This window comes from Anarhichas minor, unplaced genomic scaffold (assembly GCF_050575085.1).
Source record: "Anarhichas minor isolate MPS153535 unplaced genomic scaffold, ASM5057508v1 ptg000033l, whole genome shotgun sequence".
In the NCBI taxonomy this organism is placed as follows: Eukaryota; Metazoa; Chordata; class Actinopteri; order Perciformes; family Anarhichadidae; genus Anarhichas; species Anarhichas minor.
Genome location: NW_027466479.1, coordinates 3,401,624 through 3,545,486, shown reverse-complemented (window position 1 = coordinate 3,545,486; position 143,863 = coordinate 3,401,624). Strand labels below are relative to the sequence as shown.

The following is a 143,863-nucleotide window of genomic DNA, read 5'->3' as shown; positions in this document are numbered from 1 at the left end:
AATCACGTTCCTTGGTCACCGCACTTTCTTTTGACTTTCAACCCCAATATGGGTTATTAAGCTATTCAGAGACCCCCCCCCCTTAAATGGTGCCTTCTCAGTTCTTCTTGGCCTTCGGTGAGTCGTACTTCCTCTTGCTGGAGTACCAGAGGAGCAGAGGGATGCCGATGGAGGGCAGAGTCATCACCCCGAACGCAGCCCAGTCCAGCTAGAAAAGGGGAGACGTGGGAAGGTGGGTGAGGAGTCCGATCATTTCTATTAATAATCTGCTCAGTGGAAGGAAGAGGAAAATCACACTTTCATGCTCTAATGTTTCTGGAGAGGTGTAGATTCAACTGTGAGGTCATCTTGGAGGCTGTTAAATAATGTTGCACCATACTGACAGCTGTTGTTAATATGTCCAACCTATTCATATCCACGAGTGTAGAGTACAAAACAGAAACACCTCTCAGTAGAACAATACTGCTCAATCAGACTGAATGCAGACTGCATTAGTGTTACCTAGATGTACCTAATAAACTAGTTTATTAACAGAGAATGACATGCTCCACTCAGATGGAATAATAATCCACTACTGACGTGATTCACATCACAGAACTGGTGTACAGTACAATTAAGGGATTTACTAGGCATCCAATAAATATAATTGACTCAATTTCATGCTAAAATAAAAAGACAAAATGTGTTGATAGTGGTCCTATGTTATGTCAACTAATGAATCAAAAGTCCCATCAACCCGGAACTCCCATCCCCTCAGTTAGCAGCCTGATTCACTTACATAGTGTGGGGAGAAGCGGCGGTCGAACTCCCGCTGAGCCAGGATTCCTCCCTGGCCGGGGGCGCTGGTGTAGCCCACCTGCAGGATGGACAGACACTTGAGTTTCCTTCACTACACTACACACTTTAACTGCTTTGATCCAGGAAGATTAGCAACTGCTTTTACCACGACTTGTCCTCCCTCCTGGGCCAGGTAGCTGACGGAGGCAGAGGTGAAGTTAAAGTAACCAGCCTTCAGGGGGCGCAGCACCACTGTGTGAGAGACGTTGCTTGCTCTGAAGAGTTCAGGAGTTAAATCAGAAAACTTGAAAAAGATGGTAAATGTTAATGGACTGTACTTGTACTGCGCTTTTCTAGTATTCTGACCACTCAAAGCGCTTTAACACTACATGACATCATTCACCCATTCATATTCTGATGACAGGGGCTACCATGCAAGGAGCCACCTGCTCATCAGGACTATCCAACCATTCACACCCGATTTGGAGTCAAGTGTCTTGCCCAAGGGCACATGGACATGGACTAGCGGAGCCCCTTCTGATTGAAGGACGACCCTGCTCTACTACTGAGCCACAGTCGCCAAGGATGAGTCACTTTTACATAAACAAAAAAACATAGTAACCTCTTTAGATTTGTAGAAGTTTGATCAGAGAGATGATTGACATTTGGGGCAGTAGATGTCTGTGAACATAATAGACGGAGTATATCGATCAGGATGATTAGAAGCATATCCTCCATATCTGAGCCCTACAGAAAATATGGCGGTAATATTTTGATGTTATGTAGCCTCTATTTAAGACATGTCAGGGCAGGACACCAGTGATCTGCTAATCTCTACCAACATGGCAGAATAACTTTAAATGGAATGGAGAGAACTTGATTGGGCTAACGTTAGCGGCTCTTTAGCAGAAGTTTTAAGGCTGCAGTGTCCAGACTTCTGGTTGCTGGGAAATGCAACTCTGTTTGAGATGCTGGAATAAAATAGAACTTTTGGTTGTCTTTTTGTGGCAACAAACTCCTCATTCTTATTAGCACATGCTGCCATGTTGATATTTGACCTTTGTCTGAAGAGAACTCACATGTTTAGCATTAACTGTGGGAGCTCAGGGAAGCGGTTTATGTGAAAATCCATTTTCAAACATTGTCCTAAAGCAGGGTTCTTATGTATTTATGACCCAGCTCTATATGGAATCTCATCCCGATTATTAGACTGAATCCGTGTCAGTGTGGAGCCCTCAGTTACAGGTTTGTTAAACTGACATTACCCACTTCATCCTACAACACCAACATTACAGCACATTTAGGTTCAAGGATACGGTGCAATCCTGTCCCATTTGACATTCAACATTCCTGAAACGATTCCAAAGTCTTCAGGGGGAAAAGAATCATCGGACAGCTCCACCTCCAGCGCAGCACTGTAGAGACAAAGAGGACACTCAGTTAAGTGCAATACAATACAATCACAAAATGTATCCGTGGATCCAATGTTTACCGTAAATTAAATGCCCAACTTATCATTATTGCGATATAGTGACAAGCATAATCTTTCCGTTTATATTGGTTTATTGTACAAGATCACTCACAATATAGCAGCACAGCCTCAGAGAGTGTCTAACAGCATGTAGAAGGGAAATGGACTGCACTTGTATAGCGCTATAGAGCTGCTGAACAAGAGTTTCCACTGCAGGGGACTCATGTTAAAGTTGTACAACATTTGGGCTAAACGGCCTCTGGATCAGGAATTCTTCACCACTGAGGTGACAGTCAGGGTCTGCAGTCACTGTATGTGTCTGGTGCTGATGTATTGCCGATAGTGTGCTCCTCTGTTGTTTCGTCATTGTTTTTCCTCTTGAAGTGGAAGGTTTTGATATAACTGATCTTTAACGTATGTAACCTGTGCAGCTCTTGTGGCCTCCGCTCAGAGACTACAGATGAAAAATAGCGTTTAGTGATATTGGTTAATAATTGTGAATACCATGAAACCACGATATGTCCTCTGATAATAATCGTGATATCAAAATTTCATATGGTGACATCCCTAATTGTAAATGCAAATAAAACTTTTCGGTAACAGTTGCTTTTTCAGTCCACAAGATGGTGCTGAGTTCTTCCTGGTGTGGTCATGGATAAAGTCAGCAGGATTGGACTATGCAGACCAGGGGTAGTCAATTAAGATTCAACGAGGTCCAGTTAGAGAGAATTTCCTCATGCAAAGGTCCGGAACATCACAATAATGTCTAACTTGTGCTGTGATTTAGTCCCATATATATTAAAGTAGCCAACAGTTGTATTAACGTCTGTATGTCGTCAACAACTGACTGTCAAATCAAATAAAGAAAGTTCAATTGAATAATATCTAAACAATATTTATCGTCAGAGTTTGAATTGGACAAATTATAAATAATACAGACTCTAAAAATAAATAGATGTTCTTCTCTCATTTCAAGTAAAATAAGGGCTGGATTTAAAAAAATAAATACATAACAGAAAGCTATTAAAAATGTGACTCTTTAAAAATGAATAATTGACCTGAATTGTCCTGCAGCTTTAATTAACGATACTTCAATCATATGATATCATCACGATACGTCAGTCATGAGTCCAGGAAGCACACCAACCAATTACATGCGTTGTAAACCAGCTCACGTGACACTAGCCGGCCAATCAAATATGTGTATTCTAGTAAGCATTGCCCTCGAGACCGACCGACCGACCCCCCCACACACACACCCAACAGTTGGAGAAGTATGCAAGTCAGAGAACTTATTTCACATGACCTGCTCCAAAAAGAGAAATGTGGACATCTTAACCAGAACCTTTAACCAAGAATGGACAAACTCTTATATGTCCATTCTTCACACAGATAGTTTAAAACCAGTACGTCTCATATGTTCAGAGACCGTGGCGATTATTAAAAGAGGTAATGTGAAGCGTCATTACGAGACAAAACCAATTTTTTGGGCAAACGTACCCACTCACATCTGAAATGAAGTCACAGATAATAAACAACCTAAGAGCCCAGTATGATCAGAATCCTAACATGTTAATTCATGTCCAACAATGATGTTAACAGAGAGGAATAGAGCTGAAACAAGTGGTTTAATAACCACAGATAAAGTCCCTGCACACAAATTTTCTCTTTTTTAGAAGATAAGAATATAATATCGTGGCTTTTCTGATTGACATCACTTCACACCTGAATTTTAAGCTGCAGGGCAATTCAGTGAAATCATTTTTTCTAAAATGAAGTACTTTATTTTAAGAGTAACATTTTTCAAAGGCTTTCCGTTGTGCATGTTATTGTTTAATCTAGCACATTTATTTATTATTAGATTATGATTTATTTATAATTCATCCAGTTCAATTTGAAATCTGACAATAAATATTGTTGATATTATTCAATTGAACTTTCTTTATTTGAATTGACAGTCAGTTGTTGACTACTTTACTATATATGGGACTAAATCATAGCATGAGGAAATTGTCTTTAACTGGACCTCGCTGTATTTTAATAGAATACTCCTGGTATAGTGTATATTTATGCATCCATTATGGCCTGTTATAGCTGGCTAATTAAAACCATTTCATGAATCACACTGTTTGGAGTTTTTAGTTTGTCGATTTCATGTAATAGTGTTGAATTTCTATGAAAAGTGTATTAAAATATATCCAATCAAGTTGAACCCTTCGTGGATCCATCAGAGGAGGTTGACAGCTCACAGGCCGTTCTGAACGACAGCTTTGTAGGAGAGTGCTCAGTGCTGACCTGGAGCCCACGTTGTAGACGTTGTACTGCAGGGTTAGGTCACGGCCCTCCACAGCATAGCGGTTCAGCAGGGACTTAGAGGCCAGCAGACGAGCTCCCTCTTCTCCTGAGCCCAGGCCCATCAGAGCCAGGACCAAACACACGTGCAGCATCTTCATCATCTGCTGAGAAAACAGGCAGAGATCAAACAACTCAAATAGGACTAACGTTCAGAGAGACGGGGTTTAAGGTTTAAGTATGAGGACTCCACAGTTCTCATGTCCACATACATGTTGCTATGTAGAGACGAAGGCTCCCTTTGAACACGGACTAACGTAGCCAGCAGGAAAACCAACTAGCATGCGCTTATGGAATACAACACGACAAATGGAATGTCTTTAAACATGTTTCTGGCTAACAGTTAGCTAAAGCCCAACCATTTCATCAAAGCTAGTTTTACAAACAACACGGCGCTTCTGTTCAAAAAGTTGAGAGCATTAGTGTTATAGATTATGTAAAAATATAAAGATTGAAGCTCGTCTTCAAATCAGAGTGCTGAACACTAACGTTTGACGTTCCTGTTCCAGACGCTTACGTGGACAACAAGAGACATATGTGACGTTAACGCTAGCTTCCAGGGACAGAGTTAGCGTTACACTACAGAACAGCGCTCTTTGTCTACGTTTACATTACGTTATGTAAACTAAAATCATATTTTAGATATGATTCTAAAATGTCAGTTAGTATAGCTAAAAGAAAGAAGAGGAACAGACCTTCACCGTCCTGTGCTTCTCTTCGAGTCGCAGTTATTGAAGGAGGAACTGGAGATGCGCATGCTCAGAACCTTAACGCTGCTGTTTGCATGACGTGTACCGAGAGGGAACTAAGGAGGGCAGCGGACCGCGCAGCGCCCCTGGTGCCTAGGAGAGGTCTTGTTTCCTCTGACTGAAGGGGGAATCATTCAATGTACAGTACACCGGACGTGTACTGTATTGTTACCATAGATTGTCACAAATGCTCGCTACTTCTAACTAGGCAAATAATCTGTATGCTTGCACCCGTTTTACAATCTGAGGTGTGTCGATTGTAATTGGGCAGGAGTGTGTTACTCGGACTGAATCAGAATCAGAATCAGAATCAGCTTTTTTAAGCTCTCAATGTACATACACTATTTTACAATAAACAAGAAAAAATATATAAGAATAAAAAAGGGCAGCAAAAAAGTAGAACAGATGTAGGTATAAACATTTAACAGCTATATACAATATAAGTATGAATATATATCCCCCCAAAAAGTGTATATATATATATATATATATATATATATATATATATATATATATATAAGACGTGCAGACACACGGAGAGGACGTGCAGGAAAAGCATATATTTACCGGAGATATCATATTTTAAACATATTACTGGGTGATTTCATATTTCAAAAACACAAATATTGAAATTTGTATAGTTTATTATTATTATTTTTTTTAATTATTTGTAGCTCAAGGGGGGGCGGCGCCCTAGCGCCCTCTATTGACCAGCCGCCACTGATCTAAACTCTCATTTCTCCCGTTCTTTAGCTATACCCCTCTCTTCTCTCTCCTTCCTTCGCGCTCCTTTTTTCTTCCCCCTTTTGCCCCGTTCTTTTATCTTAACCCCGCCCTCTGCTTTACCTACGACCAATTACCGCAAGTGGGGCTGAATGATACCTCGATTAACCAATCAAAGCACATTGCTCAAACTGAAAACACTATCAGTGTTTTTTACTTTTTACTCTGGTTTAACCCATGGTTTGCCGTTAATATTGTTTTAAGCTGTTTTTGGTAAACTCAAGTTATATGGAGGCTATCCAAAATAGTTCTGGCTGCGCAGTAGCCATGTTTTCATCAAACTGAACCATATTTAGCCACTGGGTAACAAGTTTGTCTCTGTATCTTGTTAAAAGCAGTCAGTCATAGAGGCATACAGCAGGGTTTCATTTGATCCGGTTTCAAAGATTATGATGACTCTAAAGATGAGGGGACGATGCCTTATATCTTAAGAGAGTGTATAGTATTCGTTTGAAGGACTAAGACAGCAATGATGATTGGACACCAAATGATTTCCATAAACTGGAAGACCCACAAAGAGCCTCCTTTTCATGACTGGGCAACAAAGTCATAAAATGTTAGTGCATATAAAAGAACGTCACGTGTAATCACCTACGTAATATTTCAAAAATCATGCACATCCTGTCTCAAAGCGATGCAGAAAAATTAGTTCATGCATTTGTTAACTCTAGACTAGATTACTGCAAAAACCCTAATTGGTCAGACACCATCATATCTTAAAGAGCTTATAGTACCATATTATCCTACTAGAGAGCTGTACTCCCTAAATTCAGGGTTACTTGTTGTTCTGGAGTCTTAAAAAGTAGGATGGGAGCCAGAGCATTCAGTTATCAAGATCCTCTTCTGTGGAACCAGCTTCAGTCCGTGGGGCAGACACACTCACCACATTTAAGAGTAGGCTGAAGACTTTCCTCTTTGATAACGCTTATAGTTAGGACTGGCTCAGGTTTATAGTTAGGGCTGGCTCAGGTTTATAGTGGCTCAGGTTTACAGTTAGGGCTGGCTCAGGTTTATAGTGGCTCAGGTTTATAGTTAGGGATGGCTCAGGTTTATAGTTAGGGCTGGTTCAGGTTTATAGTTAGGGCTGGTTCAGGTTTATAGTTAGGGCTGGCTCAGGTTTATAGTTAGGGCTGGCTCAGGTTTATAGTTAGGGCTGGTTCAGGTTTATAGTTAGGGCTGGCTCAGGTTTATAGTTAGGGCTGGTTCAGGTTATAGTTAGGGCTGGCTCAGGTTTATAGTTAGGGCTGGTTCAGGTTTATAGTTAGGGCTGGCTCAGGTTTATAGTTAGGGCTGGTTCAGGTTTATAGTTAGGGCTGGTTCAGGTTTATAGTTAGGGCTGGCTCAGGTTTATAGTTAGGGCTGGTTCAGGTTTATAGTTAGGGCTGGTTCAGGTTTATAGTTAGGACTGGCTCAGGTTTATAGTTAGGGCTGGCTCAGGTTTATAGTTAGGGCTGGCTCAGGTTTATAGTTAGGGCTGGTTCAGGTTTATAGTTAGGGCTGGCTCAGGTTTATAGTTAGGGCTGGTTCAGGTTATAGTTAGGGCTGGCTCAGGTTTATAGTTAGGGCTGGTTCAGGTTTATAGTTAGGGCTGGCTCAGGTTTATAGTGGCTCAGGTTTACAGTTAGGGCTGGCTCAGGTTTATAGTGGCTCAGGTTTATAGTTAGGGATGGCTCAGGTTTATAGTTAGGGCTGGCTCAGGTTTATAGTGGCTCAGGTTTACAGTTAGGGCTGGCTCAGGTTTATAGTGGCTCAGGTTTATAGTTAGGGCTGGCTCAGGTTTATAGTTAGGGCTGGTTCAGGTTTATAGTTAGGGCTGGCTCAGGTTTATAGTGGCTCAGGTTTATAGTTAGGGATGGCTCAGGTTTATAGTTAGGGCTGGCTCAGGTTTATAGTGGCTCAGGTTTACAGTTAGGGCTGGCTCAGGTTTATAGTGGCTCAGGTTTATAGTTAGGGATGGCTCAGGTTTATAGTTAGGGCTGGCTCAGGTTTATAGTGGCTCAGGTTTATAGTTAGGGATGGCTCAGGTTTATAGTTAGGGCTGGCTCAGGTTTATAGTTAGGGCTGGTTCAGGTTTATAGTTAGGGCTGGCTCAGGTTTATAGTTAGGGCTGGCTCAGGTTTATAGGGCTGGCTCAGGTTTAATGCACATTACTGACTTTGCTTCTTCCCCGGAGTCTTTCTGCTTTCTCGCCTCGCAGGTTTCTGTGGATAGTAGTTATATTATTATTATGGATCATGGTCTTGCCTCCTGCCGTGGTTCTGTCATATGCATTGAATGTGTTGTAACTCTGTTATGTTGTTCATTCTGTACACATAACATCTATCACACTTCTGTCCATCCTGATAGAGGATCCCTCCTCTGTTCTGGGACTGAGGACGTCGTATGTGTACAGATTGCAAAGCCCTCTGAGGCAAATTTGTAATTTGTAATTTTTGGGCTAGACAAAAATAAATTGAATTGAAAAATAAATTGAATTGAATTAATAGGATAGAAAAATATGTCCTGTGTTTATTTATTTTATAAATGTGTGAGAGAAAATAGGGAATCAGCGGACGAACAAAATGTTTTTTCTCTTTTCTGAGAAAGTAACATTATAATTTGGGAAAAGGATGAGATTATGTTTGGGAACAGTGTATCTTGTTTATTTTCAAAATAATAGTTGGAAGATGATTATAAGTGCTGTTGATAACATTTGAATCAACAGCATTTACATTTTATTGGAGAGAAGCTGCTGGCCGTCTACATCCTGAATGCTACTGATGGCCTGATCCTGAAGTTGTGAAGTTGTGAAGGCTGTTGTTCGGGTGGGTGTGTCTTGTACAGACAGCAGAGGATATATAAAGCAAAGCAGCTGCTGCAGCAGGTTAGTCTTTCTCAGATCAGTCAGGTGCAGTCATGCCCCGTGCTGCCAGCGGACTCCAGCTCCTCGCGCTTCTGCTGCTGCTGAGCAGCAGCAGCTCAGCAGTCCAGAACAACGCCACAGAGTCAGATAGTATTCAGCTGGTCCACGATACTCAAGAGGAGCCAGTTAATGAAGACACGAACCAGGCGAGGAACGGCGGGAGACGGCTGGCTGATCCTGTGCGTAATGGTGAGTCCAAGCGGTTACGCACAGCGCACTTACAGTATATTTACATCGTTTCAACTTTTGTTTTGTCTTTCACATTAAAGCTTGACACATGCGTTTCAGATTGAGTCAATAGGTTATTCTCTCATAGTGTGGTGATATGAGTGGCAGGAGTAACAGCTGGATTTTCAAAACGCATACATTTGATCTCGTTGTTTTTGGAAATATGGTTTCCTAACGTGCACTAGTTGCAAAATATGATTAGTAAGCGTTGAGCATTCTGTAAGTGTAACGTGGCCTACAGCATGTTGGGATTGGGAACATTTGGCATGACTGTTGTGAGCAGAAATGTATGGATGCAAATCAAAAAGGATGCAGCAGAGGCTCAGGTATCCTGACTTCTACCAGTCAACTCCCCCAAAAATAATGCATAGCATATATCATTAGACCCGAAGCTGAATCTCCTTTGCACTCAGTGGAGTGCCCCTGTTTTATATGACAATTACAATTTAGACAAGAGTCCAACTGACTCACAGTTTAGAGTTGCCACCTCTGTTTCCAAGAAGTAGACCTGAACAGTAATGTAAACAGATAGAGGAGCCGACATATATCTAACTCAGATCTCATTTCTCAGGCCCAGACCAGAGCCAGGTGGGCTGCAGGGAGCTGAGGGCCACAAAGTACATCTCTGATGGCCAGTGCACCAGCGTCAACCCCATCAAGGAGCTAGTGTGTGCTGGGGAGTGTCTGCCGGCCCACCTGCTGCCCAACTGGATCGGGGGTGGGGGTTACACCGGGAGGTACTGGAGCCGCCGCGACGCCCAGGAGTGGCGTTGCGTCATTGACCGGACCAGGACTCAGCGGATCCAGCTGCAGTGCCAGGATGGCAGCGCTAGGACCTACAAGATAACTGTGGTGACCTCCTGCAAGTGCAAGCGCTACTCCAGACAGCAGAATGACTCAGGACACAAGGATACACCTGTCCACAGTGGAAACCAAGGGAAAAATCAGAGGAAGGCTGGACTGCCTGAGGAGAGAGCCGGGAGATAGTCTGACAACTAACATCAGGAAGTTTATGGATGAAATAGAAGTGTGTACATCATAATCAAATGTTTAATAGCCAGGCCAGACAGAGGTAAAAGACAACAATGTAGATTAGTCTCCAAACGTAATATTGTGACTCAGAGAAAGGTTTTAAGATTAAACACGATTTAATAAGAGGAATAGGTCAACACTTAAAAAGAGTGAGATGTTCAGATGGATATAAGTCTCATTTCTGTGTTAAGTATGATCTGGAGTCAGAATCTGGTTAGCCTAGCTTAGCATAAAGACTGGAAGCAGGGGGAAACAGCTAGCCTGGCTATGTGCAAAGATCATAAAATACACCTAAATTCCTCTGAGAGTAAGCTCTCATGTTGTATGGTGCTGGTTTAATATGTATACAAACACAAATGTAAAAATGTTGTTTTGAGTTATCTGATGGAAATATTTCTTGATGAGAAACACATTGACCTTCCGCCCGTATACATCTCACACCAGACACATTTTGTATACAGATTAAAAAATGCGTTCATTAGTGAGTTTAAACACTCTTTTTTCTCACTTTGTCCTGAGCCAGGCTAGCTGCTGAGCTAGGTTAACATCCTCACTTATTCCTTAGACATGAACCAACTTTTATCTGGCATGGTCCATTGGTAAGGCAAGTGAATTTGAACGGTCTCCGGTTCAGTACTGAGGAGGTGTTTGTCTGATATTTGCCAAGTAAAACACCTGTTCTTGTCACGTAATGTCATGTAGCGAGGAACAACTTATCACAGCCGGCAGATATCTCTTCTTCTGTAAATATATTTTAGTGCAGGACTACCCAGAGCTTTACGACCTGTCCACTGTTTCTCCTAGATTCTATGCGTGCCGCTGCTAAAAGTTCACACAATAATTTTAGTATCCTCTGCTCTCATGGTCCACGCGCACGCACACACACACACACACACACACACACACACACACACACACACACACACAGGCGGAGCAGAGACAGAATTTCCTAGGTGAAAACCCTACTTTCCACAGAAAATCTGTTGATACACACTTAAAAACAACGCCTGAAATAAGATCAGATAGATGTCAAAGATACAGTGGGCTATGGTCGGTTTGCAACGCCAGGTGTAAACTGCCTCCGCATCCTTAAAAGTTGGCACTAGAGATGTAACTTCAACAGTCTATTAAAACCCTGTTTCATAGGCACTGCAGTGCCCAACCATGCAGTAAAAAACGCAGCATGTGACCCAGGCCTGGCGCTCTGATCGCAAATATAGTATGGTAAGATTCAATATCAATAGTTTTACGTTAATTAACAATATTTCCCCATTCTTGGAAACATGTGCTCTTGCTAATTAGTTGCGTAAAATCCCAACTGGAAACAGGTCTGGAGTATTCCACTAAACTGTTTTTTTCGTGCTGCTCAAACTAATGGCTCTTGCACATTTGGTCTGAAAATGCCGTCAGAAAAGCACATGGACACACTCTTAGTGTGGTGCTCCACCATGGCCACCAGGGGGTGTATTATGTCACCTGCCATAATACACCCCCCACCACACAAAGTACCGCCCAAATCCACTATGTAACGTTAATGAAGCCTCTGGTAACAGTAAAGGTAATAATGTAGTAATATGTTAGTCAGGAGCTTTGGTTTGTGTTGGGGTTTATTGTGCCACGTGTGGCAGGTAGTTTTGCTGTAGAGCAACTTCTAAAAAAATAACCTATTATGTAATCAAATGCTCAACAGATTTAGGATGCAAGACCTGTAAAACATAATGTTAGCCTGATATATCATATATATGATATACCATCATAAAAAATTAAAATGTGAAGTTAGATGTATACAATAGAATGATGGTTAGTATAATGGAATGTACACTATGTGGGTAAAGTTCTATGGGTTTTTTCAGAGTGAATAGTATGTAATTTATTTTTGTAAAAGAACAGTTCAAGTTCTTTTTTTGTATTTTTGGTTATTATTTGAAATAAGTGATAATAATAAATGAAGAATAAATGAAAATTGTTAACAAGGTTGTGTTTGTGACATAATGCTGCAGGCGTGCCAGACAGGCTCACAGCAAACAGGAACTCCCTAACAACAGAAGCATTAGTCAGAGACGAGGCTCTCTTTCAACAGACTCCATGTTTTATTGTGAAGGGGATACCTTCCCCTCCAGGCTAGTGGGGCTTGTTCCAGCTGCTGCGACATGTTAAGACGCTTTATTGTGTCATGTATCTGTTCATTTTGTTCACCCTGAAAGCTGTGAATAGAATGATCTTCACTGGATGACAACAGGATGTTTATTTTGTCTTACCTGCAGAGGACAAAGAACAGATATCTTCTCCCAATAATATCCTGTAGGAAAGAACAAAGTAAAGTAGGAATGCTGATTAGTATTGGAACCTGTGTCTCACACAAAGACCCACACCATTCCCCCCCCCCCCCCCCCCCCCCCCCATACAGGGACAGGTCCTCCAACATTTCACCCACTACAAAGAAATATGAAGTAATAATACTAAAGACAATAAAGTAGTTAGTAAGTAAGCCCTGGATCCAAAGTCCTATGAAGAGACCGAGGGCAAAGGAGCACATGAATTACCTCATTAATCCGCTTAGTAATACTGGGGGTTCCTCGTAATTCCATGTGGATGTAATGCATCTTTTGTCAGCAGTAACAGCTTTGGGAGGGAAGATCTGTTATCTGAATCTCCAGATCCCTTTCCACTTCTCTTTCAGTGCTATTGTGTAAGTCTTAGAGTAGTCCAATAATAAAATATATATTTGTGATATTTTTGTTCAGATTGTCCTGAAGCAATAAAGACTCCAATACTACTTAGGGTACTTGGGTCTATCCAGGGAGCCTCCCTGCCTGGAATGTGAAATGTATACCTGTACATATCTAAGGAAGTGTGTGGCTGGAATTTGAAAACCTTCTCTCATCAGTGTGTCCTCTTGGTATAGATCTATTTTATACCCATCTGCGACCACACCCTAAAGGAATGGGCTCAGCGGTAGAGTGCTGTTGAAGATGATGGCTGCTTTGAGGAAGAGGCAAATTAGTTGTCTCATAGATGTATGAACATACTCCCAAATCTTCACTAAGTGACTAAGAATGGGATTAGATGTGAATGACCAAATATGTTTTGACGTGAAGTAGTAAGGGATGTAGGACAGGTCTTGTCTCTTGAAAATATCCTTCAATCTTGGTCCATTCAGGCTGATGTTCCCTATTAAACCAATGACATAGGGGAATAATCTGGGCAGCCCAGAAATATAATTATAGGTCTGGTAAACCTTACCCTTTTCAGAAGGCAATGCCAAAGTACTTCTCGTTATTCTCGACACCTTATTCCATAGAAATTACTAACCAATGACTTATATTTTCTAAACCTAAATACTTTTGAATGGAAGTTAAAGTCTGGCGGTGTCTTCACCAAATCCTGAGGGAAAAAGCTACTAAATGCTAGTCTCTAAGTATGCCTGTCTGCACTTTGGGGATGGGCATAGTGTACAGTGGGATTATTAAGCTTTCTGGTTGAAAACAGCTGCCTGCTACTGGAAACCAAGGTGATGAGAGCCGAAAGCTAACAGATACTAAAAAGCTTTCACACAACACAGGCATTTGATAAAATGTTAGTAGAAAAACATGGATTGGTGCAGCTTAAATAATAATGAAAAAATAAACTCGGAATGACTCGGACAATTACATCCTGAGGACAATAACGATAACCAACGTTGTTTACAATTATTTTTGTTTCCTGCCATATAAACTGGATGTTGTTTGTTCTGCCTGCAACTGTTATCTCTACCACAGCTCAGACCATCTAATGGGGGGAGGGATGTTTCTCCCTGTCCTTTGTGTCTCTCACTGATGATTCCTCATTCCACTGAGAAAGAGATGGAGACGAGGACACCAAAGGAAGCCGAATCAACCACCGCAGAGTGAGAGATGGAAGAATGCGATTCAACAAACTATTGTCATCCAACAAGATGCAGAAGAACAGTCGCTACTGCATACAGCTTTACCTCCAATCTGCTCATCAGAACCGTCAGGTGAACTATACCATTTCCAAATGTATGAGTTTGATGTTCCTAAGGATTATAAATTTAAATCAGGTAATAAAATAATGTTAGATAGAAATTAAATTCCAATCAAAACTAATATGAAGGTGCCTCACAATCTTCCCTGGTGCTTCTAAAACTCTGAGCTGCTGAACGGTGCATAAATCATTGGAACTAAATTTATTGTAAAACGTTAATCGACGAATTTAATTGATAGACATCAATTAAAGATATTAGTCGCGGATTGTACCTGGTCACATGTAATCCTTTTCATTTGCTTGTGGTTCATTGTTATTCATTGAACCTTTCCTCATATTCTTTATTCACTCATTCATTTTGTTTATTTTCAGTTTTGTAGTTTAGTTAAGTAGTTAGTCCGTTTCACAACACTAACCACGTGTTACGACGTTAACGGCCATATTTCCAATCATTAACCACGTGTTGCAACGTTAACGGCCACATTTCTCATCACTAACCGCATGTTATAACGTTAACTCTCACCGTTTGACAACATTAACCCCATGTTGCAAGGTAACCACCACTGTTTCACAACATTAACTACATCTTACGAACATTAGCTGCCGCAGTTACAACATTAGCCGCCTACTGCCAAAAGTCCGGGCTGAGATCACAAAAAACCTGAAGGTTTCCACAGCAGACAAAGTGTTGTTGAGAATGGAGATCCAGGTTTGAAACGTACAAATCAGGTATCTTTCTAGAGGCCTTAACGGTAACACAATGTGGATATTAAATACAAATATTGATAGAGACTTGCCTCTACTGTCCATACCCATGACAGGGCCATTCAATAAGAAGTGTAGTTCTGTATAATATGCAATGTAATGAAGCTTGCTCTGTCAGATGTTGGTCAGATGGTCAGAGGTAGTAGTTCAGATCCATGAATTAGTTACTGGGACAATGTGGGTAAGAATAAAGGTTGAATGGCATACTGCCTCTGTCAAAGCACTCTTAAGCAAGGTACTGAACTGTGTGACCCCGGTCCCTCCAGCAGGTACCATATGTGACTTACTCAGTCAACATGAGATTGGCTGCCAATTTGCAGCACATTCAGCACATCTCTTAGCTTATTTCAGGGCCATAAAACATCCCCTATAAGCGATAATTACATGTCAATGGATAGACTTAAAATACTTTATCTGAACTGACTTCACATCCTGCCGAACCTTGGTGTCTTACATTTATAAAGCACTGTCATTCTCTTCATACAACAAACCCACAGTTCCACTTGTAGAGTTTACACATATCTGAAAAGAGGAGTACAGCCCAGTCAGTGATACTGCCAGATGCAACGTCACAAGTGGGTTTCTGGAAGCCAGTAGTCAGTTCTAGGCCAGAACAAGCAGTAATTAATAGATTGTGTTGTGCCACTGCTGGGTTACACCCTCACTATATCTTATAAAGCCCCTCCATCTTAAGTATTAATCTTCCTCTCTTATATAGTTTGAACACATTTTGGTATTGTATTAATCAAAGAGAGGGTGGGAGCCACATCAAAAGCCGCCGAAATTCATCTTCTGCAAACATACTAAGTAAAAAGACCAAAATAGAGTCGAACAAAAGTCCATTTTGTTGAATGTCCTGGGGCCTGAAGCTGTGAAAGGTGCCTGCTGCTGAATTTCTGTCTACATGTGTGTTCTTCAGTCAATAGACTCACACAATCAAAGAGAGTTTAATCTCTCTGCTGCAGACACACCTGTTTGTCATTCAGGCAGGAAGTTCGTGAAGGATGGCCTCATAGCCACAACACTCAGGAAACCTTCGGCAGACAAAGAGACTGTGGTTCACAGCCACACAGGGATCTTCCCTCTCTATTAGATCCAATTATAGTGCTGTTAAAGCAGCAGAAATAAGAAACACAAAGGAGAAATAAAACAGAATAAATAGTATCATTTTTTCGTTCACTATTTTTGTAGGTACTATTTGTACTTTGCACAAAAACAAAACAGTTGCATACAGATATTGTTTTTCATAGCAACTTATATTTTTCCTTTCCTTGATTTGTAATAAATTGAAATTATGGCACGGGTATTAAAAGTCTTCAACTGTTTGTAGTGCATACAATTTGAACACAATCGCAGCAGTGGTATTGTATGACTGCAGATCGTTAATTTAGTTGTAATGACAACATCTGACAATGTGACATTCATTGCCAATGTCAATTAATGAATTGTTCCTATGATATCTACAATATGATATGATTCATATTACAGTTGGGGAACTAAAACAGAAGAACAAAACATGAACAGAAATGGCAAAATAATCCTTTCACAGAGCTTTCAACTATATCACTTACATCTCATGTATTTTGCTGTGCTAATGCTTTCTCTCCTCAGTGAAAATATAATAGCATGATGTGATAACAGGTTTGTGAATGGGAATGTTATCTTTCAACGTTATTGCCGAAGCATGTATTGCCTATGAAAGAACTACAATCGTCAACATCGGAAAAGGAAGGACAGGAATTTAATTTAACAGATAACTGACAGTAAAGCCTCACTATAAGGCTGTAATCACAAACACAGTACGACTTTCTTTCAGTATACATGTCAAACTGCTTTGGTTTAATGATTCAGAACAACAGCTTGGGCTGGTTTCACAAATCCAGACCATGACTCTGATGGGATGTGATGGTCAGAGTGTATTTATACAGTTTCTTGCTCTGGTTCAAGGTTTTGTTTTTCAAGGCTTTCTATGATGCCCATGTATAAAATGCATTGTAAACATATTTATGAACAGCAATTCACAATGCTTTATAACAACAATCATTATAAAGCTTTATCAAGTGCATTGCCATTTTTATAGTTGTTTTTATAGTATATATAACCTTTTTACATGATGTATTATAATGTGATCATAAGTTACTCAAAGTGTTTATTGTTTGCTTGAACTAGTATAGGCAGATATAATACAATGCAAGCTGGTTATAAGTCACTTTAAGTAAAGTGAAAATATATTATCGAATCTCTGCAAGAACAAAACACTGTAAAATGAATTCATTTGATTACTCTAATTTGACAAAACTTTTTGAAGATGAACAACTGAATGATGGACATCTATGTATATTTCACTCATGTAATATTTAACATAGTCCTCCAATAACAAGCACGCATTCACCCACTGAAAATTATTACAGACCCTAAAATGGGCTCGACATGTCCAAGAGATAGAACCCTATGGGCCAGGCGTGGACCACATCGCGACTGCATATGTCCTTGACACTCATTCCACCAATCAAGGCTGCCAGCACTGCCACGCTGCATGTGGAGTGTGCACGGACCACAGTTGGAGGGTCTCTTCCCGCCTGCCTAGAGGCTCTGGAGTTGCACTTACAAAACCATCCCGTCAGCCGTTTCTTGGATAAGGATTTACCGGCTTCCCCATTCCCGAAAAACACGAACAGCTGCTCAGTGCATCTGATGGTATCTGTATGTTCAACATACCATGCCAACGCTCAAACTGGGCAAACCAGATGTCACTTTGCCTCCCGGTTCCCTGTATAGGGCAGAAGACAAAAAGCATCCAGCTGTAACCCCTGACCTTAAGAACTCCTTAAGTTCTTGAGAACAAAGGAGGGATTTGGTCTAAGGCAGGGGTCAGCAACCTGCGCAGTGTTGCCAACTTAGCGACTTTCTCGCTAAATCTGGCTTTTTTTGTTAAAAGCTACTAGCGACAAATCTAGCGACTTTTTCTGGTGTTTTGGAGACTTTTCTGGTGTTTTGGAGACTCTGACGTGAAAGCACGAATCGTTCTGCAGTTACTGTCCTGCCTTACAGAGCGGGATGTAAATGTTTCTTCAGTGTCACACTAAAATAAATCACTGCATTTGACTCACACAGCCTTAGTCACTTACTCAGCTCGTCCACTGTCTGTGTGCCTCTCTGTGACATAAGCTAAACATCTAGCTAGCTAGCATCATGTCTCGGTCGAAACTATGCAATCATGCAAATTAGGCGATGACGTCATTTAGCGACTTCTAGCGACTTTTAGGACAGCCAATAGCTACTTTCCTTACTGAGGAGTTGGCAACACTGAACCTGCGGCTCCGGAGCCGCATGCGGCTCTTCAGCCCCTCTGTTGCGGCTCCCTGAGTCTACACCCACACTAATCGTTTTAAAGCGAAAACGATCTCCGTCCACACGGTGTTTCAGCATCGTTTTCGAAATGATCTCTGTCCAGATTAAAACGCCTGAAAACAAATATCTCGTGACTATTCACGTACACTGGGCATGATGGTGACGGTGTAAACAGGAAGTAGATTGGTGGCTAAGTTAAAAAAGATAATCTTTAATAATGAAAGGTCGTGCTTGATACTTAAGATCTTCCTCTATAAACTCAAATAGACACATTTCGTGGAAAGTTTTAGAAGTTTTATTTTTCAGACTTAGTTACAGTGCTGCGGGTCTTCATCTCTCTCTCTATCACATCAAATATACTTTAAAATCAACACTTACACATAAATGTTTACTAGATTATGGGTCAATAAATGTGGTCAACACACGTCTCTCACTCGTTCCCTCGGTTTCGTTGTTGTTCTCACTCCTAGCTCTGCTGGTGGCTAAAGTCTCTGTCCTACTGGAGAGCAATCCATGTTTTGTTCCTTTACATTTTATCTGCAGACTTCACAATAGTTGTGCAGAACAAAATAAGCATTAATAAGGAAAGGAAAGTCCTCCGCTTTGTGTCCATCGTCCTCAAAGCTGCTAACCGGGACTTCAGACGTCCACTCCGTAGGTCTGATACCTCAGCTGGACACGCCGCTCACTAATCGCTCCAACAACAGCTGCTTCCTTTCCTTTATTTTCCTTTATTTTCCTTTCCTTTATTTACCTTTACTAGCGTTAAGGTAAATAGATAGATAGATATATACTTTATTCATCCCCAGGGGGAAATTTGTTTGTAGCAGCAGTAAACGAAGTTACAGAGTAAACGTAAAAATATGAAGTATGAAAGATGCTCAATATAATACAATAAAATAACAGAGCAGAATATAATACATTTAAAGAAAATAAAAAAGCACAGTATATACAACTAGAAAATTCCGCAGGGGTCCAAGGACAAAGGATGTCTTATGCTGTACAGATAGTAAAGTCCTGTTCGGCAAATTTGTGATTTGTGATATGGGCTATACAAATAACATTTTAAACCGAAATTGCATAATGCATTATAACTGATTGTTATACATTATTTAAAAAATTGGAAAAAGATGTCAGTGAGTGACCAGCAAGTATTACACTTGAATTGAGCCGTCATAAAATGCTTTATAATGTAGTAATGGTTTGTATTAATGCATTATACATATTTATGAGTGCCTAACTATAATTATACAGTGTTATAAGCAATTTACAATACATTACAATTATGTTTATAATGCATTATAGACATGGATGTCATAGAAAGTATTACCTAAAGTTCTTCACTGAGCCTCATCTAGCCAAAGCTGAGTGGATGAGCTCATCATCATGATGTATGTGTACGACCATTATCCAAATCATACAGTAGACAGACAAAGCCTCCTCTCCACCTTCATCTTGCCGAAACTTTGCCCCTAAGACCCAAGGTTTCCTCTTACAAGCCTTTCCCAGGGCTCTCTGACAATGACTTTACTCCAACTCTCCGTGTCTCCTCTTTGATGAAACTGAAAATAAATCCACTCCAAAAGTGTCCAGCTCATGTCATTATTGTTACATAGAGGTAGGGAGTGTTTTTTCTTCTTTTTGCTCTCAAAATGATCTCCAATTACCCCAAAAAGCTGTGTTTGTCACATCACATCATAGAGGCGGAGGTATGGCTGAGGAGCAGCTGAGGAAAAAAAGAACCTGGGGGGCCTTCAAAGACGTCATTTGATCTGACAGAGCATTTGCACATTTCAGAAACCGGAAATTTGAGATCAAGCTTTTATGCTTGGTTGCAGTCCAAAGTGAGTGTGACACACAAATAATCGGAGAGGGAAGAATAGGGTGAAAACTGGCGGACGGGGATGATTGATAATCAGCATGACAGTAGCCATGCTTGCCGTTTGTGCCTCTGAACATAGTGACAAGGGTCAGTGTGCTCCCGTGGGAGCAGAGCTGTGGGAAATGGAAGGACAATGCAGTCAGGAAGGCTGTGCTCTATAGAAATCGAATGCATCGCCGAAGGATGTTAATGTGTGAGAATTAAAGGGCTGAGAAGTCTTTTTATCCTGGAAACCCTTTTGGCATCACTTTGAAGATCTGTCGTCAAGCTGGCATACAGTTAATATCTAGATTGATTCAATTTAGTCAATGCACTAAAGTTAAAGTAGCAAAGGTTGAGTAAAACTTTCTTGAATGAATATTTTAAAAGTAATCTCTAATCAGGGGCCATATACTCCATCCAAATCCCAGTAAGGATAAACAATATAAAAAAATTAAATTAATGAGACTTGAATGGAAGATAAAATAATATTTTTATTCCTATGAATATAGCTATATAGACAAAGCTTTGTCTACCAATTAGCATCAAGGTTGATACTGCTAATAAAGTACAGTAAACCTTAAACTAAAATTCAACATCAGAGATGGAACACGCTGCCATCTAGTGTTGTCACTGGGGTAATGTTCGAAGATTCAGGATATATGTTCACTATATATTGTACAACAAACATGGTAGCAAACTGTTGCCTATTTTCACATCCAGCAGACACGGAGCAAGTCATGCTTGTGTCCACCTGAAGAACTTAAGTCTAATATCTATCCATCTATCTTTCTCTCTCTCTCTCTCTGTGTGTGTACAATTACAGATGAAATATAATACCACAAAGGTTCTGTCCAACAATGTAATTATGTCGTGTGTTAAGAAAATTGCAGCTTCAAGGGTTATTAATTACAAGAATGCAATAAAAAAGGCAGTTTTTAAACTTGCTGTCTGTGATTTGGATATCTGTATGCATGTCAATATAGCTGTAGAAATAACTTCACCCAGTCCCTCTGATGGAGGCAAACTTTATTCATGTTAAAATACAAGGCAGATGATGGGTCCAGCATGCAGTCACCACTACAGGAGTATTGTTATTTTCTTCGATTCTGCTATTTTACTAGATAGATGTGGATACGTTAACAACACAACAACAAAACACATACATCTAATAGAAAGATTGAATGCGCATCACTTTATCAATTTCATCCTTTTCAAGACCGCACAAAGCAATACTGCCTCCATGACACAACTGAATTTTACAGTTAGGGTCAAGAAACAGCATGAAATCATCTTTTTCATAAACACTATCATTTTGAGTTTGAGTTCATGACTGCATTCGTACAAAGGTGTACTTGATCTTAGGTACATAACTGAAATATGTTTTCTGTGATGTGACTGAAGCAGCCCCTTATCAATATGCAGTTTTGTATTCTGACCACAGTGAAGCAAAGTCTCTTCATTCTTCATGATAGATGCATGAGATGCAGTGTAGGAATAACCCGCATGTCTAAATACTATGTGCACTAACTATAGCATCTTCCGGAATTGCCGAGTGCGATAGCTGCTGGGCGGGTGAGGGGATACTTACGAGCACCCGGCTGAGCACAGCCGTGTTGCAGTTTACCCAGGGAACGAGAGGGTCGCCTCTGTGTTTTGGTTTGTACTTATCTCTGGAGTCTCTGGTGTCACCCTGAAAAGGGCGCAGACTGGGGACTCTATAGTTATACTCTGGGACCTCAATGCTCACATGGGCAGCAATGGAGAAACCTCGAAGGGGTTAATTGGGAGGAACGGCCTGCCTGATCTGAACCCAAGTGGTGATTTGTTGTTGGACTTCTGTGCTAGTCATGGATTGGCTATAACAAACCCCATGTTCGAGCATAGGGCAATTAATAAGTATACTTAGCACCAGAAAAAAGAGGATTGACTTGTGGTAGTATCATTAGATCTGCGGCCGTATGTCTTGGTTGAAGAGAGCAATAGAGCTGTCAACTGCTCACCAATTGGTGGTGAGTTGGATCAGATGGCCAGGGAGGCTGCGGTACAGACCTGGTAAACCTCATCGTGAAGTGAAGGTGATCTGGGAACAATTGGCTGAGGACCATGTTGGCAAGGTCTTCAACTCCAAGCTCCAGAGGAATTTTTCGTCGATCCCGAGGGAGGTTTGGTACATGGAATCCAAGTGGGCCATGTTCAAAGTCTCCATTGTGGAAGCAGCTACTATGAGTTGTGAGTTGTCAGTTGTCGAAAGGTCATCGGTGCCTGTCATGGCAGTAAACTAAGAACCCACTGGTGGAGGCCGTCAAGCTGAAGGAGGAGGCCTTTCGGGCTTTGCTGGCCCATGGGTTTTCAGAAAGTGCAAAAGGGACCGGTTGGCTAAAATGGTTGCAGCTGCTGTACTTAGTAAAAATACGGGGTGTGGGAGGAGTTCATTGAGACTATGGCGAAGGACTTTCAGTGTCCGGTTTGGGGACCTCACAGTTACATCTCTGCTCTTTGCAGATGATGTGGATCTTCTTGGCTCCATCAAACTGTGACCTTCAGCATGCACTGGGGCACGCACAGCTGAGTGTGAAGCTGTCAGGACAAGAGAGTACCTCCAAGTTTGAGGCCAGAAAATGGTGGATTGTGCACTCCGAGCTGAGAGTGAGTCACTACCCCAAGCGAGGAAGTTCAAGTATCTGAGGGTCTTGTTCACTAGTGAGGGAAAAATGGAATGCAAGATGGAGAGGCGTTTCGGTGCAGCCTCAGCAGTAATGCTGGCTTTGTACCAGACCATTGTGATAAAGAGGGAGCTTTGGAAGGCAAGCCTGGCTTTGGGTAGTGACAAAAAAAGTGTGACCATGGACATCTCCTTTTGGAGGTTTAGAAGCACTTGCAAGTTGTAAACACTAAAACATGAATGACCTTAATGGCCTGGTGCAGCTGTCCCACCTGGCTGGACTGTAGGCCACCCAGGTTTGTGTGCAGTACGTTATTCATATCAATTGTTACCATGTATTTGTTAACATTGCAAAATCGTTAATTATCATAATTTTTGATAATTATATCAAGGCAATTCTATAAGAATTTGGTAACTTCCATGAACTATAACTAACTTGAAACTCTAGTTTATGGACATGGATGATTCTGCACCTCACAAATTACATCTAGTGCCAACATTCAGTGCCAATCCAGGACGTAGCGTGTCCTTTATTAAGTAAGGCGTAAAGTAAAGGGGGTGAAGGTCAAGGTGATGGATAGGCGTGCAGCGAATAACATAACTGCAATTAACATTTCCCTTTTTATTAACAGAGACCACAATCTTTCTCCAACCAGTCATTGTTTTTGTTGCCTAACCTTAACCAAAGTTTATTTGATTGAGATAGATAGATAGATAGATAGATAGATAGATAGATAGATAGATATTAGTGCTGGGCAACGATTAACATTTTTAATCACGATTAATCGCATGATTTTCTGGGATTAATCGCGATTGTTTGTTAAATTCTCAGTAGCGATAACTAAATGATATGCTGATTATACATATTCCAAACAAAACAACTTTAAAAACTCAAAAAAATATAATTGAAATGAATCATTTTTTTTTTGCTTTTTTTGGTATTTTGGTCAGACACAACGCTGATTTCCGTGTAATATATGTGGCATTTGTTATAAATGTACGTTGGTACATAGAGGCTGATAAGAAGCTGTACATGGAGGGACTTAGGACCCAGGGGAATGTAGGTGAAGGAAACAGGAAGAGACGCCACACAAACAGCTGTTAAAAATGTCCGCTTAATAATTTCAAAAAAACGCGCAATAAAATAATTGTCGGCGTTAATTAATTAATGCGATAATAACTTGTTAACTTGCCCAGCACTAATATATAAATATATAATTGTTACCCAACAAAAATGATATCATATATGACATGAACAGATATATTTGAAAGTGAGCATTTGAAAAACCTGGAAAAAATATTAATCTGGGGTGTTGTAGAATTGTCCGTTATTAATGTTCTTCTGTGTAGCGACAGTAAAGACTTCACAAAAAGTGAGAGGAGAGAGAGCACGCTGCAATAAAGATCCCCGGCCCAACTCAAACCGACCAGTTCCAATTCAAGTTTGATTTGATTTTTGTTTTTTTAATCATAGCACCACACCGCTAGCTCTCCAACATCCTCACGGGGCCAAAAATTTAGGACTTTTCTCTTCTTGTCTGTTGATATGCAAACATAATAATCCCTTTTTTTGGCCTATGACCAACTTTTCCCAAGGTCTACGTGCAAATTCATCCGTATCACTTCGAGGAATCCAGCTAAAAACCTGATATCGCAACATTACACAATGAACCATAGGTCACTTTCTTAATTTTTGAGATGACTTGTTGTAGATTTTTGTGATTAAGTTGTGGAGTCAAGTTTAGAATCGTCCTAATGGTCTCTGTAAAAGTACAGAGCAACTGTCCCACCTACAAGTGGGACAGTTGCTCTGTACTTCTTCGAGACCTTGGCCGACCGTGACCGTGGCTTACTGGGTAGAGAGGGTTGTCCGCCAACCGAAAGGTCAAAGGTCACCGGTTCGATCCTCGGCTGCACCGTGTCCTGTGTTGAAGTGTCCCTGAGTAAGACACTGTACCCCTAACTGCTCCCCGGGCGCCTGTCATTGGCAGCCCACTGCTCCCTATATATACAGGGATGGTTCAAATGCAGAGAATAATTTCCCCACTGTGGGACTAATAAAGGAATGTTTCTTCTTTCTTTATGCCTCTCTTATTTACTAATCAGACTAATCAGGGTGTTTGCTGGCATCGTTATGAGATTTTATGTAGTAAATACCTTTACCATTTTGCAACTGCCAGTATGTACATTTTTCTGGAGCAGCTTTTGTGTCGCTGAATATCTTAAACTTCACGGCTTGGTATGAAATATATACAAATAGGATGTACCCTGCTGACATGGTTCCTGTTAAGCCACACGTCTCCATGTGTAACGTTTGTGAAAATTCACAAAAAGAGATAACTTATCCTCGTTCAGGACCCATGGCTGGTTATCCCACCTCAGTCTTGGGTGCAAGAAGGTCCCTCAGCAGAGGTGGAGGAACAGGCCAGGAGCTCTGCAGGGCAGCCTCCTGCAGCAGCCACCTGTTTCTCTGCCCGCAGACACAGCTCCTGAAGGAAGTTGGCTGTCTCCATTACCAGGTCGCTTTCATCATCTAACCAGGAGCATACACAGAGTAATTATGTCGGTTGTGTATATTTAACACAAGAAGACAGACACAGTAGCCTGACTGCAGTCCTGGCTTAAGACTTCATTGTCCTGTTGCTGAACTGCATTACATGTTATTGTTATCAATTAAATCAGATCATATATGACAACGGGGTGAATCTGACGTGGATAAAAACCTTCATTCCGACTCCAACAAGCCAATTGCCAGCATTAGGGAATAGAAAAAGACCAAACACGTGGAAGAGGAAGAGTAGGATGATGGGAAGATTTTATACTTTCAAAACTAAAGAAGCAGTTGGTTTAAAAGGAAAGAATCTGGACAGGTAAAATACTTAATATTCCTTCATTTTTTATTTTATTTTATCAATATTTTAAAAAATGTGTCCGAACATAAATTAGTTTTTACATAATTATAAAAATAGAGAGAGGATAAAGCGTTAATCTGCTTGTTTTCAAAACCTTGTTTTGTTCTCCTGGTAGATACATTGCCAGGCTGGTCAGGTTAGGTTAGGGGTCGCCCATGTCAGAGGTAACCCCCTGATGGTTTACTGTATATGAAAGACAGTTGAGGTGTCGTCCCGTCTGGCAGGGAAGCATGTGCTTGCGCTTTGGAAGGAAGTGCTTGAGTGCTAGGTACACAGCCTGTAGCAAGTTCGATTGGCCAGGAGGGACGATAACTTCTCGTTCATGGCTAGGGCTTTTGACATATTGCTGATTATGGTCATTTTGACCCAGCTGAAGGCTGGCGGCCGGTGTCAGAATTGAAGGAGGAAACCATCCAGAGGTCTGAAGCTTGAGCTGCCTAGTAGCTGAGCTGCTGCAAAGGCCCAAGAACTGCTGCCTGGTCTGATTAGCTTAGACAGTCAGCTTGAGTACCTGTAGAGCAGCTGAACCGACTAGCTCCCCCGGTTCCACTGTCTCTGACAAGGGACTGCAACAGCCAAAACTGGCAGCAAGTCTAAATCAGAGTGGACATAAAATGCCTAAGTTCACTTGACATCAGTGCCAAAGCCTGCGTTGAAGCATCACTAAGGCTCACTAAATTAGCTTTATCAGCACCTTTCAGTTCTTTCAACCTTGGAGTATCCATCTCCGGGTCGGCATCCTGCTCCTGCATACACCTGCACATCTTTTTATGGGTGAACCAGTGGAGCTTTTGGCACATCAGGCTGCAGTAAGTCACCTTAAAGACAAACAAAAAGAAACACGACCTGAAGGTATAGTTTTGATGACATGATTGAATTATATTACAGAAGGTGGCTTTTAACAGACTTTGACTTACTGCTTTACAAAGGGAGCATCTCTTTTCTGCTCCCTTCTCCCCACATGTAGCACAGTAATCAGCATCTACAAACGTCATCTGACCTGTTATAGCCTGGTTCAACACTGAGAACGCTGTTGGGTCGTTGCCCTAGAATTGGATGTAATGGTATATTAAAGTTATATCAACAACAGGGATTAAAAAGAAAAAGATTACTCAGTTACATATAAAGCTGCTATCAACAACTTCTTTTAACCACTGTTGCAACAATACCCTTCCTCATTTATCCTTTAAAAACAAAGGCCTTTTGCTACAAATTATATTAAATGTATTGCAATTCCAATCTCTTTCGGTGTAATGATCCTCACCTGCTGCTGTAGGAGTGTTGCCTCACAATAAGGAAACTTCTTGATACAATCCCAAATGAACTTCTCCTGGTACTGTGGGAAGCCATCACTGTCTCTCCCCCTCAGCAGGCTGGGAGCCAGCAGGATAAAAGCAGGTCAAGAACGACAGAAACATGAGATATAGCTGTGATTCCAATTTGACCCTGCATGAGTTTTCCTGACCATTCAAACAGTATATTGTACCTAGTGGTTGGATTCCTAAAATATTTTTTGTAGATATTTTGGGTCCCAAAAGGTGAACCTTCCCGATTGCGGTGGCTTCTTGACCTATGCTTTATTAAGCTTCCCAAATTTCTCAAGATTTCACAATCTAATGTGCAGATTAATATGAAATTTACGGAGCAACACCGTCGGCAGGTGCAGCATCAGCTGTAGCTGTGACACACAGTTCATGGAGGATATCACAGGGCTCTAAAACCCTTTGCTTCTGATTGCTGCAATTTGTGTCAAAAAATCAGATTCCTTCTGAATTATAACTCAGTCAAATATGACCACCCAGACGGGAACTGAATTTGTTTCAGAATCTGTTGTTCCAGAGGTTTGAATTTGCACCTTATATATACACTTATATATATATATATTTGCACTCTTACCAACATTATACTGCAAATACTGTACAACAATTTCCTTGAGATGAATAAAGTTTTATCTTATCTTAAGATGGGCATCGTATGACTCAAGCAACATTGAAGTGTACATTTTCAGAAATGTCTGGAATTCAATTTAAGACATACAGACATGTATTAGCCTAGTTAACATCTGCCCTTCAGAGTGGAGAGGTGCAGATACTGCGTCTGTGTGTCTGTCTCTTTCCATGCTGCATGAATGCTCATCATGCACCGTTTTTCTTTTCTTAAGTTTGAACCTGAGTTATTCAACAGAATGCAGAATACATACTCCATCAAGCTTTAGCTGTTCACCAGTCCATTTTCCCTTGCAGCACCGGGCCAATACTTTTACTCAGTAAAGTTAAGGTGGAGCTTGAACGTATGCAGAGAATCAGAAATTATGATCCAAGAAAAATCAGTAGGATTTGGACCTGTGCACAACAAAAGGCATTCGACCAGCTGAAAAATTGTCTCACATCACCTCAAGTGCTGGACACTCAATGACAACAACAAAAAGCTGAAACTGTCAGCGGATGCATCATCATAGAATTGGTACAGTCCTCCTACAAAAGGAGGGAGACGGAGCAGAGTTATGCACAGCTGAAGGATAAGGTGTTAGGATTGACATGGAGGTGCGAGCAGTTCAGAAACTTCCTCATCGCAATAAATTTCTGGACTGCAAGCCACTTGTTACTTTGTTAGGTTACCAGGCAAATATCAAGCTTCCTCCCAGGATCCAGTGGTTTTGACTCAGCCTCATGCAGTACAGCTACTCCATTTTCTATACCTAGATAAAACCCTGCTTACTGTAGGCACTCTCTCGTGGGCACCTGTAAATCAGGGCACAAGATTAAAGAACTCAGAGTTTTTTGTTGAGTTTTATTTAATGGAAGAATCCTAATCTGCTTAAATTAGACAATGAATAGCCTGCCCGCCAGTTCAACACAACAAGCAAAACTTGGAGAACAGCTGAAAGGGGACAGTGTTTGAGGCCATCTCATTTTACCTGAGAGGATGGCCTAATCAAGCAGACTGGCTGAGCTGTACTCACTGTGTATGGTGAATTGCAAATATGCGCAACTTTGTATTACATGAGGGAAATCCGGGGATGATAAGGTGTAGAAAGCAAGCCAAGGAAACAGTAGGGTGGCCCAGACTGAGAAGCCAACTGAATGAACTGGGGAAAAAACGTTTACTGATACTGATACTGATATTGGTCCAATACTGACTCAAATAGCTGGATCCGGTATTGGTGACAATGGGTTGATCTGGTATTGGATACCATTATTTAATAAATAACAATTCAGTAAACTTAAATCTTTGTATTTATTTGTTACATTTTGTTTTACAAAGTGAGGAGAGCTATGTTTAAGACAAGCTGCATGTTGCCTTACACATAAAAGAATGATCCCAGTTTCTTCCACACAGTGAGGCATATAGCTAATAATAGCTAGTTTAACATGCATATAGATCGGTACTTAGTATGGGCCGAATCCCAAAGCCCAGGTATTGGTATTGGTATCAGGGCTGAAAGAGCCGGATCAGTGCACCCAAAAAAAACTCCAAAACATGTATCACAGTACATGCCAATCCTTTCAAGTCACCCTCAACACCTACTACTCGAGATTTGTGGAGGTTGCAAAACTGAGAACTTCTTCTGAAGACACAGCCTCTCAGAACTTTTACAGTGATAATTGACCACAGTTCTCAAGTCAACAGTTGGACTTTTGCAGGAGCCTATGGGTGCATGCCATAGACTGTATATAAAGGTGGACAACATGGCAGCTCTCCAAAAGTGAAGCCAAAACATCTTAATGCTCCCTTGTAGCTTGCTGTAGTGTAGCTTATAAACACCGCCCCCTCCATGTTTGTGGATGGGACATGGACCAAACAAAAAAATCAAAGTACACAAAATACATTTTTCCAACAGATAGTTTCTGTCAATTTAGGTAGTTCTCATCACCCTGATGTGTACAGTTTTCTGAGTAGTGGATTAATAAGTCGTATGAATAAGGAGGTGGTTCGGGCGGATGTATGGGTGGGACCTCAATACCGTGGCTCCACTACCCAGTCACTACTGCGCAGACTCTGGTTCCAAATGACGTCAAAAGCACAAGATGGCAGGTCCCGTATCTGGGATATTTTGGCTTCACTGGGAGGAAGTGGGGACGCGTTGTCCCTCGATACAATCTATGATTCAGATGCATCACAAGTAGCCCTAGGTTTGCTCAAAGCAATGGAGAAGCAGAGCGCTTTGTCCAGACTGTGAAACGGCTGCTAAAGAAAGCGCTAGACTCATACCTTGCTCTGTTCGCCTAAAGAACTACTCCATTGTCTAATGGCTATAGTCCTGCTAAACCTTCCCAGCATCCATACCTGCTCACTCCAGAAATTGCTGACAGTTTAGTCAGTTTACTTTGTGGATTTGTTAATAAAGATTAATTTGTACATGACCAAACAAAAGGGTTGCCTAACCTCCAAACTTAAACCAACACTGGAACTTGCTGTCGCATTCAAACAGGCCCTTTAATACACACAATAATACCACACAACATCAGAGTTATTCATTTTCTGATGCTGTTAAAGGTAATCCAGGGATTTTTGCTGCTGGGAAATAAGCCTATAGATATTAATATAAAGATCCTTTTGTGAAGACAAAAAAAGAGTTCCATGGATATAGTACTATACTGTATATATATGCATGACATGTATACTACCATTTGTACCTTCATATCCTGATGTTCTTACAGTATGACTCCTTTCATAACCTCACCTCCATAAGGCCCCCTTCATACAGTATATGTAACAAGAGGTGGTCCTTGGTCAGATCGTGTATTTTACCAGCAATACATGACCATAGTGGTGGGCTGTCAGGGCCAGCAAGGCCTTCTCTGCTGGCCTAAACATAATCACAAAGTTATAGCTATTTTATAATTTAATCATTTATTTCACAAATACACTACATGTATTCTAATTATTTTTCCCATTATCTTATTTTCTCATTGCACAGCTACTGTCTTCCTCAGTTGCTCTGCTTCCAGTGCAGCTTGTTTTAAGTAGAGCTTTTATCCAATCAGATTTCACCTCTGTGTCTCTAGGTAAGAAGAGAGGCCCGAGGCCCGCCGTTCCAGTTTAAGTAAATGGGGACGATATTGTTGATTGTCATAGTCTTCAACCAATCAGATCTTTAGTTTGACATGTTGGGCATATTCTTTGACGTGCCAGAGCTACCGAGGTACTCCTACAAGTATGTCCGTATTAACGTGCAGCTCAGCATTAACGTCCGGCGGGATTGGTCAGTGGGCTAGCGTGACCGTTGTGACGCTGAAGCAGCTAGCAGAATTAGTATTAGTAGTAACAGTTCAAGTTTAAAGATATGTAAGAAGTTATGACATTGTTAGCATTTTGCTTGGTGTAGATTCTTTTTTTTTTGACCTAGCTTTGTTTTTTTAACACTCAATGGCTGAAGGAGGAGAAACGGATTTGGGAGTTACTGGCAACGCCTTTCTGGACAAGGACATTTCCAGAAAAGCTGGACATTATAAGAAAGGGTCGGCCAACCCCACAGCTAGCCCTGAACCAGCCAGGAAAATAATTTGTACGAACAGTGTTCCTGTCTAACAGCGTCGGAGAATGCGTTTTATTTGCAACTGAGCGTCTTGGTATTTGGAGCTGTTTGGAGCTACGCTAACCTGAAGTGGCTAACCAAGGCAGCAACACGACACCATAGCACGGCAGGACACTTACAAGCTACGGTGCTTTTGAAAACTTTTGGAGAGACCCGAGTGGATCTACAACTCAACGAACACGTTCGCAGGAGGACCTCTGACTGGAACTGAACCTCACCGATGTTCTGTACAACCGCGGTAATAAATTCTTTGTAATCAAAGAAAGGAGGATGGACTTTGTCTTTAAGTGAACAGCAGCTTTGGTAAGTGAAGTGCTTTTGTGTTTTTACATCTGCAGTAACGTTACTACTGTTAGATTTTCTATGGTGTTTTTATGATATGGTGAATATTGTTCCCTCTGATGTGAATAATATTTGAATGGCTCGTGTTCTTCAGTGTGCGGCGGAATAAGTGTTTTAGCGCTGCAGCATTGCTGGATTGATTTGTCATGCTTTGTTGTCTTATAAATATATGTGACTGGTTCTTGTGAGTTTGTTCTTATCATTTTGTTAATTACATTGATTTTGACTATATGCATTGTCCGTTAATGATGAAACATCCAGTCATGTGTGTGGTTAGGGTCGGACATTTGATTCTCTGTTTGGGCGGTTTTCTTTAACAAAGCAAGAATGATGGTCTGGAGAAATGGGGATTGTGTGGAGATTGCTTTAGCCCTGTTTGAATCAGTAGGGGACAGCTGCCTAAACGCTGCGGGGAGAATTTGTAGCTTGTGTGTTGCTGTTTTTTTCTGCCAAGCTAGTTTAGCGCGCCTCCCAGAACACACGCGCCACACGAGGGTGTGTTTTTGTTTTGCTTCCGGGGTCAGAGTGTGTGTCTCTTATGCTAGGTGGGTTGCCAGGTTGAGCGCAGTGGCTCCACCGAAAGAACATTATATTTCCCACAATTTAAGCTTCTGCATTTTCCAAATGCCCTTGTATTATTTAAATGTATTGTTCAGTTCGTAAGCCTCGTACCGAACGGGTTAATATGAATACGTGTATTGTTACACCCCTAGAAACAAATAATAACCGTAGCTGTGGCGTCATAATGAGATTATTAGGAGGTGGTTCAACTGTAGTAGGACAGCACAGAAGGCCCAGGTATAAAATGCACGGCCCACCACTGCCATATAGAGATAAAAGGAGAGTGTCTGCAGATGGGTTACCAAGACTATAAAAAGTGTGCCATGAGCCTTGGAATGGTCAAAGACACTGAACATTTGTTGTTCTACTTTCCCGCCTGAAACAGTAAGGTCTTGGGTTGTACTCAAACAGGTTCAGTGATCATTGTAATCGAAGAAAACCCTATACTATCACTAAAATGTTATTATACAGTATTTTAAATGGTTCAGAAGAAAGGGATGGACCTTTAATAACAAAACACAGATTGATTTAACCACAATTACGAGAGCAACTTGATGCTGATCTACCAGTCAAGTCAAGTCCATTTTTTGTTTTATAGCACCAAATCACAACAGAAGTCATCTTATGACATGTTTCATATAGGTCTGTACCCTACTCTAACCCCCTGTAAAATGAGTGCTGGGAGTGCTGCTGGTCATATATTCAGAGGACAGACTCGTTGCACTCACTTCTTGACAAGTGCATCCAGCTTGTCATCTTGTTTCTGCAGGAAGGCCAGGCATTTCTGCAGCACACAGCTGATGTAGTGCATCTTTATGGCAAGGATCTCATTCATGTCCTGCTGCTTCACACACTGCTCACACAGCATATCCATCACCTGGTAACACTTCTCCAGAGCTGCCACATCGACCAGCACAGGGTTCTCCTTCACCAGCATGACTATCTGATAGATTGGAGAGTAGGTTAGATAAACATTGCTGGACAGAAATAATGTCACTGATTGAGACATAAAGAAGAGACTTACATTACATTTACATTACATTACAGTCATTTAGCAGACGCTTTTATCCAAAGCGACTTACAATAAGTGTATTCAACATCGGTTTTGACTTCATCAGCAAATCACCAAAGTCATAAGAATTCATCCTCTGGGCACCAGGGATATGTGTACAAAGTTATATGGCAATCCTTCTAATAGATATCATTCTATTAGGCTAGATAGAATTTTATAAAAAAAAAACTAAAAAAACTTAAATGTCAACTGCATGGTGGTGCAAGAGGAAAAGTCAGGGGATCCCCAGGGGGACCAGTTGGCTTTATCCTCTGAGGAACAGGAATTCACCCAATTGTTATTGAGATATTGCCATCCATTGGTCACATGGACCTTAATGGATTTCAAAGAGCACTTGCCTATCTAAGCACCACTGTGAAAGTATTCTCTATTATTAGCAATACACCACAAACCACAATCCTTATTCAGTCCAAGGATGTAGTCAGTGGAGGGTGGTTGCAGGAAGAGTTGAGAAGTGCAGGGGTTAGTGGGTTGGTGGGTTGGTGGGAGGGGGCCTATGCGTCGAAACTGTCAAAAACTTAACCCGCTCTGCAGCCACGGTACTTCTTCCTGATTTTGTACAGGATCTCCAGCTTCTCCCTGGGTACCTTAGCCGATCTTCCGGCAAGGAGTTTTTCCTTGGTGTAAACAAAGGAGCTTTTCCCTCCACAGCAGGCACTCTCATATCTCCCCAACAAAGAGAAGTGTCTCAAACACCAGTCTCTGGAATAGGTACAGCCTGTGTGTTCAGACTCTTTGCAGAGATAACAAAATTAGGAGAATGTGAATATATATATGACCAGAAACTTGATCATAGCTTATATGACAAAATGCAAGCTGAAAGATCAGTGCTGATTGTGTGTGCCTATGCTGCTTTACATAGGCACACACACTGAGACCACCACTATGAGCTGGTTTCATTCATTCATTTAATTCTAGAAGGTTTTATTCAGTGGGTGATATGTGTTTAGTATCTTTCAGCTGCTGAGGAGGCCCATCTTTCAACCATTAATGCTGAACACCATTAATGCTTTAGAAAGAAAGTTAGATTTTTTGGAAGGGGTAAAGTTTTGCTCCAGTGACGCTAGAACCCCTGGACAGAAGACTATAAAACAAGGGGAAGCGCTTCTTTCTTCTCTTCAATGCCTTTTCTCCTACGTATGTAGTTTTTGCTCTTCGCTCTTTAGTTTGATCCGTTACCTATAGCAGGTGGGCCTCCTACCGGATCTCAGCTGAATCCCCAAGCCGCACCGAACCTGTTCAAGTCCGGCTTCTAGTCAACTTTGAAAGAAAGAAACTGTCACGGGGCATGGAGGACTCAAGCGCAGACAGTCAGATGTAGTGAGAAAAAGGGTTTTAATGACTCACGAACACAACAGGGAATCCAAGGACGAGACAAGAGACGAGGGGGGAAATCTGGCAGGGCAGACAGACTGGGAAACCAGGAACAGGATGAGCACAAACGGGCAGGTAGGTATGAACAATGGCCTGGCAGTGAGTGACTGAGAGACAGGGGTTTATAAAGTGACTTGAACAGGTGAGGGGAGTTGTGCTGATGAGGAGGAGTGCTTGATTACTGATCAGGGACAGATGAAGGGAGTTAGACTGGTGCTGAGGGAGTGGCTGACAGGTAGAGTGAGGAGCTACAGAAAAACACACAGAACACACAAGGCAAAGCCTGATCGTGACAGAAACTTTGAAAAAAGAAACTCTGAATTCAACCACCATCTTTTCAGGGGGGTGAAAAGATGTTAGCATCTTGCTAACTGTTGAGAGACACATATCGGCTCAAGTCGGGCTGCCAGTGGGACGGAGCACACACAAAAATGACCAATGACAAAAAGGACCTCCAGCAAAGATCAACTGCCTCCTTCAGCACAATTTTTCCCTGGCCATCAAAACCGCAAAGGGATACTGGGGTTGATAATATAGACTACTAAGTAACCAAGACGGATCTCCCATCAAAATAGTAACGATACTGAATTGCTTCCCAATGTCTTAGCTGTTGAACAGTTCATTACTTCAATTTGCCAAGATTGTATTTCCTTTGTGGTTTCCTTTGATTCCAGATATGACTACATCACACCAAGATATCCTTCACTAATTACCTGGTATATAATGTCGTCAACCTTCAATCATCAATCATTCATTGCTGTATTCATTGCATTTAGTCGTGGTTGTCTGTGCACAGTTATGGAAGGATTAAATTGTCATCCGAGGACGGAAAATAACAACGTATCCTCTTACAAAGGTTTGTATGATATCTTACAAAAAAGCTACTCCTCATTTTTCCTACGAAAGCCAGGAACATGTGTCAATATCCGCTTGTTACATGCATACAGTCTTTTCAAAATAAACTGCTGTCTTCAGAGGAAACAACTTGAGCTTCGTTTATATTTGCACTTGGCACCGTAGCGTGAGCCTCCGCAAACGGCACATGTGCTCTGAGCTGCACTGAGGCATTTATGCTCATGCCCAGTTTGTTGCATTATTCTCCGAAACGATAGAGGGCGTAGAAACAAAATGAACTGTTAAGAATCACAAAGATAACAAGTGTAACCAGCTAAAAAACAACCTCCACAATGCAGAAGAGTGATTGTAATTATCTAAAAACTCATCTCATACTCATGGATTACTATAGTTCCTTTATACAAGCTCTGTAAAGAAAGAAGTCAAGTATTGCATGCATTATTAAGAAACAAAGGTTGAATATCCAGTAAACAATTTGATTTGGCTGCAAAATATTTACTCAAATGTAGATATTTATGACCTCCTGTTTCTAAAACATTTCAAATTGGCTATCTTTGAATAAACTCCAGATATGTTAATAGTTATTTTATCAGTCAACTCTTTGTGACAGTCATGTTTGAAAAGCTCTGATTGCGTACAATGCACGTGCTAAGTTACAAAAAAATTCAGAGGCGCACAACCAAAGGCTTCGGAGCTTTGGCGCACCATGCACCAAATGATTACGGCCATGATTACGTCATTTTCGCTTTGGCGATCATAAACTACGCTTTAGTTCGATTTAAGCAACAAAACTACTTGTCTAGTTTAAGACAAAGATGTGATATAGTTAGTTCGGTTTGGTAACAAACCTACTTGGTTAGGTTTAGGAAAAGATCATCGTTTGGGTTAAAATAACTACGGAAGTGCCGTTACTGAAGTACGCAAGTTGGGTGACAAAAGATTCAATGTTGACTTTTCGTTTCACATTCAGGACGAACAGTGGTCTCCTGGCTGAAAGACCGGGGTTTGTTGGACACATCCACCTACTCAGCGCGGGCTTTTACGATCTTTATACTTCCTGAATCATAATTACGGGGATAACATACAAAATGATTTCATTGGATATCTACAAACTATTGACCATTTTGTTTGTGGGTATAGCTACGAATGATGGATGACAACAGCCTGAAAACAACCATAATGCAGTAAGAATATAATTCAGCATGTGCAAACCAACCACCCAAATGCTCATAGCATTGATATGTGTAGACCATGCTCATGAAGAACTTAAGTCTGTTTAGATATCTGGTTCACACTATTCAGAATAAGCACGTAAAGCTGAAGGCAAAGAAATAGTTAATACTGTCTAATCGGCCAATCAGGTTACTAATAACAGAGGGCTTCTCACTCGGCAGTCTGCAGTCTTGCTGCTCTTGCTGTATCAGCTTTAGCTCTCGGTTTCAACGTTGTTAGGCTGAAAAAACGGGCATGCAGGGTTTCGTCTGGAGATCTTGAAAGCCCAACTCGAAAAAGAAATGCCTGGACATATTTTCATATTTTTCATAAGTTCTGAGTCATTATTAAGTGTTATCCATCACATGATTCAAGGAATCCTACCCTTTCTTTCTTGTGCAGTGACAAGTCACCATCATGCATTACCTTTGTGAGAGCATACAAAAAAGTGCTTTGTAAAAAGATACTTGTTTAAAACTTATTTTGTTGAATAACTCCATAGTCAACATGGCGAGTTTTGTTTTTTTAATGTGAAAAGTTGTATTTAGGGAAGTTTGGCGTAAATACTTATTTTGCTCTGTGAGTTACAGCCACTGATTGGATATTGTGCTGTTTTTATAGTAGACAATGGGACAATAATGCATTTTGGTGCTGTTTCTATATTTTGGTCAATACTAGCAAGCAAGCACTAAAACACACTGTAAACATTGAACACAATGTAAACTATCTACAAAATAACACTGAAAACAATCAATGAAAACAGCTTCCTCCTGCGGCTGAAAACAGGGCCACTGTAGAGCTAAACGATTTACATATTTGCAGTTATTTGCATACCATTATTTGCGTTCAGGGTTCTGCAGCATGCTCCACTACTGCGGGACCCTTCTTGTCAAACACAATGTCACAGTGACTCCTCCAGGGGACACATTCGCCACAATTTGTGCATTACGTAGGGCTGTATAATGGAGACCTATCCTATAGTGGCCATGTCTTGACAACTATTGGATGAATTGACATGAAATATTAGTTATGGATGTTTAAGGTTCCCTCATGCTGAATCCTGATGACATTAGAGATCTCTTAACTCTTCATCTAGTGCCAGCTGCAGGTCAAACTTTTCACATATGCAATCACATGCCAGTGAACCTGTGAATAAGTGAGCAGGTTTTAGCTCATTAGCAGGCCTCACCTTGACCGGGTTTAGGTTGGTGGTCATGATGATCTTGTGCAAGGGTCCTGCCAGCCTGGGGGGTAGCCTGGGCTCTATCTCCAGCCCCTGTGGTCTTGTGTAATACTCCAGCCTCGCCCGCGAGAAGAAATTGTTAATCACTGTTACACAGTCGTGCTGGCCTGGAAGGAGAATGTACAGGTTAAGATGTAACCACCGTCTCGGTCACTAGTTAACTGACAACACAGTCTAAGCCTGTCTCACCTACAAACGCTGCCATCTGAGCAGCAGTGCGACCCACAGAATTCACCAAGTTTTTCTCTGCTCCGGCATCCAGCAACATGGAGGTGATGTCTGTCTTCCCTGGAGGAGGTGGATCAGAGATTTTCATTTTAGAAATACAACACTACATTGCATCAGCAATTATTTTTCTAGACTAAAATGACAATGAATGTTAGTCTATTTAACTAGAATTAGATTTTTGAGAACTTCAAGGGAACTGTACAACAAATGCTGGAAAACTGAGTGACAGTTATACCTGACAGGCCAGCAAACATGAGAGCAGTGTATCCATATTCATGCTGGTTGCAGTTGACATCGGCCCCATACTGCAGCAGCAGATGACACATATCGGCCTGGCCCTTATACGCTGCATGCATCAGTGGAGTCATACCACACTTAGGAAACAAATGAGAAAGACAACATTACATGAGGAGTTAGCTAATTTTATGCTGATGAACCTGGAAAAAGAAGCATGCCAGGCATTTACTTAAAGCCGCATCAGCTGATTTGTTTGATCACTTGTAGGGCAACAAGCTGAAACACATTGTTAACATTTACATTACAGAGTTGGTAATTAGTGTGTAGGATTACGGGGTATCTAGTGGTGGGGTTACATATTGTAACCAGCTGAACACCCCTCACCTCACCCCTCCCTTCAGGTAACATGAAAACTCAAAATGCCACATTTATGACACTAACAGCAAACCTGCCACAGAATTTCTGCAACTGCTACAATGCCTCAACCTAACACAACACATTAACTTGGATTTGGTCTGCTCCACTGGTCTTACAATACATCAACTCCACTGCCTCAACTTCAACATCTCTGACCAGCTGGCAGTCACTATGGACATTGACAACCGTAATGGTAAATGGTAAATGGACTGTACTTGTGTAGTTCTTTTCTAGTCTTCCGTCCACCCAAAGTGCTTTCACACTACTTGTCATCATTCCCCCATTCACACACTGATGACAGGGGCTAGGTGCCACCTGCCTATCAGACTAACTCGTTCACACACCGTAGGCACAGCTACGGGAGCAATTTTGGGGTGAAGTGCTCAAAGACACATCGACATGCAACTAGCGGAGCCAGTGGATCTAACCGCAGATCCTCTGATCGAAGGACAACCCTGCTCTCCACTTAGCCACAGTCGCCCATGAAACCCTATCTTCATCCTAAAAGAAAAAAATGCAAAATCTCTCACAGAAATCTCAAATCTATCTCCCCTCAGCTCTCCCGTGCCAGTCAAATTTCTGCCTCCCCGGGCTTGTCCGATTATTCCTCCGATCTTGTCAACTATTAATATGACTCTCTCTTCTTGGGTCTTAACTAACTACCATTAAAACCCAAACTTTCTCACTCACACACTCAGCTCCCGGGTATACTCCTGAACAAATGAAATCCTGTAAGTGACAGCCTGAAAGACTCCAAGACAACTGGTTAAACAGTGCATGTCCAAGATCGGAGATCGACAGGCGGATTGGTGCGGCTGCAGCAGTAAAGCAGGCGCTGCACCGGACCGTCTTGGTGAAGAGGGAGCTGAGCCGGAAGGCAAAGCTCTCAATTTACCACTCGGTCTACGTTCCTACCCTCACCTATGGTCACGAACTCTGGGTCGTGACCGAAAGGACAAGGTCGCGGCTACAAGCGGCCGAAATGAGCTTCCTCCGTAGGGTGGCCGGGCTCAGCCTTAGAGATAGGGTAAGGAGCTCGGTCATCAGGAGGGAGCTTGGAGTCGAGCCGCTACTCCTTCGCGTCTAAAGGAGTCAGCTGAGGTGGTTCGGGCATCCAATTAGGATGCCTCCTGGACGCCTCCCACTGGAGGTTTTCCAGGCACGTCCAACTGGGAAGAGACCCCGGGGAAGACCCAGAACACGCTGGAGGGATTACATCTCCCAGCTGGCCTGGGAACGCCTCGGGATCCCCCAGAATGAGCTGGAACATGTTGCCGGTGAGAGGGAAGTCTGGGTCAGCCTGCTTGGCCTGTTACCACCGCGACCCGATCCCGGATAAGCGGAGGAAAATGGATGGATGGATGTCCAAGCCTTCACAGACTACCTTCAACAAAACAGTCATCACAGTCCAGTTCACCAACTTCCTATACCTTATACACACGCTCTCTTTTCCATAATAAACAAACTTCTTACACCCAGTGACAAGTGCAACTCTTTCTTTCATTCTTCCAAACAAAAACCAACACCGTTTACAGTAAACCTGGCCACCTTCCCATCCAATCTTGCTAAGGACTGTCTCCCAGCTATTTCCTCACTCATCACAGATATAATCATCTCCTCCTTCAGCTTTGGTTCAGACCCCCAAACACTCAAATTGGCTGCTGTCAGCTCATCCTCAAACAACCTGGACTCAAGCCTGACATTATGAGCAATTTCTGGCCCATCTCAAATCTCTCCCGTCTGTCAAAAATACTGGAACGGGTTTTTGCCTCCCAACTCAAAGCCCAACTCGTCTCCAACGCCTTGTTCGAGGCATTTCAATCCACTTTCTATTTACAGCAGAGCACAGAACAACAACACCCTCCTCCTCTTCTCTGACTGTTCACCTCAGCATTCTCATCCTCCTCGACTTCACTGCAGCTTTTGACAACATCAACCACACCCCTCTCTCCCGCCTTGAATCCTCCCTCCACTTCACCAGGACTGCCCTCTCCTGGCGAAAGTCACATCTCACACAGACAACAATTCATAAACATCAACAAATGCTCCTCCTTTTCCAACCCTCTGTCCCCAGGCATTCCACAGGGTGCAGTGCTTGGTCCTCTAGGGCGAAGGTTTGGTTTCAACATTTGTTGGGACACATATTAGGTATGGGGTCTGGGTGTCCTCCTCCAGAACATTTTGAGTGTAAAAACACTTAATTTCCTATATTCTGTTGATTTTTTTCTGGAAATGTCTTTATTGATGTAAAGGAAAACACAAAAGTAATGCCCCTGGTGGCAATTCAAAATATAAAAATATAATGCTGTAAGGCTCTCAGGCATTCTGTATTGCTTTCAAATATCTATTATACTTTTCTTTAATTGTTATCTCTACTTTTATTGTCTTTAACCTCGTTAAATATGCATGTGGCACCTATTCACCTCAATGAAACATTCATTCATTTTAATTAATTTATAAATTCCTGGAATTCAAAAGCTCATTTGTGTTTCAGATTTCAGCTCATGGTCAAAACCTTCTGCACATTCAAAACATTTCCCAAAAAATCCCAAGATGTTAATGATATTACAATATATTTATATTTCATAATATTTAAATATTTAAATTATTAGGGAAATAATTGTGTTCCAGCAGCAGGTTACCAGCAACAGTAAATACACAGCAAGTAGAAATAAACTCCAGTACATCAAGAACTCTTTTTTCCTGCTCCCGTGATCCCTGTCCCACAAAGGATCCAAGTCCTTCCCCTCACTCACAAAGCCCTCCATGAACAGGCCTCCTCCTACCTCACTGACCTTCTCCACTGCCACACTCCTGCCTCTGCTCCTCTGATGCCAACATTCTGTCTCCACCACACAGGACCGAGCACCAGACCTGGGGAAATGAGCCTTCTCCAGAGCTGCCCCATCCCTCTGGAACTCTCTCCCCAAACACATGCGAGATCAACCAGTCCATGTTTAAATCACAAATCAAAACTCACCTTTTCAGAACTGCTTTTATTGTGTAATTCGTGTAATTCGTATTTCGTAATTCGTAATTTGTGTTGTTTATTTGTTTTATCATTTAATTTATCAAAACATAGTAGTGCTGGAAAGTTTAGAATTGTAGTATGCGTGGAAACAATGACATGGTCCTTAGAGGTTTGCAAGACAGCCCAGCAGGCAAATGTAGAAACTTTGGATGTAGTATTAAATATATGAATTCCCTGTGTATGCCTTATATCACAGACAGAAAACACTTGAAACAAAAGGTAACTGTGTGGGCAGTGATGTGAAGCTCTGTCACCACATCTGATTCTGACAGACGGCACTCTGAAGGAGTCTGTGAGCTACATGTAGTGGCGTGATGCTATTATCAAATACCTTTGAGGGCTGTGTCTGCCTCTCAAGAGTCAACTCCATATGTCGCCATCACAATGGATAACATATGTTACAGTGACATAACTGTTGCATTGTGGGTGGTCAGGAGGGGGGACGTAGTCATTTATATTACCATCATTTTGTCTCCTGTAATGTTGTATAATTTTGAGCACCACAAACCAGTTGCCATTGAGCACTACTGTATCACCATATTACATTAAAATAAATATATTTTTTAAAAAGAGTTGTGGCAGTTTCTCAACCTTGGATCTGTTGCCCCACGCAGGGTCACTTGATAAGGGTCCAGTAAGATTTGTAATACTTACACTACTGTATGTGTTGTTAACAAATGGCTTTTCATTATATCCATATAGGAGATTATGCTAAACAAATTATACACAAATGCAAATTTACAGGACAACCCTTGCTAGGAGTGACAATTCTGTGATGCAAGTTAAGGTCACAGTGAAGAAAGCCCGTCATGTTAGAGGGAGAAATATGCTCTATTGATGTTTTGGGTAGACTGGTCCTTTCAATATGAAGATCAATCTGACTAAATCTGTTTTACATAAATACATCTATTAGAGGAGGCTGAAAGTTCAATTTTAACAATAGCTTGACAAAAAAATCTGCTTTTTTTTTCTTTTTACTTTGAAAGCTCCAGAAAAAGCTATTGAATTGTTGTTTTTGTTCAAACACAAATGACTGTTTATGAATTACTTTAGCTGCTAACATTAAAACAATTTTCCCTTTCTATACTCATACCTCATCCAAAAAGTTGACTCGTACATCTTTGTTAGCAAGCAGCTGGGAAGCTTCCTGTTCATCACCTGTAGACCAAAAGGTATCACTGTAAAAACATAGCTGGTGGAGACGTTTGAGGTGTGGACATTAGAGCAAGAACAGCAACAATAGAGGAGAGATTTAGCAAAAGATGAGTGTCAAAAACAAACATCAATATATTACAATACATTACACCATACAACATTACGATTGTTATCATATCATTAAATATATATATATATTGGTGCAAATTTTGAATTCTGAATTTTCATTGTTTCCTTACCAGAACTATATAATCTGGTAGGAAAACAACATTTTTCCATGAAAGAAAATTAATTATTTATTCATTATCAGTGTCTAATTTCCTTATGATTAGTGCCGAATTACATATTCATGTCCAGGACACTTTTTTTTTAATTTTCAAAAAGGACATCCCCATAAAATACAATAACAGTACCATGATTTTACTCAATTTACTGTGCTACAAAATGATCTTAAGTGAGTGCCTAAAATGTTACTGAATCAAATTAATCTACAAAATTTGTCATAAACAAAGTTTTCACAAGAAAAAATGTCAAAGGTTTATAATAAGTGAGAAGAACAGTGAGTGAATAAAGCTAGAAGTGTAATCTTATAACTGATAAATAACTTACTACTTACCAGCACTAATAACTTGCAGGATCTTCCTCTCAGATGCTGATAGTTCTCCTTTCTGAGAAGCAGCCATCCTCTCTGATCAGCTCTGTTCTGTCTGAATGATCTGACCTCTTCTGTCCTGCTCTGCAGTTTGGTCCAGCTGACAGGTACAATCTACGGGTAGACTGAGAAACTGCTTGGACACAACAAAGAATGGATCCATCCCTGGAACGTACCACTATACCAAACCAAGGGAGAGACACCTGTTGTCTGCAGTATAAACATGCTCAAAGGAATATATATTGTATTGATTTCATCTATACATAAAGTTTGGCTCTGACTAACTCTGACTACTGAATGTGTTAAATGTGTCATTCAGTCCAGACTCACATGTACTAAGTCATTAAGCCTCGCTACATTTACAGAATCAAGTATGACAAGCTGCAGCTTCCGTGAAAGCACCTGACATGTTTCCATCGTCCACACATACATTCTGAATCTATGGGATTTCTATGATCATGTGTGGGAGGCTAAACTCAGTACAGACCCACACACTGCCTTTGGGGTTCATCTTTCTCCAATTAGTTATACCATTACTGTCACACTTAGGTTGTTAGCATCAGTAATTATTTTCATACAAAGTAAGGATGGTCAGTGGAGCTGAGGCAGCCTGGGTGATGCAGCAGAGCAGACAGCTAGCAGATAGCAATCTGGTAAGACACCCATCTGTCATTTAAAGCGGCCACGCCTTCAATAATGTCTAACTGTTGGCCTTGATATATTTCAGATGGGTGAGCATTTTCAAAACATTCATTGACAACTTATTTCAATTTGATTTGTTGCTCATGACAACTCTGCCATGTGACATGTTTGTTGTTGCTTAAAACTTACCACATTTTTCACCCTGACCACCTCCCTTCACTCCAGCCCCTGAACCTAATTCTGGCAGCAATTGTGTTTCCTTCATAACACATTTGTGAAAAAAGCATCATGTTCAGAAGCAGGTGGTTTCTTCCAGCCCACTCGACGAGATCAACCACCAGTGCTCTCTTCATCACTTACACACCTACATGACTCAGAAATGTACTGAAAGTCTGTGGTGTACACGGTGAAAAGGAAGGGAGACAGCATTGTCCCCTGTGGAGCTCCAGTACTTAAGACTGAACACTGCAGTCCGACAAGTAAAAATAAATGAATAGATATTAGTTCCTCACATTCTTGCCCTATACCACAACACTCTGTGTGTGTGTGTGTGTGTGTGTGTGTGTGTGTGTGTGTGTGTGCGCGCGCACTGAGAAGAGTCTTGGTGTAATGCAGAAACGATCGTGTTCTCGGGTTGTTGATGAATCATAAATGAACTGTGAGAGTAACATGAGACAGCAGGAATCACATGCATCACCAAACAAATAAGGCACCTCCTCACAGCGTTTAATGCTCACTGACTGACTGCAGATCCCTGGGCCTTCCATGCTAATTCTACTGATCCAGACTCTTTGGGGAAGATCTTCAGAGGAAATAACAGTACTTCTGTGTAGCCAATCAGCAGCCTGGATACTCTGGAGCTCGATACCACTGAGTCACATGCTGAACAGGTGTCAAGTTAAAATAAGTCACCACAGTAACACTGGGATTTTATGTAATTTTGTCTTCAAAATAAGAGCATGGAAATAACATGAATTCACCAAAGCCTAAAGACCCTGCTTTTTATACATCATTTATGCCAGTAATTTACTGAAGACAGATACTTAATACGATTTTTAAAATTTAAATAATGAGCTATATTGTTCAAACCTCAGAAATCATTGGTAGTAAACACATTCCGCCAGCATGAAGAAAATAATCTGCTCTATGTCTCTTTATGAATTTTGACTTTTTAAATCAAATCTCTTTCTTGCTATAACAAGACACTGTCCAAGCATCCACAATGATGATGACTTCTGTACAGCCCACATTATCATCTACTGGGCTGAACAGCATATCCCCATGATCTCATCAAATGGATCATCCAAAGCATGAAATGAGACATAAGCAAGTCTGGTAGACAAGTTATTGTCTGCAATATCTTTTCTACAGGTTATAATAGCATATTTAAGCTTCTTGTCATAACAACATACTCTCATATCTTTTTTTAGTGGCATATTTACTGGAATCAGATCAATAGATATGCCATAATAATGAGAAACACTTTCCTTTGTAAAGACATAAGTTCTTATGTCACATTGGACCTTTTTTCTTATTGTGTTAACTTTCCATTTATATTTTCTGCAAGTTTATATCTAAATGGAGAAGTTCTTTCAGGGATATTCCATGGGGAACGATTGACCTCTTATAAGCCCAATTAACTCAAATCTAAAACGATGTGTAGGAACTAATCCTACCTGACAGGTCGATCCTAGCAGGTGACATGGAGGGGTGCTGATTACAGGGGTTCCACAAGGTTCAGTTCTGGGCCCCCTTCTCTTCTCGCTCTACACAACATCTCTGGCTTCTGTTATTCGCTCGCATGACTTCTCTTACCATTGTTATGACGATGACACCCAGCTGGTCTTGTCATTTCCCCCCGGTGACACTCAAGTGGAGGCACGCATCGCTGCGTGCTTGGCTGACATCTCGATGTGGATGACGACACACCACCTGAAGCTCAACCTGGACAAAACAGAGCTACTGTTCCTCCTGGTGAAGGGTTGCCCGCACCGAGACCTGTCCATCACCATTGACGATACCGTGGTGACGCCAACTCGGACTGCAAGGAACCTGGGTGTGACCCTGGATGACCAACTGTCGTTCTCAGCAAACATTGCATCGGTTACACGCTCCTGCAGTTTCCTGCTCTACAACATCAGGAGGATTCGCCCCTTCCTCACTGACGAGACGGCGCAGGTGATAACCCAATCTCTTGTCATCTCCCACCAGGACTACTGCAACTCACTACTTGCCAGAGCCCCGGCCATCAGACCTCTGGAGCTCGACCAGAAAGCTGCAGCTCGCCTGGTGTTCAATCGCCCCAAGTTCTCCCACACAACTTCCCTTCTCCGTTCTCTACACTGGCTTCCTGTAACATCTCGCATCCAGTTTAAGACTCTGGTGCTAGCCTACAGGGCAGTGAAAGGAACAGCTCCTTCCTATCTCCAAGCCATGGTCAAGCCCTACCCCCCCGCCCGACCTCTCCGCTCTGCTGCCTCGGGGCGATCGGTTGCCCCGTCGCTCAGAGGTCCCTACGGCCGATCGACCCGGTCATGGCTGTTTTCTGTCCTGGCCCCACAGTGGTGGAATGAACTCCCCACTGACGTCAGGACAGCAGAGTCGCTGCCCATCTTTCATCAGGTTGAAAACTCACCTCTTCAAGAAGTACTACCCTGAGCCTTCCACTTAGCACTTATTGTATTCGTATTAGTTTGTTGCACTTATTGTATTTATATTAGTTTGTTGCACTTATTGTATTCGTATTAGTTTGTTTCTGCACTGTACCTTTGCTCTGGTTTATGCTCTTAGATGCTTGTTTAAAAAAGGAGATGCACTTCTGACTTCTGGTGACGAGTAGTTCTCTTGAATAACTATGTTGAATACACTTACTGTAAGTCGCTTTGGATAAAAGCACCTGCTAAATGACTGTAATGTAATGTAATGTAAATGTAAACTAATGTCCACATAATTAGCACAAGCTTGAATATATTTCCAGGAAACTTATTGCTATTTCAAAGCCTTCTCCGTACAAACAGTAATACAGGTCTGGTGGATAAACACTGACTCATTTATGCATTTATCTTTGTTGACCAAAGAAATAGTCAAATCAAAATGTACTGAGTCTAAAAGTAGAGGAATCTGCTTAAATTAACCACCATGTCTACATCTTCAACTGTAGAATGTGAACGCCCAGGCTGCTCAAGCTGCTAAAGCTGCATGTGTGCCATATCAGTTTACAATTATATGATAGCAAATAATATGCACTTATTTTGAAGGCTTCATCTGTAACTTCCTCTGTAGTCTGGTTGTATTGTTTGGAGCTGACGCACCAAGCTCCGTTCTTTCCAGGTTCGACCTGCTGCAGAGCAACCGTCTATTCCCGTGGGCTTGTGTTTGTCTGGATCTGATCTCTGGAGCTGAAACATTTGTTTAAATTGGTTGATTTATTGACCAAGATGGGCTGCGCTGGATTCACCTGCTCCAAACACTCCCTGTGCGCGCTCAACATCCTCTATGTTGTGAGTATCCGCAGCAGAATAGCTACCATATGGATGAATATAGACTGTGTTTTTTTATATCCTGTAAACACAGCGGAGGAAACGTCCTTCTGTAATCAGTACACTGCTGATGCCAGACACCGGTCCATCCATGATTTACTCTGGTACCAGGATCACATGCTCACTGTGTACGCCAGATAAAGCTATTGAGAGAATACACTACAAGTCCCGCTTTTAAAGCGCAATGTTATTTCCTTCCGTCACATTGTATGGCATACAGAGGATGTCCTGTCTTTGCTGATGGCTCTTATCATCGCTGCTTTCTCTATGAACTATAAGTGTGTGTGTGACCCCATCAGGTTCCAGCAGGGCTTCATCTCAGAGAACAAAAGACTCATGGTCCGAGTCCTACAGTCCTCTTATAAAAAGGGCCACAATGTGTTGTGTTGGTGTGGAGATTTGACAATAATCTGCTTTATTTGACAAGTATGCATGCACACACAAGGAATTTGACTGATGATGTCATAATGATGGTGTCATCGGTTTTACCATTCTTTTTTAACTCCGATAGCGCCACGTTAAAGGACGAATTCACATTTTTTTCACTGAAAGCAATAAGTACATGCTCATATATACAGTATATTCAAAAAGTTATTGACTGCTGTAGTTATTCCTCCTGTCCATCGTGGCCGTGAACAGATCCCCTCTCAATGCGATTTCAATGCAAATGAAGGGACTGTGGTTGGCTACAGTATCCGCTGTGCTGCTGTCGATCACTGTGGTGAGCCACAGGGGGGCCCCCAGGGGACGGTCCTCAGACTTCACATTCAAGTCCAAGTCCTGCCACCTGCAAATTCTCTGACCACAGTCGCAGGGGGCAGGACCCCTCTTGTTTCTGTACTTTTAACTTAAATGATGGACTTTTACATTAAGTGAGGTTTTTGACATTTTAGTATTGCTACTTTAATTTAGTAAACAATCTGAATATGTTTTCCTCTACTGTAATGCTTTTAGATAGCAGATATGTCTTCCACTATGTGAACACTATGTATATACAGCTTGCTGTGTGAGGTCAATGTCCACATACATCACAGGAGTTCATATAGGATATGAAGCTAATCCAGGTATTTGTCTGCCTGGCAGGGTTCCATCCTTACAGGATTTTTTAAAATTAAAAACGGCCTGCATCTAATATTTTCATTTGATATCGAAATGAACTTAGAATTATTGTTTCATATTTCACAAATCCTACGAAACTATTTCATACAAATATTGTAGCATTCACTCAGTCTGTGTGTCTGTCCTGCAGATGGTGAGCCTGCTGATGATCGGCATCGCAGCATGGGGGAAGTGGTTCGGTCTGGTCTCCAGTTTCCAGGTGGTGGGAGGCATCATCGGTGTGGGCGTCTTCCTCTTCTTTGTGGCCCTGGCTGGCCTCATCGGGGCCATGAAGCATCACCAGGTCCTGCTCTTCTTCGTATCCTTCACACTGCTCTGGCTGATATAGGATGCTCATATATTATAGCTTTGACATCATTTATGATCTTACCAGCCAGGAAAATGTCCACAGCATGTGTGGTTGAACTGGATCAGTATTTAAATAAATTCATCACTTAATTATACAGAAAGCACTGCTGCTACTCCTTCTGTGGGTTCAAATACATGTTTGCCTTCAGCTGTACAGATGATATCCCTGGTTGGAGCATGGCAGGGATCTCTGCTCTGAATAGCTGAGTTAGCTTGAATGGATTGCTGATGATTTGACACAAGCCTGCAGTTTTCAGTTCTTCAAAGCTGACTTCAGTGGAGCTGTTGTCAGAGCAACAACCCCTTAAACGAATAGGTCAAGAGTTAGGAGTTAGGTGCTGGTTTATTCACATATATCTTTAGTCTAATATGGCCACAACTCTATAATTTGTATATTTCAAAAGTGCACTGTAATCCAAGAGAACTTTATCCAGGTAAAACAACTCAATCTAATCTGGATGAGAGTTTACCGTGTTAGTAAAGCCACATTTTGAGAACGGGGACCACAAATATAAAACACATGTTTAACCCTCTAAATAGTGTGCATATTCACTGTAATTTTACCATCACTGAAAATGTCACAAATGTTAATACAAATCAATTCAACTATTTACCCGTTGTAGCAGTCGTTGCATATACAGTATGTTCAGTCAGTTGTGCACCTGCCATATTTCAGTGGCGGGCCGTGCATTTTATACCTGGGCCTTATGTGCTGTCCTACTGAGCTACGGTCATTTGTTGGTGTAATAATAGACGTAGGCTATTCGTATTAAACCGTTCGGTACGAGGCTTACGAATCGAACAATACGTTTGAATAATACTAGTGCGTTTGGAAAATGCAGAAGCTTAAATTGTGGGAAATATAATGTTTTCGATGGACTGCGCTCATGTAACAGACAACCTGTGACCTTTTGAACCCGGAACAATAACAAAAAACCGAAATAACCCCGCGATGACGGGATGCTTCGTCATTAACGGACAAGTCAGAATCAATGTAATTAACACAATGACAAGAACCAGTCACATACGGCGTCACCGTAACACCGGCCGGCGTTAAATAAAGAAAACACAGGCGAAACACAGGCCGGCGAACGCAACACCGGGCTGAATCTCTCCTTAAAACAAGCTGCGCTGGAAGCAGAGCAACAGAGGAAGACAGGAGCTGTGCAATTAAAAAATAAGAATAAGAAAAAAAATAAGAAAAATTATTAAATTATAAAATAGCTATAACTTTGTGATTCTGTTTAGGCCAGCAGAGAAGGCTTAGCTGGCCCTGACGGCCCACCACTGCCATATTTACAGTTAGATGTTTGTTTCCTGATTTATGTTGTGAAACCTGAATAAATATATTTGAATATTTGAAGCACCACATTCTTACATGAAGAGAGAGTGTAGAATACATATTCTACACTCATGTACATACGTGACCACGAGAGATATCCAGTATGAATCTGTGAGCAGTCTGGCTAAGGAAGCTGTTTTTAATCTCCTACAGGATTCTCTCTTCATCTCAATGTTTGTAAAATTAATTTCCATCCATGTAAGCATGTGCAATACAGAGCATCGTATTTCCCACTCAGTCGTGCAGAGACAGAGCATACAGCTCTATTTCCAGCCTTACACAATCGTCTGTGCTAAATGCACTGGTTTAGTGACACTGGCTGTGAGCAGAATCCTTAACAGTGAATCTCAGTACATGGTTGTTCTGTTCATGGTGTTTATTGTGCAGTTCTCTGTTTCCAGTGCCTGCTTGGCCATCAACAGAGAGCAACAGGTAAGATGTAAGTCTTTCAGTAAGAAAAGCCATCCTATTTTCCTCTCGTTTGATTTGTATTGGTAACTGGCCACCTTGGTCCACTGTTTTGTACCAGAAATACAAATGTTTACACCTGCAGCAGCTTTAAGAGACTTCGCTGTAATGCAGCTATAAAAGTGTGTTCATACCGAACACTGAGGGGATTTTCACTTTACGTTGTTAACTGGACTGTATTCACTGTTCTTGTTGCCCTTTTGTTGTTCTGTTTGTGTATTGTAATAAATACTTGTAATATCATAAATCCTGTTGGTACGTTCTCAGATGTGAGATTTAAGGTGACAGCAGAGAAACTTTCCCTGAAAACATCCTTGTGTCACAGACGTCATTGTGCACAGTGAAGCTCAAACATCCAAGTGAAGGAACAATAAGCAGCCTACTCATGCAGAGAGTTAAACTAGGACTTAAATACTTCAGACTTTTTATGGAAGGTATCTACACTGGGGAAATGAAGTGTGGTGTTCCTGTTTTACAGCACAGCTGCCAAGCTGAAAATATGATGATGCTGCTTTTTCTGGCACCGTAAATAGCCTGCCTGATACATTTACTGATATATACTGTATATTTACCAATATGCTATTTCAGTTACACTCTTCTCATCGGGCGAGAAAATATATCACAAATGACAAGAACAGGTAGTTTGACTTGGCCCATGACAGAGATGCATCAACATGGAGATGGACTTGTAGTGTACAGCGCTTTGAGTGGTCAGAAGACTAGAAAGGTGCGATGCATGTCATCGTTCACCCATTCACACAGACATTCATACAGTGATGGCACGAAGACTGTTTACATGTTTACAGTTTACATGTCCAAGTGTTCTTACTGAACCCCAAATAGCTCCTGAAGGCTTTTCCATGTGTATCGCTCCTGATGGGCAGGTGGCACCTTGTATGGTATCTCTGCCACCAGTGTAAGAATGGGTGAATGCTGGCTTGAGTTGTAAAGCGATTTGAGTGGTTTGAGAAAAGCACAATATTAATACAGTCTATTTACTGAATAATCCCAGTCACTGATTACTGCATGTACTCACTATGTGACAGGCGCCTGTGATTTCTACAAAAACCAACCAACCTACTCTGAACATTTACTACCTTACCATACCATACCTTACCATACCTTACCATACCATACCTTACCATACCATACCTTACCATACCATACCATACCATACCTTACCTTACCATACCTTACCATACCATACCTTACCATACCATACCTTACCTTACCTTACCATACCTTACCATACCTTACCATACCATACCATACCATACCATACCTTACCTTACCATACCTTACCATACCATACCTTACCATACCATACCTTACCTTACCATACCATACCATACCTTACCTTACCTTACCTTACCATACCTTACCTTACCTTACCATACCATACCTTACCTTACCTTACCATACCATACCATACCTTACCTTACCTTACCTTACCTTACCATACCTTACCTTACCATACCTTACCTTACCTTACCTTACCATACCTTACCTTACCATACCATACCATACCTTACCTTACCATACCATACCTTACCTTACCTTACCATACCTTACCTTACCTTACCTTACCATACCTTACCATACCATACCTTACCATACCTTACCTTACCATACCTTACCTTACCATACCATACCTTACCTTACCATACCATACCTTACCTTACCATACCATACCTTACCTTACCATACCTTACCATACCTTACCTTACCATACCTTACCATACCTTACCTTACCTTACCTTACCATACCTTACCTTACCTTACCATACCTTACCATACCATACCTTACCTTACCATACCTTACCATACCTTACCTTACCTTACCATACCATACCTTACCTTACCATACCTTACCATACCATACCTTACCTTACCTTACCATACCATACCTTACCATACCTTACCTTACCTTACCATACCATACCTTACCTTACCTTACCATACCTTACCATACCATACCTTACCTTACCTTACCATACCTTACCATACCTTACCTTACCATACCATACCTTACCTTACCTTACCTTACCATACCTTACCTTACCTTACCTTACCATACCATACCTTACCTTACCATACCATACCATACCATACCTTACCATACCATACCATACCTTACCTTACCTTACCTTGCTTTACTGCTTTTTTCTTCTCTGGTCCAGTCACCAAGAGCTGTCTGTTCTGAGCTGTTCCGTCTTGACTCTCTCTCTCGACCACACACACACACACACTACAGTCTGAGCTATTCCTAAAAGCGGATATGCTACTCTTATAACACTGTCTTCCACTTTAACTTGAGTCAGCTTGTCACTGTCACTAGCACTACTGAGGACAGGGGAGCAGTGGATGAAGAGACACGTTATTTTTCATTACCAAAAAATAAGATTCAGGCTCTTCATCGCTGCCCCCACAGCTTGTGTTAGCTGTTAAATCACAATAACCGGGACAAGGTGTATATATGTATCCAGTATCCCGGTTTCTTTTGGAGTACTCCAGCTAGCATATACGGGTTTCTCATAAATACAGATATGGGCTCATGAAATCGTGATACGGTGATTATGTCTACACATGAACGGGATACTTAAAAAACCTGATCAAAAACAGGATATTTGTGTCTGTGAACACACTCAATGACTACTGCTACTATTACTACTACTGTTACTACTGATACTACTTCCACTAGTAATACTTTTGATACTACTATAATTCAGTAATTTACACACAGCAGTAAAGAACAGTAAAGCGTGGTGTTGTCCTGTCTATGTGCTGCAGGATCGCCTGCTGGAGGTGGGCTGGAATAACTCTCAGAGCACTCAGAGGGATGTGGAGAAGAGCCTCAACTGCTGTGGCTTCAAACAGGTGGACCCCAACCTCACTTGTGACGCTGTGAGTTTGGATTAATGAAATGTTTCCAGGCCCCTGCTACATTTCAATTCTATTTATTTTTGTATAGCCCAAAATCCCAATTCACCAATTTGCTTTACAATTTCAGCATGTTAAAATTGTTGGTCAAATTATATCGACGCCTCTAACCATGCTGTGGGAAGTATTTGCTTTGTATTTGTCTGAAGCAAGTTTTGTGTCTCCTGTTCTCCTGCAGGCTTGTTTCCCCAACCGCTCCTGTCTGCCCTGTGCAGATAAGATCCAGGAACATGCTGGGGAGGTTCTTCACTTCGTAGGAGGGATCGGACTCTTTTTCAGCTTTACTGAAGTGAGCTATCACAACTACAACACTGCTGAGTTGCTAGATGCTGTGCACAGTTTAATGATAAAAACGTATTTATAACTTATACAATATTTGTGCTGACGTACCCAGGCTGTCTCCACATTCAAACACACACACTGGTTACATTGCCACCAACAGTAAATGAGAAAAAGGGATACAGTCCTACCTTCATCGGAATTGTCGAGAGATTGTGGGTATCGAAAAGTGAAAGGAAAGGGGTGGTGCTGAGAAACTATGTGGGAGAAAACAGGACGCAGCCAAGTGCACTGAAATAACATATATTATATGCAGGTGGGCAGTCAATATGCTCGTCAAAATGCTACATTCACCAACATAATTGAATGGTTACATCTTAAAGGAAGCAATATACGACAGTAAGAGCATTAATATCTCATCAAACAACTATAGTCTACAAAGATCTAGAGGAGTAACGTCTCCCTGATCAGAGAGTGAAGTCTCTCTCTCTCTCTCTCTCTCTCTCTCTCTCTCTGTGTATGTGGTTATCAGAGCTCCTCCTCTCTTTGTTCACATAGCCGGCCTATGTTAGTACATGTGAGCATGCCTTTTAGTGCACGTTAGTACATGTTAGTGCATGTGAGCATGCCTTTTAGTGCACGTTAGTACATGTTAGTACATGTGAACGTGCCCCACTGGGTAGCTCACGGTCGCCGCTCTGCACAGCTGATAACGCCCTCCAGACCGACAGCTTCGTCGTGGAAACTTAGCACCCATCCTCCAGTTCTCCCTCAACACCGTTAACTCTGTCAGCACTTTCCGTCTAGTTAGGACTTTTACCACCTTTAGCTACGAGCTGTAGTAGTAGTAGTAGTAGTAGTAGTAGTAGTATCAGTGGGAGTAGTCGTCGCATCAGCAGTTGTAAGAGCCAAATTCAATTTGCTGTAAAATATTTTTTTGCATTTTCATGTTTAACTTTAATCAGACGCTACAGCAGTAGTAGGAGTAGTAGCAGTAGCATCTGTATTATACCTAGTAGAAGTAGTTGTATCAACAGTTGTTTTATTAACAGTAGTAGTAGTAGTTGTTGTTGTAGAAGTAGTTGTTTTAACAGTAACAATGTCATCAGTATTAGTAGTAGCATTAGTTGTACCAGCAGTAAGCTCCCCCCTAGTCTTCAGGTGCTATTTGTGGTGGGTACTTACGCACTAAAACCCGCAGGCCCGGTAAAGCAACCAGGAACTGGCCACCCACCTGCAGCCTCGGACGTGCCCCCGAGACAACTGCTCCAACCACTTTCATCACCACACTATCAAACTTCCCCCAACGAACTCCAAAGGGAATCCGCTCTTCAACCTAACAGGAACAGAACAGCAGCAATTGACTCACACTGTATACAGGACCACCCAAACTCTGTTCTACAAAAATCTCCCAAAATGTCTCCCAAACTACCAGACTGAACCTCTCATCACCAAACGAGGTGCCTGGTAGGCTACTACTGGGGTTTGGCGTGCAATTCGAAATACAAGGGGCAGCGAAACGCAATGGACACCCCTCACATTTTTGTGTACTTCTGACTTTATTGCACGTTTGTTTGCAAACTATTCTCTGTACCCCAGCTTCATCTGTGCCCTGTGAAAGAGTGTTTTCTAAAGCAGGCGAAATAATGTAAAAAAAAAAAAAGAAACCGCCTGAAGCCCAGCACTGTGGAAAAGTTATTTTTAAATAAAAATGAATAAAATGTTTTACGTGTTACATGTTGTCCATAGTAACATAAGGACAGTCACAAACCAAGGAATACAGGCCCGTGAGAGAGGGTAGAGAGGGTTGTCCGGTAACCGCAAGGTCGGTGGTTCAAGGCTTGGCTGCTACATGTCCTGTGCCGAAGTGTACCTGAGCAAGACACTGAACCCCCCTAACTGCTCCCCGGGTGCTTCTCAGCAGCCCACTGCTCCGTATAAGCTAAGGATGGGTTAAATGCAGAAGTCAAATTTCGTATATATGTATATGACAATAAAATCCTAACATTTTTTTAAACTTCTCACATCACAACCCTCTCCCCAATTTGTTTCCACTTTCCCTTTTGACCCCGCCATTGTATCATAAAGACAGACACCATATTAAGTTCATAAGTTATGTATCACGCATCACAAACATCATTCATTCATTTATTCAATTCAATGCTTCACACACCAAAGCCATGGTGTTATTTTAATCACTCTGCCTGTTTTACATGTATTGTCCACTTGATGGCGCAGTAGAGCAGATGAAGCACCATGAAGCTTCGGCCCATGAGTGAACCAATTGGATGGAAAGCTTCAATGCTTCATGAAGCTTCATCTCGCCGTCACTATAATAAATAGACATTTATTTAAAGAGCAACTAACCAAACTAAACTAAACAAACAATCAATCAATCAAATAAAGCAGCAGCCGTGTCAGCCCAGGCAAGTCAGAGAGGAGAGGAGGGCCGAGAGCCCTGCCATGGTCAGGTGGTGGATCTTTATAGCTGGCCACTTCCAGCAGGCTCAGGTGGGGCTCGTTAGCTGCCGATCAACATCCTGAAAGACAGAGTAGACAGCAAACAGGATGCAGACCCCTAGTGGATGGGAGGGGTCGTCACAATGCCAATCATTTAGTTTTTCATATTTGCTGATAACTCAAACACGCTCCTTTTGGTTCCCAACACTAGTAGATTAGTAGATACATTGATTGTGGGTTTGAAACACATACATAAGCAGCTGTTTATGTGTGTCTCACAGTATCTAACGGTTATTGTGTTTTTATTTCAGGTTCTGGGGGTGTGGATCACATATCGCTACAGGAACCAGAAGGACCCCCGAGCAAACCCCAGTGCTTTCCTGTGAGACAGCATCAGCCCATCTGCACTGTCACCTCACCACCTCTATGGACCTTCTCTGGGCTTTAACTGTAGATACAACACTGTCCTGTGTGTTTCCACTGATTGTTGCAGTGATGCTCTTTTGACATGATGTGTTTGGTTTGTCAAGAGTGAGATGTGTTCTTAAAACAAGTGGTTGTGTGTGAAGGAACAGCACACATGTTGCCTCCAGTGTGACAGCTCTGCCTAAGAAAGTGTCTGAACATATGCAGTTAGTACACTGAGGAGTTGTGGGTGTAAAAGAGGCAATATTGTTCCAGCAGTCTGTTGTATATTCCAAAAGTATTCATGCAGCCTGCCTGATGTTGACCCTGAACACTGTTATTTTCCCTTTGTTGCTGTTGTTTGTCTGCCTGACTGAATGCAATAATGTCAACTATTACTCTGCATATTGATATGACTACATTATTTTGACCATCTGTGAAAGTATGGATATTGTGTGAGGGTGTGTGTGTGTGTGTGTGTGTGTGTGTGTGTGTGTGTAACTGGTCTACCAGTGTGTCTTGCTCCTGGCTGCGTGTGGTATATTTGGCCTTTTGCATGACTCTTTTGCAAATATGAGCTACTATGAGAGCTGTAATGATGTTTCTGTAAACAACCTGTTTGAGCCTTTGTACTGTAAACCACAATAAGACACCAATGGATAAAAATACATCTTTTTCCCTGGCTATTTGTCTTTTGCTATCAATTGTGTTTTACAAGTGTCTAAAATGTTTGAATTTAATAGTGCAAAAAAATATTTTTGTCTGTTATTCAGTCCTAAAGATCTTATTTTCTTTAAAAGAAAGAAGTGAAGAAATATGTCAGCACAGTAATATTATTTCAAGTTAAAATACAAGTTCCATAAGGTTCTTATTGAACTGAGTCAGTATCTTGACAATTCAATCAGGAGACACAAGTAAGATGAAGGAAAGATACTTATAAACATTATCGTTATAAACAGTTGACGTGTGATGATAGTCTTAACATAGCCTTTGGTGCTTGGACTCTACAGGGAGATTTGTAATGGAGGGGCATCTTCCCTGAGCAGCAGCAAGATAAACCCCCTGTGGAGTCCAGGCACTGGCTAAGGAGGATGATGAAGATGATGAAGCTGATGGTAAATGGACTAAATGGAATGTATAGTGCTTTTCTAGTCTTTCGACCACTCAAAGCGCTATGAATGGGTGTGAATGTTAGTTAGTGCTGATGGTCAGGTGGCTCCTTGCATGGTAGCCCCTGTCATCAGTGTGTGAATGGGTGAATGATGACATGTAGCGTCCATAAATGGTCGACGCAAAGCACCTTATGAATGTTGATGCATAAACATGAGCCTGCTGATGTATGTGTAAAACAACGAGAAACGTATTGTAGAACCATAGACTATGCGTAGAACAGAACGAGAAATGTAATGTAGAACCATAGACTGTATGCGTAGAACAGATTGAGAAACGTATTGTAGAACCATAGACTGTATGCGTAGAACAGAACAAGAAACGTATTGTAGAACCATAGACTGTATGCGTAGAACAGAACGAGAAACGTATTGTAGAACCATAGACTGTATGCGTAGAACAGAATGAGAAACATATTGTAGAACCATAGACTGTATACGTAGAACAGAACGAGAAACGTATTGTAGAACCATAGACTGTATACGTAGAACAGAACGAGAAACTTATAGACTGTATGCGTAGAACAGATTGAGAAACGTATTGGAGAACCATAGACTGTATGCGTAGAACAGAACGAGAAACGTATTGTAGAACCATAGACTGTATGCGTAGAACAGAATGAGAAACGTATTGTAGAACCATAGACTGTATGCGTAGAACAGAACGAGAAACGTATCTGAGTTAAGATATAACATTGCTGTTTGACATAACTTCAGACAACACCAAATCAAATGTCTGTTCTGAGACATATATTAGTTTCTGACCCTTTAACCAAATCTCATACATTCTGGTCACTCTATGTGATATTTGAATGACTAATGTAACACTTTAAACTGTGAAGACCTCTGATTTAAAGCATCAATCTTTTAATATCAACAATGGATCACAAAAAGGCCTAAGCTCCGTACAATAGCTGCTCAGCAGACCAGCTGGTGGACATTAAGCTCCAGTGCTAATGTTGCTCTGTGTCAGCTGGATGTTTGAACATGCCACTCCTTGCTAATGTGTGATGCTGTGTTCACACCAAACAATTCGCACTGCGTTTGGTGTGACCGCACCTTTAGAAGGTGATAATGTAACTTCTGGTGTTTACTGCCCCCACGTGGCCAAAATAATGAAAAAGCTATTTTACCATTTTAGTTCTCATTTACTGTCAAATATCAGATATCTAACAATATCTGCAAAAAAACACTATGTCTTCATATTTTCATATCAAAATCCAGTCATCTTTTCTGCCCCCTTTAAGAGGTCCAATCAAATGCGAAGGATTTTATGTAAATCCATCTTGGAGCTGTACACCTCTCAACTATTCTGTTTCACTGGGGGATACATCACAGGACAGACGATAAAGGGACTTTAGAAAGAAAGTGGGGTGATGAGGGGGGACTGTGGCTCAATGGTAGAGCAGGGTCGTCCTTCAATCAGAGGGTCAACGGTTTGATCCCCGGCTCCACTAGTCCATGTCGACGTGGCCTTGGGCAAGACACTTAACTGCAAATTGCTCCCGCAGGCTGTTCCTGCAGTGTATGAATGGGTATGACTGATTAGTTATTGATTGATTGGACTCCTTATGGGCAGTTGGTACCTTGCATGATAGCCCCTGCCATCAGAATATGAATGGGTGAATGATGACATGGAGTGTTAAAGCGCTTTGAGTGGTCGGATGACTAGAAAAGCGCTATATAGAAAAGTACAGTCCTTTTCTTTTTATGTAGACACTTGGAGGGTGATGATAAGGATGAATGGTACAGTATTTTACAAGTTAGAAGGTCCTTACTGTTAATATAGGCTGAATGCAGTCCAATACTCTGCTGTTGCTCTAATGTTCAGAGATATTGACACTACAATTGTTTAAAAGTATGTTGATTATCAGTCACCCAAATCTTAGGCACAAGCTCACAAGCTAAGTGGCTGGCAACCTGCCAGGAGGCTATGTGCCCTGCAGGCCTTACTGAGGGAATATAGATACCTGAGCTCTCTAACACCTATTACTATTTTAAAAAAAGCTCTATACTGAGGCTCAAAATGTATTTCCTTCATTTCATCCAGTCCTTAATTTACATGTATTAGTATGTAGTAGCAGTAGCAGCATGAGAGCTAAATATGACCATAAATATGCTGTGTAATATTCATGAGTTGTTGAGTTGTATATCTCTTGGCAAATAAAACAGCACACTCTCCATCTTGTGTGTATGAACAGTTTCATATTTATTCAAAAGACATTCTGGATGTACAGCAATAATAACAAATGTAAGAATCAGAAGGGGACCTTCCCAGTGCTTCGTTTTCCACATGTTAACGGTAGTGACAGCATGTGACTGGCATCATGTGTGTTCCTCGTCCTCATGCTCACAGCTCAGACTTCAGGAGCTTCTTAGCCTTTTCCATGTTGCTCTTCACTGAGGGAGAGGCAGGAAACATTTACATTGAATCAGTCTGTGTTTCATGGGCACAAACAGACACCGCTGGCCAGCCTCAGAGTTAGCAGTAGCACTTACAGAGTTTGATGTCCGCAGGTTCGTAGGCATACATGCGGTTGGAGTAGCGACCCACGATGTCGGCCCTCACCGTCATTGCGGGATCTGTAAGGACATTATTGCTACTGGCTGAGCAGGAGTTTTGCTTGTATCAAAGGTATCAAAGGTGAAAATGTCTTCTCACACATTTGCAGCTAATGCCTTGTATGAAAAGTGAATCTTTCAGTCTGTAGAACTAGTTAGACAGGATTTGTTAACAGGAAACATCGTGTTACAAGATATCTCTTACCAACAAAAATGATTCTGGGGACATACTGTCCATCAGGAGACAGATGTTTGTCTGTGGTTTCATACTGTAGGGGAGAGAAGGAATAACAGCTCACAAACATACTGAACCATGCCATCTCACAGCATCGGACCTAAAGTATTACTATGAGCAATGGGGTCCAACAGTTATTAGTTATTATTTGACATGACAGATTCCAGTATTTTGTGGTCCGAGCTCAGATTGAAAACAGTGACAAATCTCTATGCACCAATCCTAGTTTAGCTATATGAAAATGACAATAGGGGGACAGTTCATGTTGACTATTAAAGAATATTTAAGCTAAACCTTTACTTTAATCATTGCTAGTTTAATGGTGAACACTACACTACTAATCTAATGGTAAGTTAGTACTTACCATTAGATTGAGGACGATGAAGTCCTCGTCAAGCATTCTCTGGATCATGTTGTCCTCAGATAAACCCTTCTTGAGTTCTGCAGGAGAAACCGGATTTTAATTCAACAACTCAGTCCAGGCAGCTCATGAGGTCGGTGCAGAAGAGCACCAGGATGTCACGTCACACGTGCAAACAAATGACTGCTTGCCCTTCCAACAGGTTTGGCAAGTTTGGTACATTTCTTTCTCTGCATGAACAGAGACCAGGAGTTGGACTTACCCTGGCTGTGTGGACAGTCCTCAAGGTGAAAGAGGACCATCAGAGGCTTGTTTCTAAAACACAAATCAGCTTCACTTACAGTACATTTAATCATCAACTTCAATGAAAGTCAGTGTCAGTGCTGGAATTATTTGTTACCTTGACCTGGCCCAGTAGAGAGCCTCCTCGTACGTCTGAGCCCAGATCAGCTGATCGCCCCAACCTGGACAGACATGGACATTTCCTCAATATTCATCATACTATACTTTAGTCTCAGCCATTCAGCCTAGAGAGGCAGATAATGCTCACATACCTCTGGCCAGAGTCTGAGGGATCCTTTTGCCAGATTTAGGGATGTATTTCCCGGAGGTGGAGGACATGGCCACCAGGACCAAGAGGACGGACAACGCCGCTTTGATCATCTTTAAGCTTTACTGGAACATGAGGAGCAGACAAAGTCACGGAGTGAGCAAACAGTGTGATAAATGAAGAAACAGCATCAAAATGACAGAAAAGTAAACTCCCCCTCCCTTTGAGAAGGAACCTCGTCTAGTTCCTATTACAGAACAATCTGCAGCGTTATTCATGATTATTTTATTGAACTGGAAGCAAGTGAAGAGAGAGAAGGATATGACAATCTACACGTGGGTGTAGTTGTTATGTGGTATGCAGTGTTACTAATTCAATTGCAAAATAAATGTAATTGTAATCAGTAACAGTTACTGAGAAAAAAGTATGTCATTAAATTACAGATACTAATCAAGGACAGCCAGGATGAAATGCTCCATCAACAAGTTATTTCTAGGTTTGTCAGTTATTACAAAATAATAGCACAGTTGGAATTCGAATCATGTTGTTGGATACAGAAATAAAATTGACTTAACTGAAGGTTCAGCATTTGCGGACTGAAGAGAAAGTTAAATGAATGCTGGCTCTTACCTGTTCCTGAGTGGCCAGGTGAGAATGTAGGTAGACCGCCGCTCCAGGATCTGCTGTGCCTCCACTCTCGTCTGTCCCTATTTAAACACCCGTTTACCTGCGGGCCCGCCCTCTTCCCATCCCCCACCTTCTGCTCCGCCGGAATACCACGGTGATTCATATTTCATTTGGTTTACAAACCAAACTCCCTTGAGGAAATTGCTAAAGGTTTCCGTGTATGTTGCCAAATGCATCAAGATGTAAGATAATGAGCATTATAAATTAGGCTAGATTAAACCTTGAAAGCATCACAAGTATCCTATACTTTATACTTGTACTATCCCACTTAATATCAATATCATATGTTTTATCATAAGTCTCCTATATTTTGTTCATCTTCTTCCTCTGAAATGTAGAAGTGCTGGTGAGCGAGAACAATAGGAACCAATTCTAAATGTAGATTCTGACTATATGCGAATGTAGAACACTATTACATGTAGGCTATTCTACTGCTGGACGATAAACTGCGCACTCTTAAATGATCAGATTTCTTCATGGGATTTGGCATTCTGTTCTGCTCACTTGTCCTTAACGGGGCTTCATCCCATTGTATAATTCATCTGAAGCAGTTTGGACACTGGTGGATATTTAGTGGTTTTATTCATTCATGTGTGATAGGCTCTGGACGACAATGATGATTGGTCTGTATGTGAATGGCTCGAGACACAACTTGACACTGAATGCGTCTTTCCTACAAAGTCAGAACATTGATTCAGACATGAGGATGCTCAGTAAATGATTTGCATCCAGGTTTCCTAACCACAGTGAGCACTCAAATGGGAGCGAGACAGTGTTTACTCTTCTTTGAATCAGATGGTGTGTAAGTAAGACTTGGTTCTTCTCCCTATATTCACATGTTGGTGTGTGTGTCAGCAGTCTCATGCTATGTATTCCTATTCATGTATTATTTATTTAAGCGTGCTCTGTGTCAGTTGTGATTTCATTGTTATGTTACTATAATTGGGCTATGCATCTTCTATCGTAATATTCCACTGGACACATCATAGGATTAAGGTGGTGTGTTTAATACTTAAAGTGCTTTTCTGTGTTACTTGTAGCCTATGTTGTCACTCTATAATATATTATGGGATGTCCACAGCCTGGAATCAACACCAGTCAGAGGAAGTGTGAGCTCTTCAGGTGTTGCAGCAGGATACAGAGACACATAGTGAATGTCCACAGTGCATTAATGATAGGAGACATTAGGTCTGTCGGTCCTCCTCCTAGAAAATGTGAAGATTTGTGACTGAAAACGAATCTAATCCTACGTTATTTTGAATCATTATTGTTTCTATAGAAACAACCCCAAAAGCTAAAAGAACAGAACTTGCTGTAGTTATATGTAATTATTGCACATGTCACAGCCTGGGTCAGAACATTGAATTATTCTGGAAATGTTGTAAAATCACATTCTGTTAATCAAAAGAGAAGATTCAGAAAACGTTGAAGCTTGTCCCCCCCCCCCCCCCCCCCCGGTGCCGTGCCGTGCCGTGCCGTGCCGTGCCAGGCCGGGCCGGGCGTCAGCTCTTCACATGCTCTCCACATTGTCTTTCTGTTCATGCGGGTTTTGAGTCGCTGCGCGGTTATGAATCACCCAGAGAACCTGACATGGGGAGGACAGAGAACTGAACCGGCAGCTTGTGAGAAGTGCCAGTGCACAAAAAGTCCCGGAACGTTGAAGAGTGACACGTGTAGTAGCACTGAGGGCGTCTAGAGTTGTGCAATCTCTCAACATGAACGGACATTGAAATGTAAAGGAGTCTGAGGTTTATCGTGAAGCATCTCAACAGTGTCCTGTATCCTGCAGCAGGGGGCTCAGCGAGACCTGCTGCTGTGAATGGCAGCTTTGTTTAATGACTCAATGAGTCCTGCATCCTGGAACAGCAGATCCTCTGTCTCTAATCGTCCACACCAGATCCACCTGCAGACTACTGCTGCTGTAAACACGTCTCTCCTCTCCTAAGGAGTTTTATCTGGAACAAACATTAGAGTTTAACAAGGCAAGAAGCAAGACATGAAATCATGAAACACAAGGACAATAAAATGATATCAAATGCTGAGTATGCATGTTATGACTAATGTGTTGTGAATTGTTATTTGCATTCATATTTTTCAATTAAACTTAGGTTAAAAGAGCCACCCACATCTGTGTTTTTGTTCAAAGATCCAAGCTTTTAGTGGTCAGACACATGGTATTTCTCAAGCCACTAGTTTTTAAAAATGAATGGTGAAGAAATAATTTATTTTTAAGCCGTTGGGCGGCCAGGTTGTTGAAAAATCATCCTTCAGCAGGACATGTGCTTCAGTGGACTGGGCCGCTTTCCTCTGGCCCTCTGGAAAAGGTTTTAATTAACCGCTTATTAACATTTAGATCTGCAGATTTTATGGATTGTTGTTAATGACTGTAACATGTTTGTGTTTTGAGGTTTTCTACTCAAATAAGTGGATCTCCAGTTAAGTTACTCCTTTTACAAAATCATGAAATAATCATGGAGGACTATATAACCATGGCACCCAACAGCAATTTCAGTGATTAACAAATATTGTGAGAAAGGTAACCGAGACTTTTGGGTTATTATTGAAAAGTTGGTTCCATGAATGTAACAAACACCACGCTTTGGGTGAAAATGAAAGCAGTGTAGATGAAAGTTTAATGGATATATTCCAAATAACAAAAGTGGCACCTGTTAGACAGAATTAATCTGTCTGGATTAATCTACATTTGGTGCTGTAGTGAGTATTTGTGGCAGCAGTTACAGTGCATGTTGGATTGAGTCAGCCCTAATCTTCATTAACATTTCTGGATTCACATGTAGAATCTGTTGGCAATGGGGCAATACTTTTAGTATTGGAAGCTTTCTGGTTTTCTGTCCAGTCCGAGTGGTATTGATCAGGCTTTGGTTGAATGCAGGTAAACATTCTGTGTAGAGAGCAAAAGAGGCGCAACGTGTTAGCCAAAAAGCAATCTGGGAACCCATCGGCTATCATCCGACGATGATTTTGCTTATTACTGGTTTAAAATCACTTGTAAACTGGCTACTTGTGAAATAATCTGGTCGTACACGCCGTCTCACAACTCCAACTCCAGTCTTGCATCTCAAGTTGCTAATTGGACTGTTAACAATGAGCAGCTCACAGAAGAGGAAGTCTTGGCCCAGATATCTGATGGCTACACCGGAACCCTGCAAACATTGCCCCTTGCAGCCGGAGGCTAATCCGCCTGAGACCGATAGCCGATGGGTTCAGATATGGATCGCAAACCCTAACCCTACCCCTCCTGATGGGCAGGTGGCAAATAGCATGGCAGCCTCTGCCTACAGTGGATGAATGTGGAAGTGAATGGCTGAATGCTGACATGTAGTGAACAGCTCTTTGAGTGGTCAGAAGACGAGACATTCCAACAGCATTCAGTCAAATAGAAACATTGTCTCTTTCTGATTGAATTGTATTGCTGCTTTAGTCCTTAGTGAAGCTGCTTGCTCATACTGTTTCCTGTACTACACTCATTGCATTACTCTAGTCCAGGGGTCTTCAACGTTTTTCAGGCCAAGGACCCCCAAACTGATAGAGAGATGGAGCAGGGACCCCCGACTATATATATTGTATAAAATTGTGTTTTATATTAAATGGGCCTAGTGCCATGTATAAACATACCTCTTTATTGTGCATTCAATACTAAGATATTCAAATAATACACAGGTTCATATATTCATGTTTTTATTTTAAACATGTGAAGGTACAGTGAGTAGGGAGGCCGTGCCACTGCCATTTATAAACATACCTTGTCAGCTGATACCAATGCCAATATCAACATTGTCTGTCAATTACATGATAATCATGCACACAAGCTATTCAAATTGATGTTTTCATTTTAAACATAAATGTGGAAACGAAAAATGAGTGATGGCCTATTAGTGCCACTGCCAAGCATAAAGATACCTGTTATCTTTCATACAACACTAAACTATTACAATAATGGACACATTCATGTTTAGAGAATATATATATATATATATATATATATTTTTTTTTTTAATTGTCTAATCACCCAAAGATTTCGCGGACCCCCTGCAGTACCTCCGCGGACCCCCTAGGGGCGGCGGACCCCCTGTTGAAGACCTCTGCGTCTAGTCAAAAGCTTGACAAACCAAATGTCCCAAAGGACTAAACAAATAATTGCTTTGGATGCTGTGTGCTGTGATGTTGGCTTGTAACCAGGATGTGGGAGCAGTTTAGTGCTGAGGTGTCCTTAACCCCCCCGCTCGCTCTTTCACTACGTGTCTCTGTCTCTTTGTCACTGTGTGTTGTCACAGCACCAGGGTCAATATTTGAACTACAGGGCAGCGTTAACGGGCGCTCCTATTAACACTTCTCATTCAGCAGCTGTACTCAGCCCTGCCCTGATAACACACACTGCTATTGCCCGGCCCACTCGAATAGGATGCAACTTCCTGGTTTGTAGTGAAGCACAGTGCACCTGAGCTCACTGCAGATAAAGCTGAGAAATACTTACACACATGTTGTGTTAACCAACTCAACACTTCACTAAACACACATATTCACTGCTTTCCCTTAGATCACTTTCTCTTTTCATTATTTCATTTTTGCTTTTGTGACACAATGACCAGTGTTGAGCGTGGTGACTGTTGAACACATCACACAGCCTGCTGCTGTGGCCTTGCATGACACACACCACTACTACTGGTATTATTAGTCACATTTCTATTACTATCACTGCTTGTATTAGGGCCCGATGTAGTCGGAGCGGAGTACCTATTGTTCTTCTAATGTTTCTTATTATTATTATCGTGGCTGTTTCGTTGCAAAAAGGAGGTGCTTGGGATACTGGAAAACTATACTAGAAATTTTGCACGCAAGCCAGAATTTGTGAAAATTGCAGTCTGATTTGGGGTGTCCAGCTGCGTATGAAATATTGGCTCGATAGCGCCCCCCTATTGAGTAGCCCCAACATTGGGTTTCACCTAGCTGTATGAAATTTGGTAGGTATGTGGAACGTGATGGGACGTACAAAAAATCCTCTTGGAATTTTTCACTAAACCAAACAGGAAGTCTGTCATTTTGAATTTTATGACGTTTTTGGACCATTTCAAGGCGTCATACTTTAACGAACTGCTCCTAGAGATTTAACCCGATCGACTTCAGATCTTTTCAGTATTGTCTTGAGACCTTGGCAGTGAAAGTTACTCAAAGATCAAAAATTTATCGAACTATATGTATCTGTGGCGTGGCGGCAAAAAAACACAAGCATAAGCAACATAAGCAAACTTGGCACACAGATTTAAAGCCCAAAATGTAGTTATATAATATGATTTTATTGGTTCAGAGTGGCAAATCGGCTCAATAGCGCCCCCTACAAAATTTCGACGAAGCAGCCCTCGCAGTACGTTTCACATAGATTTACAAAATTTGGTAGGCACATGTATCACATGTGGACTTAAAATAAAGTCTCTTGGAGCCATGCTCTAAACCCAACCGGAAGTCAGCCATTTTGAATTCTTTATGAATTTCTAGTGTCGTTTTTATGATTTCCAGGCGCTGTACTTTAACGAACTCCTTGGTCAGAACAAAGACCTTTGTGATGAAAAGTTACTCAAAGCTTGTTGTTTCCTGAAAGGCCGTTGCTGTAGCGACGCATTCTTTGCCATGAAAAACGAAGGTGTTTTTGAGGGGCTAATGCTCAATGCTCAAAACATAATCAAACTTGTTGAGTTTTCATTATTGTAAATTGAATTGTTTTTGTTTGTTTTGGAACAGGCTGTAATGCAAAGTAATGTCATGCAACGTGAAGTTTATTTAATAAAATCAAACTGCACCCAGACTAATTTGTATGTTAGATTATTCTACATTGGCTCACCTTTTGGCTTAAACTTAATTCTTTATAAGAATATATATTTTTTTCCACATGGAACTATACATTCTGCTATTTCTCCTCGACTCTTCCAGCTTTGGGTCAATCAGCAGTGACTGTCAGAGCTACCTGCACAAACAAACAACCTGCATTTACTTTGACAGTCTGTTATATTACTAACACTGAAGCGCATTCACACACATTCAGTTTTTTGTCGATTTTTACAGGGTGACATTTATGATTGTATTCGGAGGTACACTCAAACATTCGAGGCTTAAGACCTGGCTACGCCATTGGTCGACACAGGAAATACAGTTTAACTCGTGCACGCAGTGTATGATGGTCAAAGAAATGCATGGCCGCGTCACCCAGAGTCCTGCCAGTAACCTCGACGTGCATCAATATGCGAGGGCCCGATCAATGCTGCTTGCAGCTTTAATTATCATTATTATATCTACTGCTGCTGTTAATATTCTGCTGCAGTTACTACTCTCATTATATGAAACATTTATATCATATGGATCGACTATGCTGTAACGCTGTTATGTTGGTCATTCTGTACACATGACATCTATCACACTTCCACAACGTTTTTGCAGGAAACAAGAAGGCTGAGGGACAATTCAGGACAGTTCATTGAATCGTTGGTATATTTCAGTCTGGGTTTACAGATGGACAGACTTCCTCAGGAGCGTGACGCCGGCATGGCGAGAGACGTGTTGTACGTTAAACAAGACACAGTTACCGCCATTTCAGGGAGGAAGAGTCTAAATGACCTGCAACATGATATGACAGGGCACCTTTACAGCACTTCATGTTAGAATGATAATCACACAGTACACCTGAGGGGTTCAGAGCAAATGCTAACATGAGATGTGTCAGCCTGGGGGGGGGGTCATTCAGTCTGTCTATATAAGCATTTATAGTACACAAGGAATGAATTCTACTCATTCTATCGCCATCATCAGGCCAAGATTCTCACAGAACAAATCAAATGGACAAACCCTCTTGAGCACATTCAGTTTCCCCACAGGATGAATGCAGAGATCAGCTTCTGAGCTCTCCTCCTGGGGAGGCTCCGACTAGTGTGTGTGTGTGTGTGTGTGTGTGTGTGTGTGTGTGTGCACATAGCAACGTCCCACTTTCAAATTAAACACTTAAGCGCATTTATATTTGGACATTTATTCGATACACTGTGTACAAAAAAACGGAAAATATGACTGTGTATGAATGTGTATTCTGTATTCATACACACATTTCATACTGACAAAGAATTAACCCATCTTAAAAAAGGGCCAACATTCTGATGATCGCATGAAAATAAAATAAAAAAACAACAACCAATACATTCTCACAGTCCCACAAGAGACACAACGGTCATCGTTTTCACAGAAAACAGTCATATGGCTGACCCCCCCCCCCCCACCCCCCGTGTCTCCTCTGGGTTCAGACGGACTACAGAAGACACAGCAGCTCTGGACTGGGACAGCACCACGCCATGTTTGAAGCTAATGATTGTCATGCCACACACTCTGAGCTACTGACTAGGATGCACAGAGGGAAAGCTTACATATGGTAAGACACACGGCTGTGGCTTCTTCATCACCTCCTCACATTCAATAGCAGCTGCTGGAAGAACCCAACGTCTGAACACCATGCACCTTAAACAAATCATGGCCGTGTTGGCCTTTTGCTTCATAAAGTGCTTCCTAAATGTTTGTGTCACTTTTCTGACGCTCCTGAAGGAGCCCAACTAAAGGGAATATGAGACATGTACACATGTACACAGGACAACAGCCACAATAAGGAGGAATTCAGTGGTGTGGAAAGCTGTCTGCTGAGTAGGAGACGTCCGTTTGGTCGACCGTGTTAATGGAGTGGAAAGAGACGGATGAGACAGCAGCTAGCTGCAGCAGCTCAGACATAGTGGTTCAGTGTCACTGTTTAAAATGATCCCAATAAAAACACACAGTGGCATCAGTGATCGCGTCCCAGCCTTTATCTCCTCTCAGGTGAGCACATCTGGCTGCTTCAGGCCAGTCTCTAACAGTGCAACGTGAGAGCACAGCTCTGAGGTGTTCCGCTCGGCAGCAGTGCCACTAGTGTCCGTGCTGTGGGTGCTGGTTGTGCTGGTTGTGTTGGTTGTTAGCGGGGTGGTTGGGGGGCAGCGGGGGTCCGTTTACACCCGGATGGTAGAAAGCACAGTTACTCTCGTACCGGCAGCTTCCCTTCATCATGAAGTGACGACACACGGGCCTCTTGGACATGTCTGACAGGAGGAGACACAGCAGCGTTACAATCACACCAAACACAGTTTCTCCTCACACTTTTTACATTGAACAATTCAATAGTGGATTTCTGATGACTCTTCAAACATATCTAATGATGTCATCTCCCTAAAAACATCAGCGTTTCATTCTGAACAGTGATTCATTGGATTAAAGGAACAGAGGGTGGCGTTAAGGGGCATCTATTGGAGGACATGAGTGGAGCTGAATATACCATGTGACTCATTTCCGCCCTTTGTCCCACATACCATTCATGTTGTTGTGTCCTCCTCTGGGCCCCCCTCGTCCTCTGCCCCTGAAGCCTGGCTCTCCTCCTCCTCCTCCTCCTCCTCCTCCTCCTCCTCCTCCTCCTCCTCCTCCTCCTCCTCCTCGGCCTCGTCCTCCTCGGTGGAAGTGGCCCCCTCTGTGAGGCCCTCCTCTCATGGAGTCATCTCCCCAGTAGTTGCCATTGTCTCCTCGGCCCTGGCCCGGCGGCGGCCCCATCATGCGCGGGCCTCCGCCACTGTTGAAAGGTGGGCCGTGGTTGTGAGGGGGTGGAGGGTGGTTGAAGCGAGGACCACCGGGCGGGTTGTTGGGTGGGTAGCCGCCATTCATGGGCATCTGCATGTGCATGTTCATGTTGTTCATATTGTTCATGCCTGGACCGTGGCCAAGCAAACCCGGGTTGACTAGATAGAAAGACAAGCAGGTTACATAACGATGAGTAACGGGACCACCACAGGTGGACATGGTGCTACAACAGATGGAGTTTACCTGGTGGAGGTCCACCCTGGTTCTGGTTCTGGGTCTGCTGCAGAGAGCCCAGTAGTTGTTTGATCTTGTCTGAGAAGTTAGGCTGCTTGATCAAGTCTTCAGTAGACTGGTTACCAGAAGCACCCTGACAACAGACAGCAACACATTAGCTTCACACTACAACTAGCACAACGTTCTGAATCCACCTGCTGACATATTTCAATCTAGATAGAGACAGTTCATGAAAAACTAAATGTGAATTTGGTGAATAAGCGAGTTTAAAATAGTAAACCAGGATCCAGAGTATCCACTAAATATGTACCATGATGGATGAGAGCAGCTCCTGTACGTTGACAGTGGGAGCCACAGGGTTGGTGACTGTGGGTGTGGCCTGCGGGCTGCGAGAGCTGTTGCTCAGGTTGCCCATGAGGTTGGCCAGGACAGGGGGCAGCTTGGAGCTCTCGGTCTGGGCCATGGCAGAGCCCTGCTGTGGCGTCGTGTCCATGGGCTCCACGTAGCCGTCCTCCATGCTGGTGGAGTCCTGCAGGGACACAACGTGTTCATTAGGAGGAAGACATATTAGAGACCAAACGTGTGTGAGGGAGTGTTCTGAGTGTACTCACCTCATCCAGAGGGATGAGACGGGGGGGCATGGGTTCATACGGCTCCGGGTCTGGTTCATGTGGACTATCGGGCACACTAGTGACAAGACAAGACGGGAAATCGTTAGCATACATTGCAGGCCCTCTTCTATGAAGAACTCCGAGTAGAATAAACATAGAAAGGGTCAACGGTTCAGATCCCTGATGAACGCTGTCTTCCCTTTCGGGCCTATAGTCCATATATTTGATATTTTCCAACCTGCTCTAGAAGCAGCAGGCTGTGTCTGAGGTCCTACCTCTCTTTGCTGAGGAAGATCTCCTGCAGGATGCCCATCTCACGGTCTCTCTGGGTGAGTTTCTCTGTGCTGTTGGCCCCGGGGATGACCAGGCTGCCGGTCAGTGTCAGGGGCCTCGTGGGGGTCCAGGGGACCCTCTCTTCCATGGTGTCATGGGAGCTCCGTCGGGCCATCTCAAACGTCTGCCTGTCCATCATCAGCTCTCGTTTAGCGGCCTCACCGAAGTCCTTGATCTTGTTGACGTTGACTGTGAAATAATTATAATAATATGAGTCATAACTCAGCTCTAGTGGTGTAAAAGATCGTTGTTGATTCGTGATCCCTACGGATCCCCCCCCACGGTGAACCGCAAATTAATGACATAGTTTACCTTCACCATCACAGTGTGAAATACAGTTTTACTGACTATCGTTATCCACCAATGTTCAGCAAGATATGCAAGGACATCAATGTTACATTGTAAACAACCGATCCGTGTTTAGACCGGAGGAGAGCTGGTAAAGTGGCTAATGGACAACAAACCAAGGTTCCTTTCAGTTCCATTATGATGCGTTCAGGCTCTGTTCAGTGAAAATGAGTATTGGGCGAAGGTAAATGATAACGTTATCATGATGTGTTCACTATTACATGTAATGTAATCATTTTAAATAGATCCAGTAGTTTGAAGGAGATGTTTTCACAGCAATATAAATAGATAGAGAGAGAACTATAACCTGTTTGCACTCGCTCTAAGCTGATTATAATACATCATTAAAACTACTGATAACAAGATTTGTTTTAATCCTTTAAAAAATACAATCTTTTATTTCCTAATCAATTGAATTGTGTTTTTATGAAGAAAAAACTCACTATAAATGACTTAACAAAGTAAAAGGATAACATTTAGAGGTTTTCTACTCTGAAGTCTGTAACCCTTCAGAGTGGTTGAAATGATGTTTGGGACGGTGGGCAGAAAGTCTGGATCCTTGTAGACCAGCTGCTATAATCAAACAACAAAAGGATCTGTATCTGCCAATATGGATCATCACTGATCGGCAATTAGTATCAACGGCACCTCTACTCAGCTCTGAGATCAGACATCGGCCTTACCTCTCTCTGTCTCATCCAGATCAAAGTAGAAGTAGTGCTTGAGCTGCTCCTCCTCTGCCCAGTGAACTGTCTTCTTCTTCTTGCCTTTCTTGGTCAAGCTCTCTTCTTCTCCTCGTGGTTCTGCCAGAGCGTTAGGCTTCTCACCTACAAACAACACAAAAAGAGAAAGGAGGATGTCATTTTCAATAGACAGAAAACATAATGTCAAAGAAGTTCATGAAGCTTATCATCATCAAGGACCTTACCGTTGTCCGAGACCTCAGTCTCCTCAGAGGGAACGGGGGTCCCAGGCCGCTCGGGCTCCAGGTTTTCATCAGCAGGAGTGATGGAAGCAGCTGTTTCTGGAGATGACGGTTTAGCAGGAGAGGAAGAATACGCAGAGGGTTTGCTGTCAAATGGACTCCCCTGAGGACAAAAAAGGAATAAGAACGACACAAGTTTTGGACATTATTTTGCGTGTAAAAAGACAAAGATGTTGACAGCTAAAAGTTCTTGGAAAGTCTGACTCAGCTATTTGCTCACTTATCTCCACCAGCTATTTACACCAGAGACTGGAAATGATTACGCGGCAGAATACCCTTACCTCTCCGCCAACACAGAGGGTTATCATGCACAGCCTGAGTCCAACCAAGAAACTGGGAAGGACCACGTCGGCCATTAAAAAGCCACCTCACAGTAAGGGCTTAGTTAGGTCATTGTGTGTCATTATCTGGTTTCTTTTGCTTCAGTTACTGTATTGTTGAAACTGTGACTTTATCATTTAAAAAGACCAGAACCGCCAGTTTCTGTGTGATAAGTTAACAGCTTCTGCAGTGAGGCTCTGCCTTGCTTTGAGTGAAACTACCCCTCCATTTTCTTTTTTCTTCCCCCCCCCCCCCACACACACTCTCGCTCATTACAGGTTGTTTGTTGATTTTAGATAGCGTGCTTATGAATATTGACATTATTAATTCTATTAATGTCAATAACTTCGTTTTTCATATTTGCTGATAACTTAAACACGCTCCTTTTCGTTCCCAACAGCAGAAAGTTCAGCAAAGTCTATTCAAACAACAGCAATCACATATGTTCTGAGGACTTGCATAAAATTAGAATTCAACTCAAATATTCTGAGGCTGTTTTGGACTGACAATGATAATACATACGGTCATAATGAGTGTGTACCTTGTTAGACGTGGGGGAGACAGCCTTGGTGTTAGGGGGAGTACAAGCACTGGCTTTCTTCTTCTTGATCTTGATCCCGGGCACTGGAGCAGAGTTCAGAGCATCCAGGAACCCTGTGCACTCCATCGCTGAAGTGAGGACACAAGAGAGCAGTGAACACCACACTCCACCACCATCTCTCTCACATGCAGTTCAGATATGACCGTGTGTTTCAAACCTACGTTGTGCTGGAATGATCTTGACTTTGATCTCTTTGGCAGAGTTAGAGGGGGTGTTCAGAGGTTTGTACTTTTTCTCCAGAGGTGGCACATCTGATGGACCAGAGCTGTTGGTGGGGGGGGGGGGGGGGACGACGACGACACACAAAAGGAAAACATGTAAGCACTGTCATCAGCCACCAGAGGGCAGCACTGAGCCAGTGGCCTGAATCCACATTAGGGCATTTTCCCTCAGACAGTGAGGGTCCAGTACCTTGGCCTCTTGAGGACTGGAGGCTTGATGTTGTACTTGTCGCCCAGCTGTGGGGCGGTGGGCGTCTTCTTAGCAGGGGCCACGCTGGGAGTGTCCATCTCCAATCCTACACCACACAGAACATATCCATTATTTACAGTGTGCAAAACACGGGAGTCTCAAGCTAATTTTGCGTGATGTAGTTGTTGTTGCGTTGTGTGAGTGGCCTTTTTGTTAACGACATTAACCTCTGTGATGTGGGTGCAAAGTGTGCAGAGCCCGGTTGCCTCGACTTTGATCCATGAAATCGGGTATACTAGGTATTTATGTAAATGATGCATTCAGCATTATACTGGAGCACATTTGAACATGATCAGATGTGACATTAAGGGCCAACTCCATCACCGCTCATCAGGTTCTGTTTACCTATGGAGCGAATCTTTGCGTGGCTGGGTGCATGAGCTTTAGGTTTCTCCTTCTTCTTCTCCTCATCCACACTCTTCTCCTTCACGTCCCGCACCGGAACCTTGCCCTCCTCTTTCTTCTTTTTCTTATCTGGAGGAGAGATGGAGTGTGTTACTACGTGTTGCAGGTAGGAGTCACAGGGAAACACAGGGAGACAGAATGGGGGGTGCGTACCAGCAGGAGTGCTCGACACACTCTGGGAGCGGATTGTAGCCATCCAGCCTTCTACCAGCACAGACGCCAACTTCCTCAGCTCTAAAAGTAAAACACAAGTACATGAGTGTGATACACTCTTTCTCTTATACAATGATTTCATGTTTGGTGGACAAGCTCACTGACCTTCGGTGTCTGCGCTCTTGCTCAGCTGCTTCACCAGCTTGGCTGTGTTGTTCTGAGAGCACATACAGGCAGAGACAGGTTAGATCTACAGTTGGCTGTGCAGTTTACTGGAGGAGTGTTCTGGTGGATGGAGGGAGACAGTACCTGTTTGAGGTGGTCCACTTTGAGAGGCAGCTTCTGCAGTGTGAGCAGGATGAGCTGCAATAGGGGGCTGTTGTTGGTGGTTTTGGAGTAGGTGAGCCAGGAGTTGAGCATCCTGTAGCCACCAACTCTGATAAACCTGGATGAAAGAGGGAACAGTTGAGTATAATGAAGGATGCACATGCTCATGGATTACACTTGCTGATCAACAAAGACATGGAAACTTGCTAATAATTACTCAGATTATCAGAAGTGCTAATGTTCAGAGGCTGGTGCTATTCTGTGACACTATCTCTCCATTCTCTCTGATGCTGGTGGATTAACATTTGCTTTAGTGACTATTTCTCACATTAATTACCTAATAAACAATAAACACAACACTTGTTTGTGGGATCCATTCATTGCTGGTTTGAGTTTGTCTGCTCCAGAGTTCAGTTATGTCCTCAGAGAGAACTGCATCACAAACAGACAACTGACATTTTCTGTCAGAAGTCTGGAAGATGTGAGAATAAATATGGATTGATTGCGATTGATGTGCTATTATAACAATGTGCATGAATTTAAAAGATAATTTCCCCCAAAGAAATACCAGCATGAGAAACGGTGGTAACAGAACCGACGTAATTGTAACATGATACTGACTCAAGAAACACGTACAGTATGTTGAAATGGTTCCAGCCCTAACTATAGGTTTTATTCATGCATTTAATTGTGCTCTTTTAGAATTACATGCAAAATAATGTATGTTTGTTTATTTCAGTAGTAACTTTGACTTCAGTTTACAGTTCTTCCAATTGAATGGAATATTTTCATCCCTGTGTTAATATGAATTAAGAACCAGACCTGCAATATGCAGCATATGAAGTAGCAGTAAGGCCTACCTGTTGAGAACATCATGGGATTTGGTCTGCAGCAGGATGCTCAGGTACATACATCTACTGACCATCTTGGTAGAAGCTTTCATAAGGCTGCATTAAAAAGAAAAGCAGAAGTATGAAGATGGTGCAGTGGAGAAGTTAAAGGTCCAACAGTTAGGGCACAGAAATGAGTCCTCACCTGAACACCTTTGGGACTCCCTCCAGGCTGCGCAGCTCTCCATCTTTCCCCAGCAGAGCCTCCACACCCTTCAGAATCTCTCTGGGGTCCACCGGTCCTCCTGCCATATCTGAAACACACACCGCAAACAATGAGTGCACACGGCAACAGGACATTTTCTGTTCTGGAAATAGTTGGTCCTTAGTAAAAGGTATTCAAGTGCTGTTCAGTGGGGACTGTTTGCCTGCCAGATAGCAAAGGGAGCTCCACGCTTGTCTTTAGAAATTAGGACTCAACAGCTCCGATCTGTTTTGTTTCTAAAATGTCCCATCAAGGCTCAAAAGCCGCTTCACATGAGACTCACACAACCCTAAAGTGTATCAGGCTGACACGGTCACAGCAGCCGGATTCACCTCACCACTCACACCATCCAGACTCCACTGTGGATCATCTCACTCCTGACACTGGTTCCTGCAACATCAAGGTCTAAAGACTGACTCAACAACCAAATCAGGAGATCAGCACCACAAGCTGGCCAACAAGATGTCATCAGAGGTGCCACACAGGCCATCCTCCAGAGGGATCAGCAGCAGAGCAGCCTGAGCTACTAGCCAGTAAAGCAGCTGAATATCATCAGGCTGAGAAAGGAAAAGTAACACGACGTCAGCTGATGATCTGGCTGACCTCCTCACATACACACCACTAGTCACACAGCTGTGTGGCTCTGACAGGCAGCCATCCCCAGTGCAGGATGACTTCAGTGTGCTGCCTCATTCTTGAGATGTTTGGAGGCGTTCACGTGACATCAGTTCAGCAGGATGCTGCCACTTACTCCTCAGTGTCTCCAGAGTGTCTCCTCTCTGGGACGTTTACTTGCAGGACAGACTGACAGGTTCATTTTGGAGTGCGAGGCAACACTAGTAATTCCACTTCAGGCTATGAATTTAGAAGCAGCAGCAACGCAGAAACAAAACTACATGTTATTAACTGAGCAACAAAATATTACAAATCAACTTGTTTTATTGACCTAACTTTTTATTTCATTGAATGGTTTCCCTAAATATATCTAAATGAACTATTGATATAAATTCAATAGCTATAACTATATATATTATAAATGTATTATATTAATATGTATCAGAGACAAGAGGAAAGGTCAAAGTCTTGTTAGAACAAGAATAGCCAAAGGGATGAATTCTTAAAAGAAATGTTACTGGTAATGATGTATCACATTTTTAATGCCACATGTCTATCACAATCATTCACATAAAAATCAACTCAAACCAGAAGAATGGTAACAGAATCATCAACAGTCAATGAAAACCCTATTGTCACTTTTCATGTGGTATCTGATGAAATGGTCAAAATGCAGAAAACAACACATTAAAATGTGTCTGTATGAAGTATGAAATGCTTGAAAACAGTGGAATTAGTAAGTTAAATACTCAGTGGTGTGGACTGTTCCAGCCGCGGTACATGAGGCCACTACCTGCCACCTACAGGCTCCTTTATGCCTACACACACCACTCTACTGTCTGGGGAGTTCCATAAGAGGCACAGCATTGTTAGTGCAACATCACATGACAACGGTCTGAACTGTCATTAGCGTGACTGTAAAACCAAGTCATTAACGAAAGGTGTTGGATGTTAGTCTACTTGCTAACTTTAAAAAGTCCAATGTGATCCAAACAAAGACAGCCGACACTAAATTACCGGCCTTTATGAATGTCTTCACAATTACAGATTACAAGAAACTACCAAGACAAAAGGTCTTATGAATAACCTCTGAATGGTTCTTGATGTAACACTGGGGTTGCATCTTTTAAGCATGCAAATATTGTTCCATGTTTATACACTTCATAATGGAACCGTTCTAACTCAAGAGCAGAACCCGCTATTCTGACGGAAGTCAATTCATTGGAAATGTCATGATGTAGGAATCAGTTAGGTCTTACCCGGATAACTGTTGTAGTTGAAGTTATATATAGTCTCAGACCTCCACAACACTGCAAATAACCCACTTCCTGTAAATGTCACAATCGTTACACAAAATCAGTGTTAATCATGGCCCTGGATCAGTGGTGGAAAGAGCATTATTGGTGCATTGCCATACTGTGGTGTTACTACATATCACTGGTACATTATGGACAACAAACTAGGACTATACGCGAATGACCAAGCCTTCTAAAATAATATCATTTACTGAAATTTTGTTTGTGAAAGAGTAGACTTGACAACAAGGCAGCTCATCAAGGTGAAACTGAATGAATCAACTCATGTAAAACGGTTATATAAGGGCAGTTCGGCTGAAGCCGACATCTGTCCTATACAGTCACTGGTCATAGCTGAGAACAGGCAGTCAGAGGGAGGAGCTGGAGCCCGCTAATCAGAGCCCTTCCTCCGTTAACCACTTCGACGACGGCCAACGAAAGCAATCCCACGCGAGCAACAATGGCTCCCCGAGCAAAGACCGTGCTGCTTGATAGGAAAACAAGTCACCGAGCACAACATATCTACCGAACCATACGCGCGCGGCAGTCTGTACTTTTCTGCTTGCCAGTTTTGTAAAAACTCCCAAATGTTGCTCCGAGAACACGGCGAGCTCCCGGAGCTGTCCGACGACGAAAAGCAAACCACAAGCAGTCCGCCATGTTTGACAATCCCGACTGTTTGTTTCGAAAGAGCACTTCGCTTGAGTCATCCTGCAATCTTTATCCACAGATTGCCGAGTACGTGCTGCGGGCTTTCGGGAAGTCCCTGTGTTTAATTATCGACATTTCAGTATACACAGTACTTCATAAGATCTGTCCACAATCCTCAAGCTAACGCAATCTTTATGTATAGATTGCGGTGAGTGTTCGTTCCGTGAAGCAGCCCCTATAAAACGAATCTGGCAGGCAAAAAGTCCGACTTCATGAGCTGGAATTTGTTTTTTTGTGCCTACGGCAATCTTTATGAATAGATTGCTTATGGATAAATTACGAATTTACTGACTATACTAACTTTTGTTTATACAACACGCCCATTCCGTCTCACACACAAAGAAACGGAGCCTAGTGCCTCCGTCCACTTTCCTGTGTGAGCTCATACTATAACGTTGTCTATATTCAAATGGTTTGAAAAGAACCAAGCTAACTTACGGTGCCGGCTAACCAGCTACCGCTAACTAGCCTATCGTCTACGACCATTTTTACTTGACTGCTCTCGATTCAATTTAACTTCAAAATCAACTTACTATTGACACTATAGATCCTCAGCGTCTCGGGTGTATTAGAGTGTGCTTTTCAGGCACTTATATCTCTTATTTCATCTATTTTATATCGTCAACCTTCATGGTTTTAATATCAACTGAAATACTTCTTATGGGTGGGGCTGAAAGCTAGCCTTTCCTTCAGGAACAAACTGGAGGCAAAAATAGTAATCAAATGTCCATTACTTGAAGAAAAAAATATGAATTTGAGTAGAGTTGTTCAAAGTCCTCGACGGGTCAGTCTTCGGCAAAGCGAATTCATACCTGCAAAACACACAAAAAACACACATTTTAATTTAGAGTCTGATCAATTCCGTCGTCTACCGTTATATCAAAGTCATTTGTTGGTTCTTGAAAACCTTAAGTAGGAATTTCGCATTTTAGACCAACAAAATGTTGAGAATAAGCCTCGCTGTCTTTCTGACTTCACTTACCTTTGACCAAATCCAGGAATGACTCCGAAGAGGAGGGACTTGGTTTTTATAGTAAGTGACGATTTTTACGTCATGGGCAACGTTTTTTCCGTTTTTGCTGAAACAAAATGGTGGATAGCCAACCTTCCCTGGTCCTGTCAAGGACATAATGGCGTGTCACACATTTTGGAAGCTGTTGTTAAGAATTACTGCCGGGATTTACCTTGAAAGTATTGTGTATTTACGTCATAAAGTAGACAATAAAGCATACTAAATAATGTCGTTGATTTGGCTGGATTGTAGTAATTATTTAATATATAAATTTAGTTAACAGTATTGCTTCAAAATGGCGACTAGTTTGACTGTGGGGGTTGTGTTCGTCACCATGGTTATGAAGAGAAGTCGACGAGAACGCAACATTTTAACAATCATCGACACCCAACAAACTCAAATAAAACAGCCAGAATATGGCTCCACCCGCAATATAAAGGGATTGTTTGTGATACAATTTTGATATAAAATGTAACTTGATATTTCTACATTATTGCTTGATCTTTCACCTTTCACCTACAACCCCACTGGGACAGAAAAAATGGCTGCCTCCTTTCAAGGGATCGCAAAGGTTCTGGGCTGTCTCTCGCCTTCCCTTTTACATCCATTACGACAGTATCAGGTAACTGGTTCATTTCACTTTGCTGTTGACATACCGATGAGTTTATTTGTGATCAGTTAGTGCTGAGGTTTTGAAATGTTGAGGTGATATGACAAGCCGGACGCTTCCAAAATCCTACGGTGTGCAGCAACGTAACTATCTAGCAGCGACTTGTAGCCTCGGTAATAATGCCCCTTGCGTTAACTTTATTTAGCGTTAATAAGAGTTTGAGAACCTCTCGGCAACAACACAGACACTGCTGTAGGACACAGGGGGACATTTTATGATTCTGGTAGGAAGTAATATGCATGTGTATGGGTTGTTTAGCTACTGTGTCCGAAAGGCAAGTCCCATTTGTACATGTGGATTTTTGCACCTGACTGATCAAATCGATTTTTGTATACTCTAGTTTAATTTGCACTCAGTAATACGTTTGTACTCTTTCCCACTTTACACTGCAGCTACCGTTGAAAATAGTTTAATCTTATCTTATTTAGACTGACCGAAATACACAATTCAATTTAATTTGTGTAGCCCAAAATCACAAATTTACCTCGATCTGTTCACATGTAACATCCTCTGTCCCGGGACCCTCACATCAGAACAGGAAACACTCCCCCAAAATAAACTTAATGGGGGGGGGGGGCCTTACAGAGAGCAACAGAGGAGGGTTCCCTCTATCAGGATGGACAGAAGTGTGATAGATGTCATGTCTACAGAATGAACAAAATAACAGAGTAATTACGAATACTAATATTAACAGCTGCAGTGTATATAGTAGAATGGTAATAAAAGCATTAAGGGTATCGGTAATAGCAATGTGACTACTAATAGCAGTTGGTGTCAGGTAGGACCAGGGTCCAGGTAAACCCACGATCCATGGAAACCTGTGAGGAGAGAAAGCACAAAGACTCCGGGGAAGAAGCAAAGTTAATAATGAGCATTAATGGGGCATGATTTCATACAGAAGGAGAGAGAGGAGAGAGGAGCTCAGTGTATCCTAGGAAGTCCCACGGTAGGCAAGGCAAGTTTATTTGTACAGCACATTTCACAACAAGGTAATTCAAAGTGCTTCACATAAAACCATTAAAAGCATCAAAACATAAGGCAAAAGAAAAGGAGATTCAAAAACAAGAACATTCATTAAAACACTAAAAAGCAGTGTAAGAAATAAAATACAGTAGTAAAATGCAGAAATGCAGAAATTGATTAATATCCTTGAATCTGGTTCAATTAGAGGCAGCAGCAAACAGAAAAGTCTTCAATCTTGATGTAAAGGAGCTGAGGGTCTCAGCAGACCTGCAGCTTTCTCGGACTTTGTTCCAGATATGTGGAGCAGAACAACTGAACGCTGCTTCTCCATGTTTAGTTCTGACTCTGGGAACAGAAAGTAGACCAGTCCCAGACGACCTAAGGGGTCGGGATGGTTCATAAGGTAGCAGCACATCAGAGATGTACCATTCAGTGCTTTATAAACCAACAGCAGGATTTTAAAGCCTATAGCAGCCTATAGTAGCCTATATCTAGGTCCACGGCAAACCTGAGCCAGCCCTAACTGTAAACCTGAGCGTTAAAGCCTGAGCTAAGCCATAAGCGTTATCAAAGAGGAAAGTCTTCAGCCTACTCTTAAATGTGGTGAGTGTGTCTGCCCCACGGACTGAAGCTGGTTCCACAGAAGAGGATCTTGATAACTGAAGGCTCTGGCTCCCATCCTACTTTTTACGACTCCAGAACAACAAGTAACCCTGAATTTAGGGAGTGCAGCTCTCTAGTAGGATAATATGGTACTATAAGCTCTTTAAGATATGATGGTGTCTGACCAATCAGGGCTTTGTAGGTGAGGAGAAGGATTTTAAATTATATTCTAGATGTTACAGGGAGCCAGTGCACAGAAGCTAATACATTTACTCATGTTGTGATGATGGCAATGCTGAGATGATTTTCTTTTGCTTTCAGTCGTGTCTGCAGAGGCTGCCTGTAAGATCCTGCCCGGGTCTCTCTCCATTTGTATCTCCGAGTCGCTTGTTCTGCAAAGCAGCATTGCTCCAGGATGAGGATGCCGCTGAGGCTCTCCTCCGCTACAAGGACAGACCCTGGGATTATCTGGAGAGTGAAGGTACCTAAAAGAAACTCATCTCATCTCCCGTCCTTCTCCTTTGTTTTATAATATATTCCTTTCCCCTGACAGAGTACATTGAGAGGTATGGGACCAATCCAGTATGGGCAGGCTACAGGAGGAACCACAAAGGTGGCATTCCCCCACAGAAGACACGCAAGACTTGCATTGTAAAATTTCTATTTGAATCCATTGGTTCCATGCATCACATCTGTCATGTTAAGGGAAGTCACCTAAACACTGATTCTGTTTCTGTAGAGAGGAGACAAGATATGTGGAAACCCCTGTCCAGTTTGTCGGGATCCAAATGTTCTAATCCACCATCAGGTGGGTCAGCATCTCAGTCACACTGGTTTCTCACCGCACATCAAACACATTGTGCTGTTCTTGATCTTTCACTGCTGAAGTCTGTGTCTGGAGGCTTTTGTTCTAACCAAGCACTGCACCTGCTCATTTTACTGATTTATTTGTCTGTAGCATTTGAATAAGGAGCATCTGGCTGCATACATGGACAGTTTATAAGAAGTAGCGGCCTGGAGGAGCACGATACGTTGTTAGACAGCACATAGACAGCGCCTCAGCCTCAGGCCATCCTGTGCTACAGGTCCTCACTACAGTTGAAATAGGAGTCGTCCATTCTTGTGCCTTTGGCTTCATTGATTTTCTGAGCTGACCAGGCACATTTCCATTCAATAGTAATAAAAAAAGACAAGTGAGAAAGGAAGTCAAACTTCTTGATCATGTCTGTGCTTCTGTAAAGTTGGTTCAGTATTAACAAAAAGAGGAAACTGAAGCTTTCTAGACACATCTAGCTTTCTGTCAAACATGTGGCATCAGCCACATGTTCAAGCTTTGCACCATAATCGGGACACAAATATCTATATTAAAGTCAAAAAATCTCAAATTGTACATCAGCCATATTATGTTTTTTCTTAAACACATAACACACGTAATTTTAATAAGGATCCTACAATGCGGACATTAAATAATTAAGACCAATATATTTAGTGAGCAGGACGTTTTACAGCGTAAAGCGAAAGAAGTTAAAAAGTTACTTATCGCCTCACGTAACAGAGAAACACATCTTTGACAAGCTAACTAGGACCTCAACTAACAACTGTTATTATTGATCATGGATAATCAAATGTATGTCATATGTTTAGCACTTTAAAAGCAAACAGCTTTTGCATCAAAGTGCTTCACAAAGACAGACATATACACACGTACAAGCACAGAGACATATATGTGCAGTGTGTAAATAAAGTAAGCTTTAAAAACAGGTTCAACACAGTTAACAGACTTTAACAGCAGGCAAACTGATCCAAAGTGGAGAAGCCGCTACAGAAAAAGCCAATCGACCCAATTCTTTCTCCATTAATGGTTAAGTCAGATAATTGTGAAAAATCCAAGGTGACGTCTTCAGTCTTCAAACTAAATATTTTCAATTTACGTCATAGAAGAGTAGAGAGAATTGGAACCTGTGATTTATTTTTTATTATTCAATTGTTGCCAATTATATTTCTGTTAACCAACTGATCGATTAATCATGGAATGGTGTCTGATCAGTCAGGCTCTGCCCTGTTTGCTTTGGTCCAGTATCACTCGAAACCAATTCTAATGTTTTGAGTAACTACATACATTTAAGTACTGTTCTTTAGTGCAGTTTCCACTGACTTATACTCTATTTCCATTTGATGCTCAACACTTCCACCCCAGTGCTTTTAAGAGAGACATATTGTACTTTTTACCCCACTACATTTATTTAATGTAGTTACTTTTCAGATTTATATTTTACATAAAAATCATATGCTAATCTCCTAAAATACAGTTCATTGTTAAAATGAAAGCAGCTGTTCCCATCCGTTTTGCTTTGTGACTTGTTGTAAAAGTTGGGGCCTGTTAACATGTTTCAGATGTCTGAGTTATTTGTTAGTGACTGACCGTCCAAACTTCAACTATAGCCAGCTAACATGTTAGCCAGTTTCACAATTGTGTGCATTGTCTGATTTGAATTGTCAGGCTCATAAGAAGCAACGGGCTAAAGCTGGTGAACAGCTGATATCTGCTATAATCTCTGAATCCTGACAGCACAATGTTGAAACAAACAGAACCACATTCCACACCACTGGCTGATAGCTGACTTCAATAACTTTATTTAACAAAAAAAACATGGCAACAACATGCGCATCATAGCCGTGTGCTTCTTACAGCACCGTCCTGCAGGTGGCAGCGTGTTCTCAAATTGGGGATGTGTTTGCAGTGAGAGCGTCCAGGGCCTCATATTGGCAGTAATGAATTAGCTTTCTTTCTTGTTGAATTCATTGATCAATAATCAATCATATTAACACCTAAATGTATCCTCTTCTGCAGAATGTGAAATTGTTGCAGCAGTTCATTAGTCCTCACACTGGATTGGTGTATGATCCCACTCGAACCGGTAGGTCCTAAACATGAGCATGTACTGATGCATCAGGGTGTCCAGTGGATCATGTAGTGTTTGTTCTGTCTCCAGGTGTGTGTATGAAACAGCAGAAGAAGCTGCATGAGGCAATCAACACATCAAGAGATCACGGTACGTAGGGCAACACGAGACCTGAAAGGACAGTTGGATGTTTTGAGGTGGGGCTGTACGAGGAACTGGTCCGGCTCAAGTACAGCTGTGGACGTGTTTAAGTGTACGTTGTATTTAGAATATTTTTACCGCTTTGCCGTGCTGTCAGACAGCTCCCTCTGATGGAGAAATAGAGTAGTTATATCCATCCATGCTCTCTTCAAAGCCACCAGACTCCATTGACGAGTCATTTTACCTGGAGTTGCTGGTGTATTGTCTATGGTTATTGTGCGACTTTGGTGAACCGAACTAACCCTTTAAAACACCAAAGTCACACAATAACACTAACGGTTTAAAGCTGTGAGAATATTCACTATATCAACTCATCGATTCTTTGACACAGTACTCCTGTAGTAATACAGTGATAGTGGAGAAGTAGATCACACAACACCTCTAAACATCACAACTGTCCCTTCTGTTTTCCCAACTGGACTTCTGTTTTCTCTTTTTTAATTGGACAATAAATGACAGTGATATAAGTCTATAGGATTGACCAGGGGTACTTCTCAAGTCTCTTAATGTCATCCCCGTTTCCCTCACTTGCGTCCTTTCCTTGCGTCTTAGTCCCTCCCACCAGGGATGCATGGAGGAAACCATGCAAGGAGAGAGGAACGAGGAGACATGTTTTAAGAGACATGAGACGTCCTTTCCTCAGTTGCGTCACGTGAAGCGACGTCTGTTTCTGATGACGGAGGATCAGCTGATCACAGCTGGATCAGCTGTCAGTCGGCTTTAACAGCTGGAGAGACTTTTGATAAGTTTGTGTCTGTTCACATGATCACTGTACTTAATAACAGTAACTAATAATACTAATAAAGACACACAGTAATCACCACTGTAGAGGTGTTTCTCTCTGTAGTCTGTTAAACTGTTCTGTTTATAAGCACAGGATCCATTTCTACCGGCGGAATGCGATCGTCTTATTTATGAATTATTTGCGTCTGTACGTTTTGAAATTGTGACTGTGGCGTCATTATTAAATAACCCAGAATATGATTATTGTTTCTCTTAAATTATAAAACTCATCAAACACTCAGGAATGATGTAAAAAGTGTTTGGTCTCTCCAGCTCTCTCTGACTTTAATTGTATTCATAATAAAAGTTATTGAGGGAAATATCAGATCAAGAAAACACAAATCTTTCTAATAAATGAAGAAAGTTGTTTGTGGTCCTTTTGTTGTTCAGACTACAATGAACATCTATTTAAACCAGATGTTGAATCAGAAACCTAATCAAATATAAACTAGAGTTTATTCTGTGATCCGTCTTCACTCTGGTGTTAAAGTCAGTCAGTCCGATCGGCTGCAGCGTCCAATCACATAACTGATGAACAATGAGGGGGCGTGTCGGCTGTTAAAAGACTTCCTGGATGTCTGTTCTCGTGGTTCCTCGCTCATCCCTCCTCCGAGCTAATAAGAGCTTTGGGACGGTCGTCACTATGGCGGCGCAGAAACAACTTCCGGTTCAAGCGAGGAAATGACAATTAAGAGACTTGAGAAGTACCCCAAGTCCCCAGTACAGCCCAATGTGATTTTTCAAAAGCTAATCCTAAATGAGCCTTTGACCTTCAGCATAGCTACGATAGGACCCCGAAACAGAAATTAGTTCACAACAGACTCCGGTGGGACGGAAAAAAGATGGGAAGTGTTTTTAAAATCTCAGCGGTATTGATGAACAACAGCTGTGGACCCCTAATATTCACAGAACCAGTAAAACATTACCGATAGAATTCTTCTCACATTATCTCTGTTCGATGTATGACAGAAACACCGTGTCCTCTTCCAGGCTTTCTTCCCTTTCAGATTCCATATGTGGAATTTTCAGGAGAGGACTACTCCAATTCCCATGATGCTGTGGGGTCAACACCACCTGCCCAGTCGTTGACCTCTGGTGAAAGCTGGTATAAGTGGTACAGTGAAATAACACCTGATGAGAATGAAGTGGCTAAAGTGAAGAAGACATACAAGGCTTACTTAAAGTGATGAAGACTCCAGAACCCGTCCAGTTGATCATGTTGTAATGACTAACTAAGTTACTTTGGTTTGCTGACCATGTAAATGTCCTACTGGTATGCAAATAAAAATGGCACAATAAAACCCCAATGAAAATGGATTTATTTTATTGTTTGGCTTCAGGAGATCATAACCACAGATATTTAGTAGACCTCCCTCTATTTCTAGAAATGAACAGTAGGAATTCCAGGAAGAGGCTTTTATTATCAGCATTGCTCTGAGACTCATGCGACTGGTCCCAGCTGGTGTGTACGCAGCTTACAGAGTGATCATGGGTTGACCTTGTTGACCATGGTCTCTCCCAGAGACTCCAACACCTCCCGCTTGTAATCGTCAAAGTCTCCATCGATCTGGTTGACCGAACTGTCTTCCACTACCCACATCTGGCAATGAGTCTCCGTGATGAGCCGGGCGTCGTGACTCACGATGATCACAGCTGGACAACAAGAGACAGATTGTTAGCTTTAGGAGAAAGAACATGGACAGGCAAAATAAAGCATTTTTGATTTACCTAAAGTTTGGCTTACTATTGCAAAACCTTGTCATTCATCTGACTTAACAAGAGTACTACTTTTTCTGTTTAAGCTTCCATAAGTAACATCTGATCAGTAACAGGACATGTCAGCAGAGACATGTAGAAAGAGTGTGTCCATTACTGAGTTAGTCCACCCGAGCACACTGACCCTTTAACAACCTCATGTAAGGGACCCCAATCACAAATTTGTGTCAATGTATATCGGACGATATCATCCGTCTTTAACCGGTCAGTCAGGCTCTAAATGCCTACATTGTTAATCAAGCCATCACTCAAATGTCTAACAATAAATGAGCATTCTTGCCTCATTTGTGGTCTGACAAACATTCAATTTAGTTTTTGAATGACATTTTTGGCGGAAGTAAGAAACTTGCATGCTGTAATGATAAATGTCAGGTGTTGTGAATGATAGACAGTTGATGTTTTGTGTCTCCCACCCTTGAGGCCACTTTTCTTTCAGAAACTAAATGAAGAAACCCCTAGTCAGTGTTACACAGGAGCATCTTGGTTGCATGTCAAACCTTTAATTTGTGTTTCCTCCTACTTTCCAGGCAGCCATTAGTTCCCATACATTTCACTACTATATGATAATCCACTTGTACATCAGCCAATCTGGGGAATGTTATGATCATTAGAGTAGATCCTTGCTGGTGGACACCTCATGTGTCTCCTCTTACCTCCTTTATATTCATTGATGGCCTCTGATAAGGCATCGATTGACTCAATGTCCAAATTGTTGGTGGGTTCATCCTAGGAGAAAAGAAGCAGCTGGTCAGTTGGTCAGTCAGGTAGAACATCAGCAGTGTGTATAGAAGGATCAGTGAACCTCACCAGGATCAGCACGTCAGGCTGACGACAGGACAGTTCAGCAAACACTACTCTGGCTTTCTGCCCACCTGTTTGGAGAGAATTCCAGAAAACTATGTTAGAAAATGTCTCCTTCCTGTCAGCCGACAGAAAATGTCATGTCGTGACGCTTCATATAAGTACCGGACAGTTTAGAGATCTGAATGGTGTGGGCGTGGCTCTCCAGGCCAAAGCGTCCCAGGCACTTCCTGCCATCCTGGTAGGGAAGGTTGAAGTTCCTCATTAGGTACTCTGTGGCAGTCTCCTCCATGTTCAGCTGATCAGCATACTGCTGGTTAAAGAAGCCCACTTTCTGCAAGCAGACAATAGACCAGAGTTACAGCTCTGATCATTTACCAGAATCACACTGTAAGGTAACACACCACTGTTCATGTCAGAACAGGGCACCATGCCATACAATCAGCAGGCAGTTGCTAGGACTGTCACAATCATGACCAATTATTATTATGATCACAAGCGTGTCTAATAGATACGTTTAAGCCCACCACCCTCCCTCTGGTTCTTCAACATGCTCCGCAGACCCTTGTTTGAATCTTAGCCGCCTGGCTCCAACCCACAGCCGCTAAACAGCCTCCAGCAAGCCCCACTGTGCTCTGCTCCTCCACCATAGATCCACTCGTGTTTGTGTGGTGTGTCAGAGAGCTCCAGCGTTCTCACAGCGGGCTCTGTGAGCCTGATCTGGCCGAGTGGCTAGCCATCGACCCCCGAAGGGACAAGCTTAAAAACTATGGGGCATATTTTCGGTTCTCCAACATTTTTTTGTAAGATTGGCAATATTCAAAATCGACAGTTGATTTCTCGCTTCAAAATCTGCGCTTCACTACGGAGAGCGCAAACTCCGCACTGTATTCAAGAGACATACTTTAACAGGAAGTTACTTACCAAGCGATGATTCTTCCTCATCTCACCTTTAGCCTAAAAAAAAGAAACATCCAGTTACCTCACTGGTACATATATTTGAGTGAAATTCAAATGTTTGCATACATACTTACAGGATTTAATTTCCCAGTGAGCAGCAGCAGCAGGGTACTCTTTCCAACACCATTGGGTCCAACTATACAAACTAAAGGAAGGAGGTCAGGTCAGCAGAAGATTGGAAGATCAACTAATCTTTTTCTGCCATTAACAATATAGTAACTACCTGAGTGCCTCCATGTTTATTTCTGTTTAACCTTTGTGCCTCACTCTGAAAAAAAGATCCTCTGGTGTGTAGCTAACAAATGTTTATTAGGGCCCGAGCACCGACGTAGTCGGAGCGGAGGACCTATTGTTATTCTATCGTTTATTATTATTTTACGTCTTTTGTCACAAAGAGGAGGTGCTTGGGATACTGGAATTTCTTTTGAAATTTAGCACGCAAGCCAGTCGTGGTGAAAATTGCAGTGTGATTGGGGTGTCCAGCTGCGGTATGAAATATTGGCTCGATAGCGCTCCCTATTGAGTCGCCCCAACATTGGGTTTCACCTAGCTGTATGAAATTTGGTACGTATGTGTAACGTGATGGGACGTACAAAAAAATCCTCTTGGAGTTATTCACTAAACCAAACAGGAAGTCGGCCATTTTGAATTACAGCGGCCCAAACACTGAACTTATTGAAAGGGTTTGTGGGCACACCATGAGAAAAAGACTTCTCTGATCTAAATATGTGCAAACTAAGATGCTTGGAGAGCAAACGTTAGATAACAGTGGATTTTCAAACCATGTCAGTGGGCATTAGTATAAATGATCTGTCCAGAGCTTCTTCATGACAATCAGGTTAAACGTTACAATGAATGCTTCACACTACAATCTAAAGTTACAGAAGAGCTTAAAATGAAAACAGTGTTAAATTAAAGTGTTCAAGTAACAGAAAATGACACTACTGTTTTGTTAACTTTCATGTAAGTCCAAATACAATCAGCAGGACACTGCAGGGAGTTGAACCCCATCCCAGTAAACTGACAGTCTGTTATGTTACAAACACTGATGCACATTCACACACATTCATTTTCTTAATGATCTTTAAAGGCTTACATTTATGATTGTATCGGAGGTACACTCAAAACATTTGAGGCTTAAGACCTGGCAACATGATCTTGCTACGCTGCTGGTCGACGCAGGAAATATCATCTCACTCGTGCACGCAGAGTGTGATGGTCACAGAAATGCGTCACACAGAGTCCTGCCAGTACCCTCTCAGTACCCTCGACGTGCGTGAAGTTGCGAGGGCCCGATCAATGCTGCTCGCAGCTTTAATTCATTCTTTGGAATTTTAACCATTTAAATGCCAATGTCTGTTTACATAATGCAACTCTTTTATTTGAAAAACAAAAACATTTGTTTCCATATACTAAATGCTGGGGGGGATTATCAGAGTCAGGGATATGTCAATGATTTGCGACAACAGTCATTTTGATGCAATATGTTTTGAATATTGACAGATAAAAATTAAAAAATTAAAAAACCCTCTTGAGCTTCTAATTTCACCAGACAAAGGACTTGTCTCTGTTCTTGTCTTGTCAGACCTTAGTGCTGCGTTAGACACCATTGACCATTACATCCTATTAAAGAGATTAGAACATTTGATTGGCATTAAAGGAACCGCACTAATTAGACCGTGTCCACACTACTATGTTTCCATTTGAAAAGGCATATGTTCTGCTACGTTTACACTGAGCGTCCACACTACGCCGGAGTGTTCGAGCACCGAAAACGGAGGAGTTTGAAAACGCTCCTGAGGACAGATAAGTTCGAAAACGCCGGAGTTGCTTTGTCGTGTTGACGGTCGAAAACGGATAAGTTTGGAAACGATGACGCCCACACCCGCGTTTGCTACTTGATTGGTTCTAAGCAGTCACGACGTGTCCTTCCCTGATTTTTTCTCCCTGTTAAAGGGGTTTTTCTGTTTTTCCTGATCTGATGTGAGGGTCCTGGGACAGAAGATGTCACATGTGCACAGATTGTAAAGCCCTCTTTGGGCTATACAAATTAAATTAAATTAAAAAGAGATGTAAACTGAAAAGTTAAAAAAAAATTTTGTCGTTTAAGTTTGAGATGTGTCAGTGATTAGCAACAATTTCTATTTTGATGGATTTTTATGCAAAAAGATTAGATTAAAGAATCTCACCTGTTAATTTACAGTCCATAAAAAATGTAAATTATTGTTTTTTATTATTCCTATTTACCTTCAAAGTTCTTACCTTCTAATAGTGTATTAGCTTACTTTGCAAAGCAAAAATAGTTTATAAGATCACTTTAAACAACAGCCATTAGAACTAATTGCTCTCAGCTCATGCAATCACATACACACACACACGCAAAAACTACAACTTTGAAGCCAGGGCTCTAGAATGACAGCCTGACATCATGGAATGATTTTATGCTGTAATGGCTCACAGTTTTCTCATTAGGTCAAAGACACGTGAATCAGAGCAAATGAAAAAGACAGTCCTGATGGGCAGGTGGCTCCTGACGACATGTAGTGTTAAGTGGTTGGAAGACTAGAAAGGCGCTATACAAGTACAGTCCATCATTTCGGCTGCATACATTTGCTGCAGTGCTCCATAATACAGCAGCCATGCCCCTAGTGGAAACCAGGAAAATAGCATGCATTTGCCTCATAGGGCAAACATGAGAAAATGACTCAATCTGGAAGAAAATAGAAAAATAAATATTTCGAAGCCAGGCCCTACATTGAAAGCAATGATATAATAGAATGTATGCTTTTATATTGTGATGACAGTGGGATAAAAATTGTGGATTTAAAATGATTCAATGGGGACATTTTTGTGTCCGTATTTTGGCTACACAGTTCATCAGACTTCTTATAGTAGCGGACGTTGAACTTAAAAAATTCAGAAAAACACTCACAACTTTACCAAACTTCATAAAAGCCAAAAAGGTCCCTAGTGAGGTACAAAGTGTTAAGCTACTAAATCAACTTCTTAACCCTCCACCAACATATAAGTACACAGAAAGATGTTCTCAACATTAACAATGATGGTAGAAGCAGCATACTTACTCCTGGAGTCCATGTCGATTCCAAAGTCCACATTTGTGAAGAGAGGCTTGTGACCCCCGTAGCCAAAGTCAACACCTGCAGAGGAGAGAGAGAGACAGCTCTCACTTCACTGCAGAGCTTTACTCTTATGTTGCTGTTCTTTGTTCCTGTGTGTATCACTGATTATTATCATGTGTGCATCATTAAGTGTCCCGTCTTGTTCTCCAAGGTCAGCCTCAAAATATATTTCCAATTCTTGATTATGTGTTCGTCTGTGACAACACTGTTATTCCCTTTAGTGCTGATTGATGAATCGTATTTTCATCGTCATAGCGATATCAACATGCGTGATGAGTTAAAGTAGACCTGTATGGAGCCAAAGCCAGGCCAATAGTTTTGATCATTTGAAAATAACAATTTGATCCTGAAAGTTCAAGTTTTGGCCACGAACATTCAAAAATAAAAATAAGTGAATGAAAGGCTTTTTTTGGTTGAATATAATTTTTATTCAGTTCTGGAATTGTTTTGAATAAAATATTTATTTTCATTTTTCACTTTCATATATATTTTGATATTTGAGGTCAGATTTTATATTTTCAGATTAAAATCTTATTTTTTGGTTTCACCTCGAGAATTATGATTCAACACTTTCTATTCAGTGGGGAAAAAACTGTGATCCTGTGAGAAACTTCAGAGTCGAACCAGGGCGGGGATCAGCTCACGTAAAATGCGTCAGGGGTCTGCAGCGATGTCGGCAACCCACCCGAGCCATCTTGAAACACGGACCAAGGGTGAAGCAAACCCCGTGAAAGACTAATCGAACCAGTAGCTGTTCCTCTCCGAAGTTTCCTTCAGGATAGCGGGCGCTCAGTTTTTCCCCACTGTATTTACGTGAATATGGTGTATAGAAAGTGTTGAATCATAATTCTCGCGGTACCTACGTGTGGTTGAGGAAGGTCCTCAGCCTTCGTTATGCTGTCACTCATGATTACACGCCCCTCTCAGTTGATGCCACGCCCCCCATACTAGATCAGGGCCAAAAGTCTGAACTGAAAAAAAAACATCTGAGAGTGAAAAATATAAGACCTCAAATATCAAAATATATATATGAAAGTGAAAAATGAAAATAAATATTTTATTCAAAACAATTCCAGAACTAAATCAAATTATATTCAACCCAAAACATTTCATTCACTTATTTTTATTTTGAATACATTGCTGTATTTTTGAATGTTCATGACCAAAACCTGAACTTTCAGGTTAAATTTTTTTCTCTCCAAATGATCAAAACTATTGGCCTGGATTTGGCTCCATAGACCTGCAGACGACCTGTTTATTTTAGTAGAGGACAGGAGGAATGACTGATGTCTGTGTTCTTCATTCTTTATAAACTTCACTCAGGAATATTATTTATTTTATTGACATGTTAGATTTGTTTCTCGTGAGATATTAATGACTGTATGAAGTGACTTTTCTGTTGTAACCATAACTGTTGCTGTTCTAGAGCCTAGTTATGTTGAAAATATTCCATTCTAATCCTGTTCTGAATTTACAGACAGCCGGCTGATGGAGGAAATGTACAGCTAATATGCACACTTCAATATTTGTCTATTTATGGCAAGTCATATTGTCATCACAATATTATCGCACATCTCAGATTGACCTAATTCCTCCATCATGACTGAAGGTTCATGTAACCAAACCATGTTGTCAGTCCTCACCGGCCTCCTTCAGCCCTCACCTGCGTGTTAGCTCACTGGTCACCTGCTCTACTGGAACATGTGCACCATTGAGCTGCTGCAACAGACTGTCGGTGTTTATAGTTCTTACTGTGTAGTCCCAGGATGGGCGGTGAGAGAGGAGGTGGGTTGGGGAAGGTGAACTTGACGGTGTACTCTTTAGGCCTCTTCAGCAGCTCTGTGGCATCCTGGCTCTCCTCCTCCTGACCTCCCTTCTTCTTGCCTTTCTGCTGCTTTCTGGTCAGGGCCTCCTTAGTTTGCTTCTCCTGAGAGGAAACATTGAGACAAACAAAACAACATGAGACAGGATGGATGGATAAAGCACTGGTTTAACTGAGAATGGAGAGGTTTGACACACACCATATCTTGATGCGAGTCCACAGTTTTATGTTGTACATTTGCTTAAGCCATGAAGACCGTATAAGCATGTTTCAACAGTGACTACTGTAACAGAGTGAGAAAAGTCGAGTTCACTTTGTCTCAGCTTTAGAAAACGGAATACTTACAGCCTGTTTGGTGGACTTGCCACCAGCCTTCAGATCTTTCAGTTTCTTCTCCTGCTTGTCATACTGTTTCTGCAGTTCTTTCTGCTTCTGCACATACATCTTCTTGAAGGTCACTTAAAAAAAGCAAAGTAAACCAAAAAACACCATGAGTAATGTGTGTCTCACTCTGTCTAACCACAACGCTAACACAGTCCTGTCCTAACTCAGTACAAAAAGCAGCAATAAGACAGATTTCAACACAGATATAGAAAATGAAGTCGCTCAACAGATTGACTTTCAGATCCATTAGATCTGAAGGTAGACATCAACTATGAAGTCAGATCAGTCGTTAATGAAGGCACACAGGAGTCGCATATATATTTTGCAAAGACAAATGACTCTCCAAAAAATATCTATCAATGAACACAAAAATAGTTATCAATATATATATAAATGTAAACAGATTCACAAATGAATTAATGTAATTTTCAACCAATCACATGAGTGACCTTATGATCTTACATCATGCACAGGGTGGAAAGGATGGAACTCTTCAGACAGCAGTGTCGATGGTACAGTTAACTCTTCGGATCAGAGGAGTTCAGCCTGTATTAGTTTGATAGACTAGGAATGTGACAGCTGCGTATTGTACCCTGCAGCATTAGCAAATCTTGGCTAATGCTAACATTAGCGTAGCTCTATGTTTGTGTGCCAGATGATGGTCTTTCCTTCAACATTGTGGGTGTAACCTTCGATCCAGTAGCTGTATCACTTTGTTCGGATTGTTTGGAGGATCCTTACAGACTAACCCACCCACGTTTGGTTGTTTCAACACTTGTTGTCAGATGTTTTGACCTTTTCCCCGAAGCTAGCTGTCTGAGCTGTTTCCAGGAGATTCCTTTCCATCACGCTCCCTACATGAGTATGACAGAGGATACCCTCATTTGTTGAAAATGGAGGAGAAATCTGATTGGCTACAAACAATTTCCTGCAAGTGACGTCAGGAGAGTCTAAAAAACCCAACACACATGCAGTGAAGTTCACACATGACAAGTAGTTTGTAAATGCAGCTTCAACTGTTTGTATATAAATGTAACAAGATCCAAATGTTTTCCATTCATCCATTCATATACATCCATTCATATTACATATATTTAAAACAAGAAACATTTATGTGTATATCAGAAATATATTTATGAATGTTTTGTTTTTATATGTGGAATTTCTTTACATTTATATATAATAATATATATTTTGTGATATCTCATCCCCAAGGTATAAGTTCTTGCTCTAAATTGCACTTACAGTAGTTCCCTCTGTAATAGTAGAGCTTCTCATTGTCTAAGTGGATGATATCTGTACACACTTCGTCAAGGAAACTCTGGTCGTGGGAAACTATGAGGAGAGTCTTCTTCCAGCCTTGAAGGTAGCTGTGGAAAAGAGTATACAAACAAACAACTTGAATATAATAAAAAGCAGCAGACATAATTTCCAAATATTCAAGTTAAAAGTCACCTAATGTAAGAGTGAGAGTTAATGCTTGATCAGGTCTATCTGACATATTATTTACTGAAAGCTAATTAATGCTGAGTGGAATACTTTTTTAGAATAAAAAAACAACACCGTTAACTCTGTCAGCACTTTCGCTGTAGTTAGCGCTGTTAGCAGCGTTAGCTATGTCGGCTCAAACGTCGTCATGTTAAGTACCGTTGAGAGGTTATAGCATATGCTCCCAATCTTGTATTAGGCCTCTTTAAGGAAACTTTTAAGTGTTAAAAGTCAAACACTGAGCCTTTCTTTCCACTGAAGCCAAGCAGCGTCCCACATTCTTTGCTGCTTGTATTATTTCAACTGGCAGACAATAATATAAGCAAACAATATGTCCTGAGTGACAGGTCTGTCTCACTCTGCCTCAAACAGGCAGGACATTGAGTTAAAGTTCATTCAGAATGTGCTTTGAGTGGTCAGAAGACTAAAAAGGCGCTATACAAAGACAAGTCCATTTACCAATCAGATGTAACTCTGATTAACAAAGTTAACTTCCCTCATCAACATCATTTCTTCCCACTTAATACTAATTCAAATCTACTATAGAATAGAGAAAAGAGTGTCGGAAAGCTGAGGGCAGGTATCGAAAAACAAATCTCCAGGTTCACTGTGACATCTAAAGAGAGACTTCGCAATTATAACTTGGAACTTAGAAATGCAAGGCAGTCCTTCTTCTCTGACATCATAACCAAAAACAACAACAATACACGCGCCTTATTTGCTACCGTCGACAGGCGTCAACAAACCCTCCAGTGTCAGTAGCTGCTGAGCTCCAATCCACCTGGGCATGCAATCAATTTGCCTCCTTTTTTACTGACAAAATTCAGTAAATTAGACAAGCAGTCAGTGCCCCCACACCAACCACAGGATGTGTGTTGCCCCCATCTCTGAATAACATCCATTCAAATGTCACGACACAATTTCATTCAATCGACCTTGGAAGCCTAGAAGATATTATACAACATCTGAAGTCATCCTCCTGCTGCTTGGATAACCAACACACTTTTTCAAAAATATTTCAAACTGCATGACCACTGATCTTTTACAAATTGTAAACACATCCTTTCTCTCAGGTGTCTTCCCACAAGCCCTAAAAACTGCAGTTATTAAACCACTCCTAAAGAAGGCTAATTTAGACTCCGCAACAATGAAAAATTGTAGGCCAATATCAAACCTCCCATTTTTAAGTAAAATAATTGAAAAAGTGTTTTTCCAACAGCTGAACAACTTCTTGGCCGTAAATAACTGTTTTGATGTCTTCCAGTCAGGCTTTCGACAGCACCACAGTACTGAAACTGCTCTTGTTAAGGTTTTCAACAACATCCACTTAAACACAGACAATGGCAGAATTTCAGTCTTAGTATTACTAGATCTCAGTGCTGCATTCGACACGGTCAACCATTACATACTACTAGACAGATTAAAAATCTGGGTGGGACTCTCTGGCTCAGCACTTAACTGGTTTGAATCCTACTTGAAGGACCGAGAATACTTTGTGTCTGTAGATAATTACACATCAGAGCTGACTAAAATGGTGTCCCCCAATGTTCAACACTGGGGCCTCTTCTGTTCAACATCTACATGCTTCCACTAGCTCAGATTATGGAAAACAACAAAGTGTGTTATCATAATCATGCAGACGACACACAAATCTACATAACTATGTCACCAGGGGACTATAATCCCATACAAGGGCTGGGTGAATGCATTGAACTAATCAACAACTGGATGTGCCAGAATTTTCTTCAATTCAACAAAGATAAAACAGAAGTAATTGTTTTTGGTACCAAGGACGAACGATTGAAAGTCAGCGCTCAGCTTCAATCACTGATGTTAAAAACCACAAACCAAGCCAGAAATCTAGGTGTAGTTATGGATTCAGACCTCAACCTGAACAGCCATATCAAGACAATTACATAATCAGCCTACGATCACCTGAAGAATATATCAAGGATTAGAGGACTTATGTCTCAACAGGATTTGGAAAAACTTGTCCATGCATTTATCTTCAGTAGACTCGACTACTGTAACGGTGTGTTTATAGGTCTCTGTAAAAAGTCAATCAGAACGCTGCAGCGCGAGTCCTCACTAAGACCAAGAAAGTGGATCACATCACTCCAGTTCTGAGGTCTTTGCACTGGCTTCCTGTCCAACAAAGAATTGACTTTAAAATCCTGCTGTTGGTTTATAAAGCACTGAATGGTACATCTCTGATGTGCTGCTACCTTATGAACCATCCCGACCCCTTAGGTCGTCTGGGACTGGTCTACTTTCTGTTCCCAGAGTCAGAACTAAACATGGAGAAGCAGCGTTCAGTTGTTCTGCTCCACATATCTGGAACAAAGTCCCAGAAAGCTGCAGGTCTGCTGAGACCCTCAGCTCCTTTAAATCAAGGTTGAAGACTTTTCTGTTTGCTGCTGCCTTTAATTGAACCAGATTCAAGGATATTAATCAATTTCTGCATTTTACTACTACTGTATTTTATTTCTTACACTGCTTTTTAGTGTTTTACTGACTGTTTGTAATGTTTCAATGAATGTTCTTAATTGTTTTTAAATCTCCTTTACTTTTGCCTTATGTTTTGATGTTTTAATGGTTTTATGTGAAGCACTTTGAATTGCCTTGTTGTTGAAATGTGCTGTACAAATAAACTTGCCTTGCTACTATTAAATACTCTTTCATATCACCTAGGAAAAGACACTAGATTAAAAAGCTGCTTTGTACTTGTTGAGCCAGATGACGGCGTTCAGGTCCAGGTGGTTGGTGGGTTCGTCCAGCATCAGCAGAGTGGGTTCCATGAACAGAGCTCTGTGGACACAGATGGTTAGAGTGAATGAAAGAGAACTTCTAACAGGTCAACGTTGGACCAGTTCCATCCATGAAGTTTGTAATGGTGTACCTGGCGAGGGACACCCTCATTCTCCACCCTCCAGAGAACCTCTTAGTGGGTCTGTTCTGCATCTCAGGGGTAAATGACAGACCAGCCAGGATCCTTCTGGCCTTGGGCTCAGCTGCTGCAGCTCCTATAGCCCTGAGCTCTTCATAGACCTGTGAGGGAGGAGAAACACAGAGGCAGGTCACATGATCAGGCAGGCTGTAAATAAACCAACAGTTTATCCAGATTGTTTACACTACTTTGTTTGGAAGTGAAACTGAAGGTGAGTGCACCTGAAATGTCACTAATAATCCCTCACTGCACAATTACTGCTAATACAGTTTGTTTACAACGAATCATTGTACTGTTTGCTTTGTCCTGTTGTGGCAATGTGTTCCCAGATCTTAGCAATTCATGATTTCATTACTGATAGGAATGAGGAATAACCCTAATCCAGAAATCCAAAAGGTTTTCCTTGTAGTCCACTGGAAGTATTCTTAAAAGCTGAAATATAGAGTTTTTTGGCAACTTGGGGGCAGTAGAGCTAACTGTGAACACAACACTGACATTCTATCACCTTGTAAAGTTGATAATGTGAACAGTTGCCAGTAGGCAAAGAGCAGCACCATCATTAATTTGGATTAATGTAAGGCACATATTCTCTCTCTTTACACTCTGGTTTGGGTCTCCACCCTCTCCTGATAGAAAGCTGTGCCTCTTATGCTGCTAAATGCTCCACTGTGTTCTAAAGCTGGACCCACTGGTTCTAATGCTTAGCATGGGTTAAATGCCTGTTAAAAAACTGAGCAAATACATAAATATTCTAAAGGCAAATACAGCCTGGTAAACTGGCACTCACCTTCTCCAGCCTCTCAGCCACACTGTCCTCTCCCTTCTCCAGACGAGCCTGGAGCTGTCTCTCCTCCTCCAGAAGCTTCAGACGGCGGGTGTCTGCCTTCAGCACTGCCTGCACCGCCGGCGTGTCATCAGCTACCACCTCTAACACAAAAACAGGTACATGACAGAGTCAGTGGGCGACGCCAACATGGACAGACAAGGGATTTCTGACAGGTCACTTACCCTGTTCACACAGCAGCACATCAATGTTGGGGGGAATGCTGAGAGCTCTGTTGGCTATGTGTTTCAGTAATGTGGTCTTTCCTTTGCTGAAAGATGAGACGGAGACAAGTGAATACTGGATCAGTGTACAACAGGAAATACATTGGCAACTATTACAAGCCATAGTAACCTGGCTACTGGTCACACCTCCAGGAAACCTGCAGAGCTCTTCATTAGGTTAGCAAAAGATCACCCAACTCAAGGTTCAGATTGAGTCTCGGATCGGATCACTTTTGGAGATGCCCCAATCACGTTCTTTGAAATCGCCAATATTGATTGCCGATGAGCCAAATCATCAGATACAGATGTTTTTGTTGGTTTTCTTTTGTTATAGCAGCTAGTATTCACTGATGACAGGGGCTACCATGCAAGGTACCACTTGCCCATCATGACTATCCATCATTCACGCAACATTCATACACCGCAGGCACAGCTACGGGAACAATTTTGGGGTTAAGTGTCTTGCCCAAGGACACATCGACATGGACTTACTAGTTAAATAAAAGGTAATATATATTAATATATATTAAATACAGTGGTTACTTTTAAAAAAGTGTGAAGAAGTTAAAGTCCCAAATCCCTCTCTAGTATCTATTTTATATTACTGTGCAAACATCTTCTTCATGTCAAAGGTGGCGCATCAAGAAGCTGTATAGACTTCGCTACATTTATAACAAAAATACACTCAACGGAAAAGCCTGCTCACAACATCTTACAAACACTCAGGCAGACCGGCCCAACCAAACACCATCTAAAGCGGTGTGACCGTATAAGGAAGAGAGGGATAAGATCACCGATAAAGATAAAATCTTTACAGAAACATGGCTTCATCATAACATCCCAGATTATTGACTGTATACCACACCAACAGAATGCAAGACTCCGGTAAGAAGAGGGGAGGCGGACTGTGTGTTCACATCGAAGATGCTTGGTGCTCAAACATAGTCAAAGTCAATGGACAATGTTTCCTTGATGTTGAATTTTTAATGCTAAGATGTTGACTATAATATCTGCCCAGAGAATTCAGCAGTGTTTGTTGCTGCTGTTTACATTCTTCCAGATGCAAATTAAAAAAAATGCACTACAGGAATATACATCATATACATCATATATGAGCAAATGTGTTGATGTGGTGATTACAAAGACAAAATAAAATCAATCCCAACCAGAGAGAATGGATGACCGCTCACTGTCAGTGTCCTCAGAGGACCGCTCACTGTCACTATCCTTAGAGTAGTGTGCCATGAGAGATCCTCAGGTGTGTCATGGGAAAATGTCCAATTTCACTTAAACGGTCCAAAGAAATATTTAGTTGCTGCAAATAATTTTCCATTGTTGAGCGTCTGAGCCTGCAATATAGTGGCTGGCTAAGTAATAAATACTCTTCCATGCCAGTGGGTGGCAGTAGATTTAAAACAATTAAATGATGCGCAGGAGAGGTTGGGGTGACAAGATGAACAGCGATGGAGAAATATTTGAAAAGGAAAAATGCAGACTCTGGACAACATACTAACCCAGATGAAAAGCCTAGTAAGGATCAACACATTGAGTGACTTGTCATTAAATTGTCAGCATATATCAGACATGTCAAACTCAGTACAATTATATCCTGCCCCCGAGAAAATTTCATATGTTTATCATAACTGATGCGATACAACTGATAAACCTTCAGCTTCAGGGACGGGGACATGTGATCACAGACATGTATGATGCAGTAAGAGCTTTCCAAGCCAAGCTGCGCCTGTGGGAGACTCAGATGCAGCAAGTGTCCTCAGAGGACCACTCACTGTCAGTGTCCTCAGAGGACCGCTCACTGTCAGTATCCTCAGAGGACCGCTCACTGTCAGTATCCTCAGAGGACCGCTCACTGTCAGTATCCTCAGAGGACCGCTCACTGTCAGTGTCCTCAGAGGACCGCTCACTGTCAGTATCCTCAGAGGACCGCTCACTGTCAGTATCCTCAGAGGACCGCTCACTGTCAGTATCCTCAGAGGACCGCTCACTGTCAGTATCCTCAGAGGACCGCTCACTGTCAGTGTCCTCAGAGGACCGGCCACTGTCAGTATCCTCAGAGGACCGCTCACTGTCAGTGTCCTCAGAGGACCGCTCACTGTCAGTGTCCTCAGAGGACCGGCCACTGTCAGTATCCTCAGAGGACCGCTCACTGTCAGTATCCTCAGAGGACGTGAGGAAAACCCTGATAAGAGTGAATATGAATAAAGCTGCTGGGCCTGATAACATCCCTGGTCGTGTACTAACAACATGTACCAACCAGCTAACTGATGTCATCACCGGTATTTTCATCATATCTGTCACAGGAGAGTTCACATCTGCTTCATTGTTCCTGTACCTAAAACATCTGCAGTGTCCAATCTAAATGACACGACATTCTGATGAAGTGCTTTGAGAAACTGGTTCTCCAGCACATCAAAACCAACATCCCAGCCAGCCTGGACCCTCACCAGTTTACATACAGAGCCAACAGATCCACAGAGGATGCTGTCTCCACTGCTCTCCACTCAGCCCTCACTCATCTTGAAAATAACAACACCTACATCAGAATGTTCGTTTGTTGAGTTCAGCTCAGCCTTCAATACAATCTCCCCCATGAAACTGATTTTTAAACCTCACTCTGTTACTGGTTATTAGACTTCCTCACAAACAGACCCCAGCACCTCCTCAACTCTAGTGTTCAACACCAGAGCCCCCCATGGCTGTGTGCTCAGCCCCATCCTGTTCACACTGTACACCCACGACTGCTACCTCAAACATGAAGAGAACTCTGTTGTGAGGTTTGCAGAGGACACTAAAGTCATCGGCCGGATTTCAAACAATGATGACATTTATAGAGAGGAGTGGTACTCAGAAAACAACCTACTGATCAACGTCAGTAAAACCAAGGAGACGATTGTTGATTTTAGAATTAGAAGAACAGCTTTAAGTTCATGGGAATCATATCATCACAAACAAGCTGATATGGTCCTTACACATCTTCATCCTGGTGAAGAAAGCTGATAAACGACTTAAGGAGACACTTTGTGCCAAATTCTTGTTAACTTTTGCAGAGAGAGGGAGAGAGTGAGCGCTCATGTGGATAAGCGAGAGACGGAGTGTGAGTTTAGTAAAGTGTGTACTATGAAGTCCTACTAACATCGACAGGCAGTGTGACGGCTGTCTCTTATGAACAGGTCCAGTGCAGATTGGCTGCCCATCGGCAGGTTTGCGTTGTTTACATCTGGTGTATGAAATGTCCTGCATTTTGATAAACTGATAATCTGGGGTCACATCTCTGCCCTACATCCAGGCACCGTCTCACTCCCTCTTCCTCTCCATTCTCATACTCACAGACCTGAAGCTACATCCAGTACTACTATTCTTCTTTTGTGATTTTTTTTTTTTTTTTTTAAATCAGTGAAAACACTGGTTTAACTTTGCTTATTCTTCTTCAGCTGGTTGTCTTTGTTTTGCCTGTATGTCTGAGTGTGTAAATACATTGAGAGCCCTAGAAACCAGTGCAGGGCTACAGCTGTCAGCTATTTTACTACTCTACTTCTACCGATTATTTCCAATAATTCTTATTGCTTAAATAGCATACGAATATATTATCTGTCAAAACTGAACCCATTTAGTTAATTTACGTGCCATATTACATTCTAGGCTTCAAAGCTCCTTGCTAACTTTTTTCACCCCGTCCCGAAAAATAATTTCAGCTGTCCCGAAGTCAGTGAAACTATCGACGATTCTAAATGTTGTCTGTTTACCTTGTTATTGTCATCTATAGTGGTTATTTGCATACAAAAACACAATTCAAATGATTAGGACATAAATGATCAAAAACTATTCTTGTCATTAGTAGTTTTAATGATGTATTATAAGCTTCTTAGAGCTCGTGTTAGGAAGTTAAACTGGTCATAATTCATCTCTAATATCTATTTGATATTGCTGTGAAAACATCTCCTTCAAACAACTGGATTTATTCAAATTTCTCACTGAAACTACATTTTACAAGATTGCATTTGAACACATCATAATAATGTTATAATTTACCTTCACCCGACAGTCATTTTTACTAAATAGAGATTACACGCATCATAATGTAACTTAATGCCACTTCAATTAACGTTAGCTCGTTTTCTTTAGCCAGCAGGAGAGCTAACTGCTACACTACACAGTACTGGATTTAACCCAACAGCTGATCCTCTGAGTAACATCATTAGCGGTAGACGTCTTTGTGTCTGTATCCACAGACAGTAATAGATACTCACCCATTTGGTCCAACCAAACCATATCTTCTTCCTGCCACAATGAGAAGGTCGGCGTTGACGAAAAGCTCCTTGCCATGAGCAGAGATGCTGAACCTCTCCAGCTAAAGGGCGCAAAACAAATCTTCACCAACACATAGTTCTGCTGTACATGCAACATTTTCCACACTAGTTTTCATTGTTAAAAGCATCTAAAGAGCTTCAACACAATATTCTTATAAATAATTAGATAAATTCTTTCATCATGGGTCACATGTCAAGAGATCTGAATTTCACATGTCAGTAAGTTTCCCACCTTGATATCAGAGGCGTTCTCTAGCATGGCCTGTCTGGAGGATATCTCTGCCTGGGAAATGGAGAAATCTCCCTCCAAGGCATTCTGAGCACGGATACTGGCCACCTGACGCTCATACTCCATCTGTAACCAAACAGACCAACACACAGAAATGAGAACACAATAGTAAATAAGCCTACAGCTCACATCATCAGGGTTATTTCTGCAGACTAAACAGAAATTAGTCTAGTCTTCTGACCACTCAACGAGCTGTTCACTACATGTCAGCATTCACTCACACATTCATCCACTGATGGCAGAGGCTGCCATACACTGCCATACACTGCGCACACACACACGCACACGCCAAAGTGGGATGCCTCGAAGATGGGCCTTATATTTGTTTCCATTTTATATTGTACATTTTAAATATTATAATATACATTAAAGGTGAGATTTAGATGACCCTTATTTTTTTATAGGGCTGATTAATCTGCTTTTTCAAAATTCAGTTACCATATTAATCCAGATATAAGCCTGCTAAGTATGTTGTTATGCCACAGCTAAGATTGGTAACATGTGTTACCAGTGACACCGGTGACACCAGTGAAATCGACGATACCGGTGACACCAGTGACAACAGTGAAATCGGTGATACCAATGTTTCCGCAGCAACCGGTGATAGTTTTATACACGCTGGCATATCAGATCACATTACTTGCCCATCACCCCCACCGTCATTTTGCTTTTTTCAATAGAAATAAGAATCATTAGGTAAATGTTTGCATATCAGCGCCCATGTTCATCAGAAGAAAAAAAACCATAATTAGTAAAATACTGAGTGTGTTTTTAATACGGGTTGCTGGCTGATGCTACAATTATAAAGCGAATATGTTCCACTCCATAGAGCAGCAGCAACAGAGTTGCAGCACAAGGTAGGGGGAATCAGATTTCACTTGTGATGAGATTTGGCAATATTTGAGAACAGAGACCTGATGTTGTTAATAAGGAAAATCTGTAAACTTTGTCTGATGAAGGTGGAGCATCTGGACGCAACAGCTCAAATGCACACCCACCCACCCTAAAAGAGTCTTTTCCTTTCTTCTATTGGATGTGTGCTACGGAGCTCTCACCAGAGGAATCAAGTCTGGTGGAGGCCGAAAATGCAAAACATCCTCACAGATGTAATGTTGCAGCACATTTATGAATGCACCATGGCTGAGGGCACAGAGCGGGAGAATGGAGAACCAATTTTGATGTGTCTCTGGTGGAGCTGAAGGCATTGCTTCTGAACGTGAGGGTGCATACTCCTGGAAAAAAAGACATTGAACATTTCTGAGCAGAGCAATGCGTTTTTCATCATAACTCTGCAGAGGAGCTGGTTTTTTGATCAGAAGAAGAGCCACCATTGCCAGTTGACCACCAACAAATCTACACACAAGGGAAGTGAGGGATAAGTTGGAAAAGAAGGCGTCAGACACAACGGTGGATGAGCAACTGTTCCCAACAATAGCATGATGCCCCTTCATACAGTATATGACAAACAAGCCGACAAGTTTGGGATCAAGTTTTGGCAGGCTGCTGATGTTGACAGTAGGAACATGGAGGACGGCTTCCCATGCCTGGAAAAAGATGACAGCAGCGGAGTGAATGTGGTGCTGAAGCTGGTGGAGCCCTTCCTAACTACCCAAACCGGAGCTCCCACCTTCTGTGCCAAGGAGAACAGAGCTGTTCAGTACGACGGTGCTGAAACATGACACAATGCTGCTGTCCGTATATCAATGTAAGCCCAAAACAAACACCCTCAGCACGCAACAGCAGCATATGGTCATCTCCATGGACATGAAGAGGTAGCCAGAGACCGGGGCCTGTTGCAACCACACAGACAGAGTGGCTGCAAGCTCCACCACATGGCTCCTCTGTGATCAGTGAAAGGTTATTACTTTATATTGTTCTATCATCATCATCATTATTGTTGGGTATTCATATTTTGTAATTGTTTAGTATGTTGAATAGAGGGGAAAGCTGTCTGATTGCTACTCGCATAGATGTAAAACAGAAGAGGTGACACTAGGTCATAACTCATCTTAGCTGGGTATTGTTTACAGGCATCACTATTGGACAGCTACTGGTCGTCAGTTGTTCAGCACCAACTAGCTTCACCAAGAAGACCCAAGAGACCAGAGAGACTGGTACCACTTTCACGAGGATGGATTTTTTACATAGGGGTCAACTAAAACTACAAAACGTTAGTATACTAAGAAACTTTACCGTTAGCTAGCAGGTAACGGACTAGCTGAGTTCTAAGTTAATGCTGATTGCTAGCTCTCACCAGTATTGATCTGTTAGCCAAACAAATAATTTATAACCAGCAACATTTTCTAACGTTACCAAGAGACAAAGGTAACATTTTCTAACGTTACCATGTGTGAAATAAACACGTGAACGAGAAGCGTTAACATCACATGTTCACCACATCTAACCCAGAATGATCAGTCAACATATATTAACACCACTTGTTGTCAGATCACCTCATGCCTTCACAGGATTGTCCTTTCAGTAAATAAATAAAATAATCATAATGTCTTGATCAGGTTAAGTAATGCTGTCAGAGAAAGGAGATTTGTTCTTCATGAGTTCAGGTCAGTTCTCTGATTACCATCATAAAGTTATTGCCCATAAGGTTACCTTGTGATGAGAAGAAACGACAATGGCAACGAGTCCATCAAGAGTTCTGCTGAAGACATTAACAATTCCTCACTTACAGCTAGCAAGGCTCGTCAACCTCTCCTGCTCATCAAATCAAACCCGGAAAAATGGCAAAACAGGAAGTGACTCAATTCATGTCATTAACATGAATATATTCATGTATGAATATATTCATAAGTGTGTTTCTCTCCTGTGTCTGCCCATAGACCATAATACTGAATCTATTTAGGATTTCTACATAAAAGATAAAGCTTGATTAAGTATATTAGCCATTCAGAATACTAAAGACTGTTCTTTCATATTCAGTTCAAGCTAAATTGGAAAAATAAAATCATTGTCTGCAATGTGAATGCACAATTATGAGATCATCTTCATGAAAGAAAGCACGATTTGTTCTCTTGGTTGGTTCACTCTAGACAGACAGTTTCCCTACTCTCATTACATTGAAGGTACAAAAATGTACGCATTAAAAAAAAAGAATTACATTCTTTTATCCTCCAACATTTTATGATCCCTGTGTTGTTTTGATTTAGTTCTTCTATATCTTCTGTTCAAATCTATACTGCTCAAAAAAATGAAGGGAACACCTAATCATCTCAGTATAACACCAAGTCAATTAAACTTCTGGGATATCGATCCGTCCAGTTATTGTGAATCAATTTCAAAAGCTGTGGTGCAAATGAAAGCGACAACAGGTGGACAGGAGAGGCAACAGCAAGACAACCCCCAAAAAGATAATGGTTCTCTCTCTTTATCCTTTAGACTGATTTTTCTCTAGTTTTGCATTTTGCAAGTGTTTTTGTCACTACTGGTAGCATGAGGTGGTACCTGCAGTCCATCCAGGTTGCAGTCCAGCTCCTCCAGGATGGCACATTCATATGAGCCATCGCAAGAAGATTTGCTGTGTCTCCCAGCACCGTCTCAAGAGCCTGGAGGAGATACCAGGAGTTTGGCTATTACACGAGGAGAGCTGGCAACAGCGAAGAAGGGCAACAACCCAGCAGCAGGACCGGTATCTGCTCCTTTGTGTGAGGAGGAGTACTACCAGAGCCCTACAACATGACCTCCAGCGGGCTACTCGTGTGCATATTACTGACCAGACTGTCAGAAACAGACTCCATGAGGGTGGAATGAGGGCCTGTCTCACAGCTCAGCACAGGTGCAGCTCTATTGGCATTTGCCAGAGAACATCAAAATTGGCAGGTCCTCCATTGGTGCCTCGTAGTCTTCCCAGATGAGAGCAGGTTCACAATAAGGCTCATATGACAGACGTGAGAGAGTCTGGAGACGACGTAACGAACGTTATGCTGCCTGCAACATCATCCAGCATGAGCAGTTTGGCGGCGAGTCAGTGATGGTCTGGGGAGGCATATCCTTGGAGGGTCGCACAAACCTCCATGTGCTAGCCAACGGTGCACTAACTGCTGTTAGCTACCGAGATGAAATCCTCAGACCCATTGTCAGACCTTAGGCTGTGTTCCTCCTGGTGCAAGACAATGTCCGGCCTCATGTGGTCAGTGTGTAGACAGTTCCTGGATGACGAAGGTATTGATGCCATTGACTGGCCTTCACGTTCCCCAGAACCTCTGGGACGTCATATATCGGTGCATCCGACGCCGCAAAGTAGCACCACAGACTGTATAGGAGCTCACTGATCACCTGATCCAGGTCTGGGAGGAGATCCCCCAGGACACCACCTGCCGTCTCATCGGGAGCATGCCCAGACGTTGTCGGGATTGCACACAGGCAATTGGGAGCCAAACACACTACTGAGCCACATTATGAGATGAAAGTTGGATCAGCTATGATTTCGACATTTAACTTTGATTTTTGGTGTGATTTTTAATGGGCTAAGGATTTTGGTTTCCATTGACCGTTCCTACGTAATTTTGTTCTTGACGAATAGAAACGAAGATGATATCAATAGAGATTTTCAACATGAATATTTAGTTAATTGAGATCCGATGTGTGATTGAAGCTTTCCCTTAAGTTCTATAGTTCACTATGATTTTATTGAAGGGACTATAACTATAGCATTTTGTTGTACAACCCTGTATAGTAGAATGATAATTAAAGGAACCGTGTAAAATCAATGCTCTCGAATAGGGGGTCAATTTGACTGTTGGCTGTTTTAGGAATACAGCGACCTGGCCGCGTCTAGGAACCTCTACATTACACAACTCTTCCTACTGGTTGAGCAGCAGTTCATGACTTTAACATTTAAAATAAACAAGAGGAGGTTTATATAATTAAAGCATCATAACAGCATATATAATGATTACCTGTTTCTTTTTCTTCTTCTTTTCCTTTTTACTCATGTTAGCAAACGGGTCGTCTTCCTGCTGCTTGGCCTGCTCTGCGATGACATCCTCAGCACTCTGAGAGACACAGACAGAAAAGAGAAGGGCTGCCACACCGATTCACAGCAGGACAGGAGAAGAGACAGCTTTGTGGAGGACAAACTTACCTTCATCATGTCACCCGCGTCACTGTCGTCGTCGTCATCCTCCTCCTCCTCATCATCTTCATCCTTACTGTGTGATCGTTCAGCAGGTTTCCCTCTCTGCATGGACAGAGTTAAAGCACATCATGATTACCTGGAGGAGGCTACAAATGAGATAACAATGAAAAGAAGGAAGCCTTGTGTTGGCTTCTTGTCCTCATCATTTTCTAGTGACTAAAAACTATATATAATGGTATAATGGTGTCTAGAGCAAGATCGACACATCTTAAAGGAACAGCGTGTAAGATTTAGTGGCATCTACTGGGGAGTTACACATTGCAAACAACTAAATACTCTGCTCAAGCCTCACTTTCCCAGAGTATATACACACACATACACGTATACATACTGTATACACACGTATATATACAGTTGTGTGAAAAAGTGTTTGCCCCCTTCTTGATTTCTTATTTTTTTGCATGTTTGTCACACTTAAATGTTTCAGATCATCAAACAAATTTAAATATTAGACAAAGATAACACAAGTAAACACAAAATGCAGTTTTTATATGAAGGTTTTTATTATTAAGGGGAAAAAAAAAATCCAAACCTACATGGCCCTGTGTGAAAAAGTGATTGCCCCCTAAACCTAATAACTGGTTGGGCCACCCTTAGCAGCAACAACTGCAATCAAGCGTTTGTGATAACTGGCAATGAGTCTTTTACAGCGCTGTAGAGGAATTTTGGCCCACTCATCTTTGCAGAATTGTTGTAATTCAGCCACATTGGAGGGTTTTCGAGCATGAACCGCCTTTTTAAGGTCATGCCACAGCATCTCAATCGGATTCAGGTCGGGACTTTGACTAGGCCACTCCAAAGTCTTCATTTTGTTTTTCTTAAGCCATTCAGAGGTGGACTTGCTGGTGTGTTTTGGATCATTGTCCTGCTGCAGAACCCAAGTGCGCTTCAGCTTGAGGTCACGAACAGATGGCCGGACATTCTCCTTCAGGATTTTTTGGTAGACAGCAGAATTCATGGTTCCATTTACCACAGCAAGTCTTCCAGGTCCTGAAGCAGCAAAACCACCACCATATTTTACTGTTGGTATGATGTTCCTTTTCTGAAATGCCGTGTTACTTTTACGCCAGATGTAATGGGACATACACCTTCCAAAAAGTTAAACTTTTGTCTCGTCAGTCCACAGAGTATTTTCCCAAAAGTCTTAGGGATCATCAAGATGTTTTCTGGCAAAACTGAGACGAGCCTTTATGTTCTTTTTGCTCAGCAGTGGTTTTCGTCTTGGAACTCTGCCATGCAGGCCATTTTTGCCCAGTCTCTTTCTTATGGTGGAGTCATGAACACTGACCTTAATTGAGGCAAGTGAGGCCTGCAGTTCTTTGGATGTTGTTCTGGGGTCTTTTGTGACCTCTTGGATGAGTCGTCGCTGCGCTCTTGGGGTAATTTTGGTCGGCCGGCCACTCCTGGGGAGGTTCACCACTGTTCCATGTTTTCGCCATTTGTGGATAATGGCTCTCACTGTGGTTCGCTGGAGTCCCAAAGCTTTAGAAATGGCTTTGTAACCTTTTCCAGACTGATAGATCTCAATTACTGTTTCTCATTTGTTCCTGAATTTCTTTGGATCGCAGCATGATGTCTAGCTTTTCAGGATCTTTTGGTCTACCTCACTTTGTCAGGCAGGTCCTATTTAAGTGATTTCTTGATTGAGAACAGGTGTGGCAGTAATCAGGCCTGGGTGTGGCTAGAGAAATTGAACTCAGCTTTCCAAAAATGTGATAAACCACAGTTAATTTATGTTTTAACAGGGGGGGGGGGGGGGGGGGGGCAATCACTTTTTCACACAGGGCCATGTAGGTTTGGATTTGTTTTCCCCCTTAATAATAAAAACCTTAATTTAAAAACTGCATTTTGTGTTTACTTGTGTTATCTTTGTCTAATATTTAAATTTGTTTGATGATCTGAAACATTTAAGTGTGACAAACATGCAAAAAAATAAGAAATCAGGAAGGGGGCAAACACTTTTTCACACAACTGTATATACATACACACATATATACACACACACACACACGTATATAAATATACACATACACACACACATATATACTGTATATATATATATACACATACACACCCCCACACACACACACAGACATACAGTATACATGTACATTTAGATATACAGGCAGTCCTAAGAGAAGCGGAGCGCATGTTTGAAGTTATTCACAAATTTTCATAAAGATGAGTGAACTCTTCTCAGTGTGTCAGCGTCCAGCCTGTTGATGTGCAGAAGAAACTGTAGAATAATAAATCAAATAATGATTCAAATGTTGAAACTAAATAATGCATTGCATAAGTTGTTTATGATGTTATAAAACAAGTTAAACCCAGCTTTGGAGGGTACACGGACCCTTATGAAAACTTCTGATAGTACTCTAGCTGGACCACAATGAGATGTAACACACTACTCTTTTCTGTTGTGACTTGATTTCAAGTTGCACCCTGTATTGCAGCTTGCAGGTTGTCTGTGGGCGTGCCCGAAGCGCTGCTTGCAGTGTTTAAGAACCGCTTATTGCTCGTTGACTCCGGGGAAGGAGAGTTCGGTTGTAACGACACACACTACGAATATTCTTTGCTTGATGTGGCATGGAAAATTCAAGTTGGAATGAAAAACTTTTTATTCAGTTATTAAAGACAAAATGCTTAACTTTGTAGTTTTAACATGTTTTCCATTATTACATGGTAAACGCACACATAAAAAGGAAATACAGAGAACTATGTTCACTGTATTTCAATTGATCTCTTAATTTGATTTATTTTCATGTCGGCATTTTAGATCTTTCATACTTGAGCCTTTTGGGGACTCCAGCTCCAGGTAGCGGCTCTAAAAGGTAGCGTCACACACGTAAGCTGCATTTGTTTGTGGTCATTTTAAGCCAAAGAAAGGACTGTACCTTTTTTGCTGGTGTATCTCCTTCATCCAAATTACTGTCCTCACCCTCATCACTCTGGCCCTGGCTGAGAGCAGCAAAGATGTTTCCGACCTGAAGGACACCAGAGATGCTTTACACTGCCAACTTGTTCAGAGTCAGGACAGTGTGTTAATGCAGACTTAAGACAAACCTTATTCTTCTTGTTCCCTTTACTGCGGGCGATGACTGTTGGAAGGAAAGGCAAGAGCATTGAACTATGAATGTACAAGTGTGAGGATACGAACAATTTCATTGCAAGCATCGTTCTTGAAACATCATACCTGGCTCATCTTCCTCGTCACTTGCTTGGACTGAAAGCTTTTTCAGCTTCAGCATGACATCCTCATCATCATCTGCATCGCCACTTTTTCCTTTCCGACGGTCTTTTTTCTTTTTCTGAGATTGAAAAGAGGAGTTTGAAATTGAAATATCAATTTGAAAATTCAGTGGAAACACCAAAGGACAGAAATAGAATAAACACAAAAACTTTCCATTTATGGAGCCTCAAAGTGCTCATCATTAAATAAAGGGATGGTGATACTGTAGTCATATGAATAAATAGTGCAACATACATAAATGAAGCAATCATTTGTGAGTTTTAGTAATATTTAGACGTCATTACGTATTACAAGGAGATTAGTAGTAACCTCAAACTTTCTCAGCTGAAAACTGAACCCACTAGGCCAAATCTGGAAAAGGACGTTAGGTCCACACTAATTGACTTAATTTTCTCCAACAGAAGTGACAAAGTTCTCGTTTGTGCTGCTTTTGATTTTGTGATCATTGGCCTATAGCTTGTATCAGAAGTACTTGGTTAAAGAAAATAATCTTACATAATCAAAAGAAATGTATGACATTTTAATGACCAAGCTTTTTTAACTGGCTTTTTGCACTGCAAGATTCACTTTATATCGAATATCACGGATGTTGAAACGGCACTGGAATTGTTTCATCAAGACCTTTGTTTTAATTGTGAACAAACATGTGCCATTCAAAAAGCTTAGAATAAAAGTTAGATCAACTGAATTATCTGCTTTATTGATGGAAAGAAACAGAGCCTGGTCTTTTGACAGACACTCTGGGGAATCATCCCACTGGTCTTCATTTAGACAACTGAGAGATAAATGCACATCCTCTGTGACAAATGCCAGATCTATTCATTACGAGGACTTAATCACTACGTGCTATTCAAATCCTACACAATTTTGGAAAGCAGTAAACTGACAAAAACAAAACAACTACTCTTATATCTACATGTCAACCTCAATGATTGTTCATATCTGAACAGAAACAGCCTTGCCTAGCTTTTAACAAACACTTTGCTAATGGTGGTCATTTATTTGCTAACAAATCTACAGGGCCCCCTGTAAACAATGTGTGCACAACAATGTGCACACTGTAAGGCATGCCTCTCTGTTTCCCCTCCAGCCGTTGTCTTGGAAGTATTGCAATCCGTTGACCCCAGAAAATCAACAGGTGAGGATATGAGGGATCCGTTTTTTCTCAGGTTAGCTGCTCCATGAATTACTGAGAAAATAACAATTGATTTAATCATTCTTTATCAACAGGCATAGGTCCCAGTGCCCGGAAAACTGCTCATGTATTCCATTACATAAAGGTGTTGATAGAAGTGACTTAGATATTTCTCGACCAATCTCCAAGCCATCGTGCCTATACAAAAGTCCTGGCATCAAAGCATTCCTCTCAGAACACTGTTATAAGCCCACAACCAAAACATAGCACGATCTCATCCACTACATTAGCTGTAAATGATATGGATATATTATATCTAGACAAAAGAAAACACTGAGCCGCTCTATTTGTAGATCTGTCATCTGATACATTTGACCATCCTTTATTTTACAAAGACTATAAAGCTCTGGCTTTGATCGAAATGCTTGCAGTTGGTTTCAGAACCATTTGTCCAACAATGCGTGTGAAAACGGGGACTGCAGAGTCAGAGTTCTTGCCCATTACAAAAGGTGTACTGCAGGGATCAATCCTGGGTTCTGTCTTATTTACCATTAATATCATTGTCGAACCGTTAAATGGCTGTCAAGCTATATGCAGATGACACTGTTGTCTATTGTATCGCTGGCTCTGTGCAATGAGCCATTGAGAATCTGCAACTCTCCTTTAATCCCTTTTATGTTGCACTTAATACAAATAAAACAAAAGCCATGCTCTTCTCTGTTGACCAGCAATTTACATTTAAATTTCATACAGATGCAGATACAGATGTCAGTAAACATACAAATATGGCTTATTGTACAGGAACAGAACCAGCTTCCCAGTGATTAGCAGAAAGACAGTTGTTGAATCAGTCTCTGATTATGGAGACGTGGTCTATAGACATATGGCTGTCTCCTTTCTTAAACCCTGAGATTCTGAATATCACTCCGCCCTCCCTGGGGATAGTTGGTGTGGTACTCACCATTGTATCTTGTACAACAAGGTTGGGTGGTCTCTTGCAGAGAAGCGTGATATGCACTGTCATCTCTTTCCGTATTAAGCCATTGATGGTGATCTGCCACCTTATATCACTTCATTATTGGTCTGAATCTCTAGACCTTATCAAACTCGTTCAAATGATTGGCTTACACTTGATGCATCCAGAGTTATCACTGAACTTGGAAAATCTACCTTCGTCCTACAGTATGCTTTAAAACTCAATGCTTTAGTATCCATTGGTCAGTTTAGATAGTTAACCAAACATGTCACCCCAATCTGCAGATGATTTTAATTGTTTCATTGATGACCTCTATCTTCACATCTATTTTGTGTATATTCCCGACAATATTGTAAATGAGAGCTTATTCTCAATTATCTATAAAGATTTCATAAAGATTGAATGAAATAATGTAATAAACTATTAAAACTCAAAACATTAAGTAATTTCATTCTTCGTATTTTATATATGTTTTATAAGAGCTCATTTTGATTTCATATAGATTTTTTTTCAAATGCCTTTATTTCATCATGGCATTTTTCTCACTCACACCAATTTATTTGTTCATATATATCACAAATTGTTGACTTGTCTACATATTTTACACAATTTGTTCATATTATTATTTCATAATTGCTTTTTGATTAATTCTATATTGAACACTTTGGATTTCTATATCTACTGAGACACAGAAAAAAGAAAGCGCTGCAGAGTCGGCTATCGAACAGGAGAGCAGCACTGCAACACTAGCAGGCTGAGGTAACAAACCACAGTAGAGACAGAATCTCATTTTGATCAGCTTTATTTTAGCTGATATCTATCGTTTAAAAAAAGGGCCCAGATCAGTCCTGATACTGATCCGGAAGAATGTAAAAAAATATCCCAAAAAATACAAAAAGCGGCACAACTACATGTACAATGCAGTGCATGTCTGAAATGGGCTATAGTAATAAGGAGGCTGAATAGCAAACTCTGGTTTGTTGCTACACTATAGCACAGAACTGGATCTCTCACATTCTGCAAGCCTAAAAAGTCACGTTAGCCAGCAAATTCTATACATAGTTGTTATTAAGAGTGTACCATCAGTCACCTTGTCCATTAAATACCTACTTTCAGACTCACGATTACCTGTTTTCCTTGTGTGTCTTTCACAGCCACCTCATCTACTTCAGGTTTGCCATCTGTGGCGAGTTCATCAAAGAACTAGAGAAAAACATTCACACAACAAATCTAATGAGATGTATTGCACCACAGAGATAAAACTGCAGCTATGAAGCCTTTTAGTACTGTACTTAGAAACTACAAATGAGTACTCACACTTTTTTTTCCCTTTTTATCTTTCTTCCCCTTTTTCACCGTTTTATCTGCTGGAAGAAAACAGATTTTTAATTTCACAATATCAGTGGACTATCAGACATTATGCGTGTCAGGTGCGACTCCAGCAAACTGTATCTGAAAATAAACTAAATAAACTGTTTTGGAGGCTTACCAACACACTTCATCCTTTCCTTTACCTTGTATGAAGAGTTCATGGTTGTAACGTTACACTGTGAATATCCTCAAACCCCTTTAACCTGAGTCAGCATTTTTAACCTCAGTCATTGTTTCATTTCTGTTTTACTTTATCTGTTTACTGTAATGAAGAAAATCAAAACAAAGTCATGACTGGAGTCCTGTACTGTCACGAGTAAACTGCCTCTTTATTTCACATATTTCACATGTCAATGCCGACAGGAGTATTGCATCACCTAACAGATGCAAAACACTTAGCGTTAGTTTATCACTTAGCGTTAGTTATTAAAAGTTATATAATATGATATGTATTAATGCTGACATAGTAGCATTTGCTGACCAAATGAACCCGGTGTATGTGTCGTTATGTTGGACCAAACAGAATTAACATTACATCCACCATTTGTTTAGATTCACGTTAGCATTAGATGCTAATCAACTGTTAGCTCGCCGATCAAAACACTTTGGCCATTTTAACGATTTCATTATTACATGTACTTGTTAGCTCTGTCTAGCTTAACGTTGTCTAATTATTGAGCAATTGACTTCAATTATAAATTGGAATGTATTACAATAAATCCCTCTAGATGAACTCTTTTATATCTGAATCGACCATAAGATGCTCTAGATCATGAAAGAAATGAAGTGGTTTATGACCAGATATCCACCGTTTCCAATCACCAAGTCAGAGTGAAAATTGAAGATTTTCAACGGAGATCGGCATTTGTGACACCTCATCTGGACTAACGTTACTGCTTGATTAGCATTCACGCTAGCCTAGCGGTGGCACTAGTTAGCCTGCTGGCTAGCTTCTCACTAAACGTTAACCTAATCTCACCAGCTGCCGGGGCGACTTCATCGTCCACCCACACCGCTTCTTCTTTCATCTTCTTGGGCATTATGTTACTCTAACTTCGACTTCCTGAAAATAACGTAGTTTAAACGATGTCCTTTTTCTATCCAGTAGAATGAATAGCCTCACACGTCATGCGGCCCAACGTCGGCAGGCACATGCCGGGTCATCAACAAAGTTTTGTTCTGCTTCGTCTGGCAGTTTGCTCGGATGACAAACCGGTCGAGGGGAGATACCACCACCTCTAGGATGGAGGAATGGGACAATCTGAAGCTCACGCCAGTGTTGCATTACTGCCATCTTCTGGAGATAGTTTGCTCTTACAGTCATTTCCTGTAAAGCCTAATCCGTCGGTACAGACTGACATTGACAGGGCCCAATTTTGTTCCCAGATCGACCCTGCAAACAACGTTTCTAGTAATCACACAGGAATTGTAGCAAAGTTACAAAAGAATACTCATGTAGCCTACTCCTAAATCTCTTGCATCTCCTGTCCAGTCTAACTTGTTTTCTGTGTGAAGCACTTTTTGGGGGTTGAAGATATATATATATATATATATATATATATATATATATATATGGATGGATGGATGGATGGATGGATAGATACTTTATTCATCCCACAAGGGGAGATTTGTTAATGTCTCCATGCCCTACAAATGATCTGATCGGCTGTTGACAAACTGTAGTTTTCGACAACACAGCTGCATTTTCTATACCTCAACTTGAAGTGCACACACTGGCAAAGTTCTCACAGCACCAAAACACACTTTAAAAGCCCGAGTCTGATTTCGTCCATAGACTGTATAGATTACGTTCAGCAAAAGTGCCCTCTTCCATAACCCAGTTGAACATTTTCCCTCTGACTCCCATTAGTGTAATTGATCAGCAACCCCTCTCTCCACAACATGTCATGCTTTTTCAACATAACAAAACACCACTCTATTTATAGGTTTAGTTATCAGAATAGTTTTCACTTCCATGGGACATTCAATGGGATCTGCCTTCTTCCCATACTTTATTAAATAACTTACATTTTTCAACATTATGGAATATAATTTTTTGCGGTCTTCAATATTATTCAGTGTTTTCAATAATTTTCCCATGCTAAATGGGAGATTTAGGTCTTTTTGTTTTTTTTGTGACAAAGAAATCATGGCAATTTCATTTTTGGGGGGTTTTGATTTCAAAAGACGACCTGCCTGAATGAACATTGACTCGTCTGTTCCTGATATGTTCAGAGACTTTGACCATATCAAGTTCAGAGAACTTGAACATGAAAACATTTAACAGGTTGCGGAGAGATCGGCGAACAAGGACCAAGGACCCCCTGCCAATCCTAGCACTTGAAAGCTATATTGGGTGGGTCTTGCCAAGAAAAGCAGTGGGATCATTATAACGCCTCAGTGTCACGTGAAGCAAAAAAAGGTTAGATTTGAAGCATTAAACAAGTACAGTTCAATGTGGGGATGTTATGAATCATATTATCTGATTACACCACATGCTTAGTAAAATCGGATGTGCACTTGTTGAAATGCTTACTAGCTGGCGCAAGAACGTACCCAAAAAGTTCTGTCAGGCCGAGCTCAAAGAGCACATGAGCGTACCCCATCCCCTTATTTCCAGCACTCTCTACTGTAACCTGTAACTCTATGGCGCTGCTAGTATTTTCTGCCCACTTCCAGAGACTATTGTGAAGCTCCACGGTCCACCATTGCCATCAAATTTGGATAATTGTAGGGAACAAAACTCATTATACGTTTCTGGTAAACAGTATAGCAACCTGTTATCCATGATGTTATTAGTGCAGACATGCACTATCACTTTTGAATGGAGGGATGAATGTCCTGGAGAGCTGGATTTAGTTCTATAAAATCAGCTGTCTGACCTCCTGAAAGGCAGTAAGTCATTGCACTGGAAAGCTTTACAAATCTGCCGAGTGAGGCCAAACGAATGTCCCTCTCCATAGTCTCCCCAAACTCCTCCCAAACCTGGGCTTTTTTCTTTGGCAACTGCCACAGCTGCAGCTCTTCTGGCCAACCGGTACCTGTCTGCAATTTCCAGAGACCCCTGGGCCACCCAAGCCCAAAAGGCCTCCTTCTTCAGCTTTCACCACTGGTGTCCACCAGTTTTCCACAGTCACCCCCAGGACGAATGAAAAATTCTTCTGGAGGTTAGAGTTGAAGACCTCACAGACACGGGCCTCAGCCAGACATTCCCAGCTCACCACCACCACATACGCATCTGATCCAACTCACCACCAGGTGGTGATCAGTTGACAGCGCTGCTCCTCTCTTCACCTGAGTGTCCAAGACATAAGGCCACAGACATGATGATGCGACCAAAAAGTCGATAATAGAACTTTGGTCTAGGGCAGGGGTCTGCAAACTTTACGATCCAAAGAGCCATTTTGCTCTATTTTCCACCAAATAAAATTTGTCTGGAGCCGCAAAAGCTATTTGATATCACAGCTTATAAAGTTGTATATATAGTTATATTATATATACAAAAACTATAGTTTGTTGTATTTATGAAAATATAGAACAAGAATAAAGACAATTCTTGACATTTTTTTGCAATTTTACCTGATATAACAATATCAAACTCTTATGAAGAGGAGAGTTTGCTGCAGCAGCTGAGAATTCGCTCTTTTTCGCTCATCTCCAGCGTGACACTTTTCAGCAAATGCTGTGTGCTTGTTGTGGAAGCATACAGGTAAGCCAGCATCGTTGGCAGTGAAAGCAAATGAAGACGTCCACGCAGAGTTAAACTCTCTATTTTCCTCCGTGACTTTTCTTTTTTTGGATTTATCCATTGATAGTTTACAGAGGGCGGGGGTCTGAAAATCATGATCAGCCACCTGCAGGGAAAAGCGCTTGACAGGGGTAGAGGATTTAACTGCCTGTGGGAATAATTAACATATAAGATTCTGTTCATTCTTGCTTATAAATTATATTCTCTCTGAACACGTTTCTCTTTTTGGAGAACGTCATGTGAGATAACTTCTTCGATTAGCGCAATTTCCCTGCTCTTCTTTCTATTTCCTCGTCTCAGCCCCGTGTGTCACGGTGTGTGTGTAAACCTCGCTCGAGTCAGGAAACTTGTCAGAATACCCATATTTGATTAGCTGAGCTGCATCACGTTATGTGATTTGCAATACTTCTTAACTGCCCTATGCTTGAATGTGGTGGTTGTTATAGCCAATCCATGACTAGCACAGAAGTCCAACAATAAAGCACCACTTGGTTTCAGACCAGGCAGGTCGTTCCTCTCAATCCTCCAGGTTTCTCCATTGTTACCCACATTAGCGTAGAAGTCCCCAGTCAGCACCCTTTCCAGGACACCAACCACAAACTCTAAGGCCATGTCCACACTACTACAACTTCCATTTGAAAACGCATATGTTTTGCTACGTTTTCGAGCGCCGAAAACGGAGGAGTTTGAAAACGCTCCCGAGGACGGATGAGTTCGAAAACTCCGGAGTTGCTTTGTCGTGTGGACGGTCGAAAACGGATAAGTTTGGAAACGATGACGCCCACACCCGCGTTCGGTACTTGATTGGTTCTTAGCAGTCACGACGTGTCCTTCCCTGATTGGTCACACCCCTATCACGTGACCCTTTCCCGGAAGATCACAAACAACAACATTGATTACCGATCGACTACCAGGTTAATTTAACATGGACAACTGATTACAGCTGTTGCTGACCTTGTTGTCTTTACTAGCAGCTGTTGTCCAGTTAAAGTCTGCATTATTACGGAGGAAGCAGCTGTTATTGGAGCGATTAGTGAGCGGCGTGACCAGCGGCGTCATCAGACCTACGGAGCGGACGTCTGAAGTCACGGTTAGCGGCTTTAGGGAGGGTGATGGACACAAAACGGAGGACTTTCCTTTTCTTATTAATGCTATTTTGCTTAATTTTGTCCTGCACAACTATTGTGAAGTCCGCACATAAACTATAAAGGAACAAAACATGGATTGCTCTCCAGTAGACAGAGACTTCAGACACCAGCAGAGCTACGAGTGAGAACAGAAACAATGAAAATGATGGAACGCGTGAGAGATGTGTGTTGACCACATTTATGGACCCATAATCTAGTAAACCTTTATGTGTAAGTGTTGATTTTAAAGTAAATTTGATGTGAGAGAGAGAGATAGAGCAAGACCCACAGCGCTGTAACTAAGTCTGAAAAATAAAACTTCTAAAACTTTCCACAAACTGTGTCTGTTTGAGTTCATAGAGGAAGATTTTAGAGAAGATTTTAAGTATCAAACATGACCGTTCATTATTAAAGACTACTTTATTACTCTGTCGTATTTTTTTTAACAAAGCAACGTTTACATCGGCACCCACCCCCATGCACAGTGTACGTGAAGAGTCACGTGATATTCGTTTTCAGGTGTTTTATTCTGGACGGAGATCATTTCTAAAACGATGCTGAAACGCCGTGTGGACGGAGATCGCTTTTGTTTTAAAAACGAAAACGTAGTGTGGATGTAGCCTAAGAAGGCCGGGTACTCCAAACGCATATGCACAAACAACAGTCAGAGACTTCCTCTCAGCGACTCGCAGCCACATAGCCTCATTTCCCAGGGTAAGCTTGTGAGTATCCCCACACCCCATTTAACAAGTACAACAACTAGCTGCCATGTTATGTTTGTAAGGAATGTCAAAGCCTTAAACCATCCCACAAAACGAAGGAGGGCGCTCTCACATTTATGTTTTCCAGTGGAGGGCCGTGCATTTTATACCTGGGCCTTCAGTGCTGTCCGACTACAGTTCCACCTCCTAATAATCTCATTATGACGCCACAGCTACGGTTATTATTTGTTTCTAGGGGTGTAACAATACACGTATTCGTATTAAACCGTTCGGTACGAGGCTTACAAACCGAACAATACGTTTGAATAATACTAGTGCGTTTGGAAAATGCAGAAGCTTAAATTGTGGGAAATATAATGTTTTCGGTGGACTTTGCTCAAACTGGCAACATGCTGTCTGACACGCCCACCCCGGAAGAAAAACATTCTACACGCGACGCTAAACTAGCTTAGCGGAAAACAATAGCGGAAAATACGCGACACTCTCCCCGCAGCGTTTAGCTGTTCCCTACCGATTCAAACAGGGATAAAGCAATCGCCACACAATCCCCATTTCTCCAGACCATAATTCTTGCTTTGTAAAACAAAACAAAACCCCAAACAGAGAATCAAATGCCCTAACCCCGCGATGACGGGATGCTTAGTCATTAACGGACAAGCCAGAATCAATGTAATTCACACAATGACAAGAACAAACTCACAAGAACCAGTCACATATATTTATATGACAACAAAGCAACAAATCAATCCAGCAACACTGTGGTGCTAAAACACGTATTCCACCGCACACTGAAGTGCACGAGCCATTCAAATATTATTCACATCAGAGGGAACAACATCAACCGTATTATAAAAACGACACCATAGACACATGAACACAGTAGTAACGCTACTGCAGATGTAAAAACACAAAAGCACTTCATTTACCAAAGCTGCTGTTCACTTAAAGACAAAGTCCATCCTCCTTTCTTTGTTAATGAAGAGTGTAATGACGCGGTTGTACAGAACATCGGTTCAGTTCAGTTCCAGCCGGAGGTCCTCCTGCGAACATGTTCGTTGAGTTGTAGATCCACTCGGGTCTCTCCAAAAGTTTTCAAAAACACCGTAGCTTATAAGTGTCCTGTGGTGCTATCAGTGGTGGGCTGTCAAAGCCTTCTCTGCTGGCCTAGACAGAACCACAAAGTTATAGCTATTTTATAATTTAATAATTTTTCATAAATACACATGTATTATAATTTTTTTCCCATTATCTTATTTTCTCATTGCACAGCTACTGTCTTCCTCAGTTGCTCTGCTTCCAGTGCAGCTTGTTTTAAGTTGAGCTTTTATCCAATCAGATCTCACCTCTGTGTCTCTAGGTAAGAAGAAAGGCCTGAGGCCTGCAGACTCACAAGTGCATCCATGTGCAGTTTAAAGTAAATGGTAGTAAACGATATTGTTGATTGTCATAGTCTTCAGCCAATCAGATCTTTAGTTTGACATGTTGGGCGTATTCTTTGACGTTCACTATTTAAAGACAAAGTCCATCCTGCTTTCTTTGTTAACAAAGAGTTTAATCTCACGGTTGTTCAGTACATCTGTGTGTTTTAGTTCCAGTAAGAAGTCCTTCTGGATTCATGGACACCAGTGAAGACAGTGGAGCCTCCCCAGTTGTATTTCTTGAATACGTTTTAATGTGTTTGAGGGCTGAAAATGTCCGCTCAACAGAGGCAGCAGATATTGGGATTGTCACTGCCCAACATGTCACGCTAGCCCACTGACCAATCCACGTATGGCTAGGCCAGCTAGAAGGCTCTGGCAGCTTTGGTAAGTTAACTGCTTTTGTTTTTACATCTGCAGTAGCTTTAATATGCTTCTTAGGGCCCGAGCACCGACAACGTCGGGCCGTGAGGTCCTTTTTGGGGGCTTTATCATATCCCAAACCTCCCCATATTTGGCGAGCATATCAGGACTGCGGGAAAATTAGATATTTTATGGGTCCCATGCTCGAGTATGACAAAATTGCTCGCTAGGGCCCCCTAGAAGTTGGAATGGCAAACCCCGACAGCCTGTATGTCCAAATGACTTAAAGCTGACATGAGCTGAGCAACTGAATGAGTTCTACAAAAAATCCTCTTGGGACCCTAAGCTCCGTCTCCCGAATTTTTCCGCTATTTTGAATTTTGTAAAAAAAAAAAAAATTCACTTCTCCTAGACCCTGGGTCTGATCGGTACCAAATGCTGTGAATCATTATTGGATCAATATAATTAGAAGTTATGAAAAGCTTGTTGAAATCTTATTGCATTAGGAATATATGGACCAATGAACTTCATAGGGGTGTGGTCGTCTACAGCAATATATATATAACTTCAAAACCATGTGGCCTATCATTAAATATGTAGCATATGTTCACATTGTGTCCTGTAACATACCCTCAAATTTTTATTACATACAACCACTAGGGGGCGATACAGTAATACAGTAATAATAATTGCATTTTTAGGCATTTTTCATCGTTTTCAGGCGTTGTACTTTAACTCCTCTTTAACTCCTCCCACAGAATTTATACGATCGACTTGAAATTTGGTCAAGATGATCTAAAGACATTAATGATGAAAAGTTGCTAAAATGGTCTACTGACATTGAACGACCTTCGTTTTATGTGGCGCCCATGTCACGCACATTTCGTGCCGTTCGCCATGAAAGAGGAAGTTGTCGTAACGACAAGGTACTTTATTCAATCTGCCCCAAACTTGTTATGCATGATGCTGGTCCAGGCCTGAGCACATTTCTATGCCAACATTTTCACAAAGCCAGAGCGCCACCTACTGGCAAAAGGAAATGAACAGTTTTATACTTTGATGTATTCCGACTAGGAAGTTGCCCAGATCAGTCTCAAATTTGGTAAGGTAAGCTGTAAAACATTGATGATGCTTCATCGTGAATATTATGAGTTGTCGTTAAACGCTGTTGCCGTGGCAATGCGTCATTCGCCATGAAAAATTAAGCTTATTTTTCTGTGGCTTAGGATGCTCAACAAGCCTTGGAACTTTGCATAGGTGTCATAGGTGATGGAAATATTGATATTGAACATGTTCAATATCAATATTTCCTGCAATAATGCAGTTTCATTGATGTTCCGCATGAATGAATTGTTTCTACTGAAGAAGTGATGATTGTTAAGTGTGACACCGGTTTCTCTCCTTCACACCACGAGTGAAGCAGCCTCTCACAAAAGAAGATGTTTATAAAGCCTGCATGGGACGGAGGACTACATGTCATGGGGGTCGTGTTTTATGTGCTTTTTGTAGTCCTTCTTTGTTGTAGTTTCTCCATGACAGACCTATGTCAGTGACATCTGCCGTCGCATCATAATTACGTATAGCTTAGTGAAAGTGGAGTCGGATTCTTTAAACACCACGGTTGTCTTTTCCTAACTCCTCATAAACTCTCCTTCACATCTTTCCTTGACCCATGACGTTTTCCTTAGAGGTCAAGGAAAAGTGGTTAGGAATAGACGACAGGAGGTCATTTTTGGACTTTTCCACTGCAGCCTGCTCTCACTACGTGCGTGACGTTACGCTATGACGTTACGCTATAACCTTACGCAAAAACGTCACGGATCAGGAAAAGCAATTTATTAGCGACAGGACGAAGGAATATCATCCAAATAGGCAAGTATTAATGTTGCGTTTTTTCATCAAACAGATAGTAAACGAATTCCTCTTGTTGACAATATGTTGTTGTCTCTAAGTTTGTATTCCTGAAGAACACGCTTAGCGGTGTAGGAGAGGTAGTTTATGAGAGTACTGAAAGCTGCCAAGTTAGCGCCAGTTAGCTAGAAAGCTAACAGCTGAGCATACTGTCGTCGTAGCTTCCCGTAATTTGCGGAAAATAGACAGAGCAAGATGGATAGTCAGGTGAGGTAACTAACTTAGTACGTAGATCGCAAATATTACTGATACAAACCATGTTAGCATAACGTCCCTATTGTGATTCAGCACATATCACTTGCCCTAACGTTAACGTTACATCTTCTTGTGATTCGACATTGGCAAGCTAACTTGTTAACAAGCTAACTTGTTAACAAGCTTAATCTCTCGTGTCAGTAAAACAAAGATATTCCGGAATGTAAACGGAATGTGTCAGGTGATCAATCTTGGGCCCACACTATCATTGTCTTGCACATTCCAATGTTACAGAAAATATGGCTGTTACCACCTTTGGATGGTATCTAACTCGTTAAACACTTCCTCCCTCTTTCTGCAGTCAAAGTTCACGCTTTGGCAGACATGTCGTACGGCAAAGCAGAGAGCTACCGCCCGGTCCCACGGGACTTCAACGCCCTCATACAGACATGTAGCTCCAACATCCAGAAGATCACACAGAACAGTAAGTGCTTCATAGCCGTGTCAGCTGGAAATGATCCTTAGTTCCAGTGAGGTACATCAAAGTATGCATATGCATAGATCTAATTATTTGGATTAGTTATTATAACATGACGAGTTTGTCGAGTCAGACAGACAAAGGTTGCTTTCACTGGTGGACTCATCATAAGCCTCTGAGTGTGTGACAGAGGAATGATGCTGCTTTAATGATATGAGCCTGTGCTGTCTACTGCCTAGAGATTAAAGAGCTCGTCTAGCGGTCCTGTGTGCAGGTTGAGCCCCCCCCCCCCCTCGCCTTGTGAAATTTGGAGCAGATTGGACAGTGTTTCCAACGTCGTTCACTGAAAATACAAAAGCTTTGTAACATGGCTTAAAGAAGGTCCCAAGGACTTTCATCCTGCTAGGAGGAGTACATCAAAGTACAAAACATGTTATTTCCTGTTGCCAGTAGGTAACTATGACAATGAGTCTATACTGGTCTGTAGATGTGTTTAGACGTGGACTGTTAGATTAGATTGGATAATGTACGTTCAAGTTACAACAACTTACTGTTTTGATGAAAGGAGCACTTTCGACACCACTGCATCATACTTCCACGCCAACTGAAAAGCATCGCAATTTAGCATAGCAAAGGTCTTAAGATGGTGCTGACCAAATTTGAAGTTGATCTGGTGAAATATCTAGTAGGAGTTTGTTAAAGTACAGTGTCTAGAAATGGCAAAAACAAATCCCTAAAATAGCACAATCCATTCAGAGTGGTTGACCTGTCATGTCGGCAAGATAGGAGGGTTAGGGTTAAACCAAGCAAGAGTAAATTAGGTTTTAAAAGTATCCAACCGAGAAACTCTGCCCGATGTTGCCAATTCTTCAATGAAAGTTGCTAAATCTAACGTGAAAGTTGCCATGTCGGCAACCCTTCATGTCTCCCTCCGAAGGCCACTCCCCCAAAAATGATCATTATGAACGTAAACAACAAACATGGCTATTGTTGGTACTCACAGCTGTCCAGCTACTTGTGGAAGACTGTTGACATCAGCGAGTGCACAGGCAGAGTGGACGCAGGCGAGCAGGCAGATACCGCATTTAAAAAAATGTTATATTTGATTTATTGTTTGCTGTAGGGATGTAAAGAGAATTTCAATAAATAAAGCTGAACAAAAAGGATTTCTAAAATACATTACCCAAACTAGCTTAAACTCTTCCAATGCACATTTGGGCATGTTGCTATTTTTTTAAGATAAACCTATCCAGTAGAATAATGACAGAGCATAAAAAGACAATTGTCTTTTCCAACAAAACAGAAATGGTACGATGTAACATGAGCTTGTGCTCTTTGTGTATTTGTTAGTAAGAGCAAGAGGATAAAACAGTCTTGATTTATTGTTCCGCCCTTACCTGAAATATACATGTCAGCGACCGCAGATAATCTCAGTGTTTTGGAAATGAATATCGTTTTTTATATGCTTTAGCCCATTAATATGGAAAAGTAATCTCACATTATTCTTTATGCATCAACATTAATTATAATTTTTTTGGGCAGTATATTAACATATAATCTCCAATATTATAGAAATGATGTTCCATCAGTGACAGCTGACATCAACTGTGTGCACAGAGTCACAGCATTGTGCTATATTTTTCTATTACAGAAACCGCCACTCTTTATTCCGCTGACTCTTTGTAATATTTGAACATGAAGGCAAAAAAACAACAACCGCTGTTCAAAGAAATGACTGGCAACACATGAAAGCGGTAACTTTAGATCTCCTGAGTAACAAACTAATATCCAACAAGGACTTAGAATGTGACACACAGTAGACCTTCGATACGGACTGAATCATGAGGAAATGAAACAGCGTTTCCAGCTTTGTAAGAGGGAGGAGACAGAGAGAAACTTAGGGTTTGTTAAAGAAAACCTGACTGTGAGAAGGTTAGGTTCACAGAGTCAGTTACCATGGTAACACAACTCTCTTTCTGGAACTGCAAACCCAGAGTTTCCCCTCATCTCAGGGTTAACTATCTCACTAACTATCAGAGAACTCAACATTGAGACTTATCACTGTGTTTTGTTCTCTTGACAGCTGCTCAGATCAAGAGCATGGTGAACCAGCTGGGGACGGGTCAGGACACCAGTGAGCTCCAGGATCGCCTGTATGTACCCACCTCATCTCCAGTAACTCCTACACTGTTTCCTCTCTCACACAGACACACTTTGTCACTTTGCGCTCATCACTTGATCTGTTCTGGACAGCTTTGACTTCCTCAGAGCTATTATACAAATCTCTATTAAACCGTCCAAAATGACATGTGCTTTTTATGATCACGGTATCAGGGATGGTATCTTTAAATTATACAACATCGTCATCCAAAAGACAGTTCAAATCTAGCTTATCCCTTCTGCATCACAAGGACATTTTAGTTTTTCTCATTTTTTGATTATTTTGTCTGTTAGTGTTTATGGCATACATTTTGGCATGGTTGTGTTTTTTTTTTTCTTCTCATTTTGGAAGTTAAACTTCAGCTCCTATAATACGTTTACAATAAACTGTGTAGCCAAAATACAGGCACACAAACCCTTCAGCCTCAGCCCAAAAAACTACAAAAAGTTCCCAAATCCTTAAATTACAGTCACAGCTAAACAATAAGATGAGCTATTAGCTTTCATTTATAATCCTGTTCTTCTGATCAAACTCTGTATATCATCACTAACGTTACCTGCAGTGACCGAGGATGGACGGCTGCTCGACAAACATTAGAAAACTGAGCATTTCTGCATGTTCATCGTGTTCGCTAAATGTTTTGATAAAGTGCTGGTATTTCCTCCCTTTTGAGGATTTTATTGCATTATTGCACAGTTATCAGCATCTACCGGCGTAAAATGTAGCCGTACTTTTGATATTTTTCTCCTCTCTCTCACGATGTGTCTCACGCTTTACTGAGCAGGAGTCGTGAGTGTGAGTGTGTGTGTCAGAGTAAAGCATGACTCCACCCCTTGTAAACAGAGACAGAGAGAGGACATCTCACTCCGTAACTTCTACCGATAGCAGAGCCGTTAACTCCGGACCTTATCGATACTCCGGGTATTTACTACTGTCTTATCGGTTCCCGTTTAGAACCGGGTATCAGGGGGCATCCTTATTCATGAAGTGGATTTGTTCAAGTTTCTCACCAAAACTACAAGAGATTACATGTGAACACATCATGATAACATTATAATTTACCTTCACCCAATACTCATTTTCAGGATTGGTTGTTTACAATGTAACCTTATCAGAGATCAGTGACTAGAAAACCATGAATGCCAATGTCCTGATTGCATATTTTTCTGAATATTGGTGGATAACGATCGCCAGTAAAACCTTAACTCAAACTGTGATGGTTAATGTTAAACTGTGTATTTAATCATCCGTACGGATGACGGATCAACAATAGTCCGTTGCTCCACTAGTTCGCTGGTTGGTACATGTTCTTAGTACACGACCAGGGATGTTATCAGGCCAAGCAGCTTTATTCATATTCACTCTCATCAGGGTTTTCCTCACATCCTCTGAGGACACTGACAGTGAGCGGTCCTCTGAGGACACTGACAGTGAGCGGTCCTCTGGAGGCGGGGCAGACTTGACAGCTGACTCTTTGTTGAGGAGATCAAAGCGAGTATAAATCTGGCAGCGTGGCCTCACACATGATGGGGATGCTCCTGTTTTTGTAGCCTGTGACATTCTGGATCACCTGCCACATATCTTTGGTGTTGTTGGTGTTGAGGTTTCTCTTGACTCCTCCTCTTTGCCTCCTTGATGCCAGCTTTCAGTCTTGTTCTGATGATGCTGTATGCTTCCTTGTCCCCTGAGTGAAAGGCAGCTTTTTGTGTCTGGATGGAGGCCTCTCCATTCATCCATTCTCTCTGGTTGGGATTGATTTTATTGTGATCACCACATTTGCTGATATATGATGTCACTGTTCATGTATATTCCTCCAGATTGATGTGCTTCTCCTGGGTGGCGGCATCCCTGAACATGTGCCAGTCTGTACATTCAAAACAGTCCTGTAGAGCTGCTGTAGCTTCATCTGTCCACACTATAACTGTTTTTTCTGATGGTTTGACCCGTTTACACAGCTGGGAGTAAGTAGGCAGCAGAAGCAGGGAAATATGATCTGACCAAAGAGGCTTGTGGAGGGCTTTGTAGCTGCCAGGAATATTTGTGTAAACATGGTCCAGTGTATTCCTGTGTAGCAAATGTATGCAGCAAAAAGTTGCATTTAAAGGGTTGACATTTTGAAAGCGTTATAATTTACCTTTGCCCAATATTCATTTTCACTGAACAGAGCCTGAACGCATCATAATGGAACTGAAAGGAACCTTCGTTCTCCTCCTGTCAATCTAAACACGGATTGGTTGTTTACAATGTAACGTTATCAGATCGCTGACTAGAAAAGCCATAGTGATGTCCTGATGGCATATTTTACTGAATATTGGGGGATAAAGATCGTCAGTAAAACTTTATTTCACACTATTTCACAACGTTAAACTGTAATTCATCCGCAGTTCACGTGCGTGCCGGGCCGCGAGGGGGGATCCGTACGGATCACGCATCAACCGTGGTCCGTTACACCACAACTTTATATTCAGTATTTTGTAGCCGTGTGTTAATAGTGGACATTTTGTCCTCTCAGTGGGAGTTTTTCTTTAATCTGCCAATGCTCAAAATATACCAATGCATCAAAAATTTATATTGTTGCTAATCATTGACATATTCCAGAGGGACCCATCCCACTCCACCCACTCTATAAGAATATACCCCCAACATTTAGTATATGGAAACTGTTTTTTTCAGCTAAAAACATAGTGGCCTCACAAAACTGTCATTTAAAGGGTTCCATTCTGAACATGAATGAATATTTACTAGTTATGATCAGGACTGATGTTGGTTACAAAATTGAACTCGGTGAAATTGGAATATAATATTATTGTATAGTATTTTTAAAAGCAGTTTAAGGAAAGGGACATTTTTGTCTGAAAAGGACACCAGAGCAACGTTTTAAAAGTCAAAAGGTACTTTGGTTAAATTCCACTGTGCTGCCATTTGTACTAGAAAGGTGTACGTCATTGTGATGGGTGATCTTGGGTCGTCTGGAGCACTTCTAAACTGTTGGTGTTTCCACAGGCAGCAGATACAACATTATACCAACCAACTGGCAAAAGAAACTAACAAGCACCTGAAAGAGTTGGGCTCAATCCCTTTGCCTACATCACCCTCAGAGCAAGTAGGTATCGGTCTACATTTGTTAATAGAATACATCATAATACACTACATCATACAGTAATGAGTATGTTTGGAGTTGAAGTGACTGTGGTGTTGGTAGCTTATGATTAGTCAGTGTTTTAAAAACATGTAGATCATTATCTAAGTACATCATGAAAAGTTCTCCGTTGTGTCTTAAAGGAGTGATCCAAACCGTCATGGCTGAGAGAGAGAGAGAGAGAGAGAGAGAGAGAGAGAGAGAGAGAGAGAGAGAGAGAGAGAGAGAGAGAGAGAGAGAGAGAGAGAGAGAGAGAGAGAGAGAGAGAGAGAGAGAGAGAGAGAGAGAGAGAGAGAGAGAGAGAGAGAGAGAGAGAGAGAGATCATCCTCTGCTCAGTTTGACATTACTCCTCGAAATCTTTACATAGATGGTAGTTGGATGAGATATTAATGCTGTGAATATTAAAGTTAGCACCTTGAACCACGGAATGAAAGCATCAAATGAATTCAACTTGGTGCCTCATCAAGAGACGTCTGCTCAGATGGAAAGCATCACGACAATCCCTCATTCTTCCCTCAAGTTTCAAAAACACAATTTGTTTCTTAGTTGCAATTTTGAGGACCCTTTCTGGTTATTGGTATGTTTGTAGAGTTGACTCGGGTGGCGTAATTAAATGCTTTAAATTACATTTAGCTTCAACTGCTTGTTTGATTTGAAATACTTTCATAATCAAGGTTATCACAGATTGATAGAAAGGCAAAACCCCAAATATGTCAATAGTTTGAATTATTTCCACCACAACATCTCCAACAGTCTGATTTAATTGCTATGGTAAAATTGATCCGATTTGTGGCGTGGTAAAGTAATTGTCTGTTTTCATCTCTATGAATTCTGCCTTGTCTTTCTAACTGGTTTCATACAATCGGTCTCCCTCTGCTCTGTGGTGTCCAGAGGCAGCAGAAGATCCAGAGGGAACGGCTGATGAATGATTTCTCAGCAGCTCTCAACAACTTCCAAGCAGTCCAGCGGCGTGCAGCAGAGAAGGAGAAGGAGTCGGTTGCCAGAGCGAGAGCTGGATCCCGCCTATCAGTAAGTAGGCTGTGGTGGTTTCACTCCACGGGACGAAAGCTAAAGAACTCTCCTCACCGCACTAATGAGACGAGAGAACAAACGTCTCATTCATGTGAATCATGTCTTGCAAATCTGTGTTCTGCTAACTTGACATTGGCAATAGTGGACTTTTCTCTCTCCCACAGACTGAAGACAGTTCTCGGGATGAAAAGCTTGTTTCTTTTGATAAGTAAGTGACTGTCATTCATTCAGGGTTTCCTCTTTGCAAGGTGTATTATTGAGACCCAAAGTCTTCATTATGAAGTATATGATCGGATAAATATAACCATTCAGCCAAATGCTGGTTCTTTCTCATTTGGTCAGTAGGGTGCAATGGCCAAAAGAAATAACCTCGCTGTGTATTTCCTCTTTTCTATTGTAGATGACATTTCTCTCACAACTCTCAAGTAGTCCTTTTATTTCTAAAACCAAATTACACCATCAACTTGTCAACAAGAGATCCGTGTTTGACCGCCAAAAATATGGACGATATCAAATGCCAAAATATGCACTAATGAAAAGCAGCTGTGATTGGACAGTTGATTGTTGCTGTGATGTGTTCCCATCTCAAAAAAGAAAGAGCTTCCTCGCATCTCCTCATGAAAAATAATGGCAGTAATTTGTACTCTGCTGAACAACACTGAATTGTAATACATATTGTCACTTTGTTTTTGTGGTGTGATTTTAATGTGGCATGGAAAATTCACGTCACAGTAAAAATAAACAAAAAACAATTCATTAAGTTATTTAAGAGAAACACACATTTTTGTATTAAATTATGACAGTAAATGCATATGTAAAAAACATTTACACAGAGCAATGTGTAATATATTTCACTTAATCTATGCAAGTCTTCCATACCATACAAACAACATGCCATGACTTAACAAATGGACTGAGATTGCAGGTGTTAAAGTGTCCGTTTGGGGTTATGTTGTGCAGTTTTTAAAAGGTGGTGTTTCCTACATTCCTACAGTTAATACAATGCACATGAAAGAGAACATCACACAGTGACCACAGCAGGAGTCTGTCTTCACACACATTAACCATGTTTTGCTGTTTGTGTAAAGCCAGGAGGACTGGGGTCAGATGACCACCCAGACAGAGGATGTGGCCATCACAGAGGAGGACCTGGAGCTCATCAAGGAGAGAGAAACCAACATCAGGCAGCTGGAGGTCAGGCTTACTATGTTTAATATGAATCCATTCATACCAGGACCTCTGCTACAACCCACTGTCATGTTCTGTGACCACACACACCTGCCACAGGTGATTCTAGCTTGTGTGTTTGTGTGTTTCAGTCTGACATTTTGGATGTAAACCAGATCTTCAAGGACCTGGCAGTTATGATCCACGATCAGGGAGAGATGATCGGTGAGTAGCGCGCTGAGGACCTGAGGACCTGAAGTCCTAAACACACCACCAGTGGACAGTGCACACCACAGATGCTCCAGTTACTCTGCTTAAACTTGCACACCAGCAGCAGTGAGACCGAATCCACTGCTGCAGTTTATAGATCTGTAAGATGATATTCATCTGTAAGAGAATATTATACATACACTTCCTGGTATGTCAATATTGGATTAACAGATAGCAAGCTCAATAACTAAAGAGTTATGAGCATGCTTAGACCTCAAAGTTCAAGTTGAAGTGGTGTTGTTTCTCATTGGCTGTGACATTGGTAAAAGTCTGGTTACGTGTGTGAAAGTACTGAGAGAATGATCATTAAATCAACAGTGACTCCTTCAGCCTTTGCTTCAGTATTCACACAAGAGCTGAAGTAATGAGAGGGTGAAGGAGCCTGTACCTTCATTTCAGCGGGTTGCTAATGCAGAGGTGTGTATAGATCACAGCTATTATTTTACTCTTGATAAACTACTTTAGGTTTTTGGTGCTTTTCACCTCTTATGAGTTTGCAGGTATGGTAGTGCACAGCGCTTTGATTGGTCCAAAGACAAGAACGGTTCTATAGCTTTTGGAGCAATGCTAGCTGACATCATGCTGTGGTGGCCACTAAGATAACCGGCGATCAGTGGGCCGTCTGAGGAAAACTCACACCGCCGCACAACCCTGTTAATCGCTGCAATGCCTGATTTTGGTGTGAATAAAGCCTAAGAATGTGACTTCATAAGTTTCCAGCTGACCTTGCTGTATGTTCTGCCTTACAGATAGCATTGAGGCAAATGTGGAGAATGCTGAAGTTCATGTAGAACGAGGTACAGAACAGCTCCAGAGAGCCGCCTTCTACCAGGTGAGTCTGCAGCCGACATCCAAGTGCTGTCCATCAGTGAAGTTCCTGCCAGTAACCCTCCTGTCTCTGCTTTTCTTTCACAGCAAAAGTCCCGGAAGAAGATGTGTATCCTTGCTATGGTTTGTTCTGTTGTGCTCGTCATACTTGGCATCATTATCTGGCAAGCTGCCAAGTGAGTTGACGCCACACAACCGATGTGTCACTGCTATATTTTACTCTGCCCTTCCCACCTGCAAGTACCTGCTTGGAATCACAAGAAGAAGAAGAAGATGCTTCACCACGGTCAGCAGATTAGATCTCTGCAGGGGGGATGCTCAGTGTGGAAAACATACTCATCTGAACTTATCAAGCCTGTTTTTGTAAAATCCTATTTAAAGTGAGATGAAGGACTGAGGTGATGTCTTGTCTTGTTTACTGCACTAACACTAGTTGTCACTGTATTTCAAAATGAAAACATGTTATTGGGAATGATTTTAGAACAGACAAAACACAAAAAGAAACACACAACTTGTTAAAGTAAATGAATCTGGTTTTAAGAGGCTGTTTGGGCATCTTCTGGTGTAAAGTGTGTGGAGTGCCTGGCCTTCCCGGTAACATTACGTGGGACTTGTATTAATCCTGGTGGTGATGGCAGTCGTGGTTGTAATATATATGTTGTAAAATGAAAGCTCTAACAGATTACCAGTATGAAGCTAATCCATGTCTGTAAATATTACAAAGTGCTGCAATATATTCTGTTAAGTACATTATGACAGTAAAAAATGAAAGTCCAGTCTTCAAAGAAAACATTTTTAAATTGATTTCTATGAGTCGTTCCAGTATGCATAATAAATGTCTTAAACACTTAAGCTCTCCAGGATGTCATCAGTTTTGTGTCTTCTAGTGAGTTTGAAAGAATGTAAAAAAAAATACAAATATGTTTACTATAATGGAAAAACATTACATTGTGTAATTCCAAATTACATTTAATTTAATGTAAATCTCATTTCTAATAAAATGACAGTATGGAGAACATGCTGTATTGGATGGAGGGAGACGATTAAGATTCATTGATCAATCGTCTCGCATGCTTTTTAAATATCTACTGTATGAGTGTAATTTATTATGATGCCACCATCTATTTGTTTAAATGTTTGAAAGTTACATATATGACATCTGCATATTAGTGTGAATAGTGTGTGTAGAGTGTCTGAATGGGTCAACAGACAGCCTGTGTGCCTTAGTAAGGATCCAAGTCTCTTATAGAAAAGAAAGGCGTAGCAGGTGCATAGTGAGACTGGCTTTGCTACTACAGAGGCATGGCAGGCGTACGGTAACTCTGTCTGATTCCAGTGCGTTCTTCAAAGACCATCAGGACACCAATAGGTATCAAGTATAGATTTGAGGACAGGCATCACTAAACATAAGTGTTGGGATCTGGCAGGAGCGTGTTTGGTTATTAGCAAGTATGACAATTCAAGTATTGATTAAGATTATTAACATAACAATGGGGCACCACCCTAAGACACTCATGTCAAAGTACTGTTCCACATTCAGAGTGAACAGTGAAGGTTTGAATTCGAGCACAGACCACATATCAGCTATAATCACAGTTTATTTATTTCTAACAAAACTGATTAAAGTCAATATTATAAATCAACAAACATCTAAACATCGAACAAAAAGTTCGGAAATTAGTGTTTGGTAGATTATTTCTCTGTTGTAACAATGCTTACAGTGACTGTAAAACAAACAAAATAAAAAATTAGAAACACAATGTTCTGAACTTCTGGAAAGTTCTATAACATCCAGGATAATGTTGCCCCCCCCCCCCCACACACACATAACGTTACTACCTCAATTGTTCATCTCAGAACACACGTCAGCGATTCCTGGTCCGTTTGCGGTCCTACAGTCGGTTCTATAATGGCAAAAGTAAACACAAGTTAGGTTACTAACGTTACATCTTAACACTGTAATTGATGATTCACTTTATTTATGTTAGCAATTCGTTACAGTGTTTGTAAACTATGATAAACGGAAACAATGTAAGTACAGAAAATACGTCACAAACATCACTAACGTAACTTCAGAATAACTCAACACTTTAGGACATAAACACCAAAATATATAAAATATATAAACTATCACACAAGGAAATAGAATGAATGACTGGCAGATTTAATGATTTTTCAGTTGGGGTTTTATTGATGCATAATTGTATTGTAAATTGAATTAGGCTACTGGTAATTATTTTATATATAATTGTATTGTTTTTTAATAATCTAATGTCTATAATTATGATTAGCCTATTATTGCCTTCTGTTCACACATGTTGACAGCTAAAAGAGCCGAGCTCTCTCCATCATATCCCCACCGCCTACATCGATGATGGTCGTGTGGTACGATGTGTATTTTTTGTAGACTTTTAACGGCTGCATTCGTTTCCGGTATAACTGAGGCAGCTTGACGCAGCATTTCCCAAAGCCCTCCGCGGCCACTCCTCCGCGGCTCCGCGGTGCGCTGCGGACCGGTGTCGATGTGATGAGCTGCTGGTGATATATAGCTGAAATCCAACCAGCTGAGGCGGATGGAAAAGACCGACATCTGTCAGCGGAGAAGAGGAGCAGGGCTGCTGTCAAGCTCTCAGGTGCCGTAACCGTCTACCAAACTGCTGTTTCATATCGCACTGTAGCCCATTTCACTGTCAATATGCAACTGCTGCAGTAGTTTGAAGGCAACCTGTCTAGGAAGTGTTTTTTATGGGGAGGCAGTAGGAATATTGTAGATCTAATGAGTATTAATATTGCTATTTGGCCGGTTAAAGTTTTTTATTTATTAGTATGTTTATGGTCTTTGACAATAACAGTATAAAAGCATACATGTAGTGAATGCATATTTCATGAATCTGCCACAGCTGCATGGTCTTACTGACAACCTCACCAAGCTAAATTGAGAAATTAGCCAAATGATTAGTTTTGCCTCAGCAAAGGCCACATTATGACACGGCTTGAAACCGTTACAAATCACACATTTGTTCTGGTAAATCCACTTCTAAACATAATGATATAACTCAACTTTAATAATTGCAGTGTGTTTTGGGGGTTAAATCTTTTCTACAACATTTAAGGTCATTCTAAAGTGTGTTATTTTTGTATTGAAATGAGTGTAGATATGAGGTGTATGTGACTCCCAGCAGATGGTGGCCTGTCACCCACACAGTTCTGACAGGCGGCAGCAGACCTGTGTCTCATCTGTGTGTCCACACTTCCATATCACATCCCTGACAAATGTCTGCATAAAGACAGAGTCGGGGCTTCTCGCTGTTTATGCAAACGTAAGAACAGGAATCCTGTGAGTCTGACTGAGCAGAAATATGATTTATTGTTGGTGATTATGATGAAAGCCCAGTGCTGATGATGATCCACTTCTGGGCAGCTCTCTTCATGCAGAAGACAGAGCTCAAGTTACTTGACTGCCATAAAGTAAACAATAAGCTGTGTCCCGATATGGAGCTTTTCCCTAGAGTTGTAAAAGAGAGCATGACTGTCCTCGCACTCAAACAACCCCTGCTTGTTCTTGGATTTGCTCTGCTTCTGGTCAATGCTTGCGCTCAGATATATTTGCACAGATTTCCTGCACTCTAGCATCGGCCCTTCTCCTCACACTGTGTGCTCCTGAAATTTCTGCTCTCCGATTTCTCCTCTGCTCTCTGACATTTTGTGCAGTAACCCTTTTGAGCGATGAAATGATCCCTGCCTCACAGGTATGACGATCTTAGTCTTACAACTTGGAACATAGGGAATCAAAAGCTCAGTGATTTAACAGAGGTTAAGCCTTAAAAGTTATTCAAATAATGTTAAAATCAATCCTGAATGTGGAAGCAAGAATTAAGGTGATATGGGACCTGCGAGTATTAGGAGCATTCTGCAGTAGCTGAAGCCGAGCCACTGAGTATTGACTAAAGTATGTTAACAGTGCATTACAATAGTCCAAACGTAAAAAGACAAAGGCATGAAGCAGGATTTAATGGCATTATTGACATCTGCTTTGAAGTTTGAAAATCGTATTATTATTTAATACAGCTAAGAATTGAACTAGCACCACCTTTTAAATAACTTTAGATGTGTAATCATTTGGGATGCAGCCAGGAGTAAGGATAACAGTTAATAATGTGGGGTATGGAAGGCCCGATGGCACCCATAACCTCTTCCAAGAGTCCATCAGGTAATAAGACAAGAAGACTTGAAGAGGAAAGCAGGTGAGACAGTGTTATGAGCTCAGGAAGATACATTTGCTAAAAATGGTGAAGCGGCTCAGGACAGGCAGGATCATCTGAAATATCTGCAGCATTAGTTCTATTAGTAAATGCAATGTTGGACCTAGTGTCAGTAACTTTTTGCTCAGGCTGGGCAATATGTAGAAAATCAAGCATCACAATATTTATGACCAAATAGCTCATCATCAGCCTTGTGTCAAGCTTGCAGGAACGCCGCCCTGCTATACCCACTGAACTGAGTCTGGTATAAAATGACAACATTTTAGGGATACCTGCAGAGCGAGTCACGCTGCCTTGATGGGAAAATAATGATGATGTACTGGATGTTAGAAAAAAAGTTCTCCCTCGGGGAGTTGAAAAAACAAGGATTGAGGATTAAAAATAACAAAATAGAAATCATTTCTCTGTGTCATGCAGATTCTGTGCTAACTTTTTGTTTTGTTTGTTTTTTGTCTAACTTTGGACCCTTGACTGCTGATGTCTTCTGACTTTCTGCCTCTGATATAATGGTGAGTAACATTACAGAACTATTCTGACCCTCTCTTAGACCCTAATGTCTAAGAGATCAAGTCTGTTCCAAAACAATGGAATGTTAAAATGAAAGTAAACATAACCTAAAGAGCAGAACGAGACATGACAATATTCTCCACAACATGACTGAACTCTGCATACAATTATTGCACTATCCTATATCCTATTGATTTGGGTGACACTCACTACCCTAAAGGCAACATGTGTGCAGTGTAGTGCAATTCGCACACACAACCTTGTAATAACAATACTGTATTTGTGCCATGTTGATTCAACTCTGTGGTCACTGTTTAGGTTGCACTGTAGTTTCTTGTGTTTTATTGGTTTCAGTTACAGTGCAGTGTTTATGATGGATTATGGAACCTTTGGGAAGGTACTAGGGCTGTTGTGTTGGATTGTATCGCACTGTGTAAGTGTTGTTTCTTAGTAGCACCATGGATGCCTGTTTGACTGGAGACATTCTGAGATCACTGCAGTAGATAACTGCAAGAATTTCAGCTGCTGTTCAAGATCAACTTGCAGCATGGCGACCCCAGTGAATCAATGTGTAGGAAAAAGATTTCAAAATGACCTCAATGATCACCGAAAAAGTTGGAAATGAATATGAAAATGATGAGCCTGCTAGGTGTCTAAGAGACCGGAAAGAGATGAGGACCAGAAATAACGGCTGTAACAACTCAAGATATGGAGTTGTGGTATCAGTTGCCTTATATAAGTCCACAGTATGTTTTACATCATTGGTGATCTTCTGGCAGGATCTGGAAACGAGGGTAGTGATGCCATGAGTAGTACAGGACTATTCCACCCGATGGAGTTCAGACTGACAGAGGCAGAACCGTTTTAAAGTTTGACAGCAATGACATGATTGGCTCAGGGAGATCGTGGCTAAATCTGACTGGTTTAACTTGAAAGATTCAGCCTGCTGTCAGCTGAGTGAGTAGAATGAGAGCATTAAGTAGCATAAAGTCCTGACTGAACTTCTGCTAAGCTTCATATGCTGGAGGAAGGACACAAATGTGTAGATCACATTCAGTGATATATGGTTGACTATCATAACACCTAATATCTAGAGACTGAGTGAAACTTCTAACCGCATAATAGAGCTCACCATCACTGGTTGGACAACCTTTAAGCTGCCATCGTGGTTACATGCAGGGCAGCCTGCCCAGAAAAAGCTAAATATGCAGTTCATTAGTTGTACATAAGTGAATAAACCTAGGACAAGATATAGATCATTTGTAAAGCCTTCTTTTTCTTTGTAGAGTAGAGCAATGCAGCCACCCTCTGAGGTTCTGCCTGCTGTGTGTCATCCAGTGGAGAATGAGGGGTGAGAAGGTCTGGTGCTGCCCAAGTAGATCCACTCTCCTGATTCATTCCAGCTGATCCTCCATAAACACATGTGCATTCATCATGACACTGACAAGGCGTGATTGTGGGATTACTATCATGTGTGATAAGTGTTTGTACACTTTATCTGGAAAAACACTGTTGGGCTGAAACGGTAGATACGAATATGACTCGTAAACGATGGAGCTGGAAAATATAACACATTTTCATTTTGTCCTGCAGAGTTGCCTGTCGATTTGTTACAAATATTGGTGCGTTGCGTCCCCTTAATAAAATAACAACATCAGCAATTGATTTACCAGTATTTATGGCTGGAGTGCTCTGGAGCCAAAGTAAACCGTATTGATAACGGCAGCGGAATAAGCCTCGTATCACGCTGGCAGATGCCTCATGGTTAACGTGGTAAAAAGAATGGTTAGGTGTAGGCAACAAAACTAATTGGTTGATGTTAGAAAAAAGATCATGATTCATCAACGTCACATAACCGTAAAAACATAACTACCGTGCATAAATAACAACTGACCTCTCTTACGTAGCCCTAATAAAACATGTTTAATCCTGCATTAATCTATCAAATGTTAATTTAATTTCATGGTACGAATTTAGTAAGAAATGTACAAGCAAGTAGCTCTCTTAAGCCGTGTTTCCATCAACAAGTTTCTGGTCGTCTTAGTCCCAGGATTACTTTTCAATGAACTAAAAGGTTCTTTCAGCTCATTGTTGTGTGTGTTTCTAAAGACTGGAGGCTGAGGAGGGCTGCTGGGGAACCCAGAGGTAAACACACTCTGCAGCCTGCAGGTCAGCGTGCCCGCCCGTTTCATCTACAGATCACGTTGAAAACAAAATAAAGCTACGTTCTGTCTCACTGGGACGATCGTTTTACTGCTGCAGAGTATTTACTGATGCACGTTGGATGTGATAAATGAAATGCAGAGGAGAGTCTGTGATGGTTATGTATTTGTGCTTTAGAACGTTTAGAACGTGAAACAATTAGAATATCAGATAACTTTTTGACATCAAAGCCTGACTTTAATTTGAATGTGATCAAACAAAGAGAAATGCTCTCCCCTCGACATGAAATGGTCTTAAATCGATAGACTACTTTCTTGTTTTATGGATGAAGCCGTTTATGAGTTGAAGCAGCAGCGCTGTGTG

General features: G+C 41.5%; 8 protein-coding genes and 1 pseudogene across 14 annotated transcripts in view; 4 read left to right on the top strand and 5 right to left on the bottom strand.

Annotated features, from left to right (window-relative positions):
* Positions 1-5,375, bottom strand: part of ssr2 (signal sequence receptor, beta) — a 5,647-nt gene extending 272 nt beyond the window's left edge. The window contains exons 1-6 of one of the 2 annotated variants that reach the window (XM_076105712.1): positions 5,296-5,375; positions 4,544-4,704; positions 2,094-2,192; positions 944-1,052; positions 779-856; positions 1-208 (exon numbers count right to left, since the gene is read on the bottom strand). The exon at positions 1-208 is cut by the window's left edge and continues 272 nt beyond it. In XM_076105712.1, the coding sequence (XP_075961827.1) occupies positions 98-208; positions 779-856; positions 944-1,052; positions 2,094-2,192; positions 4,544-4,704 (558 nt within the window). In that variant the 5' untranslated portion in view covers positions 5,296-5,375 and the 3' untranslated portion in view covers positions 1-97. Of the gene's footprint in view, positions 209-778; positions 857-943; positions 1,053-2,093; positions 2,193-4,543; positions 4,708-5,295 lie in introns of both variants that reach the window. The other variant, XM_076105713.1, reaches the window with a different exon arrangement.
* A 3,652-nt stretch (positions 5,376-9,027) lies between these two features.
* LOC142965030 (sclerostin domain-containing protein 1-like) lies at positions 9,028-10,261 on the top strand (annotated as a pseudogene).
* A 15,037-nt stretch (positions 10,262-25,298) lies between these two features.
* On the bottom strand, positions 25,299-43,781 carry LOC142965023 (ankyrin repeat and MYND domain-containing protein 2-like). The gene is made up of 10 exons (XM_076105701.1): positions 43,715-43,781; positions 43,037-43,101; positions 38,494-38,632; positions 38,220-38,318; positions 37,977-38,137; positions 33,003-33,217; positions 27,064-27,205; positions 26,750-26,878; positions 26,527-26,650; positions 25,299-25,453 (listed from the first exon to the last, which is right to left on the bottom strand). The coding sequence occupies exons 1-10, from the start codon at positions 43,779-43,781 to the stop codon at positions 25,299-25,301; spliced, it is 1,296 nt and encodes a 431-aa protein (XP_075961816.1).
* A 3,953-nt stretch (positions 43,782-47,734) lies between these two features.
* On the top strand, positions 47,735-57,966 carry tspan13b (tetraspanin 13b). Its single transcript, XM_076105711.1, has 6 exons — positions 47,735-47,892; positions 49,181-49,348; positions 51,092-51,172; positions 53,999-54,112; positions 54,327-54,437; positions 57,199-57,966. Exons 1-6 carry the CDS (start codon positions 47,830-47,832, stop codon positions 57,271-57,273), a joined length of 612 nt encoding a protein of 203 aa, XP_075961826.1. The 5' UTR covers positions 47,735-47,829; the 3' UTR covers positions 57,274-57,966.
* Positions 57,967-60,811: 2,845 nt separating this feature from the next.
* agr2 (anterior gradient 2) lies at positions 60,812-62,282 on the bottom strand. The gene is made up of 7 exons (XM_076105715.1): positions 62,174-62,282; positions 62,020-62,083; positions 61,882-61,934; positions 61,623-61,699; positions 61,229-61,292; positions 60,961-61,044; positions 60,812-60,861 (listed from the first exon to the last, which is right to left on the bottom strand). Exons 1-7 carry the CDS (start codon positions 62,280-62,282, stop codon positions 60,812-60,814), a joined length of 501 nt encoding a protein of 166 aa, XP_075961830.1.
* A 7,591-nt stretch (positions 62,283-69,873) lies between these two features.
* On the bottom strand, positions 69,874-81,052 carry ppp1r10 (protein phosphatase 1, regulatory subunit 10). 2 transcript variants are annotated; one of them, XM_076105691.1, is made up of 19 exons: positions 80,993-81,052; positions 80,544-80,822; positions 77,330-77,438; positions 77,155-77,241; positions 76,277-76,412; positions 76,133-76,184; positions 75,968-76,048; positions 75,755-75,883; positions 75,350-75,455; positions 75,100-75,203; positions 74,879-75,006; positions 73,960-74,119; positions 73,715-73,858; positions 72,626-72,872; positions 72,351-72,426; positions 72,050-72,268; positions 71,749-71,872; positions 71,244-71,663; positions 69,874-70,976 (listed from the first exon to the last, which is right to left on the bottom strand). In XM_076105691.1, the coding sequence occupies exons 3-19, from the start codon at positions 77,434-77,436 to the stop codon at positions 70,807-70,809; spliced, it is 2,490 nt and encodes an 829-aa protein (XP_075961806.1). In that variant the 5' UTR covers positions 77,437-77,438; positions 80,544-80,822; positions 80,993-81,052; the 3' UTR covers positions 69,874-70,806. The 2 variants fall into 2 exon arrangements, with proteins under 2 accessions (XP_075961806.1, XP_075961807.1); XM_076105692.1 differs by lacking the exon at positions 80,993-81,052 and having other exon boundaries at positions 80,745-80,822.
* A 438-nt stretch (positions 81,053-81,490) lies between these two features.
* On the top strand, positions 81,491-88,458 carry mrps18b (mitochondrial ribosomal protein S18B). The gene is made up of 7 exons (XM_076105706.1): positions 81,491-81,644; positions 83,580-83,739; positions 83,812-83,909; positions 83,998-84,066; positions 86,110-86,176; positions 86,252-86,311; positions 88,136-88,458. Exons 1-7 carry the CDS (start codon positions 81,564-81,566, stop codon positions 88,330-88,332), a joined length of 732 nt encoding a protein of 243 aa, XP_075961821.1. The 5' UTR covers positions 81,491-81,563; the 3' UTR covers positions 88,333-88,458.
* Positions 88,453-119,221, bottom strand: abcf1 (ATP-binding cassette, sub-family F (GCN20), member 1). 4 transcript variants are annotated; one of them, XM_076105687.1, is made up of 25 exons: positions 118,988-119,221; positions 117,955-118,004; positions 117,766-117,840; positions 114,470-114,584; positions 114,340-114,374; positions 114,171-114,260; positions 111,223-111,318; positions 111,038-111,133; positions 107,180-107,356; positions 106,068-106,190; positions 105,776-105,876; positions 101,472-101,557; positions 101,251-101,390; positions 100,416-100,564; positions 100,241-100,324; positions 97,274-97,398; positions 95,990-96,102; positions 95,575-95,749; positions 93,766-93,840; positions 90,757-90,827; positions 90,647-90,679; positions 89,888-90,056; positions 89,729-89,793; positions 89,575-89,647; positions 88,453-88,798 (listed from the first exon to the last, which is right to left on the bottom strand). In XM_076105687.1, exons 1-25 carry the CDS (start codon positions 119,046-119,048, stop codon positions 88,632-88,634), a joined length of 2,544 nt encoding a protein of 847 aa, XP_075961802.1. In that variant the 5' UTR covers positions 119,049-119,221; the 3' UTR covers positions 88,453-88,631. The 4 variants fall into 4 exon arrangements, with proteins under 4 accessions (XP_075961802.1, XP_075961803.1, XP_075961804.1 ...); XM_076105688.1 differs by having other exon boundaries at positions 117,955-118,001; XM_076105689.1 differs by lacking the exon at positions 107,180-107,356 and having other exon boundaries at positions 118,988-119,220.
* Positions 119,222-127,160: 7,939 nt separating this feature from the next.
* Positions 127,161-137,420, top strand: stx12 (syntaxin 12). Of its 2 annotated transcripts, XR_012957622.1 has the most exons (11): positions 127,161-127,258; positions 127,854-127,976; positions 130,054-130,123; positions 133,135-133,234; positions 134,163-134,300; positions 134,468-134,511; positions 135,392-135,497; positions 135,623-135,695; positions 136,059-136,157; positions 136,490-136,572; positions 136,656-136,670. XR_012957622.1 is itself a non-coding variant. In XM_076105681.1 (10 exons), the coding sequence occupies exons 2-10, from the start codon at positions 127,877-127,879 to the stop codon at positions 136,746-136,748; spliced, it is 807 nt and encodes a 268-aa protein (XP_075961796.1). In that variant the 5' UTR covers positions 127,161-127,258; positions 127,854-127,876; the 3' UTR covers positions 136,749-137,420. The 2 variants fall into 2 exon arrangements, 1 of the variants encoding a protein (XP_075961796.1); XM_076105681.1 differs by lacking the exon at positions 136,059-136,157 and having other exon boundaries at positions 136,656-137,420.
* Positions 137,421-143,863: the final 6,443 nt, after the last annotated feature.

Coding starts and splice junctions, on each gene's coding strand:
- tspan13b (XM_076105711.1), top strand. CDS start 47,830: ATGGGCTGCGCTGGATTCACCTGCTCCAAACACTCCCTGTGCGCGCTC. Junction 49,349..51,091: donor ACCAGGTCCTGCTCTTCTTC/GTATCCTTCACA, acceptor AGTGAATCTCAG/TACATGGTTGTTCTGTTCAT. Junction 54,113..54,326: donor CCAACCTCACTTGTGACGCT/GTGAGTTTGGAT, acceptor GTTCTCCTGCAG/GCTTGTTTCCCCAACCGCTC.
- LOC142965023 (XM_076105701.1), bottom strand. CDS start 43,781: ATGGCTGCTTCTCAGAAAGGAGAACTATCAGCATCTGAGAGGAAGATC. Junction 38,138..38,219: donor TCAGATGGCAGCGTTTGTAG/GTGAGACAGGCT, acceptor TTCTCCTTCCAG/GCCAGCACGACTGTGTAACA. Junction 25,454..26,526: donor AAGGTTGAAAGAACTGAAAG/GTGCTGATAAAG, acceptor GCTCCTGGTTAG/ATGATGAAAGCGACCTGGTA.
- agr2 (XM_076105715.1), bottom strand. CDS start 62,282: ATGATCAAAGCGGCGTTGTCCGTCCTCTTGGTCCTGGTGGCCATGTCC. Junction 61,045..61,228: donor CCCCAGAATCATTTTTGTTG/GTAAGAGATATC, acceptor ATGTCCTTACAG/ATCCCGCAATGACGGTGAGG. Junction 60,862..60,960: donor ACCTGCGGACATCAAACTCT/GTAAGTGCTACT, acceptor CCTCTCCCTCAG/TGAAGAGCAACATGGAAAAG.
- abcf1 (XM_076105687.1), bottom strand. CDS start 119,048: ATGCCCAAGAAGATGAAAGAAGAAGCGGTGTGGGTGGACGATGAAGTC. Junction 111,319..114,170: donor GAGATACACCAGCAAAAAAG/GTACAGTCCTTT, acceptor CTGTCCATGCAG/AGAGGGAAACCTGCTGAACG. Junction 95,750..95,989: donor GCAAGTCCACCAAACAGGCT/GTAAGTATTCCG, acceptor GTTTCCTCTCAG/GAGAAGCAAACTAAGGAGGC.
- ppp1r10 (XM_076105691.1), bottom strand. CDS start 77,436: ATGGCAGGAGGACCGGTGGACCCCAGAGAGATTCTGAAGGGTGTGGAG. Junction 73,859..73,959: donor GACTGAGGTCTCGGACAACG/GTAAGGTCCTTG, acceptor TGTTGTTTGTAG/GTGAGAAGCCTAACGCTCTG. Junction 72,873..73,714: donor TCTGGATGAGACAGAGAGAG/GTAAGGCCGATG, acceptor ATTATTTCACAG/TCAACGTCAACAAGATCAAG.
- stx12 (XM_076105681.1), top strand. CDS start 127,877: ATGTCGTACGGCAAAGCAGAGAGCTACCGCCCGGTCCCACGGGACTTC. Junction 134,301..134,467: donor GAGCTGGATCCCGCCTATCA/GTAAGTAGGCTG, acceptor TCTCTCCCACAG/ACTGAAGACAGTTCTCGGGA. Junction 134,512..135,391: donor AAGCTTGTTTCTTTTGATAA/GTAAGTGACTGT, acceptor GTTTGTGTAAAG/CCAGGAGGACTGGGGTCAGA.
- mrps18b (XM_076105706.1), top strand. CDS start 81,564: ATGGCTGCCTCCTTTCAAGGGATCGCAAAGGTTCTGGGCTGTCTCTCG. Junction 83,910..83,997: donor AGACACGCAAGACTTGCATT/GTAAAATTTCTA, acceptor CTGTTTCTGTAG/AGAGGAGACAAGATATGTGG. Junction 86,177..86,251: donor GTATGATCCCACTCGAACCG/GTAGGTCCTAAA, acceptor TTCTGTCTCCAG/GTGTGTGTATGAAACAGCAG.